The sequence below is a fragment of the Lepisma saccharinum genome, chromosome 10 (genome assembly GCF_977018435.1).
Source record: "Lepisma saccharinum chromosome 10, izLepSacc3.1, whole genome shotgun sequence".
NCBI classification, from domain to species: Eukaryota; Metazoa; Arthropoda; class Insecta; order Zygentoma; family Lepismatidae; genus Lepisma; species Lepisma saccharinum.
Genome location: NC_139238.1, coordinates 30,212,575 through 30,356,753, shown reverse-complemented (window position 1 = coordinate 30,356,753; position 144,179 = coordinate 30,212,575). Strand labels below are relative to the sequence as shown.

The 144,179-nt window shown below is 38.3% G+C and overlaps 3 protein-coding genes across 3 annotated transcripts; all 3 read left to right on the top strand.

Moving 5' to 3' along the window:
* Window positions 1–35,194: 35,194 nt before the first annotated feature.
* On the top strand, window positions 35,195–37,891 carry LOC145994045 (uncharacterized). Its single transcript, XM_083130127.1, has one exon. It carries the CDS (start codon window positions 35,195–35,197, stop codon window positions 37,889–37,891), a length of 2,697 nt encoding a protein of 898 aa, XP_082986253.1.
* Window positions 37,892–38,562: 671 nt separating this feature from the next.
* Window positions 38,563–39,336, top strand: LOC145994044 (uncharacterized). The gene has a single exon (XM_083130126.1). The coding sequence runs from the start codon at window positions 38,563–38,565 to the stop codon at window positions 39,334–39,336; it is 774 nt and encodes a 257-aa protein (XP_082986252.1).
* An 8,475-nt stretch (window positions 39,337–47,811) lies between these two features.
* On the top strand, window positions 47,812–116,432 carry LOC145994294 (uncharacterized). Its single transcript, XM_083130398.1, has 6 exons — window positions 47,812–47,947; window positions 87,221–87,313; window positions 98,521–98,668; window positions 106,582–106,706; window positions 108,666–108,818; window positions 116,159–116,432. Exons 1-6 carry the CDS (start codon window positions 47,890–47,892, stop codon window positions 116,311–116,313), a joined length of 732 nt encoding a protein of 243 aa, XP_082986524.1. The 5' UTR covers window positions 47,812–47,889; the 3' UTR covers window positions 116,314–116,432.
* The last annotated feature ends 27,747 nt before the right edge of the window (window positions 116,433–144,179 follow it).

The following is a 144,179-nucleotide window of genomic DNA, read 5'->3' as shown; positions in this document are numbered from 1 at the left end:
TCGATGACTATGACCCAGCTGAAGAAACACTCTTCCAGCAAAATTGGGTAACTAGCCATACTGCCAGAGTGTCTGTGGATGTGCTTAGGTCGCGTCCGAATCGGCAGCAGATGTCGCCTAGAGCACCGTTCCATCCGGGGACTCATGCTACCTCCGTTGTCCGAATGGGCCTGGTCAAAGCAAACTATTGTAGGTGGCAGCACCCCTGTTGTGTGTCCCCACGCTTTTGATGAACAATTGTTCTCCCATTTAAATACATGGGGAATTTGATGCTGAACGTGCTGCTTTTACATTAAATTGCAAGTTTAATTTCATCTTAACCTCAGAAATTATGTCGGAACATGATAGAAACTAAGAACTTGAATGAGAGAGAGACGATCGTAAACAACAGAAAAGATATAGGTTTTAAAAGAAGCCTTAAAATTTATTTACGTCACTTGTAATTTTCAAAATTTAAGTGCTTTATTTTTGTGAATCTGATAAAGAATAATTCCATGCAACTGTACTTTCATTTTTATAATTGATATTAATAACGGACTCCTTTTTTTTTACGTGATACCATACTTTTCCTCATGGCTAGTAAATATGGTTCTCTATTTTATACATACACATTTATCGAGAAGAATAGTTATTACAAAAAATATTTTTTATTTTTTTTCATGTCTCGCAACAGGAATTATAATTTTAAAATTGTTGTAATCCAAGACAAAGAGGACGAGAATACAGGGGGACAAAATAAGCTTCCAAATGTACCCCAGGTTCCTCAGAGAGGAAATAAGAATTGCAACCTTGGGCCAACAAACCCGAACTGCGATTATACAAAGAAATTTTGCAAATGTCAATTAGTGTGCAAAATGTATCATCGAGTTGTATACAGTGTTATATATCATGTGTATATAGTTTTTTTCATTATTGGAATTTTTTATATGTAGAAAGCAGACTTTGGAAAGGGAGTACTGGATTTTTTTAATTAATGTTTTTGGTCAATTAAAGTTAACCTATTTCACTTGCATTTTCATTGTTTAGTTTATTTGCAGCTAAGAACTACCGAGTGTGCTCAAACAGTATATGGCAATAAGGACATGTCAATACAGTACTACATGAATAGATCTTGCACATACAAATACAAAATACATTATCAAAAAATGTAACATTTGAGCCTTACAAAAACAAGCATAACATGAGAAGATATAAAACTGTACACCCTACTATTACGTGACGTTAATTATCCGGGTTCCTTTGACATTGAAATTTACGAGAATTGTTACTACGATACATAGAGTTATATACATTATGTCTTATGCGAGAGTCTATTCCATATATTCAACTATAAAATACAAAACATGCTACAGAAGCATTCATTGTATCTTGTGCTTTGATATGATTAATTTTGGTTCTCTCGTCATAGAGATCAATGGATAAGTTTAGGGGACCTTTTTTTTACATGAGTAAAGGTGGTAGTGTTTTACATAAAATTTGTCCTTATTTCTTGTGCTTTGGCCATGTATTTCCTCATTTGTGGCAAAGTTTGATATATTTTGTTTCACATTAATTGTTCATTCATAAATGGAGAGTTAACACATTAAATTTACAAAAAGTTTTCTTCACTCCAGCTATGGTTCTGGTGGATCCTTTTTGAAGCTTAAAAAGGACATTGCAGTGGCCCTTGTTACCCCAAACCATAATCCCATATCTTAATAAAGCATCAGAGTTTGCCTTATAAAGACATTATACAGTTTGGGTGCTTGAAGTGTCTACCACTTCTCGAAGGGCATAGCACAGGCTACTTAATTCTCATTGTAGATGTTTATGCGTTCTGTATAGCTAAGATGTTCACCCAGTAAGACACCCAGAAATTTTGCAATTTTTTTTTTTAGGCTCTAGTTGTGTATTCCCAGATATTAGATTGAGGTTTATTTGGTTTCAAGTTTGATTTGTGGAAAATATAATGTAATTGATTATTTACTTTGAAGGAGTAGATTATTATTTAAAAACCAGTCATTTAATTTGTTTAATACGTTATTAACCTTACATTGCAGAGCAGCATTTTTGGAAGTGTCTGTGATTATAATATTGCATTTGCCTCAGGTATAACATTTCGTAAATCCTTCATGTACATAAGAAACAAAAAGAGGGCCAAGAATACTTTCCCGAGGCACCTCACACGTTACACTTTTGATGGTGAAGTGTTCATGTGTTACGTATCCTTGTTCTGTGGTGTTAGGGATTTCTACAATTTGCTCTCTGTTGGTAAGTTAAGAGTAAAACTATTTACTTTTCTGGTATTACAGTGATACCAAGTTTTCAAAGGTTCCAAAGTAGCATCTCGCGATTTTCAAAATCAATAGCTTTAATAGGTTATACAAGACTCCTACCATGTGATTATTATTATTCAGCTATTGTGTGACACATTCTACTAAGTCTGTTAATAGTGTTTTGTACTTCACTCAGATGTAAAACCATGCTGCAACTAATTTAAGATTTTTCTATAGCAGATATTTTCTATTCTTATAATTATTGCATGTTCAATATTTTTTGAGAAGACAGAGTTGCGAAATGGATCTGTAATTTTATAAATCTTTTGGGTTATTTTTCTTCGGTAATAGTTTTTAACAGCAGCAACTTTTGGTCTGTCTGGAAAAATACCTTGTTCAAGGAAATTGTTTATTATATGTGATACTGGTTGACAAAGGGATGTATGACATTTCTTAATTAGGAAGTCTGGTATTTCATCCATGGCGTAAGATTAGTTTTCTGTACACCTGAATATTATCTGCAATTCCTGTGCAGTAAGGGGGAAATAACTAAGGATTTGTCATTAACTGTTGTGTTTGTAGAAAGTTGTTCTGCAGGGGCCATGAACCCATTTCTTCTCTTCGGATCTGCATTTAAAAAATACTCATTGAAAGCATTGGGAACATTGGGTGGATGTTGGACTTCTTTTCCATTAAAGCATTTCTTATAATTTCCAACATTGTTTTGCATTTCTTGTTTGAATTATTGATTTTACGGTCATTATGATTTAAATTTTGCTTGGTGCAATACATTTTTATATATTTGCTTATACCTTTTATAATTTATGCCTGCCAAAAATACATAGTTCCTTAATCAATTTGAAAACCATATCAGACTATTCGAGTCTATTTACAAATTATATACAGCCGGACCCCGTGACCAAGTGGTTAGCACATCGTGCTACAAAGCTCGCGGTCCTTGGCATGGATGTTTGTGTGTGTTTATTCATCAATTTCCTCATGTTATTACTCATCTTCGCAAATTAGCCAAATTGGCACAAAACGTGAAGTAAAAGAAATTAATTTTTAAAAAAATGATATACGAAACTACTCTCATGCTTTAGCCACGCTAGTAACCAGCGTGCAATCACAGCGCAGAACCGTTATTTCGATAAAATCGTATTTCCCTGCTGTGTGCTTTGGGGAGGAGGGAATGTGATGTTGCCGGTTTTTGTCCAAGCATGTAGGTAAACATGGCAACAGAGGGTCACTGCCATAAAGACTGTCTCCATGCCGGATCCTAGGTTATCCTGTGAATAGTTGTCAATGTAATGCATAAATCTACTTGGATATGAAGACAACTCTGAAAGAAATATCCATTCAAAGAAGCAATTTTGTTCCCCAAATGCTGCTCTACCTTAGCTATGATTCCAAGTTGAAAGCTATGGAATAAGATAACTGCTGCCTGCCAAAGTTTAAACACTTGGCGGGGGGTGGGTGGGAGAGCCATGGAAGAATTGAGTTGTCCATTTTTTTTATTTTTCTCAGACACTTCCAACTCTGCATATGTGTGTGTGTGTGTGTGTGTGTGTGTATATCTGCGAGTGTGTGTATTTGTTTGTGTTCATATGTACTGTAATCTTCTTAGGCTAATTGTGTTACATTTCCAATGTGGAATAAGTTTTGTGTGATGTTCTTTATTGAAATATAACATATCATAACATGTACACCCGGGCTGCTCCTTTTCCTCTATTACTAGTAATTCCCTTTCCTTGTTTCTTACACTTAATTTACAAAAAAATCTTTACTTGCGTAACTTGTACGAGAGTAACACAGGCATTTATCATGACATAATGAACGAAATGTAACATTTGTGCAGATGTGAATTGTCTCTACACAAAGTTGTGTGAATGTCAGACCAATAGCTAACATTCTTAAGAGAAAGATAATTGAAAATTCGCTTTTGGCACAATTTTCAGCCAATGGAATCAGCATCTGCCATTTCATATTGCGTGGATGCGTGTCCCCTTTTTTTAAAAAAACAAAAACAAACATGAAGCTTGGTACCTTTATGATTCAAATCCAAAGGGGGGACGAGTCGTGAAAGGTTGCATTTTATTTTGTTTAAACAACCCCCATAGTAACATTTTATATGCTTGGTGGATTTATGAACTGTCATTGTTATTTACTCTTATTCCTACCATAAGGTAATTGTAGAAGGGTGTTATTCCAAGAGCTGCAATGGAACACAGTTAAAGAGTTTTGTTACTGTTTCAACCCACCATTGCGCTTGTAGGTACAGGTGTCACCCATCAATATTGATTGTGAGATTGCAACAGTGAACTGTACTGCAGGTGGGCGCTTTTTGTGTAGCTGAATGTTCTTTCTTCATATTTGTTCTAAGCTCAGTTGTGTTGTTCTGTTGCACTTCAAGCCAGACCTTTTTGTAAAGTTAATGTCAGTCGCATGCTTGGAAGGACTTAAGACGTAACAAGAAAAAAAAATCAAAACTAAAAAGAGCACACAGTAGATTCACATGTTATACATTACTGAGTGGGAGGACACGTAACTGTGTGCTAGTGATGAGTGACTAAGTTAACCTGATACTGCTTCGGTTAAGTATTTCAATAGGTGGGGGAAGACTCTCTCTAGCATCTGAGTTTATCCTATTTCATGTACAGATGTTTTAATAATGAAAACAATCATCTACTTACTTCTGAAAAGTTTTGCAGATGATGTTTGTCAGTGTTGTTGCACAATTTTGACCATGCAAAGAGAACCTCACGGCTCCATTTATCGCATAATAGGTTGTAAAATGAGGTGAAACACACTTCACCATGCAAATATGTTTACTTCACCCATTTGCTCACTTCACAGTTTAAGCCTCCCCAATGGTGTATTTATAATGGTGTCTCTGGATTTAACTAGAAACTGTAGCTCCATTTCCAATTAGCTTCTCTGTGAATAGAAGACTTTAATAGTTAAAATTGACAGGTTCAAGTGTTACTATTATGTCGTAATGAAGGAAAGATTTCTTTTAACAGTTACCCCAGTATGAGGATTATTCAAATCTTAATTATCTTTACAACAAAGGAGTTCTGGGTTTTATTGGCCATCACTTCAGACACACTTATTTTTTTAACCATTCAATGCTATATTTCAATGTGCTTTCAGCATACCAATTATATTTTTTCAATCAAATCACTGATGTCATTTGCCAACGGCAAAGATAATATTAGGCAAATTGTCCCATCACTACTTTCATTCTCTTCTATTCTACATCATATATTGTTTTAAGGCATGGAATTCTGTTAATGGGAAGCACACATTGCCCTCTGCTTAGATGTTTTTATCTCAATTGATGATCATCACATTGTGGAAAACACACTGAGTGCAAATGGTGATGGACAATTCGCCTACTATTTCTTTTGTCGTTGGGTGTACTATGACTCGTTTATTGAGTTGGTGATTTAGTCCATTGTATGTACAGTAAGGCTAATGGAGACTGGACCTAGTGTTTGAACTGGGACCATGTTCCTCCAAAAGATATGAAACCCAGGACCTCTTGATTACAAAGGTACGACGCTGCCACTATGCTATCAAGGAGGCCCATCCACAAATTATTTGGATAAATATGTAACATATTATTTAGGATGCAATAGTCTGTCAAGTGGCCAATAGTTATTATATCTTGAAATGTTGAAAGTTTTCGATATGCAGAGAGCAATTACATTGATTGGTTAGATAATTTGAAATGTCAGAAAATAAATTATGAGCAGACAATGGTATTGGGCAGTTAATAAATGTTTAAAAGCCCACACCTTATTGCTATGATCTAACTAGGCACACCTTCCTTTTAAGAATTGTTCAAAGCCAAAAACAGTGATGGGGTAGTTTTTAAAAGAAGTTGGCTTTTTCCGAGATCTTTACTGCTTTAATTTGAAAAACTTCAGGAGCTGCATCATCAACCCCCAACCCTGCATACACCATTGTGTACACTAAATATTCATGCTGCAGTTATCTTAACCAAAACTGGTTTGTTTGTATGACTGGTTTAATTTTTGTTTCGTACAGAGAGCCATATACAGTGAAAATAGAATTTGGCGCATCCAACAAAAAATTTTCTTATGCTTAAGAGATTGTCAAAATTTACTGGATTGGATATCAAGTATAAAATTCACTTCCTGATACAATTTCAAAATGCACATTATACGTATATATTTCTGTTGTATTGGGTTATTTACAATGTGTTACTATGTATTATATTGCAGCACAATGAATAGACAATACAGTAGTATTTCTAATGGATCAAAATAGTTTAAATGATGCACCTACAGGAAGAAATCGCACGGGCCAAGTCCTGTGAGTAACCTGATGTGGAATAAATACAAAGCAAAATTCGTGCAATTGTGGGGTGGTTTTCCTGTTTCAGTACTTTTTGAGAAAGTGATCTATCCACGGTTGCAGCAACTTTTCACACACTTAGACTCAAACGTGCATGGAAGATGCTGAAGGTTATTGTCGCATCGATTAATACATAAAACTTGTTGCAAACTTACTCTGTCGTTCGAATATTGTTCGCGTCTGCTAATGAAGCAACTATCAGCATGGGTGTTCTTTGTGTGTCCTTTCAAATTCAACATATCAATACTTATCATTGTCAATCAGCCCAAATTGAAAGAAAAGCAACACTAAATTAGAAAACTCCACTCAAATTATTCATAATGCAGCTTAGTATAGTCCCTCATAATCATTTTAACACGTCAAATTCTGAAAATTGTGATCGAAGAGAGAAGGAATCTCTTTTAAAATTATTTCTTTGCAAACTTGCATTATATTTACTCAATCCCAACTTTTTCTGCATTTGCTCTTTGGCACCAACAACGAAAAGTGGGCATCGCTGTAAGAAACTGGGGGGGGGGGGGAGAAGTGGTACAATATCAACGAAATGGTAAGACAATCAAAAACTCGTATCTTTTTTATATACGAGGTCACTATTTATATTTTGAGCCTTGGCAACACTGATTGAAGTTAGGCGCGATTTGACGTTTGCACGGAATCCTCTGGCATTATTGACCATAACGTACTTCAAATGTTTTGTCAATAGCTTCATTTGTGTTGTTTATGTTGCCTTGGAGATTGCGCGACAACAATAAAATGGAATTAACTTGTGAACATTTTCGTGCGATGATTTTTTACGATTTTCGACGTGGATTAGCAAGACAAGAGTGCATCGATCAACTTACTTCCACATTTGGCGATGAAGCCCCATCCTTTGCCACTGTGAAACGCTGGTATAACGAATTTAATCGTGGCCGCCATTCGCTCACCGACGAGATTCGCGAAGGCCGTCCAAAATCAGTTGTTGTTCAAGAAAACATTGATGCTGTGCAAAACCTAATACTGCAAGATCGTCATGTGACATACTGTGAGATTGAGGCAACCATAGGCATTAGTTCCACCAGCATATATAAAATATTACATGATCATTTAGCTGTGAGAAAGGTATGTTCTCGTTGGATCCCACACAATTTGACAAAAACTCAAAAAGACGCTCGCGTCAATTGGTGCAAACAAATGCTCAATAAATACAATCGTGGTAGGTGCTTCAAAAGACGTATATAAGATTGTAACAGGTGACGAATCATGGATATATGCATATGAGCCGGAACGTAAAGAGCAGTCGACTGTATGGGTGTTTCAAGATGAACCCAATCCAACAAAAGTTGTTCGCGCTCGAATCGCATCGAAACAAATGGTCGCCTGTTTTTTCGGTAAAACTGGTCATGTGGCAACTGTGCCTTTAGTGGAACTTAGAACGGTCAACTCTGAATGATACACAACAATTTGTTTGCCAGAGGTCTTCGGTCACTCACCTACAGTGTTGCCAATAAGCAAGGAATAATCCTTACACAATACACCAGGGAAGGCACAATCAATCGCATACGTACAACGCGCAATGTGTCAACTGTAAAGCGTAGAAAAAGTGTGGCAAACCTGGAGGGCCAGGGGTGTGGAGGAGGCAATCTTTACTGGACTGTTTTCGTGAAGAAAACGATATTATTATTACATTTTCATTATCACTTTTACTACTCTACTACTACTTCTGGGGACAATATATTTCAAGAGCAGGTGTACCACCTGTGGTTTTATAAGTTGAGAGAATGGAACCACTCTCTCATTTCCTGCCACCAGGGATCGCGACTGAAACTCATTTCGGTTCAACTTCTGGTTCGGGCTAAGCACTTCGGCATATCGGCCCGACGTTACAGTCCACGCCCCGGGAGAAGTGTTAGTTATTCCGGAATATTGGTTCGAGTAACACTGGCGAAACTACTGCAGAGAATCCATTCGACCTTCTGAAGGCCAAGAGCACGCAGAGGAAAGGCGAAGCAACTTGTACGGAGGAAGATAAAAGGCAGACAGGTGTTCATGCAAAACACTCACTGGTGCGCGATTGCCATATCTAACATTCTTTTACGCTGGTTATGTATGATACTTTGAATGTAGCGAAAGGGTAAAGTTTAAAGTAATTGGAAATTCAGGTTGCTAATTTTAACTTTTCGATTTTTGAATGTATGAAGTTGAAAATCGGAATAATGCTTATTAATGTTACCGTAAACACGGCCAATTAGGAAACGTTTTAATTTGAAATACAGAGTTTTCATATCTAATTTTTTAAAAAATCCTGACACTAGAAAGTTGAAAACCGGCTTAACCAAAAATGTAAGTTGCCACATTTGGTTTAATTTTATGAAGGTATAAAGTCAAAAATCGGAATGCTGTTTGTATGCAGCCGAACAGGGGAATTTAAATAGTATGAAATACAGGGTTGTCATATCGATTCTTTTTTCCAATTTTAAAGGCAGGAAGTTTAAATAGGTATTTAATGGTTACATACGTATACTACTGCAAAAATTACAAAATGTCTGGTTGCCATATCTAACATTTCAAGTTTGTGAGCAGTAACCTGGAAATAGGCATGGTGGTTTTAAGAAAATTGCAAAAATTTTGGAAAAACGACGAATGGAATGTTGCTATATTTAACTTTCTGAGTCTAGAAAGCCAGAAAACGTATACGTGTAAAATTAATATTTTTTGTATTGAGTACGTTGTACACAGCAAACTGAAAGCAAGTTTTCAGTAATGAACAATGTGTAGTCAGCAGATAAGTCGAAACAAGATGTATAAACCTTAATAACCGTGATAAACACAAAATGTAATATTATCTACTTGGATAGGGGCATGTCCTGAATTTTATGGTTTCATTTTGAAAAACAGGGCTGCTTCCTTACTGATGGCATTTGATTTGATTTTTGTTACTTAGCTTTGAATTTTGGCTAATCGCGACGATGATAATGAGAGAATTGATAAATGTGTACTGAAAAAAAAAATAGTAGCGCGCTGTGCCCCGATAACATAGTGGTAACAACGTCGCCTTGTAATGAAGGGGCACTGAGATTGATACCCGGTGGAGGGACATAAGGGCTCGAATCCCACTTTAGGTAGGATTTAAACTGTAGGTCTATTCTCGATAGCGTATTGTTGAGTCTTAAATCAACCAAAAGTACATAACAAGAGGCATTGTTTCAACGTATGTTGAATGTATAATTGCAATGTATGTTGTGATAAATTAATCCTTAAGCAAATATAAATTTGTAATTCTGTTTAACAATAAGAGACTTCACTTTCCTTTACATCTATTCACAAGAGCATAAAAATACAACTTGGAAATTCATTTCCAAAAGAACAATCTCTTACTCATATCTTTTACGTATGTGTGTGTTTTCTGAAATCTGGCAAAGTCCTAATAATGTATTCACTACATAAGTGTCTATTACATAACAGAAAGCATCATTGGGTATTCAATATCAGACGAATAACGAATTCCATGGGAATATTTCTGCGAGTTCGTGGATGTGAGTTCAGCTCTCAACGACAAATGGTGTTGGTTTGACCCGCGTTAATGTCATTGGTGTTTCCTTTGTGTTTGTTTCTCTATCACAGTATATTTCTTTTCCATAGTTTCGGTGTCCTATTTTTTTTACCGACTTATCTAGGATTTGTTTAAAATTACGAATCATGAGAAATATACGATTAAAGGCAAGGCAAATGTAATAGTCCGGAAAAGACAAATTGAAACTTATACTTAGTTGAAAGGACAACTGGTCATTGTTGATTACAATTATAGAAATAACTTGATCGAAATACTTGGTTTTCTTTTACATACATTTTTGTAATTCTTTTTGTGCACCTTTCCATTCCTACTTAAACAGGTAGACTATAAATATAAATTCGGCATGGTCTCCTTCAATTCATTATTACAGTATAAATCTTCCATGATTCTCGTGGCTTATGATGCATAGACTTAACAATTACTGATTTTTCTTTGTTGTTCTTGTATATTGATTTTTAACAAATCTAATCACCTTATAATTCTCCATTCGCATGGACGTCCGGAAGGGAGGGGACCACGCCACCCGAAAATGAAAGTCAATCAAAAAGTACATATTTCACGCATATAATTTCATTTCAGTCACAGTAATATATGTTAATTATTGCATGGGCGTTGCAGGAACATGATAACTTCAAACTGTAGAATTTTTTTGAAGGGAGTAATACTATTTTGGAGAAATTCTGCCTCATTCTGCCCCCTTCCCTTTGAAAAATACCTTGCTTGTCCCTTCCTGGAAAACAATCCTGAAGACGTCCATGTATCTGCGGCGTTAAAAATTTAGTTAAATGTCCATACATCACCGTTGACAAGCACACACAATATGCATGTAATGATACAAGAGAACACAGCTTTTAAAGGCTTCTCTTTATGACAGTGAAGAGAAGAACAACACGCGCAAGTAATACTTTTAAAAGAGAACAATCTAGCCAGAATTGGTGTAGCATAATTCTAATACAACTGGCAACACTGGATATGTCTGGCAAAGGCGATGTCTCTACCATGTACGGATAAGTCGAACGTAACGTACAGCGCAACGAACGAAGTTCTCAACCCCGAAAGCACACACAAACAAGCTATGTACCAGTTTCACCCTTCTCCCCTCTTGAAACGGGCACAAGACCAATGCGCTAGTCAATTGCACTGACGTCAGTCACCTGCAAGGAACACGGATAACGGCACAAAACGAAGCTGTTTTATGGGGGAGGTGGGTCGGACAAATCCGCAAAGCAGAAAAACTGATTGCTTGAAATTATTCGTAACCCAATCAACACAGAACATTCAAACTTTTATATCTACGAGTCACAATACAAAATAGTACATCTCAATACAGAAAAACTATTTACGTAATTCATATTTCAACTTACATCAAATGAACAATTTACTTACTATAGCTCGCTCTCTCTCTCTCTCTCTCTTGAGCCAAAACAACATTCTTGTATTGTTTTACCAATGTTTAATGTGCAAGATTGATTGATTGATTTAGTTCATTTTACTTCTCTTCTTTGTCGCTCTTGGTTAATCGCGAAGATTGGGATGATCGATGTTATGATTAAATTGATGAACGATACACACAAAGATTGTACACTCGGCTCACTTAGTACTCCGGCAGTTTGTTTCTTTATACGGCATATTTGCAGAAGATACAATTCAACATACAAGTGTATAAAACAAACTTATTACTAACTTCGTTGACCCTGTACAAGCCCATGCCGGGATCCCTGACGTCATAGGGTGCTGTGCTGTAGAGCGACCACAAACAAAAAAGCTACAGCCAAAAGTCCCCGCGCACCTCCCCCTTCACCCGTTCGACTAGGGCCATAAGAAAGCATGATCCACTCTGTCCCTCCCCTCCAAGCGGGGCCGATCATACAGACAACAACTAGAGTACGTGGAAACAGGACTGCAGGCTCTTTTCCATGTGGTTCCACTATAACCACTCCGTCACGGAAGTCGGCTTTAATGTGCACATTCCCATTATTCATAGTTGCATTACAGCATTCGTGTAAAAGAAACTCCTAACCGAATCGGAGCGTGCTGTCAAAAGCACCACGCTCCGGAGCGGAGTGTTGTTGTCTCACGCTCCGCTCCGGATCGGAGCGTGCTTCTAAAAAATGTGAACCACTCCGCTCCGGAGCGGAGTACTGCTGTATCACGGTCCGCTCCGGATCGGAGCGTGTGTCTCAGAAAGCCGAACCACTCCGCTCCGGAGCAGAGTGCTGTTATATCACGCTCCGCTCCGGATCGGAGCGTGCGACTTAAAAAGTCGAACCACTCCGCTCCGGAGCGGAGCGTGTCTCTCAAGAACCACTCCGCTCCGGATTGGAGTGCTGTCGTACCACGCTCCGCTCCGGAGCGAGGATCGGAGTAGAACTGACGCTTCGAAGTCGCTCCGGAGCGCTCCTTTAGTACGCTCCGCACTCCGCTCCGAAACCCTGCTTGCCAGGCATGTATTACAACTGACAGATAGGTTGTGAAATAGAACATGATCCAAAAACTGAGATTACTCAGCTTTCTCTCTGCATACCTGTCAAATGGATATCTTGATATCAGCCATTCTTTTGTAACGGACGTGACACGTACACAACGTAAAAGTATTAAAAAATACACTAATTAAGATTTGTATCCATTTTAATTATTGAGAAAGGTTGTAGTCACTGAAATGTACAGTCACAAAAATTGTCATGCCAAATACTTAACTGTATTTGATTTTATCTGATATGAAAGAGGTGTAACGGACGTGACGTGTAAAACACCCTGTAATGAACATAGGGTTGGGTTTTCCATAGTTTCTGTTAATTGGACAGACAAATTAACTGGTAAATATTTGTTATAGTAATGTTAATATATGCTCTTTTAAGACTATAAAGTATGACCTGTTAAAAGTTTTGATGTCTTATTGAAAAATGTTTAACTTTGTAACGGACGTGACAAAGGATTTGTAACGGACGTGACAAAAAAGTGCATCATTTATAATGACAGATTTTATTTGAAAAAAACACTAATATTATGTAATACATCCTTGTACATAATAATAATATAGTTATACATAGTTGCAAAAGTTTAATACTACAATTCTAGTGAATTAACATTAATTAACATAAAAGAAACAGGTCTGGGAAAGAGATTAGGCTACATTCTGCTAGTTATGGACTAATTCTGATTTAATAAGCAGGTTGAGTAACAAAAAAGACATTACACCTTTGTGGACACTAGGTCTATAGACTATTTATGTTTTTCTCAGCACAGGTCGTAAATTATCACTTTACTGTGTCACAACATACTTCATTCAACACTTCCTTGTTAGTTTTTGGAAAACAGGCTGCTGCCTTAGACAGTGTTTCAGTCATAAAAAATTGCATGCTTAATGCAAACACACACTGTGTGAGGCATATCACTAACCAGGAGCACATGTTTTGGACGTAAGCTATAAAACTTACTTTTTGAAATTTGGTCATGTGGATACAGCAGTTTATATTCTTCATAGGCCTCGCCAATACCCATTACCATGTGTCTCAGTTGGTATAAACTGCGTTTACCAGTGACAGGGTCTTTCACTGATTTCACGTCTCTTTTCCCAGATGCGTGACGACTTATTTCATTGCACTGGAGAAACTCATTCACTCTTTTAAGACAATCTGATTGAATCTTTCTTGGTCCAGTTTTCTTAGCATTCACAATATCCTTTTTTAATTCTGAACCTAAGTCTTCTCTTACCAGTTTTCTAAATATTGCAACCTTCTTAGTAGGACTGTTAGGTAATGCATTTTTTATTCTCTTTACTGCTTTGCCATTTGTTCTTGGACTTTTGTATGAACCGAGCTCACTCTGACCACCATTTTGAATCACCTTCTTTCTTGCTCTATACAACCGCTGTCATTCTTTATCTTTCTGCCTTTTTTCAGCTAACAGTTTTTTATCTTTGGTCAATTCATTTTTTTCCTTCTCTCTTACTTTCCTCTTCCTCAATTTATCTTTCTCCAAATAAGCCTTCCATTGCTCTTGATTCTTTTTTCTCTCTTCTCTACATTTAGCCATTCTTGTCTTGTTGGGAGTGGGAGCCATAATCTGAAACAAAACAATAAATTTAGAGCCAAATAACCTAAAAGTAACATTTAACATAAACATTTGTTGCAATGTTGAACATTTATATTATTGTCATGCCTTTGCTAATAAGTTTCTGTTAGAATTGTGAAAAAACATGTTGAAGTTGGTCAGCTCCAGCTGGTTTTGTTTCAAATAGATTTTAAACATAATAAAAGGTTGTTTTATTATCAACACATGTTAAAAATAGGTACTATTTCTTTTCATTAACAGTTTAATACCATTTTGAAGTATGTGGAAAGTTTTATTTCTTTGTAGCATAATGGAATCTGAAGCTCTGCTATTAGTTGCACATGGTGTTTATATCTGAGTGTTGTTAATTCAGTCTCATTAGTTCTTGTATCCTTATTTATTAAACAACTTATAGTTTTGAGTATATAATTGCATTTTAATTTATAGAAATATTTTTTAGGTTAGGTAGGCCTACCTATTTTATGAGACATTTTAGTCCTATCTTGTATGGTCTGAAAACTGAATTAAATCTTATCTCCCAACAACAAATAAATTTTGAATTACATAAATAAATAAAATTTAGTTCTACTGTTACAGAAATATGAAAATCAGGCCAGAAATATGGACCCTGCTCTAAAAGTAATTAAATGAGAGGAAAATAAATATGAAAAACAAGCAAGAAATATAGTATTTTTTTTTTGTCACGTCCGTTACACTAAAGTTTGTCACGTCTGTTACAGGATTTTCACAGGTAATGCTATTTTATACAAAACAGAAAACACTAGAAATCAATAAACAATGCACATAACCCCACTTCTACCAAGAGTCACTTACATCACATTATTAGGGTTGGTGTGATATAAACTTATTCATGTTTTTTGTAACGGACGTGACATTTGTTCTTCCCCTTCTTAATAAACAAATAAACAGCTTAATACTTACATAAATCAATAACTCTTGAGTGTAAACAATACTCCAGACATCAATATTTCTTCATATAACTGAGAAGAACAGCTCACTGGATGATTTGATTATGTTCAGCTGATTACAAAGCAGCTGGTTTTAACTAACAACTGATCACATCTCAGTGTTCCAATTTCAATGTAAGGAAATGTGATGAAAAATAAAATGAAATAAGAAATAAATGCTTGAAATAGTTATTCTAGATTATTTGCTGCTTAGCTATGCAGTTTATATGATATTTTAAACAGTTTTCAATTTTCGCTATGAGGTGTATGTTATAAAAGAATGGCTGATATATGGACCACAAGGAAAAAAACTTTCGACGAAAAGTCTCCATGCAGCTTTTTTTTTTTTCAGTTCAGCGCGGGCCATAAGGAAGCATGGTCAATTCTCCCCCTCCCCTCCATGCGGGACCACGGTACACAGTAGTCGTGGGTCTGCGCAGGTTTTTTTGCTTGTGGTTCCACTATAGATGCAATGAACATAATGTGAAGAATACCAATTGGGTCTGGCATTTCATTTTGCAAAACAAAAGTGTTTATGAACACACATGCACCTCCTCTCTGTTTTCTTTCATCAAGGAGCTAAGAAAATCAACCAGCACTGGGAAACCACTGACAAAGAACTCCTTTGCCAAACTCACAGCAGTAGTAGAGGTCTACGCCAACGTCAATCGCTATTTAATATTCGCAATTCATTTGCACGGGTGTTAATTAATTTGCACTGGTTTTAATTAATTTGTATGTACTTAGAATTCATTTGCAAGTATTTAGAGTACTTTACATTTATGTATTTGCATGTTTATAACTTTTTATGAATATATAATTATTTATTTTATGAAAAATATGTATATAAAAGGTAATTAGAGGTACTAAACGCTATGCATATGTTTTTATATTCATTACTGCAAAGTATGTAATGTATAAATCGATAATAATTCATGTTTATAGTATTGAAAATAAGTTTTCTATGGTTTATGAACCGCTATGAACGGTGGTAATGGGTGTAGGTACAGGTCCAATTACGATTGGGGACGGTCCTGGTATTCGAACCCGCGATATGTAATATTATTAATTAGTACTATGTAATAATGTATGTTATTATGGTATGAAACACGATGGTGCAACACGCTAGACAGAAGACGGTGAACTCCGCGCTCCGCGCTGAGGGTAGACGAGAAAGGAATTTGGGAGATGTGCGGTCAAGGTCAAATGACGTCACAACGTCAGGACAAAGAAGGAACCCGATTGACCAATCAGAGAACGCGTCGGTAGATTTTCAGAACCGGTTTTTTCAAGGTTAACCAGTACGCAAGAACAGGAACAGGGGAAAGCTATGCAATGCTGTAGGGCAGGGGAGGTATTCAACCAGACAACAAAGGATGTCTGAGAATGCGCAGCAAGGGTCAAATCTCTGAAGCTATGCGGTTTCCGCCGCCAATTAATATTCCGCTCAGGTTTGCCTCCAAGGCACAGGACGCTTTAGCGCAGGTTTTTTTTATCTGTACTATGAAGAAGGGAGAGCTATTAGGGACGGGGCCTACAGTTTTCACCATTTGCTTTTATTACGGGGTAACGAACCTAGGACCTTTTGATTATTGATTTAGGGAGTAAATGTATGTTACTGTGTGCTATTTAACTTAATTTTGAGTTTATTTTTTACCAAACTTTGACTTTATGTCAAACATTTTCACAGCTTATCCTTATTTTTACAAAAATAACACTATTTGTACTATTCAGGCAACATTTTTTATTAAATTTTGGACTCGCAAAGATATTTTTACAACTTTTTAACTTATTATTTTACAATTTTATGTTAATTTTTTACCAAAATAACACTATTTGTACTATTCAGGCAACACTTTTATTAAATTTTGGACTCAAAGACATTTTTTCAACTTTTAACTTATTTTGGTAAAAAATTAACATAAAGTTGTAAAATAATAACACTATTTGTACTATTCAGGCAACATTTTTTATTAAATTTTGGACTCACAAAGACATTTTTTCTACGTTTAACTTATTATTTTACAACTTTATATTAATTTTTTTACCAAAATAACACTATTTGTACTAATCAGGCAACATTTTTTATTAAATTTTGGACTCTCAAAGACATTTTTTCTACGTTTAACTTATTATTTTACAACTTTATATTAATTTTTTACCAAAATAACACTATTTGTACTAATCAGGCAACATTTTTTATTAAATTTTGTATTTACAAAGAGATTTTTTCAACTTCTATCTGTTTATTTCACAAGTTTAGGCTTATTATTACTCAAATAACACAATTCTATCTGTTCAGGAAAGATTTTTAGTTACATTTTCGACACACAAAGTGTGTGTTCTCAACTTTTATTTGTTTATTTTACAAGTTTAGCCTAATATTTACTCAAATAACACGATTTGAACGTGTTTTTTATTACATTTTGGACACACACACACACACACACAAACATTCACAGACACACACACAGACACACCATCACACACACACCCACACACACACACACACACACACACACATCCACACACACACACACACAGACACACCATCACACACACACCCACACACACACACACACACATCCACACACACACACACACACACACACGCAAACACAGAGAGAGAAAGAGAGAGAGAGAGAGAGTATTTTTCAAAGTTTAGGTTTCTTTCCACTCAAATAACACAATTTAGATGTGTTTTGAATTATATTTTGGATGCAAAAGTATGTTTTGACAAGTTCTACCCTTTTATTTTACAAGTTTAGGCTTATTATTACTCAAATAACACAATTTAATCCAGTCAGGAAGGATTTGTTATTATATTTTGGATGCACAAAGAGATGTTTTCAACTTTTTTACTGATTTTTTGCAGGGTATGTATTAATTTGTATTTATTTTGTTTCGTATCATATATACATTTACAAATTTTTAATTTAGAGTTTAGTATTTATTTAATTTTTTTTTCAAAAACACTAAAGAAAAAGTACTTTTAGCTAAAATGTAAGCCACAGAATATATTATTATTATTATTATTATTACTAGGGTTTACTGATTTCCACTATGCTATTTTTGGTTCTGTATTTCTATATGTATTTATTTAGGTCAGGTTACGCCTGCTACGTAGGAAAGTTTGTTTATTTTAGAGTTTGCTGAGTATTTTGTTACTTTTATACTAGGTAAAGTTTTCTAAATATATCAGGTAGGGCTCCATCTATATACTTTTGTTTTTGCTGTTTGGAGATGATGCGATCAGCATCACTCTCCATCTGCTTTTTATTTTATGTACCCAATATTATTTTGAGGCTTAGTGAATTCTAGAGCCTATTTATGCAGGAGAGAGGGCTTGAAAATTTTGATCTCAGATAACCCACAACTATTTGTCAGAGTATTTTAAAGGATATTTTATATTTATTATGTGCCACTAGAATATCAAAGCTTGCTTAATTTTTATGTCTGTAACGCATTTATTGTATTTCTAGCTAAGCCTTACTGGATAAAGTACACGAAATGTTTATCATTTAGACTATTTACCTTAATACGAAGCCAAATTTTTAGTGTAACGAAAATTATTGTGTGTCTATGAGGTCTGAAACCCCTTTCCCGATGGGTCCATAACTGGACGCTTACTAATATTGTTTTTTCCCCCTTACATATAACCATTTATCAATATATTGACAATTCACAGGACAAGACGAAGTTCACACACGACTCACTATATGAACCATAGGTCCACTTGCTAAACTTTTTTTCTATGCTAGAAGAATTATTTAGCCTTATAGCTTTTTTCAAGGTATTTTGAAGTATAACTGGTTTTTTTGGGTGCATCAACACTTGGGTTATTTCCATTTGGTTTATTACACTAGGCTACAATCACTATCTGAACACTGAAATCCTCTGATTGAAACTAAAAGCTTAGGCTGTAACTAGGGATTTAGTATGTATATCGACAATTTATAGGACAACACGAACCTTACAAAGGATTGTAGGTGACGTACGACCACACGTCAGAGCTTTGTTAACCTGCAAGAAGCAGTTGCAACTAATGCTACGAGGAAATGAGGTTGATTTTTTCATTGTTTCACAAGGAGGCTATTTTTTATACAACCAATATTTGCTTTTCAAGTAACTACATGTACCAGAAGCACTTACAGGCCAACACTAACTAGATTTTGATTTATACTATCTCAGGTGCTAAATTTATAAAGAACTATGATTGTGTATATTTCTGAGGAAGTACGCAAAAGCAGATTACCCGATTAAAGTATCTGAAAAACATATTTTTCTATGCAAGTATATTTTTATTGACTGGATTATTTAACAGATCAAACAGGAAGACTGCAAAATTCATTAAATGTAGTTCTATAGTATAGGTGGTTTTAGAGATATAAAAAGAACAAATATAAGATTTCGCTTTTTTTTTTTTGCTTCTGAGGCTAATCGCGACGCTAAGGGTAAATGGCGAGGAAATGTAACGGAGGAGAAACACTCCCAAAAGTTATGGGCTGCATGTAAGTTAATACCACAGAGATATTACAGTAGGTGTAGGTTCTACCACCAGAACTTTTCTATTATAATAATACTGGTTATGCTGTACTGTTAGCTAAAGATGCTGATATTTGAGAAACTTAAAAGCTTATTTGCAAATTTTAGATAAATGATAATCTGTTAGACTGTAAACATATTTTATATCTATTCTGCAAAAGATCCGATGACAAAATTTAAAAATTGTAATCGCCCAGACAGGGACTCGAACCCTGGACAGATAGGTTAAAAGCCTAACGCTATACCAACTAAGCTATCTGGGCACAAGGTATTTTTTTCTTGAAAAGTTAGTTATGTTAAGAAATATATTGAAACATTTGAGAACACTTTTGGTCTGGTTCGACAGAGAAGGAGACAACATTTCCAAATTTTTACAGACTAGGTGTATTTTTCCACTATAGAGGCCTTCACTATATGTAATTCGAAACGCTAAAGTTCACCTATCTTCCAAAATCCAAAATTGAGGCAAAGATTGTGTTTGACGAGATTAACAAGTTACAATTATATCCAGTTACGGACAAATAAAGCTAAAACTCTCAGATTTACTGTACTAGCCAAGTTTTAGTAACATTTTCTTCACTTTAGTACTAATACCAAAGAAATAGGTATATTTTATTTATAATTTGACAAAATGTACTAGTATTTAATTCACAAAGTTAGGTAAAAAAACAGTATTTTAAAAAAATATTGTTACTGCCTTCAAATTTTATGTTATTTAGCCACTAACAACTGGTTTACACTGTTTGACATCCTTTAAATAGCAAAAGAAGGAATTATTTGTTTAGTATTTTTACTACTTTATATTTATTTAAGAAAACAATACTACGGTTTAACTTAATTTTTAACAAATTGTTACTAATTTATATATCAAAGTTATGTTATTTAGAGTGTTTGAAGGCGTATAAAGTTAATATTTGTACTTATCAGTGCAACTAACAATTATATTTTACACACAAAAGATAATGTTTACAGTTAAATCACTTGAATCAGAGAATAATATTTTACAGTAATTGATTCATTCAGCACTAGTCAGTACTTTTATGCATCAGAAAGTTTTCTTAATTTTCTATTATGCATGCTATTTTGTGCTATTCTTAAAATGTATTTCTAAGGCAAACTGGTTTAATTTTCTGCTTATAATGGAAAGTTGACATAGTTTTCGCACAATGCTTTGTACATTTGTTATATTCACTATTTACAATTCAAATATTATGCTTATTTAATGTATAACTAACTCTCTAGCCTTCTTAAACCCGAAGGTTCATGGGTGCAGCAACACATGCCTCTCATCTGTTCCTGTTCTAAGCAAGATCTATATACTCCTTTCCATCCCTACCAATTTCCTTTAGGTCCATCTCTACATCATCCCTATATTTTGTTTTGGTCTTCCTATTGGTCTTTTACCATCAGGTTTCCCAACAAGAATCCTGTATATTTTTTTCCTTTCCCATTTGTACCACATGATCTACACACCTAAGTCTTCTTGATTTAATTATTCTAATAATATCTGGACATGAATACAAATTATGTACTTCTAAATTATGTAATCTTCTCCACGCATCTGCCTCCTCATCTGTTTTAGGCCCAAATATTTTCCTAAGGATTTTATTTTCAAATACTCTCAATTTATGTTCCTTTTTCAATGTAAGGGACCAAGTTTATTTACTGTATTTAACTTTTATTTTTGTAATTAACAAAAATTAAAAGCTTATACTGTAGTTATTATATTTTTTTCTATCAGCTTATTTTGAAATTAATATTATTAGGTATAGTCTTTGATTTATAACTATATTGCTTTTTTATCAATTTATCTAAGAGTACACGCAGACAAACACATGTGTACACACTTTTATGTAAATAGATATGCTTTTTTTCAATATTTTAGTATGAAGATTGCACTTTAGCTATTTAAGCAAGGGTAGGAAAGGTAGGATTTCTGAGAATTTGTTGCAGGATTTTGTTGTCCAAGTATAGATGAGAACTGAGCTGGGAGACTGTTTTGAACCTTTTCATGAGAGTTTGCATGTGAACTGTATGCAAATTGAGCACTATTGACTGTGCATGCTTCTAAGTTTTGCTGTTATTTTACATCAAGTCTGTGAGACTGTAGTCAGTTTTCCCATTTCAAGTAGTTTTTATTAATTGTATTTGTATATGTTGTGGGGACTTAGCAGTTTTATGTTATGAGGCACTTTGTTGTAGAATATTTTTACATGATTGTTTTGAGATATTGAGTGTCTGCTGTTTTACTTGTAATTATTTTCCTTCTTGTGTTGTGTATTTGACTATATTTTGTCCAAGTTCGTATTATTTAGAATAATTGTTATTGACTTGTAGATGTAGGGAGTAATAATCCTTTGCAAGATGCCCTATACTTTAGTCTGAACATTATTCTTAGTGTTCACTTTTGAAGCCTTAGTATTCTGGTAGTATTATTAATGTAGAGGTAAAATAGGCTGAAACGTAGGCATTTTTTCTGATCAATTATACTCACTTAGTTGTTTCAGCAGGTAGAAGTTGCATGATGGTTTACTGCTGATGATGTTAATTTGCTCTTCTTATGTACTACGTATGATGTAGCTTACTTGAGTAACTGGAATTTTCTACTGAAAAAAGGATTGCTTGTCTATTTTATTCCTATGTTGTTGAGTTGTCCATAAGCAAGCCATGTTTTTACTCTATTCTATGCCTTGGAAGAATCTAGATATATTGTGTTTGCAGTTTTATGTTTCTCTAAGGTTTCAGCTATGTAGTTTTTTAAACTGTGCTATGGCTTAACTATTGATTTCTTTTTCTGGATGCCATGTTGGTTCTGTGTATTCCTTTTGCTGCTTGAATTTGACTTAGGTTGTTTGCTTTTTTTCTTAGATCTTTATTTGTTCAGTATTTTTTATTTTTTTAATATTCTTTTACATAAAAAAATCAAAGTACATTGTTAAAGTCAAAATGTGTTAAAAATCAATTTTTCAAAGTTAAAGTTTTAAAAATACAATTTTCTAAAATTAAAAGTTATAATAGTACATTTTTGTTAGTAGAAGTTTTTATACTAGGGCAAATTATTTTGTTGTTAATGTAAAATTTGTTAGTTAATGTAAAATTAAAGTAATTAAAAATCAATTTTTCAAAGTTAAAGTTTTAAAAATACAATTTTCTAAAATTAAAAGTTATAATAGAACATTTTTGTTAGTAGAAGATTTTATATTAGAGTAAATTCTTTTGTTGTTAAAGTAAAATATGTTAGTTAATGTAAAATTAAAGTAATTAAAATTCAAAAAAAATAAAAAATACTGAACAAATAAAGATCTAAGAAAAAAAGCAAACAACCTAAGTCAAATTCAAGCAGCAAAAGGAATACACAGAACCAACATGGCATCCAGAAAAAGAAATCAATAGTTAAGCCATAGCACAGTTTAAAAAACTACATAGCTGAAACCTTAGAGAAACATAAAACTGCAAACACAATATATCTAGATTCTTCCAAGGCATAGAATAGAGTAAAAACATGGCTTGCTTATGGACAACTCAACAACATAGGAATAAAATAGACAAGCAATCCTTTTTTCAGTAGAAAATTCCAGTTACTCAAGTAAGCTACATCATACGTAGTACATAAGAAGAGCAAATTAACATCATCAGCAGTAAACCATCATGCAACTTCTACCTGCTGAAACAACTAAGTGAGTATAATTGATCAGAAAAAATGCCTACGTTTCAGCCTATTTTACCTCTACATTAATAATACTACCAGAATACTAAGGCTTCAAAAGTGAACACTAAGAATAATGTTCAGACTAAAGTATAGGGCATCTTGCAAAGGATTATTACTCCCTACATCTACAAGTCAATAACAATTATTCTAAATAATACGAACTTGGACAAAATATAGTCAAATACACAACACAAGAAGGAAAATAATTACAAGTAAAACAGCAGACACTCAATATCTCAAAACAATCATGTAAAAATATTCTACAACAAAGTGCCTCATAACATAAAACTGCTAAGTCCCCACAACATATACAAATACAATTAATAAAAACTACTTGAAATGGGAAAACTGACTACAGTCTCACAGACTTGATGTAAAATAACAGCAAAACTTAGAAGCATGCACAGTCAATAGTGCTCAATTTGCATACAGTTCACATGCAAACTCTCATGAAAAGGTTCAAAACAGTCTCCCAGCTCAGTTCTCATCTATACTTGGACAACAAAATCCTGCAACAAATTCTCAGAAATCCTACCTTTCCTACCCTTGCTTAAATAGCTAAAGTGCAATCTTCATACTAAAATATTGAAAAAAAGCATATCTATTTACATAAAAGTGTGTACACATGTGTTTGTCTGCGTGTACTCTTAGATAAATTGATAAAAAAGCAATATAGTTATAAATCAAAGACTATACCTAATAATATTAATTTCAAAATAAGCTGATAGAAAAAAATATAATAACTACAGTATAAGCTTTTAATTTTTGTTAATTACAAAAATAAAAGTTAAATACAGTAAATAAACTTGGTCCCTTACATTGAAAAAGGAACATAAATTGAGAGTATTTGAAAATAAAATCCTTAGGAAAATATTTGGGCCTAAAACAGATGAGGAGGCAGATGCGTGGAGAAGATTACATAATTTAGAAGTACATAATTTGTATTCATGTCCAGATATTATTAGAATAATTAAATCAAGAAGACTTAGGTGTGTAGATCATGTGGTACAAATGGGAAAGGAAAAAAATATACAGGATTCTTGTTGGGAAACCTGATGGTAAAAGACCAATAGGAAGACCAAAACAAAATATAGGGATGATGTAGAGATGGACCTAAAGGAAATTGGTAGGGATGGAAAGGAGTATATAGATCTTGCTTAGGACAGGAACAGAGGAGAGGCATGTGTTGCTGCACCCATGAACCTTCGGGTTTAAGAAGGCTAGAGAGTTAGTTATACATTAAATAAGCATAATATTTGAATTGTAAATAGTGAATATAACAAATGTACAAAGCATTGTGCGAAAACTATGTCAACTTTCCATTATAAGCAGAAAATTAAACCAGTTTGCCTTAGAAATACATTTTAAGAATAGCACAAAATAGCATGCATAATAGAAAATTAAGAAAACTTTCTGATGCATAAAAGTACTGACTAGTGCTGAATGAATCAATTACTGTAAAATATTATTCTCTGATTCAAGTGATTTAACTGTAAACATTATCTTTTGTGTGTAAAATATAATTGTTAGTTGCACTGATAAGTACAAATATTAACTTTATACGCCTTCAAACACTCTAAATAACATAACTTTGATCAGTAGCGTACGCAGGATTTCGTCAAGGGGGGGGTTATTTCTAAAACTTTCTCCAAATTCACATTACCTTTGATTTATTATACATTAATTAAATAATAATAATCACAATTAATTGATAATACTTATAATTAATTAATTAGCTGAATTACTACTAATAATACTACTAATACCACTACTACTATTATGTAGTAGAGATCTACATAAATATACCATTTATGAAAACAATAGAAAGACATTACTTTCTAATCATTCAATTTTTATCAAATCCTGGGAGCATTTTTTTTTTTTTTGTTTTTTGTCTGGTCAACGAGGTGAGACATTTTAAGGGTGAAAAAAATCCATAAAACAAGAAAATATATTAAAATAAATTGAAATAATGAAAGTATGGAACTCATCCAAGGAGCTGCGGTGGTCTGGTCGGTAGAGCGTCTGACAATCACGCGGGAGATCCGGATTAGATTCCCGAAATTGGTTGAAATTTTTCCGGCTTCTTCCCCGCATAAATGTCCCCGATAATTCACATCTGGATTGTCTCGCTGTTCTTACCAACAAAACATTTTACAATAGTTAAGCTTCTTGTCATTTGAATAATTGTCTAGTCAACAAGGTGAGACATTTTAAAGAGAGACATTCAAACGTGCTGCGGTAAATAATACAATGGGAAAGCAGACTGGTGACTGTATTCTTCTCCGCCTAGCCTTTGTCTATACATTAGCCTCTAACAACGAACCAAGAACTTTCTTTAGTTAATTCTCATTGTTCACACAAAAAAAATACATGTTCGTTGAACACTGGCGTACGTAGAGGCATGGCCGATGGTTAGAGGCACATACTTTTGGTATATAAAAAAGCAAAATTTCAGTATAAAAACAGAGTCAATTTCGGGTTCAAAAGCTGTAAATAAAATGAAATTTCGCTTTTATAGCGGTGAAAAAGCGGTATATAAAATTACATTTGGGTTTTAAAAATGTGAAAATAATCCCAAATTTGATTTAAAAACTGCACTATTACACAAAATAAACACATCCCTTCTAATAGCACATTAAATCATTACCAGAATATTAAGTTTATTCCTGTATAGAGGAGTCCATTTTTGTTTTTCAATTATTTACAGCAAAATTAATCAATTTTCCGTTAATTGCATAACACACAGGATACTTCAGACTTCAGAAAGTGTCGCGTCGGTATATAAACGGTAAATTTCGTGTTTAAGAGTCTATTTCGCATTTTGCAGTTCATTTCGCATCATTTCGTGACAAAACAGGGTAGGAAAATGCACCTCACACCTTTCAGAAACCTTAAAAATTAACATTGCAATGTGTTATTTCAAATTTCGTTTTCTTTTTGTCAAAAACGAAATATGCATTCCTCTACCGATGATGCTACAGCCCCTACCAAAATTTTGAGAATTTTAAAATAAAAATCCGTTAAGAACTTTAAAAAATCAAAATGTGTAAATACGAAACCTCTTATAAAGTGAGTCCCGATTACCATTTATGTCTTTGAATACAATTTTAATAGACTGAAAAGCTCCAAAAATACGAAATATTTTATTATGCATCCTGCCCTCCAAAACAAACCATGTGTTATCCACATTTACTATTCCGGCCCCTCCCCCCCAAAAAAACTGCGTACGCCAGAGTATTGAACATTGTTGCAACTGAAATACAAAACATTTTATTTCTCTTTTAAATCATAGTTACCCTCATATTTCACTTTCAAGAACTTGTGCTTATTTTCAAGGCATCACTCTGAAAGACGCGTGTGCTTGGAATGCTGTGCTTTTCTCCATGCTACATGGAAATAATAATTCAAATTATTATTATTATTATTATTATTATTATTATTAGTGGTAGTAGTAGTAGTAGTAGTAGTAGATGTAGTAATAGTAATAGTATTGTCCCAGATCTCTGACTGTGGTAAATTGGCCATTGAAATTATTTTTTCACAGCATTTTTCATAATATTTCACAAGCTCAAGGGGGGGGTTTAAACCCCGTAACCCCCCCCTTTCGTACGCCACTGACTTTGATATATAAATTAGTAACAATTTGTTAAAAATTAAGTTAAACCGTAGTATTGTTTTCTTAAATAAATATAAAGTAGTAAAAATACTAAACAAATAATTCCTTCTTTTGCTATTTAAAGGATGTCAAACAGTGTAAACCAGTTGTTAGTGGCTAAATAACATAAAATTTGAAGGCAGTAACAATATTTTTTTAAAATACTGTTTTTTTACCTAACTTTGTGAATTAAATACTAGTACATTTTGTCAAATTATAAATAAAATATACCTATTTCTTTGGTATTAGTACTAAAGTGAAGAAAATGTTACTAAAACTTGGCTAGTACAGTAAATCTGAGAGTTTTAGCTTTATTTGTCCGTAACTGGATATAATTGTAACTTGTTAATCTCGTCAAACACAATCTTTGCCTCAATTTTGGATTTTGGAAGATAGGTGAACTTTAGCGTTTCGAATTACATATAGTGAAGGCCTCTATAGTGGAAAAATACACCTAGTCTGTAAAAATTTGGAAATGTTGTCTCCTTCTCTGTCGAACCAGACCAAAAGTGTTCTCAAATGTTTCAATATATTTCTTAACATAACTAACTTTTCAAGAAAAAAATACCTTGTGCCCAGATAGCTTAGTTGGTATAGCGTTAGGCTTTTAACCTATCTGTCCAGGGTTCGAGTCCCTGTCTGGGCGATTACAATTTTTAAATTTTGTCATCGGATCTTTTGCAGAATAGATATAAAATATGTTTACAGTCTAACAGATTATCATTTATCTAAAATTTTGCAAATAAGCTTTTAAGTTTCTCAAATATCAGCATCTTTAGCTAACAGTACAGCATAACCAGTATTATTATAATAGAAAAGTTCTGGTGGTAGAACCTACACCTACTGTAATATCTCTGTGGTATTAACTTACATGCAGCCCATAACTTTTGGGAGTGTTTCTCCTCCGTTACATTTCCTCGCCATTTACCCTTAGCGTCGCGATTAGCCTCAGAAGCAAAAAAAAAAAGCGAAATCTTATATTTGTTCTTTTTATATCTCTAAAACCACCTATACTATAGAACTACATTTAATGAATTTTGCAGTCTTCCTGTTTGATCTGTTAAATAATCCAGTCAATAAAAATATACTTGCATAGAAAAATATGTTTTTCAGATACTTTAATCGGGTAATCTGCTTTTGCGTACTTCCTCAGAAATATACACAATCATAGTTCTTTATAAATTTAGCACCTGAGATAGTATAAATCAAAATCTAGTTAGTGTTGGCCTGTAAGTGCTTCTGGTACATGTAGTTACTTGAAAAGCAAATATTGGTTGTATAAAAAATAGCCTCCTTGTGAAACAATGAAAAAATCAACCTCATTTCCTCGTAGCATTAGTTGCAACTGCTTCTTGCAGGTTAACAAAGCTCTGACGTGTGGTCGTACGTCACCTACAATCCTTTGTAAGGTTCGTGTTGTCCTATAAATTGTCGATATACATACTAAATCCCTAGTTACAGCCTAAGCTTTTAGTTTCAATCAGAGGATTTCAGTGTTCAGATAGTGATTGTAGCCTAGTGTAATAAACCAAATGGAAATAACCCAAGTGTTGATGCACCCAAAAAAACCAGTTATACTTCAAAATACCTTGAAAAAAGCTATAAGGCTAAATAATTCTTCTAGCATAGAAAAAAAGTTTAGCAAGTGGACCTATGGTTCATATAGTGAGTCGTGTGTGAACTTCGTCTTGTCCTGTGAATTGTCAATATATTGATAAATGGTTATATGTAAGGGGGAAAAACAATATTAGTAAGCGTCCAGTTATGGACCCATCGGGAAAGGGGTTTCAGACCTCATAGACACACAATAATTTTCGTTACACTAAAAATTTGGCTTCGTATTAAGGTAAATAGTCTAAATGATAAACATTTCGTGTACTTTATCCAGTAAGGCTTAGCTAGAAATACAATAAATGCGTTACAGACATAAAAATTAAGCAAGCTTTGATATTCTAGTGGCACATAATAAATATAAAATATCCTTTAAAATACTCTGACAAATAGTTGTGGGTTATCTGAGATCAAAATTTTCAAGCCCTCTCTCCTGCATAAATAGGCTCTAGAATTCACTAAGCCTCAAAATAATATTGGGTACATAAAATAAAAAGCAGATGGAGAGTGATGCTGATCGCATCATCTCCAAACAGCAAAAACAAAAGTATATAGATGGAGCCCTACCTGATATATTTAGAAAACTTTACCTAGTATAAAAGTAACAAAATACTCAGCAAACTCTAAAATAAACAAACTTTCCTACGTAGCAGGCGTAACCTGACCTAAATAAATACATATAGAAATACAGAACCAAAAATAGCATAGTGGAAATCAGTAAACCCTAGTAATAATAATAATAATAATAATATATTCTGTGGCTTACATTTTAGCTAAAAGTACTTTTTCTTTAGTGTTTTTGAAAAAAAAATTAAATAAATACTAAACTCTAAATTAAAAATTTGTAAATGTATATATGATACGAAACAAAATAAATACAAATTAATACATACCCTGCAAAAAATCAGTAAAAAAGTTGAAAACATCTCTTTGTGCATCCAAAATATAATAACAAATCCTTCCTGACTGGATTAAATTGTGTTATTTGAGTAATAATAAGCCTAAACTTGTAAAATAAAAGGGTAGAACTTGTCAAAACATACTTTTGCATCCAAAATATAATTCAAAACACATCTAAATTGTGTTATTTGAGTGGAAAGAAACCTAAACTTTGAAAAATACTCTCTCTCTCTCTCTCTTTCTCTCTCTGTGTTTGCGTGTGTGTGTGTGTGTGTGTGTGGATGTGTGTGTGTGTGTGTGTGGGTGTGTGTGTGATGGTGTGTCTGTGTGTGTGTGTGTGTGTGGATGTGTGTGTGTGTGTGTGTGTGTGTGTGTGATGGTGTGTCTGTGTGTGTGTCTGTGAATGTTTGTGTGTGTGTGTGTGTGTGTCCAAAATGTAATAAAAAACACGTTCAAATCGTGTTATTTGAGTAAATATTAGGCTAAACTTGTAAAATAAACAAATAAAAGTTGAGAACACACACTTTGTGTGTCGAAAATGTAACTAAAAATCTTTCCTGAACAGATAGAATTGTGTTATTTGAGTAATAATAAGCCTAAACTTGTGAAATAAACAGATAGAAGTTGAAAAAATCTCTTTGTAAATACAAAATTTAATAAAAAATGTTGCCTGATTAGTACAAATAGTGTTATTTTGGTAAAAAATTAATATAAAGTTGTAAAATAATAAGTTAAACGTAGAAAAAATGTCTTTGAGAGTCCAAAATTTAATAAAAAATGTTGCCTGATTAGTACAAATAGTGTTATTTTGGTAAAAAAATTAATATAAAGTTGTAAAATAATAAGTTAAACGTAGAAAAAAATGTCTTTGTGAGTCCAAAATTTAATAAAAAATGTTGCCTGAATAGTACAAATAGTGTTATTATTTTACAACTTTATGTTAATTTTTTACCAAAATAAGTTAAAAGTTGAAAAAATGTCTTTGAGTCCAAAATTTAATAAAAGTGTTGCCTGAATAGTACAAATAGTGTTATTTTGGTAAAAAATTAACATAAAATTGTAAAATAATAAGTTAAAAAGTTGTAAAAATATCTTTGCGAGTCCAAAATTTAATAAAAAATGTTGCCTGAATAGTACAAATAGTGTTATTTTTGTAAAAATAAGGATAAGCTGTGAAAATGTTTGACATAAAGTCAAAGTTTGGTAAAAAATAAACTCAAAATTAAGTTAAATAGCACACAGTAACATACATTTACTCCCTAAATCAATAATCAAAAGGTCCTAGGTTCGTTACCCCGTAATAAAAGCAAATGGTGAAAACTGTAGGCCCCGTCCCTAATAGCTCTCCCTTCTTCATAGTACAGATAAAAAAAACCTGCGCTAAAGCGTCCTGTGCCTTGGAGGCAAACCTGAGCGGAATATTAATTGGCGGCGGAAACCGCATAGCTTCAGAGATTTGACCCTTGCTGCGCATTCTCAGACATCCTTTGTTGTCTGGTTGAATACCTCCCCTGCCCTACAGCATTGCATAGCTTTCCCCTGTTCCTGTTCTTGCGTACTGGTTAACCTTGAAAAAACCGGTTCTGAAAATCTACCGACGCGTTCTCTGATTGGTCAATCGGGTTCCTTCTTTGTCCTGACGTTGTGACGTCATTTGACCTTGACCGCACATCTCCCAAATTCCTTTCTCGTCTACCCTCAGCGCGGAGCGCGGAGTTCACCGTCTTCTGTCTAGCGTGTTGCACCATCGTGTTTCATACCATAATAACATACATTATTACATAGTACTAATTAATAATATTACATATCGCGGGTTCGAATACCAGGACCGTCCCCAATCGTAATTGGACCTGTACCTACACCCATTACCACCGTTCATAGCGGTTCATAAACCATAGAAAACTTATTTTCAATACTATAAACATGAATTATTATCGATTTATACATTACATACTTTGCAGTAATGAATATAAAAACATATGCATAGCGTTTAGTACCTCTAATTACCTTTTATATACATATTTTTCATAAAATAAATAATTATATATTCATAAAAAGTTATAAACATGCAAATACATAAATGTAAAGTACTCTAAATACTTGCAAATGAATTCTAAGTACATACAAATTAATTAAAACCAGTGCAAATTAATTAACACCCGTGCAAATGAATTGCGAATATTAAATAGCGATTGACGTTGGCGTAGACCTCTACTACTCACAGCTTATCTTTAAATCACCAAACTTTCGCTCTGATTGGCTGTTCCACTGGCCCAGAGAAACTAGTTGCAATTATGACACTATCTACTCATCAAAACCAGTCTAGCAGCTGCCTACTGGAAATTCAATTCTGTACGATTCAGCCTTAAATCATCTAATCTCGCGACACATGCACATTAATACAAAATAGAAATATTAGTGAATAGTGAAACATCCCAGGATCCACGTGAGTGCTAGCTTCACCTGATGTTTCACTGTTGTTTAACCGATATAGTTAGTCAGTCAATGGTACTCTTTGGCCATCATAACCCAGATGTGCCAATTAACTTCCTACATGAAGCTATGCATCACCTATGTTGTGGCAGACACGAAAGATGTGTACACACAGAAACAAGACAGCCAAAGGTTAGGTGAGAGAGACATCCGCTGTAGGTTCATTAGTATAGCAGTGGGAAAGTATTTCTGAACTGTTCATCATGCATGTTACAAATGATGAAATATTGAGGTGTAAAATTACAATGTACCATTCAAGAAGAATTAGGTGGGAGAACAGTCACAGGCTGAACCTCGCCCTTTAATAAAGAAAATTTGAATTTGAATTCAGAAAGATGAAAACAATAAAAAATATCACTTATAAGGTTTATTTTCACACTACATACATATTATTTCATATGCTGTGCACTGAGTGTCTGCTATTAAATTAATTGCAGCAGCTTTATGTTCTTCTGCTCTTGCAATTTTTTGGAGTGCTTCAGATTGTTGGGCTTGCGCAGCCGCAAGGCTACTTATTGCTGCTGCTATGCTTTCCAAAGCAGCAGCATTAGTTTTTGTAGCCGATTCCAGCCTCTGGAGTGCATCATGGGAGGATTCCCTTCCTTGCGACTGGAACCGGCGCTTCCGCTTCCTGCTTTCGACTGGAAAAAAAAAGGAATAACTCAATGAACTAATTATTGCAGCCAATTGACGAGACCAACAATTTACAGCTATTTTCCTTTTTTGACCATGAAAACTGCTACTGAAACCTTTCACCATTTTTATTGAAAACGACTGCAGAACTTTAATGCATGTTATATTTTAGGCACAAAAATCAATTTTTTTGGTATCAGTGCAAACTGCTTACTTTTTTTAATGATAATTATCTCTTGAAATTGGTTAGGTTTCATTGTTACACAAACTTGCCAGAAAATTCTGATAAAAGTAAAAGTGTGTACTACTTTGATAAACCTGCAGGTATATTTTTTATATAGCAGTGTCTTTTTGCTACTATTGGCTAATTTCAATGATCAAGATGACTGATTAGATTAAATCTGTGAACGACGATCACGAAGAAACATCTATACTCAGGGATGTGAGCCCATCACCCAAATTGTGCAAACACAGGTTGTATTGCATGGTTGGTTAAACAATCACTCCTTCTGTAATAGCCTTCCCAGCACATGTCAGAATTTCATTAACATGAAAAAGGTTAGATAGGCAAAGAATGCACACCTGCAGTTGAAGCAACTGGTGCTTGGCTTCCTTCCCCCCCTGAAGGGTCTTCACCACTGATAGAGGGGGACAGGTGCTGCCCAATTATCTCCCCCTGAAGTGTCCACTCCAATATTAGAAATATCCAAGGATGTAATAATTTCTAAGATGGTATAGTCCGACGGACCTTCAGCACCTACAATCTATAAAAAATACATTGCTGAACTTTTTATGTAGTGTAGGAAGAAACACATCAACAGTACATTCAAATGTGTGACATCCATGAAGAAATCAGTTGAAAGTGGTCAACATGTCAAACATCAAAATAAGTGATAAGTAGGGCTAGGATTTTGATGACCTTAAAATTGCCAATAAATGACCTTTAAAAAAATGCATTTATGACCTAATACATGCAAGAAAATGCCCTATAAACTTAGAAAAATTACCTAAAAATTCTGAAAGATTTGTAAAACAAATTTATAAACTACCAAGAGAAATTCAAAATACAAATTAACTTTACAGTATCTATCACATGTTAATTGCGTATGGTAGTACAAGTAAGAAAGTTCACTTTTTGTAATCTTCTAAGTACAGAGTTGCAGTACACAAGGAAAATCATATGAAAATTTTCAAAAGTGAATGATTTTCGTTTTTCGGACAAGAGAACCTTGTACACGGAAAAATTCCCCTCGACTTCCACAGACACCAGAGGAGCGTACTTGAAATTAACAATATCACTTGCTGTTAAGTCACTTTCAATTCCATAGAGTGCAAATTGCTTCCTTGACAAAATGTCGGATACATAGTACAAAACTTTGTACCCCTTGCTTTTAACAATAAATCCGTCTGGAGACAATATATTTGTCTCAAGTCATAATTGATATGTTTGATATTTTTAACAATAGATGTCAGGGGAATTCAGTTTTGTTTTATGCTTACTCTCGAACAAAGAGAGAGAGAGAGAGAGACGCTCAGTCAGTTCGCGAGACCATATGGCCGAGTGTGCGTGGTACTTTCATTCCGTCCATCGCGTTGCATTGCAGCAAGTTTGTATATACATGTAATCTTTTGTTTTAGTCAATATATCTTCGTTATTATCAGTGAGTGTCATTTGCAATCATCCGAGTCGAATCACCTATTGGAATTCAATATGGTCCTCCACTCCAGAGGTATGGGTTTGTGATAGCGACACGCAGTAAGTACTATCATTTTCTTTGGCGTGCATCGTACAAATTAGACAGACCCATCTCGGCCCAACAGGCAAGCACATTTTGGTTCATCAGTGGCCACACACAAAACATTCATTTTGGTCCAGTGACCGGACTCATTCATTTGGTCCTTACCGGCACATGTTTCAGCTACGTGACATTCTGTTCACGTTCAAGGTCAAGTGCTAGTGCAGTGCGGAAACAACAGTTTCTTACAGCAGCCATATTGCCAACAATGCAGCTCCATTGTCGTTCGCAGCAAAGGATTGTAAACAGCTGGACGATACTTTTCATGCATCATTTTCTTCACGACAACGGCGCAGGAGGTCGGTAAGTATATTTTACTTTGTCTGGCTCATTTCCTTGCATTTATTTCCTTTAACCTTTCGTGTTCTTCATAAAAATGAGTGAGAGCGAAGTGCAGCAGCGTCTCGTTAGAAAACGAATGACATTAAAAGGAAAAATCACTCGAATGGAAACTTTCGTCAATCAATTCAGTTAAAGTGAAGGAAACATTCAAGAAGTGCGTACTCGTTTCAATGCATTGTCTCGCATTTGGGTGGACATTGAGCAAGTGCAAGATAAGTTATAAGCTGAAACTGGTTCATCGCAGGATGACGTCAGAGACGAATTGGAAACGGCGTACTACAAGTTGAGTGCCCGGATGCAAGCTTTATTATCGCAGCATGATAAGGTTCAAGCGGAGCATGATGCTGTCAACACATCGCATGTCACAGCAACCCGGCTCAAACTTCCCACAATAGAATTGCCAATGTTTGAGGGTGATTATCGGCAGTGGTTGTCCTATGAAGACACTTTCACGTCTTTAATACATAATAACAAAGACATCGCTTCCATTCAGAAGTATCAGTATCTACGTTCGTCGCTCAAGGGCGAAGCGTACAAGCTCATTCAGAACTTACCCATCACGGAGGCAAACTACGCAGTTGCCTGGAAGTTGTTAGTGAGTAGATATGCAAACAAGAAGCTAATCGCATCATCGTACATTCATGACATATTGCACATCAAGGCAGTCAGCAAGGAAAGTGCTCAGGAATTGTGTTCCTTTGTGGGATGTGCGACAAGCAACTTGAATGCAGTAAATGCGCTTTACACAGATGTACCTTTGGCGGACATGTTACTCACTCAGCATTTTGTGTCTAAGCTAGATTCAGGAACTAGGAAAGCGTGGGAACTGCAAAATAGTGAAACAGATTTTGTCAGCATGGATAATTTCTTTTCGTTTTTGGAAAGCCGATGTCAAGCGCTGGAAAGCATTCAGCCCGCACCAAGTGATGTAAATAAACAATCAATCAAACCTCAACATTACAATGTAAGATCAAACAAGGGTTTTTCGAAATCTTTCATTAGTACCACTAGTGCGAACTCTTGTTTCTTTTGTAAAGAGCCGCATGCTCTCTTTAGGTATGCATCATTTATTGCCGCGACTAACAAACAGAAGTATGATTGTGTTAGAAGGAATAAACTCTGCACGAACTGCTTATCTCCAAATCACATACTGCGTCTTTGCAAGGCAGGTTCGTGTAAAAAATGTTCACGCAAGCATAACACATTGTTGCATAATGATGGTATATCAAGAACGTCATTTTCCAGCACAGAATCTACGGAAGAAGGGAAGAATGAAAATTCTCAAGCAACGCAAAACGAGAATCAAGATCAAACTCCACAAGCTTCTTATTGTGCACTCAAAGGGCAACATACATCACGCGTGTTACTTTCCACGGCAGTGGTAAAGGTCAAGAATCATGCAGGTCAATGGATATACTGTAGAGCCTTGCTAGACAGTGGATCCCAGAGCCACTTTGCGTCTGAAGAGTTGGTTCAGCGTCTCAAACTGAAGAAACATCCTCAGCATTTACCGATTCAAGGCATAAACAATACTGAGTCGCAAGCAAATTTCAAGGTGGATATTCAGTTTCAATCTAGAATAAGCACATGGCGTTCCAACATTGAATGCTCAATATTGCCGCGGCTCACAAGCAACTTACCTTCACATCGAGTCGACCGAGCATCAATCAAAATACCAAGACATGTAACATTGGCAGATCCGACATTTGATGTGCCAGCGAAGATAGTTCTTTTGATAGGCACCCAGATCTTCTTCGAAATTCTCAAGCCTGATCGCATAACACGTTCTGCTGATTTGCCGATTCTACAAAACACTGAATTCGGATGGATAGTCGCAGGACGCATTCCACAACAATGCAGTGGCAACAATTCATTGATATCATGCTTCCTTCGAACGGAAGAAAGTCTCCACCTACAGCTTCAGCGATTTTGGGACCTTGAGGAGATATATACCAGGCATAGAACAAAGGAAGAAATCAGCTGTGAGCGTCACTATTGTGAAAACACGGTGAGGGGCGAAACAGGCAAATTCATCGTTCGACTTCCACTCAAAGAAAGCCGAGAAGCATTGGGCGATTCACTTCAACATGCCACCAAGAGATTTCTCCAATTAGAGAAAAGACTTGAGCATCAACCGGAACTAAGGATTCCTTACACAGAATTCATGAATGAATATGAACAGCTAGGTCACATGGTACCTGTAGGACAATTACCGATGTCTCATGACCACAGGGTAGCCTACTATTTGCCACATCACGCAGTAATCAAACCACAGAGTTCCACAACCAAGGTTCGTGTTTTCGACGGATCGACCAAAACCACAAGTGGCAAGAGCCTCAATGACATATTGATGGTCGGGCCCACCATACAACAAGATTTATTCTCCATCATGACAAGATTTCGCACACATCCTATAGCATTCACAGGAGATGTAGAGAAAATGTATAGAGTGATTAAGGTGCAAAAAGATGACAATCCATTACAGCGAATATTGTGGAGAAGCTCCAACAAGCATCCAATTGAAGTTTTTGAGCTACGAACTCTTACATATGGCACAGCTTCGGCATCATTCCTAACTACTAGATGCTTACAGCAACTGGCAGACAGCGAAATCAGCAGGCATCCTCGCATCAGTAGTATCATCAAGGAAGACATGTTAGTTGATGACGTAGTGAGCGGAGCACAAGACGTAGCTGAGGCATTGCAGATTCAGGCAGAATTAATTAACATTATTCAGCGTGGAGGATTTACTTTGCGTAAATGGTGTTCGAACAGCACGACAGTGCTAGAAGCAGTTCCGCCAGCCATGCGTGAAATGAAGCTTCCAGTCGAATTTCACGATTCAGAAGTGACGACTTTAGGCTTATCTTGGGATCCTATTGCAGATAAATTACTGAACAACAGGAAAGCTTCTGAAGTAGCGAATAACGTCGAAATATCAAGCACTAAACGACAGGTAGCATCAGTCGAGCGTCAATATTTGACCCTTTAGGTCTCATCACTCCAATTGTTATTACATACAAATCATTTCTTCAACAATTGTGGACATGCAATGTTCAGTGGGATGAAGAACTTCCACAAGACTTGAATCAGAAATGGCAACAGTTGCGCAGACAACTCCCTGCAATTAAACACATCGAAGTCAATCGTTTTGTTCTAATTAATGGAATAGTTAGAAATATCCAGATACATGGATTTGCAGATGCATCTCAATATGCTTACGGTGCATATTTGTATGTGGATTCAACTAACCACAAAGGCGAAACAACAGTAAATCTACTTTGTGCTAAATCACGAGTAGCGCCAATCAAGAAAGTGACATTACCTCGACTTGAATTATGTGCAGCATTACTCCTAGCAAGATTAGTCCACAAGGTATTACCAGTTTTACGTTTGAATGTAGAAGAGATACATCTATGGTCGGACTCACAAATTGTATTGGCATGGTTAGCAGCACCATCCAACAGATGGAAAACCTTTGTAGCCAACCGGGTAGCAGAGATTCAACACATTACGCAAAGCAGCAATTGGAAACACGTTCCTTCAGCAGATAACCCGGCAGATATAATCTCAAGAGGTATTGAACGCACTTCAATACAACATAACCATTTATGGTGGCATGGGCCACATTGGTTAACAGATACAGAAGAGCATTGGCCACTTATGCAGCAGCTAAGGGAAGTAGAAATTCCGGAGGGAATAAGCATAACGGCAGTATCAATTTGCCAGAATTCACTGGAGCAAACAATCGAACGATTCTCCAAATTATCGAAATTAACTCGAGTGATAGCTTTCTGTCAGCGATTCATACATAACTGCAGAAAGTCCAACAACAATGTAAAAGCAAGTCTTTCAACAAAGGAAATGCAATCAGCATTGCATACATGCATCAAGACTGTTCAGCTATCAAGCTACAAGTCTGAAATTCAGGATCTTCAACGTCACCAACAAGTTTCAGCCAACAGCACATTGAAGAGCCTGCACCCATTTTTGGACAGCAACAACCTTCTTCTCGTTGGAGGAAGACTCAAGAATAGCAATTTGCCTTATGAAACAAAACATCAAATTATTCTACCTTCGAAAGGTCACCTGACACAGCTTATAATAGAAGCGGAACATTTGAGACAGCTTCATGCAGGATCACAGTTATTGTTGTCATCCCTCAGGCAAAAATACTGGATTGTACGAGCAAGGCGTACAATCAAGCAAGTAATTCACAATTGCCTCGCATGTTACAAGTTGAAGGCAACCACGGCCAAGCAACTCATGGGTCAACTTCCGTCACCTAGAGTCACACCGTCAAGACCATTTCTCAACTCTGGTGTAGACTCTTGCGGACCTTCCCTATTGAAATCGCATTCGCCACGCAGCAAAGTTCATCGCAAATCATACGTGGCTTTATTCATTTGTCTAGCCACCAAGGCTATACATTTATAGCTCGTCTCCGATCTCACCACAGACGCATTTATCGCAGCCCTGCGAAGATTTACATCTCGTAGAGGTAAATGTGCCAATCTGTACAGTGACAATGGCAAGAATTTCGTCGGGTCAAGAAACGAACTTAAAGAGCTACATAACTTCGTCACAGGAATTCGCAGAAAATATTCATGCGTACGCGAGTTCTGAATCCTTCCAGTGGCATTTCATTCCACCTAACTCACCACATTTCGGAGGAATATGGGAGAGTGGAATACGCTGCATGAAGTATCATTTAGTTAGAGTAGTACGAAAGTGAACATTGAATTTTGAGGAATTTGCAACTTTGCTCACCCAAATAGAAGCATGCCTAAACTCAAGGCCTTTGACTGTTTTATCCGACGATCCAGAAGATTTAAGTGCTCTCACTCCTGGACATTTTCTCATTGATTCAGCCCTTAATTCCTTTCCCGAGCCAGACCTCACTGACCTCCCAGGAAATTGACTGTCCAGATGGCAGAGACTCCAAAGCTTTCATCAAAACATTTGGCAGCGATGGTCCAAGGAGTATTTAAACTGTCTTCAGCAACGTTCCAAGTGGACTAGGGTACAAGAAAACTTCAAACCAGGTTTGATAGTTGTCATCAAAGGTGTCACGAGTGTCATATGCAAGTGGTCACGCGTTACGGAACTCCGCGACGCGACCCTTCGAAAAAGGTGGAAAAATCCTGTGTTTAGTCCGCCACCGAACACCATCGCGAGCGCGAATGTGAACACGACACACTGTGAAAATTTAGTGCAAATCCGTCCAGTGGTTGTCGAATTATAGTGAATAAACCGAGAGGCCCGGTAGTGAATGCGAACTTTTTGTTGGAAATCAGTGAAAGAAGTGTGCACCTCGAAAAGAATACCCCCCTGGAACTCCCGAGATTCGATATACCTTGGAGACCCCACTCACCCCACAGAGGAAACTCCAGGGCATGTTCTGTTGGGCACACCGACGCAGAGGGGTAAGTTATTTCTTATATACATAGGTGGCCGACCGGGGCAGTGATACTTACGTGCGTGGAACATACGGGTCTCTGTTGACGTTGCGATATGTGACGTAGTGATCTAAGTGCGCTCATCTGATCTCCAGCACGCGGACCGGATAAAAACAATAAACAATAATAAGACCACGTGCGTCTCATTTCATTTCGCGCGGGAAACGATCAATGAATTAAAAGGCTAACTCGGGCCTGTGAATTAACTGTAAGCAGCGGAGATGGCTCCTACGGGGGCCACCTCGAAGGGAAGAAATGAACCAAAAGAGGACCAACCACCCCCTGACCCCTTCAGAAGGGGTGGTTTGGCGCGAAGCCCCACCCCCGTAAAGAGGAAACATCTTCCGGACAGCCCGGAACAGCAATGCAACCGAGAGGAAAATGCAGCTGATATAACAATCCTGCTATCTAAGCAACAGATAGGAAGATTCAAGGCACTCGCAGACGCCGTGTCTTTGGAGGAGCTGGGAAGATTCGAGAAACAGCAAAGGCGACCACCCCAGCCAATACACATACCACAGACCCAATCTGCCATGGAAACCAGGAGAGGAACTGCTGGAAGGCCCCTTACTTCTCGTGCTTTGCCTCCTACTCCTGTAGAGGAGGAAGGTGAGGAGGAGGAGGAAGCACCCACCAATGTTTCCAGACGAAGGCACTGTGTGGTTTCCACTGGACGAAGGGGAGGCCTCAGAGCGGAGAAGAATTCGCCCCGTCCGATTACCAGGAGTAAGACATAAGGATTAAATGGAAAGAGAAATGGCTTCAAAACAAACTCACAACACCTAGCTGGCACACCAGCTACCATTCAAACGTCGGTACTCCGGCGTTATTCTCTAAACTACATATCATACAATCCAGTTATAAATTATAATCCATAAATCTCATTCAAAATTACATTCATTAATATTTCAAATACTTTTACCTTTTGTATTGTACTAACTCTATTTTATCAATCAATAATTCATATCTACTATGTTGCTTTCTGCTGAAGTGTATTCATTTCAGCAAACAGATATACAAGGCAGCAGGTAACTTTCTTCCACACACACAATACTACACACATTTTACAATTCCAAATGGGAACTGACCACGCATAATCGCATCAAACTATCTTCAAAATATGGGAGCTGGAGACCGACAGCGGAACACCTAGCCTCTGAGGTGAAGCATACCCATCCAACTGAATTAATATAACTCAAATCAATGGTCTTAAACCACATGCTGATCTACTGTCGCTCTCTGGCTCCCTATGCACTATTTGTAGCAAGAAAATTGTAATATGCAGGGCGCGTGAGCTCTCAACACTATAGATTTCGGATCCCGAAATCCGGTATATGTTAAACAATGCATACAAACACACAAGACTTATATCGTATTTTAAACATATTCCAGCGAAGGTTCATGTAAAAAATGAAATGTATAGATGTATTAACATTGTACTGTACTAATACCAATGTAATTATACTCAATTATATTTGTTATATATTATGTTATTAAATATTATTGTAATTGTCAAATTTTTATTTCCAGATTTATGTAAAATGCAAATTTCAAATAAAGTAATGGAGCGTAACAATAACGGGGGAACCGTAAAACGAGCAACTGCCGTCCCAGTTTTTTTCACAGAGGCACTGGGACATGCGCATACCCTCGAATGTATGCGGGTGGAGGTTAGGATACATTCGGGGGTTCCCCCCTTATTGTCATCAAAGACGACCATTTACCTCTCCTATCGTGGAAATTGGGAAGAGTCACCAGCGTCCAGCCAGGAAGAGACGGCTTAGTGCGAGTGGCCACAGTGCATACAGCTTCAGGGATCTTCAAGAGATCGATTCACAAACTAGTTCCACTCCCTCAGTGCAATAAGGACGGAGATAAGTGAATTTAGTTGGTCAAACGTTGTTTGACCAAGAGGGGGGAATATGTCTCAAGTCATAATTGATATGTTCGATATTTTTAACAATAGATGTCAGGGGAATTCAGTTTTGTTTTATGCTTACTCTCGAACAAAGAGAGAGAGAGAGAGAGACGCTCAGTCAGTTCGCGAGACAATATGGCCGAGTGTGCGTGGTACTTTCATTCCGTCCATCGCGTTGCATTGCAGCAAGTTTGTATATACATGTAATCTTTTGTTTTAGTCAATATATCTTCGTTATTATCAGTGAGTGTCATTTGCAATCATCCGAGTCGAATCACCTATTGGAATTCAATATGGTCCTCCACTCCAGAGGTATGGGTTTGTGATAGCGACACGCAGTAAGTACTATCATTTTCTTTGGCGTGCATCGTACAAATTAGACAGACCCATCTCGGCCCAACAGGCAAGCACATTTTGGTTCAACAGTGGCCACACACAAAACATTCATTTTGGTCCAGTGACCGGACTCATTCAATATTTACTGATAGAGGAAATCACATTGTTTGATCTGAATTGTTACACAACAGCTTGTGTCAACAATACTGCACAGATTTCTTTGTTTCTTCAAACACAGTCATTCAGAACTGCACTGAAGACAATGAGACAAGAGTCGGGACCATCTCTCCTTCAAAGGGTTGAACTTGCATGTAAAATGCCCCTTCTTTCACAAAAATGTAGAAAAATCCATAAAATGACTTTTAAAAGGTCGATAAATGACAAATGGTTTAAAAAGTTTAAAAAATACCCTTTACTCCAAAAAGGGTTAAAAAATGCAAAAAAATGCCCTAACAAAGGCATCCCAATTAATTCACTTACATGTAAAACACATATCTATAAACTTATGCAATGTTTCTGCCTTACCAAAAAAAGATGCATTTGCATCAAAATCCTAGCCTTAATGATCAGCAAAGAAACAATGCATGTGTGTTTTTCTTATTATGCAGTGCTTTTCTATCATTCTATAACTTCAATAAACAGGACGAATGATTATTAGATGAGATGGTAAACTCCGCTCATATTAGAGTGATGTGATCAGCATGCTCTGGCTGCTTAGGAGGTTATTCTACAAGTGAAACTAAACACAAAAGTTCATGTGACGAAATGCCGAAAACGACACCCATTCGGAGTTATTGAAGTGGGAAAAAGTGGGGAAATTATGTTTACAAGGAAATAGTGGCACAACGGCCAACCATATGACCGCGGCGAAGGGCGTTCTACGAAGAAATGCGGCATGCTCTATTCAAAAAAGCACATGCCAGATGTGTGAAGTTGATGCGCAAGGGATTTCCCAAAGGAAGGGAATGCGTCTGTTGAAGTCATGGGGGTAGGGAAGGGTTTAGCGAGATGTGTTATCCACGGAAAGTGATATGTGGAGACTGACAACTAAGAAGAAAGCGAATATCCGTAGTGGACATCACCATTACGTAGAAAAAACAAAGATGGTGGTGGTGCTGCGCTAGGTTGCATATGTGTCGACATGTTCACTGTGTGCCGAGTGGAGGTGCCGAGGGAACCATATCACAGACGATGTTCAAACTGTCTGCCATTAACTTCCACGCAGAGATGACAACGCCGAATCAACGATTGTCTAGTGCAAGCAAACAACCCCGCGGTGTCTATCGTCGCTGCGGCGACATTAATGCGTGCAACGAGATCCTCGGCTGACACGACAGGTGTTTCGTATACGAAGCGTTTCATCTCTCCCCATAGAAAGAAGTCCAGGGGAGTGATGTCAGGCGATCTTGCTGGCGAAGGGCGTTCCACAAAGAAATGAGGCATGCTCTATTAAAAAAAAGCACATGGCAGATATGTGAAGTTGATGTGCAAGGGTTTCCTCAAAGGAAGCGAATGGATCTGTTGAAGTAATGGGGGGTAGGGAAGGGTTTTATGGAGTGATTAGCATGGGCCACGCGGGCGATGTAATGTGGGCAATGTGTTTGGTCGCGATGTTGTGTTGATATTTGTACGTAGAGTCCAGCACAGATATTTCTGCCGTGCGATGCGCGACAGAACTAAAGAAGCAGTGTTGCTAATGGAGCAGATAGAAAAATCGCTGCAGTGCGCCGATGCACAGCTGTTACGTACAACAAGGAAATTAGAGAATTCAGGTCTATCTAACGTTGAGTTTTAAACGTCATGCATTATACCAGGACTAGGATTAATATGTACTAACAAGTGGCTTTGTATGTAGCTACATACATATGGACTAAAAATTCGCAAAATATGAACTAACACATACGTAAAATTACCAAAAATGATGCAAAGAAGACTTCTTCATACGATTCCTTATTTGAGTGATTTCAAACAAAATAAAAAAATATTATTTTTCATTGCATTAATGCACTGGTGGCGTTCTAACTGTTCACTCCCAAAACCCGTATACACTGGTACGGAACTGCAACGGCAGATAACAACATGCCAACGTGTTAAACCGCGACAATATTGGACCACAACACTCCTCCTCAAGCAGTATTATTATTTCCTCTCTGTGATCGGCGAAAGTCGGTTACCTTTGTTCTACATTTACAAACGATGCCGGCTTCCACAACAATAACAAGTACATATACTGCCACTAGACTATAAGCTGCGCGGCTTTTTCTTTTGCTATGAATCAGGGCTGGCGCTAGTCATTTTGCCTCCCTGGGCGGTGGCGGTAGATGCCGCTCCATTTCGAACCCCCCGCCATTACGCAGCAACGGGAAATTGAAAATCAAAATATTCCTAAGTAAAACATCAAAATATAAAATAAATAATGAGACTTCTTATGCTATTTCAATACTATTAAGCGCAAAAGAATATCTCGCTCGACCACAGTTTTCAATAGGCTTATTTTTTCTTCTCTTAAAATTTTGCCGCCCTGGCCGGTGGCACGGTTCGCCCTCCCCTTCCGCCGGCCCTGCTATGAACTTGGTCACCCATCAAAGCATGGCAATTTTAACACAGAAAACAATATGCATCGCATTAAGCAGCAAAAATGACAGCCTCCTCTTCCTCCACCTAAATCCCATCTTTCGCAGCAAACGTCGCAAACTCTCTTGACTTCCCGCAAAATGTATGACGGCCTGTAATTTGACATGCAATTTTTTCAATGTCGGCACTTCATTTTCACGCAGAGCGTAGTCGTATATGCGCCTACGGATAACTTTTTCATCGAAAGCGTCCACTGACGATTTGGTCGCTGGTCTTTGTCGTTCTTTCCCGGGAGTGTGGAATGATGTGGAGGGGCCTTCTGACATCTCAAGAGATTGTCTTTCGTTCATGATAGCCCTGATTGTTCGTTCAGGAACTCCAGTCGCAGCCGCTGCTCTCTTGCCAAAATGCTGTATTGGGATGCTAACACCTTCACTGGCTTCCTCCTTCATGAACTCGTGCACGTTGCTTAGAATTTCCCAAGCTTGGCTATGCAAGGTTTTTGATTTCAACTTTGACAGAACTGGAGGCATTATGGAATTTAACGTTCATTAACAAACACACACTTTCACATACACACACGCAATACACGCACACAACGTCAAACCGGTAAAATACTTAGTATAAAATAAAAATATGGTGCTTCCAATAAAACAAAACTCACCGTCATTTTACCTGCCTTTCCCCTTCCGTGACAGAAATAGTGCTTCATTATTACAGTTGACAACACTAGTTACTAGCTAGCCAATGAACATGCACTGCATAAAAGAAGCAACCACTACGCCGTGCTATATTGCCACATTACCGTCCCTGCCGAACGGTGTGAACCGCGAGCTGGAGCGCTATTCAATTGTTTTCAATGATGTTTGCGCGAGTGTGTCCAGGAATGGAATGACAATATGGCAACAATAGCGAAGGTTTTCGAGCAGGGTAGAACACGTGATACTAAGTGAGAGGGAGACGAAACTAAAATTGGTATCTACGCAACGGCAAATTTATGTGTGTTGTACTCTACCCACAAGCAGAAAGGCCGAAGCGTGACCTTGACTTGAGCGTTTCCCGCTAGGGGCGCTAACAGAGTAGTTTTTTTTCCGGCAGGATAGTACTGGTCGCTGCCATTCGTGCTTCAAGTACTGCGATATCAGCATCACTGCGCATCAGGTTACCATCACACGTTTGCGGTTGAAAATGTACGAGTGGAAGGACGTGAACTTGACGAATTGGGCATTTTCTTTCTTGACACATAGTAGGCTACGTCAAGGATTGTTACACTTCGCAGAAGGATCATTGCAGCTGTAGAAACAGTTGATGCTGATATGCTGCAGCCTGTATGGGTAGAAGTGGAATATCGCCTTAACATCCTGAGGGCAACCAGAGGGGCACACGTTTAGGTGCACTCACATACAAAACAGAACGTATTGACTTGTAGAACATTTTGCAAAAAAAAACCTCACTACTCTACGTCATGTGGTTTCAGAGTTATGTTTGATTGTAATGGTAACTGGACTTTAGTGGAGTGCGTGAATTAACGGGGGGATGCCGGGATCCTCCCCTACAAAAAGTTTTATCCCTGGCAAAAAAAATATTATCCATACCAGGTATGTTTTTATCCCTCTCAAAGAAAATGAAATTGGTATGTAGTATACCACTTGTTAACTATGTAAAATACAGAATTGAAAAAACATGCATGCCTTTAATGGTCCAGTCATCGAAGATTTCCGTGCTGAATAGAATGCAGTAGTCTGGATTAAAGGACACCATGAACATGCCGCAAACTGACCATCACCGAGCCGAGACAAGAAAGAGCCAGTTCATCGCATTCCAGCACACTTAAGTTTTCATGGCATAGTGCTGATATTTTACATGTATTAAAGTGTTCAAAAGAAACTTGCAGGTGGGTTAGGTGGGCATATAGTTTAAACTTGACAATAGAAATTTGGTCAAGTTTTCGGTGCTACTAGTTCGAGAGCTCTTTGTTGTGTACGAGTTTGAGTTTTCTTAGAATGTAAATACACTGTTTCCAAATCAAGCCAAAAAAATGTATTAAATAAGATGTAATGACTCAGGTTAGAGCCAATATTCTTAGATACTTAGAACCGCAAGGCAATATTTTTGTTTACTGACCGGTAACATATTTAAATTTGCATACCCCAAAAAATCTACCTTCTGAAATGGCATCACAAATAAGCCACTGAGGGGCACCCCCCCCCCCGCGCAAAAAGCATAAAGCTTAATTCGCACAGTGCTTTAGGGACACCCTGTATTTCTATATCGTGCCTGAATTTAGACTATATTTATGTACATATGTATTTCGCATGTTTTGGCTACATAAAATGCATGGTTTTTAGCAATGAGCTGTTGCGAAATATGTGTAGTTACAATTATGACCTCGGAAATTGTCATGTAGACTTGCTGCCTCGCAGGCATTAATTTATCGCGAGAGCTTTTTAATGACACTTCGAACACACACACACACACACACACACACATAAAAAGAAGTCACGTAGCTTAAATTCTGCAACATACTCATCGACTCTCCTGCCCCGAGTGACCTTGAAAGGTTCCAGCCAATCTCGCATTGTCTTAGGCAGAAAGATATTCTCGTGGGAAAAAGTTACGCAAGCATGGAATGAAGAGGCCAACCGGTTTATCCACCACACATTGGGCACCACGAAGGTGTAATCTGCGATCGCATCAGCCAAGATGAAGGTGCTTATCATCTACGTTGGTTTCATCGTCGCTGCAAATGCTTACAGCATCGGTGAGTATCATTTCTTTATAATGTTTACCTTTCGTCATTGTGGGCTGAAGATTGGACAGAATCAAGGTGCAAATGAACAGTGGAGGGTACCATAGTAATTAAAGATCTTGTTGCCCTTCCCATCAGCTATATAACAATTGCTCTTGAAACACAATCAAATATACACATTACTTGCAAATAAAATATGAATTAATGTTTTCAAACTCCTTGACGACATATCGAACGGATGCGAAACTAACCTTATTCCCCAAAAATTCTAAGCAATATTTAAATTATTTTTATTTTGTGACAAAAAACGGTAATGCATTATCTAACTTATTGCCAAAAAAAATACTAAGCAATATTGAAATAATTATCAATAGTTTAATAAACTTCCTATATCAGAAACCTATTGAACAACAGCGAAAGCAAAGAACATGATGCTTCATGCGAATGCTCTAGTAGGAATTATAAGCAGATGTAATTTTTTGGATTTTGGAATATCATAGCTGTTTTTCCAAAGGACAGGGGATTCCGAAGAAAGCTGCCCTCGCGTCGGCCAAAGGTCCAACCGAGCCTTCCACCATGTGCGATGTGATTTTTATTTTATATATATATACGGTATTGTATATCACGGCATGCACTGAAATTCCTTTCATACTCGTACCCGATCATGCCCATCCCTCTCGAATTATAAAATGTTATAAATAATGTGATCCTATAAAAACCTACGAAAATAACATTGACGACTTTTCAGATTTTACAAGAATTTCGATATTTTTTTTCCTTGCAATATGAATGGTTGCGGTCAGCAATATTTGGAAATTTTAGTTTTTAACCATTGATGCAATGCTAACAGACGTAATGATTTAGTCGTGATAGACCATTCTCTATATTCCTGCCCGACATTTTTTTTTAACTGCAGTCGTGATGCGAAAATACCTCACGGGTAAAAATCATTAATTTTCGATGATTTCTGCATTGCACTGCATGTGTCTGAAACTTCTCAGAAGTTATTCCAGAAATGCATGAACAGTCACGTAAGGTGAAAATGGTGTGTGAATTCAAGATTTTAAATTTTTCGTGAAATTTCGAAATTTTCCAGTCCCGCACAGCCCTAATATATACACATATCAGTGGCGTATGCTGGATCAAAGATATGAACTATCTCGCTATGTCCAGATGAAATAGGTCACAAGTAAAGCTACCCAGACAGTTAATACAGAATCAGTGGGCTCGTGTACATTCTTATCTCCCGATGAGGTAGTGGTAATGTCGTCGACTTGTAATCAAAGGGTCCCGGGTTCGATACCCGGTGGAGGCACACATTGGTTCGGATCCCACTTTAAAGTGTATTTCCAGTCCCGATTAGCCTTACTGTGCATAAAGTGTACACCAACTCAATCAATTATGAAAAACTGACGATGAAACATTAAGAGTGGACCAGGCTTTATTGACAAGTATAATTTCAGTGCATGCGGCGAGATTGAAAAAAAATGCACATCGCTCTCGGTGGTATCGAGATTGAGGGGTAAATTTTCACATGACAAATTGATCCGTGAATTACGGCATGAACATACTGACATCATTATTTAATTACTGATATGTGGGACCTTCAGTTACTGTTGTTATAGCGGCTAGATCTACGAATATAGAAATGCGTAAACAAGAGCAATTCTCTTGATTGTGATTAAGATGTGTTTATTTTGTTTTGATAAATGCTACAGACTAATAATATGAGTATGTATGAAGTAACTAATAAGGTAAATTCTGTGAAAAATAATACATGCTTTACTCATTAACAAATTAAGAGTAATTATTAATGACAATGCTGAGACGCACTGGTCTAGTCAGTCTGCCTGCGTGGCGGAGTGTTACCGCAGCGCGCTACGAAGTCAGGGGCCCTGGGTTCGAATCCCGGTTAGGACAAGGATGTTTGAATTTGTCGGGGGGATACTACCGCATATGGGGTATTATTTTTTTTAAAAAAACTCGGTAGGGTGTCTTACTGCCACGCGGGAACCCCGGGTTCGATTCTCGAGGTGGGTGATCAAAGGTCGGAAATTTTCCGGTCTTGTCCTCATAAATCGGTTCTGGGGCTCATCCAGCCTCAAATCAATGGATACCTGGGGCAACCCTGGGGCATAAAGAAGGCCGGAGCATGGTGCTTATCACATGACCATTAAAATGACCTAGGTCGATTGATTGATTGATTGAGTTAGTGTTTTAAGTTCACTTCATGCGCAGTAAGGCTAACCGGGACTGGACCTTGCTGTGTGGTTCTTACGCACACAGCTGGAAATTGGAAAGTACGAATTTATTTATTTGTAAATGCTCTGGTCTAGGTTGATTTTGGCCGGTAATCGGGGAAGCCAACGGTTGGGCTCTCTCCTCAACGGCTTCCCTGTTTGAAAGGTAACAATAGGGCGTTGCCCCGGCGATTTGGGGGTGGGTCGTTTGTCGGAGGTATAAATACCGGGTTCCGACTTTGTTACGCTCACTCATATTCTCATATCGTGGGAAGTTGCCGGTTCTCAGATGCTCCGATACAAGGCCCGATGATTGAGGCAGTTTTTATGGATGCATAGATATGTACGTACAGAGAGTGAGCGCCGAATGTTTAGGGACCTCTGCGTGATAAACAGCGGGGGCGGGTTAGCGCTATGGTAAATATTGCGCTCGTAAAGTGAAGTCCTAAGAAGTGCAATTCTCTGTGCTTTGAGGCAAAAGGCAAACGGGAGCAGTTGGCATTAAATGATCTAACATTATTTGATCCGATATGCGACAAGTTTGCTGAAATAACTTTAATTTCTCATAAAATTATAACGCCTTTTCCTGTAACGGTACTGTGCCAAACTTAGGGAGGGGTAACTTATATTCCCTGAGAAGACGCTCTCCCATGTCTTCTTCCTTGTAAACCCCAACCAGCTGATGACCCCGGCTACTCTCGCCTGCCCGCGTTGTCGCTCGATCCCCGGTACTTAATGCCAATTCCCGCAATCGATCATTTACATTTTCTGTGCTCAGTTCTCTTTCCTCTGACCACCCCAATGCCGTGCGAAGCAACGCCGCGTCTATATTTCCTGGCGCCTGAGCCATATTGAGTCTTGAACGTACCTGAGAACGCAATGCCATAGAGTACATGCAGTCCGTCGTCGAGAAAGTATGGAGCGCAACCTTGAATTCAACAAATTCAATATTGTATACGGCAACGAGCTTCTAGCAGTGGCGGTCCCTCCATGGAACAGAGGGAACAGGCTGTTCCCTCGTATTTGTCGCCCTTTTCAACCACTTACAATTAGCTATATATTAACATAATAAGAACGTTTCTTTCTCGCGAAATCAACGCTTCCAAAAGTAACACTTGAGGAGAAGCTTTCATCCTGGCTTGACCTTTGTTTACATGTACCCTCCTCCACCCGCGTCGTTTCACCCTACTCGTCTACTGCTGACCCGAGTATTTACGAACACGCGCGAAGGTAAATGACCCACCGCGGAAGCTGAAGCTCCAAGCTGTTCCCACGATAGATATAGTGAATTCGCTTTTCTTCGTGTTTTTCCTGATTTGTGGAATTTAACCTCCTGCTAGTGATAGTTTTGATTGTGGTAAGTCAATAACATTCTAATCTCATTACAAACTTGTGTCTAACATTCCTAACGAACTAGAAAAATCGTCTACCGTGTAAGTGCCTGTTAAATCCTTCGAAATAAGCTGGCCATGGAACAGCTCGCATCCACCTGTTCCGCCAAATCTAACCCCGAAGTTCCAACGCGAGCAGCGGTAGGACAAGAAAGCAAGGGTCTCGAGTGTTGTGTGATAGATCAGCTGAAGGCGAAAGCTTTCAGTTCATTGAAGTTTTCAGAAAAGACAGCGGTCCTTTTATATGGCAAACCGACACCTGATCTATGTGAAGTAAAAACTAAAACGAAGTCATACACAAGACATTTTCAAACTAGCTATTATAGCTCTGTAAAATGGTTAACCGGATGTTCGTCCAGCGGCAAATTATATTGTTGGCCTTGTTTGTTGTTCGTTAGTGAGAAGGGGGTCTGGAACGGTACGGGGTTTTGTGACATTAATAATTTCCACAAATCTAGCGGACGTCATGAAAAGAGTCAGAGCCATCTGCATGCCATTACTGCATTAAAAACATTTGGATTCACAAGAATTGATACGCAACTCGATGAGCAACGTCGTCATGATGTAGCCATCCATAATGAAAATGTAAAAAAGAATAGGCAGGTGTTGGGACGTTTGATAAATGTCACTTGTTTTTTATCAAAACAGGAATTGTCATTCAGAGGTCACGATGAAAGCAATACTTCGCTTAATAAAGGGAATTACATCGAACTAATAAATTTGATTGCGGAATATGATGAAAGGCTTTCAAACCACTTGTCTACCGCAAAGACATTCACAGGAATGTCCAACAGAATTCAGAACGATATGATTAATTCTGTAGCGGAAGTTATGTTTAATGAAATAAAAAGGGAAATTACCCAAACTCCATTTGTTGCGATATTAATTGATGAAACTACGGACATTGCAAGCAAGTCTCAACTTTCAACAATGATGCGCTATGTGACGAACAATGGCAAGGTTGAAGAACGTTTCTTGGGCTTTACGGATGTGAGTGGAGATAGGTCTGCAGCGGCTTTAGCTGAACATGTGTTTGAATGTCTGCTCAAATACGGCATCGGTCCAAATAAACTGGTAGCCCAGACTTACGATGGAGCTGCAGTAATGTCTGGAGAATTAAGCGGCTTGAAATCGCGTGTGAGACAGAATTATCCAGATGCTCTGTTCGTACGTTGTTTTGCGCACAGACTTAATCTGGTTCTTTCACAAGCCATAAACAATTCCAAGGACTGTAAGATATTTTTCAAAACAATAACTGGGTTCTCAGCATTTTTTTCAAAATCTTCGAAAAGATCGCATGCTTTAGATAGAGAGGTAAAAAAAACGACTTCCCAAAGTTGCACCCACAAGATGGAATTTCAATTCTAGAATCGTTCAAACAGTTTTCGAGCATCAATTATCATTGGAAAATTTCTTTCAAAACATTATTGACAATTCTGATGAATGGGACACTGAAACATATCTTACTTCTCGGGGGTTTCTGGCTTCACTTCAAGATTTCGATTTCTTATTTCTCTTAGAAATGTTCAATGAACTCTTCTCTATCACTGACACTCTCTTTGAGATTCTGCAAAAGAAAGCAATGGATATCAATTACTGCTTGCACAAAATATCTGAATTTAAAGTTATTATTAATGGAAAGAGGGCAGATTTCGACATATTTTGGGAGAAGATACGAGATAGTCATGAACTACCACCAAAAAGAAGGAGAACAAGCGATCTTGATGTGAAGACAAGTTATGTAAGGCTATATAACGAAATAGTAGATAACATTGCACATCAAATCTCTGAAAGATTTCGAGAATTAGGAAAACTTCAGTTTCTAGAACTTGTTGACCCAAGCAAATGGAGCGAACATAAAAAATGTTTTCCTGAAAGTGCATTCCATTCTTTAAAGGAGACATATGGCCAGCATTTTGATTTTTCCCGCTTGCGTAGTGAACTTATTGCATCCTACAATATAGAAGACTTCAGTGGGAAAAGTGTGTCGGAAGCAACTACTTTCTTGAAAACAACTGAGCTGAGTGAAGATGGTTTTCCAGAACTTTGCACCCGGTTGCCTTTTGCCCAAAACACAGAGAATTGCACTTCTCAGGACTTTTCTGTACGGGCGCACTATTTACCATAGCGCTAACCCGCCCCCGCTGTTTATCACGCAGAGGTCCCTAAACATTCGGCGCTCACTCTCTGTACGTACATATCTATGCATTCATAAAAACTGCCTCAATCCATCGAGCCTTGTATCGGAGCATCTGAGAACCGGCATCTTCCTGCGATATGAGAATATGAGTGAGCGTAACAAAGTCGGAACCCGGTATTTATACCTCCGACAAACGACCCGCCCCCAAACCACCGGGGCAAGGTCCTATTGTTACCTTTCAAACAGGGAAGCCGTTGAGAGAGCCCAACCGTTGGCTTCCCCGACTACCGGGCAAAACGCAACCTAGGCCAGAGCATTTGCAAAGAAATAAATTCGTACATATATACTTTCCAATTTGCAGCTGTGTGCGTAAGAAATACACAGCAACCTACAATTTCAAGTGGGATCCGGACCACTATGTGCCTCCACCGGGTATCAAACCCGGGACTCCTTGATTACAAGGCGGCGACGCTACCACTGTTCCATTGGGACCTAGGTCGAGAATGTGTGGAAGTGGCGTATGCTGAGTTCAAGATCTGCGCTATCTCATCATAGTGTAGTGTTCGAATTTGGGGGGGAAATGTGCTGAAGGGGGATGGATCTTCCCCGTTAACGTTTTTGGAATAAAAATTGATTGCGACAATGACATAATACTACTAATAATAACAATAACCTATTATTATTATCTTGAATATGCTAATGAATTATGGTTTCTGACAGCTACCAGTCACCTTCAAAAAGTTAAATCAGTTCAAAAACATTTTATCAGGTTATTATGCACAAAGTTTTTAAAAAAAAAACTATGACGAACATTAAGGTGAATGGTTAAAACAGTTGAATATGCTTACCTTAGAAGAAAAAAGCAAAATGAAAAGGATAAATTTTGTAGAGAAGATCTTAACTTTCCAAGTTGACAGTGAATGTGTTTTGAGTAATATAGCTTATAAAATTCCCAGATATTACCATAGATATATCTCAATTCTTACATGTCTAAATAAAGCCAGAGGTTTAGTAGCTGATCTTGTTGAAACCTACAGTTTGAAATTATGATGATGTATAACATTGTAGGATGCACTGTTTTTTATAATTAGGTATTCAATTTATAATTTTGTATAACCAATTTTGACATAATGTTGTACCTGGTTAACTTAAATAAATATTATTATTATTAGAACAATATACAGTTAATTGCACAATATAGTATAATAATAAACAATTATTAGTATTAGAGATATAATAGATCTCGTTGAAAACTGCAACTTGAAGTGTAAATATGCTGCTCTCACTATGTTATTCCACAGCTTACGTATTTTACAAAACCATCAGCCTTGAACCTCAGACGTTACTACCGCATAATCTGCTACAGTGGAGCAGTCTAACCAAAATATACACATAGCAGACCTCCTGCATTTGGGAACAGTTTTGCCTCCGTTTTGCTTGACAACAAAGCTACAGCTTTCGAGTGGTCCTCAAACGTCAATCAATGCAAGACGTCAAACTTCTCGTCCACACGTAATGTTTTGTTTAATCCGTCTGGCATTATCATGCAAGCGTGACGACAAAACGCCACATGTGGACCAGGCTTCATACTTTAAAAAATTGCGTCACGCAAGAAATTTGCACGTCACAAATTTATATAAATATTATAATTTTGTTTCTATTTTCCTAGTGGTGGAACTGCAAAAATAACCGCTTATTTTGTTATTTCTTACCTGAAAAATACAACTGGGCTCTAGTTACTCATTTCAAAATGTTAACTAGTTATACTTACTGTAACTCGAAACAGCAACTGTTACTTCCAAATACTGTTGTTCTCTACACTGGCGTACGCAGGATTTTTCTTTTTTTTGGGGGGGGGGGATTTATAGCTGCTTTTTACGGGAACGGTGCACACAATAAAATATTTCGTATACAGTATTTAAAACTTTCTACTCACAAAAATGGCAATTGTGGTAATTTTGAAGGGGTTCGGCATTTACAGCTCTGATTCTTCCCAATTCTTCACTGCTTTTATAAGAAAAATTTTAATTTTCTAAAAAAAAAAATGAAAAAAAATCGGAGTGGGCTATAGCCCAATCAACCCCCTCTGCCTACGCCAGTGGTTCTCTAAATATTTGTAAAGAGAAGACTTACCGTGAAGCTGTTGTTATATTTTGAAAACAGCGAAATAATGCTACAACCGGTTAATGTGGAATAAATTCTTAATGAATATAACGTTTTAGAAAGAACAGATTGGGTCTTCGAACCGAGAAATATTTTATTCTTGTCCAAGGTTCGGTGAAAGCATTACGTTTACGTTCTTGAAATGATTGTGGAACAATTTTTAATAAGCAGTTACAAAGTATCCCATGCTAAGGATTAATAATGGAGGCCATTTGCAACAATTCTCCAAGGTAAACGTCTTTTTTTTCGTGTGTTGCACGATATTAAGCAACCAGCCTTTGTTCTGACGTTAAATGGTGGAAAAGGATGTTCTCGAAGCATAATCGCTTGGCATCTACAGGGCCGGATAAGGTGTGTGCTATTGATGCTGCAGCATTAGGCCCATTCCTGAAATAGGCACAGATGAAAACAGACGAGAATTTTCCGAAAGCTGAACAGTTTTCTTTTGCTACATTAACCTGAAAATAAATCTTAGAATGAAATTTGGAGACCCAATTTTTGGACGCCTAGGCACAGCGTTACTTATTATACAGTTACTATTATACTTTGCGCTGTGACGTAACTATTACGTCGTTGTGTTTATTGTCCACAGAAGATTCCAAGTTAATGCTATCACTTTTACGTTAAACAGTTTACAGTAATTTAACTGGTTGTTTTGCGATATCTTGGCGATTGTTGCCACTTTATTATTGTTCGGTAAGTGCAACGTAGTAAATTTTTCACCTTGAAAGTTAGTTGTACAGAAATCAATTTCCTTGTTAGGTTTTGACGTGACCTCACATTGTGATGTTGTTCGTACTGTTTCGCGCACGCTCACTATGGCGTCTCAACTCAGTGGGTGGGATAAAGCGAAAAAGAAAAGGAAACAAGCAGCAGAACAAGAAAAGCTTTTGGCGAAAATTCCAAAATTGAGTTCATACTTCGGAGTACGAACATCTTCGTCTCAATCGTCTGCGTCGGATGCGATTGAGAGTTCGAGTGCTCCTGAAGGCCAAACCAAGCAAGATGGACCTGTCGAGGCAAGAGAGAATAAAGAGCGGGAAAGTTCAGGGGAGAGAGAAGAGGTGAAAGGAGACGCTATCGCTGAAGCACTATCTAGCACCGACGCTGGAGAATTTCACCAATGATTTGGGACAGTGGGGTCAAATCAACGATGACGCTCGAGAATATTGGGCCAAGAAAGGTCCAAAAGACTGCCAACACACTGAATCGAAGTTTGAAGGAAGTGCCAGACGAGTCGTTCCAACGTCGATGCACACAGACTTTCTTCGTGCGTACCCATCCGCTCAATGGCAAAAAATCCTATAGACAATGGTTGTACTAGTCGCCTTCGACAGGGAAGATGTTCTGCTTTGCATGCAAATTGTTCGGCGGCAGTGCTGTTCAAGCGACCAAGTTCGTTTCTGGCGGTTTTGACATCTGGAGGGCAGGCGAATCCAGAATAAAAATGCATGAAAGCCGCGATTGTCATCGCGAGGCTATGTTGTCCTTTGTGATCCGACAGAGGGAAGCCGGTCGTGTTGACTACCTAGCCGCTAAACAGGTGGAGGAAGAGCTGTGTTACTGACTCCAGATTGCGAAGCGGCTCATCGACACATTGATATTCCTAGCTGAGCGTGGTGTTGCTATAAGGGGCGCGGATGAGATCATAGGTTCCGCTCATAATGGTAACTACTTTCGTATCATTGAGCTGATGGCAAAGTATGATACTTTGCTGGCTAGCCATATTAGAAACTATGTCAACCACGGGAAAGGTCACGTTTCCTATTTGTCATCCACAATATGCGATGAACTGGTGAAGCTCGTTGGACGAAAGGTGCACGACACCATCCTGAAAGAAGCCAAGGAAGCGAAGTATAGCTCTGTCTCCATTGACTCGACGCCTGACGTATAACACCTCGATCAGCTAACGATTGTTATCCGGTACGTTCTGCCCCATGGCCCAGTTGAACGGTTCCTGACATTCATGCCTATGATGAGACACACGGCGGAGCAGATGGCTACCATACTTCTGAACTTTCTGAAGGAAAAAGTCTTGGATATTACTAACTGCAGAGGCCAGTCCTATGACAATGCATCAAACATGCCAGGACGGTACAATGGTGTACAGTCAATTGTGAAGCGAGAATGTAAATACGCCGCTTTTATTCCATGCTTCAACCACAGCCTAAACCTGGTAGAACATCAGGCTGTTGAAAGGTGCAGTGGCTGTACCCAGTTTTTTTTATTTTGTCAATGGACATTATGTTTTCCTGTCTGACTCAACATATCGCTGGCAGCAAGTAAAGAATCGCTGTAGCCTGACGCTCAAGGGTTTGCCTGAAACACGATGGTGTGAACGTGTAGATAATGTCAAAGCGCTGAAGGGTGGAAGAGCCTTCAGGAAGTCCTGGATGAGCTTTCAGCAGATATGGAGCAGAAGGCAGATACGAGAAACCAGAGCGAGGGATTTTCACGCAGGATGAACGAACTTGAGACAGGAGTTATGGCAACTGCCTGGAACGATATCCTTGGCCGTCTCAACAGTACGAGCATTAGCCTACAAGATCCTACAGTCAGCCTGAACACGGCAACTGGCTTGATGGCATCACTGGTCGACACGGTTCAGTTTGCACGGGATAGATTTGACGTGTATGAGCAGATGGCGACCGAAAAGGTTCAACACTTCGAATACAAAGATGAGCGAAAGCGAAGCAGTTCCCGGGGTCTACTACGTGGATGTGAGGTTGACATTTGTGTGCCTTATCAGGAGGCCATCTCTTACAACTCTTATGTTACAGTAGAAATGAAAATTGGGTGAATGCAGGGTACTGTTTCCAGAGGGGATAACGGATCCATGCTCTGGTTGCTAATTTTTTGGCACAGGAGGGAGACTATAGCCACATGTAATTAATCCCAATGACTACTCAACAGTTGTTACTGGAATTTCTTGCCTGGAAAATTTTCAGATACGACACTAGGAAAAGAGGTTTGTATGGTCTACCCATAACTCACGGATACCACTTACACTGCAGTGAAAAAGTTTGTCAACGTTTGTTTAAACCCCATTTTATGCCACGGATAGGCCACGGTTTGGGAAACTGAGTTTGCGGCGGGACTTGATATGCCAAGGTACTAGCGCACACTAGCCGGCAACTTCCGTGAAAAAGTGCTTCAAAGTTTCGAAGCTTTCCAAGTATCTCTCAAGAGGAGAATATATTGACGGAAGTACAAGTGTCCCTGTGGCCCCGGGGAATGTTCTGGGTTCGATTCCCTTGCTATGGACCCAACATTCATCTATTATTTCGAGCAACTATTTTATTTATTGCGAAAATCTTTCTTTATTTTCTGTGCAAATTGTCTAGAAATTTTGTTTCCCTTGATTTTACGATAATTACAACTCTGGATCGTGTATAGAATTTCAAAAAGGAAATAAAAGCATTAATTGTGAATATTATTCTTGTGTTTAGTTTCTGGAAGGGTATACGTTTTCTCTAAAAATAAAACATATACCCTTCTCTAAACATATTATTTTGTCGATCTTTAGCACGTTGATAATAAAAGGTGCAAATGTTTGTACAGTCCTGTTATAAAAAATTGTCGCATGGAACGTTTCTAACAAGGGAGGTCGTCTAAGTGTCCCCTTCCGATTTCCATGAAACGTGGCAGGTGTATAGAGGGACCCAAAGGAAGAAATGCGTGTTTTTTTTTGTTTTGGCTAAAATACTGTTTTAGGGGGCAAAACCCCACTCAAATGTGAAGATGAGGACAAATTGAAGTGGGTATGTGACCCCGAAACCAAGTAAATACGGCATAGGAAGAACACGCACATATAATGGGAACACACACAACACAGAACTGTAGAAATGTTGGTACCAAACCCAGTGCAATTGTAGAGATATGCCGAATTCATAGACATCGTTGTTCCCGGATAGATATGGGCATATCAATAGACGGACCAGAGGAGGGTAACGGAGCGTCAAAATAGCCGCACACGGGAACCATAATCATATCAAGCATGACCTTGATATCATATAGGTGATATCCATAGCCAAGGACACAAGAGAATAGTTCCATAGATGAATACACAGCATGTATAAAACATTTATTATCACCAGGAAGTAACACGAAACAACGTTATGGTAACCGATCTGCCAACACAATGTAAAGACAATCACCCATCCATCACATTGAAAACAGCTCCCATTGTTGCTTCCACGGTGTCAATGTACATACTCGTCACAGTAATGGTACTCCTCAAAAAATGATTTAAACATAATGTTCGGTTACACCATGCACATCTGATTACTGCCACTGCACCACAAACATCACGTATCGGATTACTGTCACCACCAAAACAGAATACCACCGGATTCTCAAATGGGGGTGGCCTTTCGGGAAGATACCCACTCTTATACCATGCGCACTGGAAGAAATGTCGGAATCTGGGTGAGGACAGCTGATTATGTGTGAGGGAGTGTGGTTTGATAGGTGGAGATTAATGTCACTGTGTAGTAACAGGACAAGATCAAAAAACCGTCGCACGAATTTTTTCCAAATCCTAAATCCATACACATCTAATGGTTGGAGAGTGCCAGTCAATCCTTTAGGTATTGTCAACAGAGTAATGTTTTTGTCCCGTAGTGTCACCTCTCGCATAACAATATCACTATGTCTACTCCACGAATCCAATAGCAGAGCACCAAAATAACCTGTGTTTGGGACGTACAGCTTCTTCAGCCAGGTCTTAAAGTGATTTGTTGTCAGTTTCCCCGATGTTGAGGCTGCAATGATCACATTTGCTGGACGGTCGGTTGACATAGGGTCCAAATGTACCTCCAGGTTCCTTCAGAACAACAAAAAGAGAAGACAACACCTCTCCCGGGGCCGAAATAATTGGTTGAATGTTGTAGGTGTGTGTTATGGATGCAACAGATTGCACGATAGTTTCCCTTAATAGCTAGGGTGCGACCACTGTGTATTTCTAAATTGAAACCACTTTGATCAGAGTTAAACACATTTGCGACAGAGTACTGTGCAATACATGATTTACAGTATCCACAAAGCCGTCACGTTCGTTCTGAACATGTGCCCCCTTGCCAGCAGATGTGCGTGTAATGAATTTGGTGACCTTCCAGGACACGATGTTATGTGCTTTCTTGAATTTCCAAAGCCAAAACCGTGACGTTGTAAACCGAGAAACGTCCAATTCAGCTTTAGCTTGCAGATCCCATCTCCGAATATCAAAATCATGGATTGCAACCTGTGCTTGCACGGCATCACTAAGTTTTCTAAAACGTATTTGGAAACCTGACACAGCTCTTCTATCAGTGTTCCTCCTGCACGTTCCTGCTCTTCCCATCTTCGTAGTTGCCGTGTTGAGATAATCTTCTTACACCAGTGGCGTAGCGTGATTCTATGAAAGGTGTAAGGCTTCCTTAGATAAACCTGATCTGAATATTGGATAAAGAAAACCCAACAAACGAATTTATATATACTAAATATATAACCAATACCCATAAAATTACTTTTCATACATAACCAACTTATAAACAAAATCAAATAGTAATAGAACCCCTATCAAATACAATCTATTTGAATGTAAGTCATGCATGGGCATACTCAATTTCAAACATAAAATGCACACACTCTATATAACAATAATAGCATATGTATGTATTACTTAATGAAAATTCTCATTTATACTGTAACTCGATCCGACGATCCTTTAGTCTGAACACCTCCATCACGTCGTCGTAGAATCGGGAGTTTCTGGTCAATGTCTTTAGCAGCTCCTTTTCAATGGATATCAGTCCCAAGTCAGATTTCCTTGCCTGAGTCTGCGTGCTGCGTTGAAATGTGTGAATCCTCTACAGTGCAGAAAACTACTTTCCACCGACGGCTTGAGGCAGGAACAGTGAGGAACAATTCTGTTAGTTTGTACACTTGTTCAACAGCTTCATTCAAATGGGTAGTACGCAGGTACTCATGAAGTTCAAACACACTCTTTACTCGATATTCGGCTTCAGAATAAATTACCTGTCGCTCAACTTTCAACTGGTAGCAATTGACAAATTTCGGATACAGCTTAGTTAAGGACACAGACTCTTCTTCTGGAAAAGCCATGTCATATTTTTATTCTTATTATTCTTTTTCTTTCACTAAAAAGCAAATTGTGGGAAATGAGTAGGATACAATTTGCAAATGCAAATGCATTCGAGAATATTACTCATTATCATGGTTACGATATTTGCGCACATTTTGAAAAGCATATCAAGCAACTTAGTCAAAGGAAAAGGTTAAAAAAAATCTGTAAATCATAACGCTAAGTATTACGCGCATGCTTTAAACATTACGAGCAACTGGGATGCACACGCCAAACTTTGCGGGCGCTGCCGGATCTAGGATTGCCAGACATTCCTCTTATATCTTTAACTTCGCTGCTTCTAATGAAGGTAATATCCAACATTAAACCATCTCTTTGTGAACTTAATAGTTAGTTTACACATTTAAAATGACACCCGTTTTGTTAGCTACACCTACCGTCAAGCATTGTTGAAACAACACGGGAGTTGATTTTCTTGGTTCTCTTCCGACCGTGGCAAACAGACGCAGCGGGGACAGATATCTCGCCAGTTAGCACCCACTGGTAATGCGCCTTACAGTGCGTGAGAATCGTTGATAAGATACTACGTAGGCAAACACGCCCGCCATGGGCGAGTCCAAATCATTTCTTCCATTCACCCGCACGTAAGTCCTCTGAAGAAGCCTTACAGAGAAACAACTCGAATCAAAACAAGTCCTCAATTGTTTCGTTAAAAGTTCTACTTGAAGTCTGATATTGCTATGTGTGTTCGAGCGATAAATACGGGAATGAAATACGTTTTCTTCAATAATTTCAGCTTGTAAGGTGGACTTACAAGCCTTACATGGACACTGCACCGCTTTCTTACACTGATTTTGCACGGTGGTCAGAGAAAAACGTCGCTTCTGTCCACTCCTCCAAAAGTCAACTGCTCTTCGTTTATATCCAATGGGTCCAGTATGTGGTGAACAATGGTCGGTATAGTCTTCTTCCGTGTCATCATCTGTATCTTCCAAAGCGTGTGCATACGTATCGTCTTACTGGTCAAAGTCCAAGGAAGTAGCAAATTCCACGATGTACGCAGAATCTTCGGTACATCTTTCAATGACGTTATTCACAATGTCTCCTCTGCTGTTAAAGGAGATGGGCTACTGGCATTAAATGCCTGTATTAACAGTGTTACCACATTCACTACATTCAACATGATACCTTCATACAGAACTGTTGGTCTTATTTTCTTCTGTGAGCCTTTATATACGGGGTCACACATACGGAATTTGGATTCATGATGTCTTATCGTACACACCATCCCACTACAGCACACCTGATAATTGTGTTTAACTGTGGCCTCTTGGCACCATTTCACGTTTCCTTACTCTTATCTCCTCTGCTTGTTAGGTATCTCCTGACAGACTGCCCATAGGTGATACGTCTTGGTGGGTGCGTAGCACATGATTTGTGTCAAGCATGTCTCGTGTGTTACGTAACGCATTTTGTCACATTGTATGCTATCGCGTGGCATATTTGCCTTTTTCGTCTGGTCGGTGATAGCTGTGTTTGTCAGTGATTTGCACTTCATATCTTAAGTGTCCCACTTGCGTATCTGCCAGTACTATTAGCACAGAACTTCAACCGCCATCGTCCTTTACGATAGCACTTGCGTTTGGTACCGACATTCCTACAGTTCTGTGTTGTGTGTGTTCCCATTATACGTGCGTGTTCTTGCTATGCCGTATTTACTTGGTTTCGGGGTCACATACCCACTTCAATTTGTCCTCATCTTGACATTTGAGGAGGGTTTTTCCCCCTAAAACAGTTTTTTAGCTAAAACAAAAAAAAACGTACTTCTTCCTTTTGGCCCCTCTATACACCTGCCAAGTTTCATGGAAATCGGAGGGGACACAGGGGTCAGATCCCTACTTCAATTTGTCCTCATCTTGACATTTGAGGAGGGTTTTGCCCCCTAAAACAGTTTTTTAGCCGAAACAAAAAAGCACGTATTTCTTCCTTTGGGCCCCTCTATACACCTGCCACGTTTCATGGAAATCGGAGGGGGACACTTAGATGACCTCCCTTGTAAGCCCAACGTCTTTCCAAATTATGTTGGTAGCTCTGCAACAAGAAAATGTTGTGAAATATGCGATCCTCCAATCAGAGTGAAGTTCGCTGCGGAGGAGCAGGAGGCGTGACTCACGGTCTTCTCCACAGGAAGTTCAACCAATACAGCATTTTCAAACATGAGATAAGGTCTCCATTAGTTCAATATTGTTTCAATAACGCGAATGAGCAGAGAGAATGCGCAGAAGTTTACATTGTCGCTTTAATTGTGTTTAATTGTTTCAAACTAGTATTAAATTGTCCCAATTATAGTTCATGAACTTAATATATGTATTCATGTATGTGTTTGATAATATATGTCACTCATAGAACAGTTTTCACATTGTATGCACTACGTGAGATGATATTTCATTTACATTTACGATAAAATAGTGGTTTGGGTGTAATATCAGTTTTCATTAATTAATTTAGAGATGCATTTTTATTTGTTGAGTTAATGATTATGCTAATTCGCTATGTTTCGGGAAAAGAGGGAACCACAGCTGAAAGAAAATACACAAATTGTATTACTGATGTCAAGAGTTCATTTTAACATAACTTTTTTTTAATTTGATACATGTGTGTGTGTGTGTGTTGGGGGAGGAGAGGAACAGAAAGATATTTGGAGAGATATGATTCTTTTAGTTGTAAAAAATATTATGTTTGACGTTCAGTAATAAAAACAATCAACAATGACTATCTTATACATACCATATTTAATGTAAATTTATTTTAGAAATGGGGGCGGGGAGCTGTTTGTTTAAATTGAGTGCAGGATAACAAGGGGTTCCAGGTCATACCCGGTGGAGACACACAGTGATTCATATCTCACTTTAAACTGAAGGTCTAGGCTCGTTTAGCCTATCTATTCATAAAGTGGACCTAGAATTCAGTGGGGAAATAACGTCGATCTAGTATTTTGGATTTTAGATGCGTTTAGATCACTAAAATTTCCAATTCTTATAATAAGAAACCTGTCTTAATTTTTTCATTTCGAAAGAGAGAGAGAGAGTTTATTGTATAATCTTTCGTTGTTACTTTCGAAGAAGACTAATTCAAATTGTAACAATGGGGAAAGAATAAAGCTTACGAAGAGTTTTTGCCACCGTGGGGATTTGAACCTACGACCATTAGAGTTACAAGCCAGTGCGATAACCACTACCCGACGAGTTCGTCCCTTCATACGACATGGTTATACAGGAAGACGAATTCGTTCAATGTGAATTAGAAATATGATCCTTATCCGCCTCTTTATAAACAACACACTACTAACAATACTAAAATATTTCATTTTTATTTCAAATGCAATAAATAGTTGATCGAGATGATGAAAGATAGTAAGGTCAATCGAACGGGAAACGAATCCAGACCAGAACCTTCGGCGTGTGAACCTTACATGCTACCAGGGCACCATCCTGGAACTACAGTTTAAAGTGGATTGTTTGGTTGATTTAGTGTTTTAAGTCCAGTTTATGCACAGTAAGGCTAATCGGGACTGGACCTATAATTTAAAGTGGAATCCGAACCACTATGTGCCTCCACCGGGTATCGAACTAGGGATCCCTTGATTACAAGGCGACGACGCTACCACTGCGCCATCGGGGAGGCCAGTTTAAAGTGGAAATCGAACCAATGTGCAATATGCCTACGACTGCAAATGTTCACGATTACAAAAACAATTTGGTACTGATGAAAAATCATTTGCTTGTCGGCTACTAGAGCAAATGTTTGGTTGCCAGATTTTCTTTATTCCAAACTGCTGTTGAGAAGGGAGAGCACAACTAAGAATCCAGAAGTCCCACGTTCGAACTCTTGTCAAGATGAGGGGCGAAAATCGGAGAAGGATTTTGAAGCAATCACAAGATCATTTTCTTTTTTATATATTTTTTATTTTAATTTTTGTTATATGGCGTCGATCTTCTGCCACGTTTGGCTAATCGTGACGATGAGTATGAGTGACGATGATGAAACTGATGAAGGGACACTCACAAAGAACACCCATGCCCAGACGGGATTCGAACCCGGGATTCCTGGCGTAGTAGCTCGCCAAATTCTCATCTTCAACTGCCAGAAGTGAAAGTGGAGGGTTCGTGGGTGCACTGCAATTGATTGGTTTGTTCCCTATTACTTGTATTTTCTGCCACTCTTGGCTAATCGCGAAGAAGGTGATTAATGGTGAGAAGATGAAATGGATGAAGGGACAAACACACATGGACAGATAAACACGATGCCCACAGAGGATTGATTATATTGGCTGTGAGTACAGACGCAAAAGCTTCGTTAGTCCAGGGTGAATACAATATGTTTCGAACAATTTTCAGGAATTTCAAACGATTGTCCTAAGCAAGTGCTTTCTCATCATTTTCTCTAGGGCTCAGGAGTTGATCACGTAAAAAAAATTTAAAAAATGGTCTGTACAATGATCTTAAAATTATTGAAAAACGACCTGAAATGGTAAAATATTACCTAAAAATAAATCAAAGCTTGATTTTTGCATAAATTACAAGAGAATAGTTGAATAATTCGATAAAACCCGTTTCTTAGTGATTTAAACTACCGAAGCAAAAGCAATTAAGTGCTACTGTAGTTTGTTTTTTTTACTTCAAGGTTACATAAAATACAATTTTCCATTACCTTATTTTCGATTAAAAAGACTATGTCAGGAAATTTAAATACACTATGTGGAAGAAAGTCATTGGACACCACATGTCAGCAGATACCATCAGTTTTCTTGCAATCAATAGGAGGTCGGTCCGCCTTTGGCAACGATAACAGCAGCCACTCGTCGTGCTAAACCGGCCACATGGTCGTGTAGTACACTGAGTGGGATATTCCGCCATTCATCCTGCAGTACAGTCACCAACCCTGGAAGTGTAGAAGTGCGAGGCGATCGCGACCTCAATCGCCGCGCAGTTTGTCCTATAGATGTTCGATAGGGTTGAGGTCAGGGCTCTGAGCAGGCTAATCCAGTCGGGTGACATTATTTTCTGCATACCACTCCATGGTAGCCCTGGAAACATGACAAGTCGTATTATCGTCCTGGAACACACATTCCTCGTTTCCATAGAAACGCCACAACGTCGGGAGCATGGAGTTGTCGAGAATATCTCGGTAGGACGCAGACGTCATGTGGCCATACACCGGTACCAGTTGACTCACGCCATGCCAGCTGAAACAACCCGCCATCACCATATTTCACTGTGGACACTACACACTCGGGTAACAGATGTTCTCCGGGTAATCACTATACCCACACTCTCCCATCTGATCGAAACAGTGTGAAGCGTGATTCATCGCTCCATAGGACCTTCCGCCATTGCTCCACCGTCCAGTTTCTCCGCTCTTTACACAAGCGTAGTCTCTGCTGTTTATTATTTTTTGTTATCAGGGGTTTGTGGGCAGCGGCTCGACCATAATAACCGAGTGCATGGGCCATCTTGCGAAGTGTCTTGGTCAAAACAGTCAAATTGGTCGCACTTTGAAACTCTTCTGCAATCGAATGCATCCGACGGGTCCTGTTTTTCCGAATCTCCCTCTTCAGCACTCTCCTGCCTCGGTCGTTCAATTTCGTGGGTCTTCCACTTCATGGTGCATTGCTGCAGTGTCCCTTTTCCTTCCACTTCTTGATTACAAACGCTACAGTTGATTTAGGGACCTGTCGGGCATCCGCTATGCTACGTATACTCAAGCCTCCTATGGAGCAGCCTACTATGATCGCTCTTTCAAACATGCTGAGCTCTTTCCTGTCCGTCATTTTATCAGCGAATGATCTGAGAAGGCTCCTGCTGCCGTATATATACCCGTCTGTACTCTCTTTTCCATGAGGAGTTCGTTTCAGAGTTGAAACCGGGGTGTCCAATGACTTTCTTCCACATAGTGTATGTAAGTTATGTCAGTAAATGTATTTAAAAATTCACGAAACAACAGGGGAAGAGGAAAATAAACCACAAAATTGAAGAAAAATGCAATTTAAACGGCAAAAAATCTAAAAAAATGACCTAAAGGCATAAAAAATCTGATAAAAATGCAAAAATATGCAAAAATATGAACAATGTTTTCTGTTTCAAACTGAAGGTAAACTGGCTGATATCAGGTTTAGCATTGTATTCAAGGCTCAGAAAAAAGAATATTTGTCATCAACTTGCGAGCCCTAATTATCTCCCTTTTGTGTTTTTGTAAAAGTTTGAATAAGTTGCCGATTTTGCTTTCTAAACTTGCATTAATCCAATATGCCAAAAGTTTCGGGGTGGCAATTGAACCATCCCCACCTTTAAATATGGCCATGTAATCTTTATCTACCCTTCATCATTCCGACTGCGTAGAAAGGAAAATGTTATACAGTGAATACTCGAAAGATCAAGTGGAAATTTCTGTGAGTCGTTGCTGACCTTGGTGAGGCTTCAATTGTTTGGGGTTCACTTGCTTTGACGCTTACAAGGCACGAATACTGGTTTTTAATTGGTCCGGTTTTTTGCAACAAGTTCTGCGTGTTTTTCACACGCAATTATTGCGTGGAAAGCAGCATTTATACCTGATGAAACATTCAGACAAGAAGTACTTGAACCTTAGTTTATTTGAAGAGAGTGAAACAAAGCAGAAATTGTAGGGAGAGGTTTTAATTTCACTATTTCGCAATATTAATCATTTCGCGACTCAATAAATATTGAACATTTTTAAATGAGCAGGCCGCTAGAAACGCCGCAACCGAATTGCGCACACTTTAGATCCAAGATTGCGCACAAATCTCACTGACCTGTTTTGCGCACAGATTTTGATCCAACGTTGCCTCTTTTATAGCTTTAAAGTCTGTGCGCAAAACTGTTTTTTTATTTAGACAAGAAGAGAGAGAGAAATTAGAAATAAAATACTAAATCTCTTAAGGATTAAATAAAAAATATAATTTGACCAGTAAATGTAGGAAGTCAAGATACTATTTTCATACCAATTTACATAATACAGTAAGTCACTATTGATGTTTTCAAGATACAATTTTCATAAAAATTTACTCAAACTCAAAAGTTAGGTTAGGTTAATGACTGCACAACAAACACTTCTGTCAATCGTAGCTCGTGACCTTCGGTATAAATACGGAGATACACCGACCATTACATTATAGTCCACCAATCAGGTTCATCCTCTATGCCTATCTAACGCTACCCTTCCAGCAAAACACGTGTAAGTCCACACACACACAAACAAACACAATAGATGTGAGAACGGCTTCAGAACATTTTACATCTGACAACATCGCCTCATTTTTTTGTGCGCAATCCTGTGCATTGTGACAGCTTGTCAACGGCTTATCAGATACCACTGATAAAACCGGAAAAGTGTGCGCAATCCGGCTAAAAAATGTTCACAAGCATCTGAAAGCAACATAATTATTTCTACCAGCTGTCACAAAGATATGCAAATCTTCTATAATAAGTGAATAATGAATGAATGTTTCATGTATGATTAAAGCAACGAAATTAATCAGAATCCGAGGTGTAAGGATGATCCTTTCTGAAGACACCCGGATGTTAACCTCCCACGTGGTATACCCTGGACTGCATTTTGCAGACTAACGACAAAGAGGTTCCCGTGCCAGGACCTGCAGCCAGTATCAGTGACGTAGCAAGGGGTGGCCTCGCGCTGGAAGAGGCCCCGCGTCCTACGGGGTTGATACGAAAAATGTAATAAACAGGAGTGAGAAAAGTTGATAGAAAATGCGAATTTTATGGGCAATAAAATTAAAACTTTGTTTTTATGTGGCTTTAAATTGTAATTTAACATTTTAGTTTGAATGAATACGTCAAATCAGAGGCGTAACATACAGGCGGGCGGAACCCTAAGCCTAAGAAGGCCCGAAAAAAGTCAAAATTATTGTCATATTTATCATGTGAAACGTTTAAGGAAAAATTCACGATAACGTGCGTGGACATTTTTACCCATTTATTCTTTTCTTGAATAAGAAGCACTTTGTCTTGCCTTTTCATCTTTGTCTTGAATGAAATCACCTCAACAACATCCATAAGTGCTTTGGCAAAGTTTCTTCTCCTTGTAAACTACACTAGCTTCCAGTGTTCTCTGCACCCTGTACCGCCGTCTGTTTGTTTCTTACTCTTCCAGTAACAGTTACGACAGAACTATGTTTCTCAAAATGAAACTTACAAACAACTCCTGGAAGCTTAGTGTAGAGTAGTATGATTCAGGCCAAATTTAGCGTACTCGGTATTCTCGCTGTTGAACGTGAAAGGACAAGATCTATTGATGTGAAGTAATAGTGCCACTCGCAGCCCAGAAGTTGTGATTTATCAAAAGGCATAGTTAGAGGTTCGATTTGAATAATTATTAATTGTAAGTGTAGCCACAAGCAGCCAATCAAAGTAAATACTTAAATGTTTTGGAAGAATCTGAAATTTCTTTCTTGCGAGGGTGTACTTGGCGATTGCGTCGCATATTTAATACTAGAAGAACATTTCAGGCGTATACAACAAAATTAGATTCACAATTATCATCTAAGTCCTTAAATTCAAAATTGACTGACAAGAGTCAAAATGGCTACATTTTTTAAAAAAAAAGCCAAATCATCTGTGCACACGTATGGAGCAAATTACTATCATTATAAGAGTTGTTGATACTGAAACCGCTTGTGTCGAAGAGCTAGTAGCTAGATATTTTGGCGACCTAGGCAGGATTGGGGTTTAGCGTTCACCTCTACCAAGCACCGACATGTCATGTGCGTCCTTTGATACACAGTAAAACCTCGTTAATCCGGACTAATGGGGGGGGGATAAGTTGACCGGTTTAACGGAAGTCCGGATTAACTGAAATAACCTAAAAGAACAGTAGAAAGTGCATTAAAACTCCGTTTATAGCAACAAAACACGTTTTTTATGGTGTATTTAAAGGGCATAGGCCTAAATACACTATACAGTACAAAGTCTGCGGGAAACAGAATTTCATCAGTGGTTGATTGCCTTTTCTTTGGGAAGTTCTCTTGTTGACTTCTAGCCACATTTAAAACCTTGCATTCTGCTCCCCCCCCCCCCCCCTTTTTGCCTGTCCGGATTAAGCTAAGTCTGCCATGGTTTGTGATATTTACATCCTACAAATTTTGAAATGAAGAAACAAAGAAACTCATTAAAAATAATATAGGTTATATTTAAAGATTTCTAGTTTGCATTTATGATTTTAAAAAAGAGCAAAAAACGTTTAGCATATTTAAGGATATTTCAGTTATGTCTTAATATCTGAAGAACGTATTTAAAAACGTACAATTACTACTACCTTGGTTAAAGAAAATTCCAGTAGTGTGTTACAAGAATATACCTGTGCCAAGTGTAAATTTCACCGTCGCATATTATTTGGTATCATTTTCGTCAGTAATAAATTATTATTAATAACATTTAAATATGATAATTTGCTGACGTATCCTTGAATATTCACTATTGACTGACATTGAGATTTCAAATTTAAAAAACGCATGGGGGCCTCGCATTCTAATCTCGCCCAGGGCCTCGCGATATGTTGCTACGCCTCTGGACAGTATAAGGCTCGCGTTGTGTCGTTCCTATATGTTTGTGAGTATCCGTTCATCCATCTATCCTCATCTTCGCGATTAATCAAAAGTGGTAGATAAGCTAAGTGAAAAAAACTAAATGAAGCAATTAATCAGAATCCGCAAAATGTAACTATTCTGACTACCGGATTCGATCTTAAGCCTTTAGATTATAAACGATACCAACTTGCCACAATAATACATACCAGTTATGAATCATGTATGCGCTTTCTGTTGTTTTTAGGTTTGAACTTAGATATAAAAATGTACTAATTTAACAACTAATACTTAATTCTTCAGTTACAAATTTTACTTTGCACGTTATTTTGTTGTGTGTAAAATAGTGGCAAAAAACATTAATGTGGCCTCACATTACACAATACAATCCTTGCATTTCTATCTGAAAATAAACAATTTCAAACCTCTTGAAGTGAAAAACTGTAAAGAATTTTATTTACTACGAACTGTAAATCAACTGGTGTTTCAGGATGTAAGCATTTCTGTGCTCTATTTCAAGTTTTCATTTTGTGCTCTTTTTTTTAAAATTCAACCCTAGATAATGCAGCATTTTCATGTGACTTTTCTAGGGCTCGGTTCACACTTTACGTCATCAGATCGTATTAATTTTGAGTAAACACGCAGACGACTAAACATTACGTAAATCTAATAACCTTGAGTCTAATTCCAATAATGTGTATAGGAGGCGCCATCTTTAAAATAACAAAAATTGCGTTTTGAAGCTCACTAGATTAGTGTTGCCGCCTTGAGATCGTTATTTTAAATAACAGTTGATACTTCAAAGTCTTTCAGTTGACGCTTGTAATATAATAAGAACATCGAGTACGCTAAGAGAAGTGTAGATGTGTGGTGCGATAGCCCAAATTTTGAAATCAGCATTCGCCACTGGTAGAGATCCATTGCAAGGTGCCTTAATGCGTATTACAATTATGGACCTTGGCTATGCAGGAAGTAGCAACCGATCAGGGAAAGCAGTTTGTAATTTATGGCACATTACTCTTGCCAGTTACTCGGCGCTATTAGAACAAACTTTCCTCCACATGTGAAGGTTGCCACTCAAAGCTGTGGCTTAGCATGATATCGCCCAAAGGCAAGGCCTTGGCTGGGTATATATTCTATTCATATGGCATCGTCGCACTCCTAGTGACAAAGATCCCGTACAAATGTACCTAGAAGGGACACATCTAAGTACAGATGTTCCCAACAAGGTCTTCTTCGTAGAGTTAGGACTGTTTGCTAAAATAGCCACCGAAACAGGAAATACGACAGGCTGAGTAGGTAAGGTTAACAAAAAAAAAAGCACAAACACTGATACCAGAGATTTGGTGGGTGTGCGACTAGAAATGCTGTCCGTGTTGTTCCTGGCTGTAACTTATCTCTGAAGATAAAGTTACAGGCAAAGACGTATTTAGGGGGTGAAAGGGGTCCGACTCCCCCCCCCAAAGACTTAGCCTACTAAGAAACTTAAATTAAATAAACAAAATTTACTTGTTTAGCATTTGTTGCTTAGTCGTTGGTTATTTATTTACGCCGAACTGTTTTTATTATTCAATAAATTTTCAATTATTTATCTATTTTACATTAATTCGCTTGCCAGAGCAGTTGTTTTTACACACATTTTGATAAGCTAGATAATGAATACGTGCTGTTATATCTCTATTCTTTTACCATATTTTTACATATTCATGTAATAATAACAATATTAATTAATTAACATTAAATTTTAATTAAATATAATTATTTAAGTTATATAATGATTATTATTGAGGCACTTGGTCGGACCGCCCCCCCCAGAAATATATTTCTAGATACGTGCCTGGTTACATACAGGTTACGTCCAATAATTCCAATCTTCGGTAGGACAGAACATAGATGACTAGCTTTGGTTATCATCTAGACTAAGATTAGGTTACTAACATTAACATTGGAAGTTTACTATTAATTAGAAAATCCTGAGGAGAAAATACATTAAAAAAACGTTGTAGGTGATGCAGGGGGCCCAGTAACCAATTCCTCGATATCGTGCTTTGCTTCAAGATTGAACAAAAGATTATAGTCCATTGTAAGTCAAAAAACATATACGGAAACGAAACTTCCCACGGTGTAGTTGAAGATTCTTAAATGGAAAATTCGACATTGAAATTGAAACTACAGTGACTAGTCACTTCTGTTTATCCTGCACGCTGTGCGGCGCTTCCACTTGTCCTTGATTACCAACATCATGTTCCTGGACTGGAAGCCTTGTAAGGTTCAGAGACGAATCGGGCACTCTTTGCATCTAAGTAAGGATTTCCGCGACAGAACCGGGCTGACAGGGGTATCTGATTTTCATGGCCGTATTTAGAGCGGGGGTTTTTAGGGTTCAACCCCCCCCCCCGAAACTTCTGACATGTTGGATTAATGGAAGTTCAGAAACCAAAATCTGTAACTAATTTTCAATTTTTTTTCGAAGCATCACAAAAATACAATCAATGTTGAAACGATCGAGCTAGAATTTTCATACAATTGGAATTCTGAAACTTGAATGAAACTGAATTTATTCTCGGAATCGCAGCCCACCTGCGACCTCTCCATTTTCACTTTTGCTGTCCTCATTCCAGTGTTGTTCCTGCGTCACTCAATCGTCACAATGAATATAGACTGAAAATTCCCTTATGATTGTCCCAAAATTCCCTATCCGTAAAAGTCGAAAATCCTCCTTGATAGGAGTTCAAACCTAGAATCTCCAGTTTCGTAGAGCGTTACGTTAGCGATTGAGGTTACAATCCATGCACCAGGCAAAGTTTTAAAAAATGTAACTGGTCCCACACTTTTCAAAATTCCAAAAATTGAGTTTTAAGGTAAAACAACAAAAACTTTATGACTAAAATATCCATCTAACTTTTACAGCTTTTTCTTGAAAGTATCTAAAATTTAATTACAAAGTATAATAATTGTGCATTTCAGTACATACTATATGAAACGTAAAGGAAGAAAACAAAAGAGAGACCTTGTGCTGGATATTCACTCATCTGATGGATTGAGTAAACCCCCTCAAGGATATAACAATGTTAATAATAATAATAATAATATTAATAATTTGCATTATGGGATAAAATAGTTTTATTATTATGACATTTTCATTATGATTGTATATTTATTGTTATTATTTCTATTATTCAAATTTCTGGCGACGCCCATGGCAACAATTATGAATGAACCCCCCCCCGAAAATGTTTCCTGCCTACGGCCATGCTGATTTTAAGGGACAGTCCCTTTTTTAAGTAATATAGCACGCATCCCCTGATAATCTTTACCGGGAGGTCAGTTGCCCCGTATTTGAAAATTACTTTCTTTTCTCCCGGCAGTAACCATGTTTCTGAAAGCCTAGACCAACTTCCTCTCACCGTTGGCTTTGAATTGCGGGACTAATTTTAATTCCTTTTCCCGACCTGTTGTAACTGCTACCTCCTCTGCTCTCATTCTGCTTCCATCCTAGCGAGCGTGATGCGAGAGTGCTGTTTAAGTTCTGGTCGAAGTGTTGCAAGAGGAATGGTAAATGTAAGTAGAGCCTTCTGATAAAGAAGATGAAACAATTTTGTGTAATTCACAACTCATGGTTGGAGGAAAAAGATTTTCGCCTTTATTTGGTGGGATACTACAGGGCGTTTCACTCGCTCTCTGCCCCTGATTTTCGCTTATAAAAAACAAACTGTCTCAGATCATCATTCAAATGTTTGACATTGGTAACAATAGATGTCGGGGGCTTTCAGTTTTGTTTTTATGTTTACTCTCGAACAAAGACGGAGAGTGACGCTCAGTCAGTTCGCGAGACAATATGGCCGAGTGTGCGCGGTACATTTATATAAGTGAGGAACGAATTATAAGCTTGCAACTAGTTTGCCCCCTCTCTGGCTATGACTTTCGACAATTTTTGCGCACTTCAATATCCGATAGTATTTCGTGAAACGATACAACCCTATAGTCTGGTTTTCCATGATGTGCTCTGCTCAAAAACACACAACAATATACCATTTTCAACACTGTAAATTAATAAAACAAAGCTCCTTGCGCCTCGCTTCCCATTGCTTACAATGCTATCCACTGGCTAACGAATGGGAGGTATTGTGCTGCTCCTAGCGGCGAAATTTGGCTCTACCCGCATACACTCTGGACAATGGATTTCGGCGGGAACGACCAGGCATGTTAGAGGGAGCGGTGGTTCTGAAGATCAAAAGTAGACTAGAAATGTTTATTAAGGGTAGGTGTATTCTGGTTTTGCAATTTTGTCCTTTATTTTCAATTTGTGATTACGATTTTGTCCCTTAATTTCACCCTCACCATCAACAGATACAGTTACTCACAATGTTGTTGGTACAGTCAACAGCAAAGATAATGGTAGGCGTCCACCGCTATTTTCACTACTTTTGTATTCTACATCCTGTGTTGTTTTAAGGAATGAAACTATGTTGGTTCGAAGCAGACATTGCCCTCTGTTTATTGACGTCTTCATTTCAATTCATTGTCATCACCAGGGAGCGGAAGTTGATGAAATGTCATCTTTTATCTGACATCTCCGAAACGATGCCCATTAAATATACACAATATTACACTTCGTCTAGATCCAAAAAAAAGTAATTTTAAATTGCATTTTTTTGCATTTTTTGCCAATTTTCAGGTTTTAGGTCATTCTCCTCGATTTTCGGCATTTTCCCGTCATTTTTTGCAATATTCGGTGTATTGTTTAGTCATATTTTGTCACTTCTTTCATTTTGGTAATATTCTTGAGTCTTTTCACCAAGGTGAACATAGGCGTATATAGTATATCTCGCAGGATTGCAATTTACGAGCAAATGAAATGCTGAACTGGTGACAGTCTTTGTTGTGTCGGGGGCAAACTCAGATTTAAGATCACATAAGGAGAGGCTGGAAATACCCTGGCCAAAGGGTGAAACTCGTGGGGAAATTTTTCTGGAGAATTCCACGATATTCGAGCAGGGGGGAGGGAAATCCTCGTTGCATATTTTAATTGAATATGCATGTGGTATCATTGGTGCATTTTTTTAAAAGCAAGATTGCATTTTGTTTAATTTCCTTTCCATTTCAATTTTTAACCTGAAACTAACAAATTTAATGGTCATTTTTGCATTTTTACGTCATTTTCCCCCATTTTTGAGGACATTCTACAGGTCATATACCTATATTTTTTAGGTCATCAACTTCCGCTCCCTAGTCATCACATTGTGTAATTCAGACCAAATGAAAATGGTGGTTGACAATTCGCCTACTGTTTCTTTCGCCGTTGGGTGTACAGGGTAAACGTATCGGCAGAGTCGGATTGGTAAAGAACATTTACGGACGCGATAAGAAGCGGCGTGCAATCAGAACGCAGAACGGTAGAACGTGACCAAATTCTGTCTCCTCGTTGGCTGCCATGTGGCTGGGGGGTTTCTACGTTGCCACGTTCTCACAAACACACGGACAGGCTAGTCAGCTGTTGGCAAGCTCGGGAAAAAAGCGTCACGCGAAATTAAGCACGTACGTATCAGTATGTTAATATATGTTATTTCCGTCGTAAAGTGATAATTTAACGAATCTAGAAGTTTGAATCTGAAGTTTCCTTTGTTGTGTTTTTATTATGGTACATTGCAAGCATCAGCTACCGGCATCTTTTTAGTTATGTTGTATCGTATCACAATTACCAACAAAAGAAAATGCGTCCTGTGTTATGAACAACACTGTGGCAAATCGTTCTCCTTTGCTTTCATGCCGCCTCTTTATCACGCCGCTATTGTTGAAGCTTCAGAACGTACAAATGAAATGTATTTCTTGAAAATTAGGGCAAATTACGTATAAACAAATTACGTAGAACTTCGTTTCGTTAACACGTTTTTAAATTATATTTTGAGGAACCTACAAAAATTCACCTCTAAAACAGAATTTTACAGAACTGAGTTACTGTATTACGGAGAAGAATTTATCAAGAACAAATCAAATGTGTGTGAATTGATTGATTGAGTTGGTGTTTTAAAGTCCACTTTATGTACACTACGGCTAATCTGGAATGGACCTACAGTTGGAAGTGGGATCCGAACCACTATGTGCCTCGACAGGGTATCAAACCCAGGACTACTTGATTACAAGACGACAACACTTACCCTGCCACTGTGCCATCGGGGAGGCACATGTGGGTGTGTGAAGTGAGATAATTTGGGAAGCTATATGAGAATACAGGCTCTGGCAATACAGAGTTCAATAAATTACAACGAAACGCTTGGCAATTGCTCGATTTCCTTAACATTAATGATACATTTGTACATGTGTTATTAATGCTTTGAGATACCTGTATGTAAAAACATAAAAAAATGAATGAAAGAACAGAAGTAGTAGTTAAAGAATCAGTTGTTTTTGCTTACCGGCTACCATTGCAGTGGCGCTATCCCAAGATCATCTTTATTGTTGGTTGGTAAAGGAACATCTTCATCTGAGCTACTACTGCCACTGCTGTCTTCTCGCCCAAGTGAAATTACAAAATCCTCCATTTCCTGCTCTTCAACTCCCTCCTTTTCCCATGCTTCGGAAATAATCTTCCTTGTGTGTTCTATAGCCGAACGCCACCTATCTGCTGTCACATCCCCGATAGCCTGTTCTGTCAATTGCAAAATTTTAGACGGTGTAAAAGGTGGCAAAGTGTTCCTCTGTGCTACCAGCCCTTTGACCTGTGCCCAAATAAGTTCGATGAGAACAATGGAAGTGTCCCGTTGTTGATGTTTAACCAGATGTTTAATTCTACACGTGTTTCTGTGGGCTCGCGAGAATCCTGGAGTAGGCCAATCCGGCAACAGCGCGTCGCTACCAGAGTGGGTGGTTCCACGCCGCTTGCTAGCGCGTCCCGACAATAGTATTGGGACAACGTGAACATGTCCGATTAAACCAAAATAAACCTACACGGATCAGATGGTGCGACCAGTGTGTGGAGGAAGGGAAATACGAAGGACAATGTTGCTAATACAACGCCTACGGTAAAACATGGTGGAGGATCTATTATGATCTAGGCCTGTGCGTCGACTAAAGGAGTTGGGAAAATGCAAGTCATAGGTGGAATCATGGTCATGGACAAACGTGTCTGTAATAATATCCTGAAGAATAAAATGAAAAAAAAAAGTGCGCAGCAAATGGGGTTGCCACGTGTTCACATTCCAGCAGGATAACGACAGCAAACGTACTGCTCAACTCAACAGGGACTGGTTGATTTTGAATGTACCAAAGCAGTTGAAAACACTAGTTCAGAACTGAATCCGATTGATCATTTATGGACATTTTTGAAGAAACGTGTCCATAAACGTTTCTCAGACCCCCTGATTAGGAGGGGGGGGGGGGCAAAAGCCTCGATGAAAGTTTAGTCGGAAAGAAAAACCCCATTTATCTCACAGTTTTAGTTTCATTGCATTGATGTGTAGATTATATATATATATGCAGCAACATAGAGGCACCATAACGAATAAATAAATTGTCTCTGAAATATTCCGCGCTTCATTTCCTCCAAATAATTGTGTTCATGCATTTAAGACAAAACTGTTTAGCAGCAAGAGTCTGAAGTACTTATACCTGCCGCAAAATTAGTTTGGTATTGAGAGCTGAAGGAACACGCGTCACGGTGTTGCCATATCATGCGGTACGGTACGCAGTGCAGCCTTCTGACGCTGTGTCGAGGAAAACGTGTTATGAAAAGGAACAAGAATGATGAAATGTGTTATTGTTTTTCGAGGAAAACATAATAACAAAGATGAATGTGTTATTGTTTTCTCTCTTCATTTCCATTCCCTTACAACGAACGAATTAACGAAACGAGCATTGTTTACAGGTTACCTTTTCAATCCATTCTGAAAATATTGAATATATACACTTTCAATAATCATTTCTTTCCGAAGTCGCCGTTAAAGTCTGCCCATCTTTCAATTATACCCAGTGGCGTCGCTAGGCCCTTTTTGGGGGGGCTTCAGCCCCCCCAATCCCTCGATAAGCCCCCCCAACTTTTAGCTATTATTACATAGAGTATTTCGAGAAAACATATTTGAACAATTGTTAATGCAGGAACATACCTATAGATACAAAAAAATACCTGAAGAACTTGACATATACCATCACATCCATAGTACATTTAATGAACGCCATTCCCAAAGACATGTTTCCGAACTTATGCAGAATGTTGCAAATTGCAGTGACAATTCCTGTGACATCAGCATCGTGTGAGAGGAGTTTTAGCTGTTTGAAGAGAATCAAGACATTTTTGCGTAATAGTATGGGCCAAGACAGACTTTCCTCACTTGCAATACTGGCCATAGAAAAGGAAGAGTGTCATGAATTGTGTGTGGATTGTGTTATTGATAATTTTGCAAGAAATTCGAACCGCAGAGTACAGCTGATACATAAAGACATAGTTCACCAGCATTAGAAAAACAGGACAAAAATATCCATCTGTTTTCATAAAAATTAATGCAATTATGTTAGTTTTAATTCCTTATGCTTGTTATATATTATTGTCTTATTAATCACTTTGCTATTTTCAAACATTAAAAATATTTACAATACTAGTAAGTCATGTATCTGGTTGCAGCCCCCCCAAAGCAGATGGCCTAGCGACGCCACTGATTATACCGCAACTGAATTGCACAAAGTCCAGTTGGTGAGGCGTCTGACTTTTACGCGGGAGACCCGCGGTGGTTTGGGGAACTCTTTCAAATATCCTTAACAGGCCTCCCCGATGGCGTAGTGGTAACGTCGTCGCCTTGTAATCAAGGGGTCCCTGGAGGCACATGGCACAGTGGTTCGGATCTCACTTTAAACTGTAGGTCCAGTCCCGACTAGCCTTCCCGTGCATAAAGTGGACTTAAAACAACAAATCAATCAATCAAATATCCCTAGCGGCTCCGGAGTCGACTCAGCCCAAATCAGTACCTGGGGTAAAGGCGGTTGGTGAACCACATCACCGCATCACCTCCATAATATGGCCTAGGTCGAGGTCGAGAATGTGTGGAGCACTACCTCCACATCCCCATATGCCTCCATCCATACTTTACTTTATTTTGCGTCCATTAATTTTTTTGTATGAGAATCCCAGAGATTTTATGACTGTCCTTAAAGATGTTTTCCCACCTTGAAAAAGTCCCGAATCTTTCAACGAAACGCGCAGTTTCCCTACAGTGGGATGAACTTTCCTCCTATAATAAGAGTAAATATGGCGACGAATAGCGTCTTGCTGAAAGGTATCTAAATTTGTCATGCGTTTACCGATATTCCTCTTCTTTCCTGGGGTTTCCAGTTTTGAAGCCTCGCATTGATTTATTTCTACCACATTATATTCTTCTTTCCCTATGGTAACAATAGTGTTCTTAGACACGCCGACAGCAGCAGCAGTAGTCCTGTCCAGAACTTTATTTACAGAAATGATTGGACCCCCATTGTTTCTCTCTTGCTCAAAATATTTGCGCACAGAACAAACGATCTCCCGCGTTTGGCCTTTGAGAGGAATTCCTCGAGTATTGCCTCCTGTGCTTGACATTCTTCACACAAGCACACGACATACTCAAGCAGAATACAGGAAATTATGTAGAAAAAAATAACACACTAAAACAACACGCTATATACAACAGAGAATACTCTAAATTCAATAAACACCAAACAAACAACATGTCCTCTCCCAACAACATGAAAACTGATCGCAGGAAGAATCGCCCGATAAGCGGCAACACCGAGATAAACTTTTTCTGTTGCTAGGTAACCAGGTCTTGAGTAAAGCACCGGGGACGATTTTGATTGGCTCGCATGCCAGCAACCCACCCTCCCGCAGTAACGTAGACCCGCTTTCTCCACGTGCTTCCCAAGCGTCAATACCAAACTAATTTTGCGGCAGGTTATAACTTCTCTCTGGTAATTTACAATATATTACAGAAAACAAGAAAATAGCGAGCGAAGCGAGCAAGAAAATTGTTAGATCCAAATTTTTACAAACTGAAAACACTATTGATTTAATATGGCACAAAAAAATCATCTGGTGCCATGGCATTCACTTTTACAATTTTCTTCATTTACATCGTCCGGCGCCCAGGCCAGCTCCCGCTGCGCCTTAGCTACAGCTCTGAACTTGACAACACCGTATGAAAAGGAGAAATTGCGAGCAAGAAAATTTTACGAAATGTATTTTTATTTGCATAAAATTTGATATCGATGGGAGTAATTTCCCTTTGTGCCACCCTGCAGGTGCTCTTGGGCCGTCCGGAAGAAATAATGCAAGAAAGACGTGAAAGCTAATTCCATCTTGAGTGTCCTTTTGTCCTGGTACTCTTAGATTCTAGTAGTCTTGCTTTCTGTTATCCCCCTTGCCTCCCTAGAATTGATTTCAGTCCAAGATTGGGGAGGGGCAATGCTCATTGCCCCCCTCCCCCTGTGGTTGCGCCACGGCAACCCCTTCCCCCGTAGTTGCTTTGAACTTTAATAGGCTTGAAAATACTTTATTTTCTTTAAGAATATAATATCGTTTAATAACAGCGATAAGATTCCTATACACTAAATTTCTAGGTGAAAGTATAAAAATGTAGGGACATTGACGTCTGGAAGGGGGGCAAGGATGGCCACACTTTCTCCTTATAAATCGTATGACAAGCTAAAAGTATTTTATTTCAGTCATAGTAATTTACATTAATGCAAAAATTTCAAATTCAATTGTTGTTTTTTGAGGGGGCAACACTATTATCGGGGTAATATATCCCATGATTAGGGGGGAACTGGCCCCCCTTTCCCCCTCGTGCGCACGCCTACGATAAACATGTGTGCAAGTCAAAAGAACATCTGAAGAAGGCGGTCGCTTTAGAGTGGAAAGGAATGAGCCCAGGCATCTGCAAGACCTTGCTAGCTTCTATGCACAGTAGATGCCAAGCAGTTATTAAGCTCAAGGGTTATGCAACTCCCTCATTTTGAAACATTTTTATGTTTCTTTTTCTGTTTTCAAAGAACATAAATGTGACATAAAATTAGCTGGCTTACACTAAAATGTATGTTTTTTCTTTATTAATAACGTTTATGGGTGAACAAACTGTTGTAAATAAATCACAATGTGTGTTCTAACTGCATGTAAGGAGAATACCTAATGTACTAAGGCTTATTATAACACTGGGGAACAAAAAAAGAATTTTATTTTGTGGCATAAAGTTTAATAACAGTTTCAGCACACAAAACAGCTGTGATTGCCAATTGTATGATTGGTTCAGTTGAATTGACTCCAGTTATAAAAATAAACACACCATGGAAAATGTAGGAGGTAAAATTACTCCACGTTTTTCTCGGTAATATCAAAATTTGATGATGGGCTGAAATTCCCATTAAGAAACTTATTAATTCATTTGTAAACTGTTGCTAGGCAACTTATGAAGCATTGCTAGGCAACTGGAGAATCACAGAGCAGAAAACCACCGCGATATAGTTGGAAATATGTTGAAAAATTTTGAGAAATTGGGAGCTAATATGAGTGTGAAGATACATTTTCTACATAGACACATTGACAGATTCCCCGAAAACCTTTGTGATTTTAGGAAAGAACAGGGAGAAAGGTTCCATTAGGATATAAGGATAATGGAAGAAAGGTACCAGGGACGGTGGGATCGCCACATGATGGCCGACTAGCCTACTGTTGGAGCTTACAGAGGGATTGTCCTAAAAAGCAATACAGCAGGAAATCGTATAGAAAACGTTTCACATAGTTTGTTACTTCATTGTGTACATATTTTCTTAATTATTATGATCATAGGCCTATATAAATTTATTTTTATAATAATGATTGTAATCGCAAAAAAAATATTAAATTGTTGTTGGAAGTTCATTTATATGTATGTCTTATGCTTCCGCCATTTTGGTTTAGTTGCATTTATTTCATAAATTAGAGCCAATTCAGGAAATATATTATTATATCATCATTCAGCAGCATGAAATCGCCCTAAATTAGCTCTCAAACATTGTGCCGCAATTTCACTGTTACCCAGTGTAATTTTTGCTTTCTTTCCCTTCTCACAATTCATCTGTACGAACAACATTGTGAGAAACTGTACATGCAAAAAAGAACTGAGGGGCTGATGGGGTTAGATCCACCTCCGAAACATTGAGCAAATCAAAATTTTCAGAGACAAACAGTGAAGAACTCGGGATAAACCATAGTGGTGAATGCACCCCCCTCCCTAGGGTGACCAGGCGTCCTCTTTTATCCGGACATGTCCTCCTTTTTAAGTGTCTCTCCGGTGTCCGGGCGGATTTTTTAGAAATCGGTAAATGTCCTACTTTTTTGGAAAGAGTATAGCATCGATCGTAGCAAATGTGCTGCATTATATTACAGAATGCTTCCACACATAGAGATCATCATTTAAGGCATATCACTTGGGGCGCGTTAAGTATTCAAGCAATGGTCACCTAGCATCTGGGAGCTGAACACGATCACTTTCCCGACTGAGTCATTAGTAGGGTGAGGATTTATAGACACTAAAAACCTCTGAAATGATGAAAAGAGGCACTTAAAAAGGCACCCTAAAATTAAAAGGACATTAAAATAGGCGATGAATGTGAACTTATTTCAATTTTCTTCTTACAATGCACAGTTATATACTCTATTGGCGCTTCAGTTTAGACATAAAAGTGTGCTAACGACTAACAAACTTTTAATACTCTAGATCGAAATTGACATTTGCTCGGAATCGTCAGTTAAATAATTCTCACAAGAAGGGCTTGTGCTAACGACTATGCGAATTTGAACAAATCATGAAAAAACAATTTGCACCATTGTAACAGAACAAAAAAAAATATATTTATCAATGTTCCAATTGAGACCCTCAAATCTCGCGAATACCAGATATCAATCAGTACAACATCAACAAAGCCTTCTTCAATGTAGGGAAAGTCAAAGCCATGTAAAAAAAAGCTGAAGTATGCAAAAATTGCAGAACAGCCATTTTTGGGGCACGATTAAGCCAAATAGGCACTAACTCTCAAAATAGGCATTTATAGGCACTAAAAATGCGTTTTTGGACTAGAAATACCATGAAACGAACTTTAAACATTAAAGCCTATGTTTTACTACAAAGGAATTAAAAAGGCAAAATTCCACACCTTAGACATTACTATTATTGTAAGCTCTAACACGTTGTTTCGCCCTCTGAGATTGCTGGAACGCATGTAGTCTCTGTGCATTTCCTTTTCGATTGATTGATTTGGTTTATTTTACTTCGCTTTTCTGCCACTTTTGGCTAATCGCGAAGATGGGTATGAACGATGATATGATGATTTTGATCAAGACACACCCATGTCCAGGCCGGGATTCGAATCCGAGACCGCTGGCTTTGTGTGTGCTAACCATTCCACTACGGAGGTCGGTCAGTTCAGTTCCTTTTCGAGTTATACATAGGCGATACAGAAACGCGTAGTGAAAATTTTGATTATTAAGTAATATTTACTTTCAGGAAATAACGAAGCGAAAGTGGAAATTCAACAATGATCTTGCAAGAAAATATCCAGAAACGAATTCGAGGTAAAGTGTAAAGTGGCTGTCACTTTCCCCTGCTGTTGAAAGAATGCTAGAAATGTTAGTGGCCTTAAAATCATATTTCTCTACCCAATCTAACTACCTAAAATTTTAATTCGGTTTTTGGAAATACGTTGAAGCAAATCTTTGTTACATATTCTTTGTCACTTGTTAAATAACTGATTAGGAGGTTGCTTTCGTTGCTTAAAAGTAAGAGGAAGTTATTGAAAGAGATCATTTGAAAAGTATCTGACCAAAATGTTTTTATATTTATATATTGCTTAATTATGAGTAACAGCAAAGTGTTGCAATTTTTTTGCGGTGTCCTCTTTATTTTTGTCATGCTCCGTCCTCTTTTTTGAATGTATGTGTCTGGTCACCCTAACTCTCCCTACCCCCTATTGCCGTTTGTCAGAGTAGAAAGTTTTAAATATATGAAATATCTTATTGTGTATAGTCCCCCCCCCCCTCTAGAAAGCAGCTATGTTCTATCTAGCTTTACAATTCCAAACCCTTCCGAAAAAATCCTTGTTCTGGTGGCTCATGACAGCCAAGGATGAAACCAGTCGAGAAATAAATTTCCTGTTTTCTTTCGGGGCAGCAGACATGACCTCTTGGTTACGGACCAAACATTGCACCCACAAAGCACGTAGTTCGGTCTTTGTCCTTTAGATGTCTCTGTTCTCTGCTACCTTGTGGTGTCCTCTCCACGATTTTTCGGAACTACTTCCAGCCTGATCTTTTGAAGCCTCGCGATATATTGCAGTCATTGTTTGAGCTGATTAAATTCTGAAAGATTGATTGATTTTGTGTTTTTAGTCCACTTTATGCACAGTAAGGCTAATCGAGACTGGATCTACAGTTCAAAGTGGGATCCGAACCACTATGTGCCTCCACCAGGTATCGAACCCGGGATACCCTTGATTACAAGACGAGGACGCTACCAAAATTCCGAAAGAGTTTATGAGTAACACCACATTTCAAAAACTTTGAAATTGTAGAAGAAAACTTTTGGTTACAGAGGAAATGCTAAGAAGAAACGTGAATTCATCCTAGCCAAGGATAGAAATGGTCCTAAAATAAGCATGAAAACATGTATTAAAAATGTTCAAAATATGCAATTAAATATGGACTTTCGAGAAACGCCTTGCTTTTTTAAAACCTTTTCTTTCAGATATCGCTAAAACCCTACATGTAAATAGATATTTGCTCTTTTTTAAAATCATACGATTTAACATGTACGAGTAAAAGTTGCAGTTCTGAATTCTTCCACAGACTCTTGTTTATACTGCTCTTTCATAAATGGAAGAGAAGTACATTATTTATAGATAATGATTGTACTTGATTACAACATGATATCTCAAAAAATCCAACTTTGAAACTCCTGTTTTCGGCAAGAATATTTTCATACTCAGAAAAGAACTCGCTCTACAAGATACAATTAGTTTAGACAATATGTTAAGGCAACAGCATCTGACACGTACAGTTGCAGATCATCTATAGACTGTCCATCACTCACTCACTCTCTAGCCTTCTTAAACCCGAAGGTTCATGGCTGCAGCAACACAGGCCTTCCATCTGTCCCTATCTTGAGCAAGATCTATATACTCTTTTCCATCCCTACCGATTTCCTTTAGGTCCATCTCAACGTTGTCCCTCCATCTTCGTCTTGGCCTTCCTACAGGTCTCTTACCATCAGGTTTCCCAACAAGAATCCTGTAAACTCCTCTTTCCTCTCCCATTCGTGCCACATGGCCTGCCCACCTAAGTCTTCTTGATTTAATTATTCTAATAATATCTGGACATGAGTACAAATTATGTAGTTCTAAATTATGTAACCTTCTTCACTCACCTGTCTCCTCATCCCTTTTAGGTCCAAATATTTTCCTAAGGATCTTATTTTCAATAGACTGTCCATTGGATGTTGAAACTTTACGGTTTCAATGAAATATGCATCTATCATAAAACAGTTAGAATAAACATTTGCATATGCAATATACAGAATGCATAACTATCTAGGCCCTAATAATAACATAAAAAACGTGTAATTGTTGGAGCTTGCTGATTTGTTCTCTTCTTGACCTTGCAGGTGAACATGTCAAGAGATGCCCTAACGCAGGACAGGAGGCGAAGGACTGCTACCTGGAAGCCATAAACAACTACATCCCAATCTTAAGAAAAGGTAAGGTTATGAGATACTGCGACTTCTAAGGGCCAGTACAAGTACTATGATATGTAGGTATCCATAGTCGCAATTTGAGTGTGACGCCCTCAAATTTATGAGAAAACTAAGGAAATAATCCACGACAAAATTTGGGTAAATTTATTTTGAGTCCACTGTATGCTTAAAAACCATGGGCGTCACCAGAAATTTATGTAGGGGGTGCCAGGCCCTTGAAAACACTCTCTCTCTCTCTCTCTCTCTCTCTCTCTCTCTCTCTCTCTCTCTCTCTCTCTCTCTCGTCTTCTTAAACCTGAAGGAGCCTATCTTGGTCAAGATCAATCCAAACTTTTCCATCCTTGACGATTTCCTTTAGGTCCATCTCAACGTTATCCCTCCATATTCGTCTTCTACAGGTCTCTTACCATCAGGTTTTCCAACAAGAAGAATGTAAACTCTTCTTTCCTCTCCCATTTGTCACATGGACTGCCCACCTAAGTCTTCTACATTTAATAATTTTAATAATATCTGGGCAGGAATACAAATTATGCAGTTCTAAATTATGTAGGTGTCTCTTCATCCCTTTTAGGTCCAAATATTTTTCCAAATACTATTAATTTATGGATCAAGTTTCACATTCATATAATAATAACTATCATAAAGTAATAAACCCATAAATCTCAATTTTTTGTTATAACTATTTCTTACTATATTTATTATTATTATTATTATATCCTTGAGAAGACATTACTAGATCCACGAAATGAGAGAATATCCAGCACAACATTTTTTCCCTTTTTTAGAGTTGTTATGCTGAAGTGCATAAATATTATACACATCTCGCTCAGGGCCGGATTAAGACGAAATTGGGCCTGATGCTGGCTACCGTCGATTTTTTCTGTACAACTAAGTTTGAAGGTGAAAAATTTACTACCTGTGTCTAGGCGGGGCTCCAAATTTCATTCTAAGATTTATTTTCAGGTTAATATAGCAAAAGAAAACTGTTCAGCTTTCGAAAAATTCTCGTCTGATTTCATCTGGGCCTATTTCAGGAATGGGCCTAATGCTGCAGCATCAATAGCACCCACCTTAATCCGGCCCTGATCTCGCTAAGGAAAAAGCTATGAAAGTCCTGGAAAATTTTAGTCATAACGTTTATATTGTGTGTGACCTCTCACATAAAAATCTCACTTTTGTAATTTTGAAAAATGTTGTGTTAAAACATGTATTCTTTGGATTAAATGGTAGAATATGAAGAAGAAAAGACATAACTCGATTCCTGCATTTTACACTCAATTATTTCGATCTAACACAATTTTAAATTTAGTTATTCTATTCGAATACTAACTGAACTTTATTTATGGTATTAAGTATCACAATAACAATCTTTCTACTTTTTTAAAATTCGAAATGAAGTATGCCAATTTCAAGTGAGTAGTGTTGTCGACGACCCGGTGCAACCCTTCCTTTCGACGTCCATTGCTGAGATAGGCTAAGCTTTGCTGGACTTAACACTTTAAAGGGGTCCCAGAACCACCGTTCAATGTGCCTTCACCAGAATAGAACCCGGAACCCCTTGATTACAAGTCGAGAGTTTACCGTCAGGCCATTATTAAAGTCTTTTGAGCTTCAATACCTATGTATTCATTTCACGAAAACAACAGCGTCATGTTTTTTTGGTTGCTTCTGAAATTCTGTTATCTATGTGGGAGATGCTATCCTCCCAATTAAGAAAATGTATGTTTGTGTAAAGCATATAACCGATTATTGTAATACTCTTCCTCCGGAACGAATGAGGAGAAAGAACACTTCACTCCTCTCTTAAGAAATAGACTGTTCTGGACTTTTGGCGCACAAAGAGGGCAGTCGGCGAAAGAGAGTTACAGCGTCTGGTCTTTGTGGTTGAAGTCCGCGCGTGCGTTGCTGGAAAAACGCGAAAAAGTTTGCAGTCGTTCGAGCTGTTGACATTTTTTAGTTTTCATCACCGCGAGACCCAAAAGTGCTTAGATAGTTCGAGCCCAAAGGAGAACACGAATGGTGAACTTGTAGTTTGAAAGACGAAAAGACTTGTAGTGTGATGAATCGGCGAGAGGTGACTTCTACCGGACTTTTTAAGGATACAGACAGGAGGAATGAAGTGGAAGTGCTAACCAGAAGTTGAAGAATACTAATGCTCAGTGGTTTGATAGTGAATATTCTTTAAGTGTTGAGAGCTCTCAAATATATGGCCTTTTTAGCGTCGATCGTTACAAAGTTAAAAGTACAGCGCTGAACTATACAACCGTGAGTAATAATTTTCAATGTGTTATATTAGCTTCTATCTTGTGTTAGTTTTTAAGTATGGCTACATTTTTTAATCTTCGCCGATACAATCGGGGCACTCTCCGTAAATTCCTGTATCTGAACCTTTCAGTATAAATCAGGTGAAGGAGACTTACCAAGGACCTCCTCATAATTGTTTAATGTTAATTAGAACTTCAGAAATAAAAGTTTGTAAAAGGTTATTTTCTTTTCTGCTTTATACAGCAAGTCAGGTTTTGTAAAAAGCTGAAAATCCTATTTAGCTTGAACGAAAGCAGTAAGCTCATTCTTAAGCTAAAAACAACTTTTAATGTTATATGGTGCCCGAAACTCCCGGGAGTTGCCTTAGATTGTCTTGGTGAAAGAAAAAAAAGAAATGAAAGGGGTAAGAGGCATTGTGTTGCGTCGTTGTCGGCGATGTTTATGTAAACATTGAGTGTTGCAACCTGCGTTCGTGTTTGTCGGCAGCATGGCTCGTACAATACGGAAAGCCCCTTGTTTCAGACGCTGCTGTACAATGTTTAGACTGTAAGCAATGGGTGCATAAAGACTGCGTTGTTGAAAGATTTTTCCTGCAAGCTGTGCAAGAAAGGAGCTGGAAATGAAGTTCATGATAATGAAATAATAGACAAAAAAGAACAGGGTGTTTCGAAAGAAAGTGACGAATTTGTTGGTCAAGTTGATGTTGGTCGGGGAAAGAAAAATGATATCTTGAATTCAATTTTGTCATTTATGGAACAGAGTAAGCTAGCGCAGGAGAACTTATGCCTAAAATGGGAAGAAAATAAGGAACAGGATAGATTGAAATGGGAGAGATTATACGAGAAAATGGAACAAGATAGGTTAGAACGGAGACAGATAGAAGAAAAAGATAGGCTAGTGCAGGAAGACTTATACAGAAAATTGGAGCAGAAAGAGGAACAGAATAAATTGGAACTCAAGGAAATAATAAATGCTTCCATGCAACAAATAAATGACAAGATGGATGGAAGATTAGGCGTTTTGGAAGTGGAAGTCACTAGGATAGAAAAAATGGAGGACGTTATTCAGGATAATAATGCATCATGTCACTCCGTGATAGATGAAGTAGATGAAGTGAAATATGATTGTAATGAGGTCCGTGAGAAAATCGAAATGATAGAGGATAATTCTGATCAAGTACAAGTGGATATAGAAGATGCACAAAAAGTGACAGATTGGAAAGTACAGGCTCTAGAGGAACGAGTGTGCGTCTTGGGAATGAAAAGGCAACAAGTTGAAGATGAGTCACTCGGAATACAGCAATCTCAGGAAGTGATAAGTAAAGAAGAAAGTTTTCACGAAAAACCTGAGAAAAATGATATGTTTCCTGAACTGAAAGAATGTGTAACTTTAGACGTGACCGTACCGGAAATGACTCTGATCAGTAGAAGGAAGGGAAGTAAAATGAGGCTTAGATATATTTCTGTAAAGAAAAAGAAGAAAACGAAGAGAAAGAAATTGAAATCTGCAAAGAAAGTTGAGAAAGCGTCAATGAAAGTGAAGAAGAAAGTTCGTAAAACATCTAAGAATGTTAGCGCAGAAAGATCAGACACAAGTATGAAAAAGATGAAACAAGAAAAGAGAGCAATGCATTCATCTGATGAGGGTGAAAGAAAGTCCCTAAAGAAACGAGACAGGATAGAATGGAAGAAAGTTAAGAAGAAAGTTGCTAGTGATGATTCTCATAGTGAGGAAAATATACTAATGGACAACAAGAAACGAAAAGAAAAGACTTTAAGAAAAAGAGATAATACAAATAGTTTTGGCAGACTAATAGTTTCTCTACTTGACGAAAGTTGGAAGAAGAAGATGAAAAATGAAAAGCAGAGAGAAGGGAAGAAGAAGAAAGAAAAGAAGAAGAAAAGGAAAAAGAGGCATGATAGCTACGACGAACAGGGATCTTTAGAAATGGAAGTAACAACCAACACGGTTAATTCAAGAAGAGATATTTTGAGTAGTCGATTGATAATGATGTTTTCCTAAAGTTGGTATATTTTATGTAAAATATCGAAATTTCCATTTCACTTGTAGAAACGTTAATAATCACTAATTTATGTAGGTTTTTGATAAAATGATGGAAATTATTCAAATGTAAATAAGCTGTTTTAAAAAAAATGTGTGTATGTTGTTATGAGCCAAGTATATTGAAAATTGAGAAATTGAAAAGAAAAACGTTATTTAATGTCAGTTGTTTTGTATAGGTTATGTGAAAACTAGTTTTGGTTCAATGTAAAAAGTTTAATGATGGTTTTGATAAAAGCTCTGGTAACTATTATTGTCAATGAGCAGGTAGATAATGAAAATTTGAATTTGAAAATAACTTTGCAATAAGAGAAAAATGCCAAAAAGTAAGAGAAATAAATGGAAGTAAGCCTCAAAATCGTTAAGAATAATGAAGAACAAATGAGAAAGAAGATAGAACAGTCATACTCAGAAGAAAGTTATTTGAGGAAATTCTTTGGAAAGCAAGGTTAAATAGCATTAAGAGAATGATGAAGTGATGAGAGTTCTTGGACATAGCTATATGAGGTAAAAGTCAGTGTGTATTAAAATATAGTGCGAGAGAGGTACATAAATATAAGGTCGAAGGCGGACCGGAAATGTTGAAAAATATAAGGTCGAAGGCGGACCAAAAAATGAAAAATAGTAGGTCGAAGGCGAACCGAAAATCATTGTTGTTATGTAATAAAGAACATGCTGATATTTAAGTGAAAGATTATGTCCAGAATTCTGTTGCAAGTTAAGAAATAGTTTGTTAAGGAGATAAACGACGTATTGTATGATGTAATTTCCTGAAATTAGTAATTTGAGCATGCTGATACACTAAAGAAGAAAGAAGAAAAGAAAGGTAAAGATCATTGCAAGAGAAAGGAGGTTTACTGTTAGATTAATCTCATGAGTATGATGATATTTTGTAAAGATAGAAATCAAAATATTTTTATAATATTCTACACTTATCCGCCTGTAACCGCTCTAGTAAATAAGTTAATCACAACATGAAGAAAATTTAAAATTATGGAATTGTAGTAACAGTAAGAGAGAAATTTATGTAAGTCACTTGAAACAATTCGGAAACCTGCAAGACAATATGTAAATGATTAAAGTTACTTATAGTATATTGATAAATTATGTAGTAAAGATTCAAAGTTGATTTTATATAATGTATGAAGGTATATATGTAATGAAAAAAATTGAGTAATATGTTTATTATGCTTCAATATTTACAAATTGTAATTGTGTATATTTTCTTGAGATTATTCTTACTATGTGATTGTAAGAAACGATTGAACAGAATTAATATGTGAAATTGAAGGAAAATCTATATGTGTTTACTATGTTATAAGATATTTTGAAATTGTAACCTGAATTTTTTTAAAAAAAAAAATGTATGTACGAAGGCTGGTCAAATATTTAAGGAGATAAGGATACTTGGAAAGACATTAGCTCTCCTTGATCAGTCAATCTAATGCCTTTTTTGGGGAAGGGGCATCTATAACCGATTATTGTAATACTCTTCCTCCGGAACGAATGAGGAGAAAGAACACTTCACTCCTCTCTTAAGAAATAGACTGTTCTGGACTTTTGGCGCACAAAGAGGGCAGTCGGCGAAAGAGAGTTACAGCGTCTGGTCTTTGTGGTTGAAGTCCGCGCATGCGTTGCTGGAAAAACGCGAAAAAGTTTGCAGTCGTTCGAGCTGTTGACATTTTTTAGTTTTCATCACCGCGAGACCCAAAAGTGCTTAGATAGTTCGAGCCCAAAGGAGAACACGAATGGTGAACTTGTAGTTTGAAAGACGAAAAGACTTGTAGTGTGATGAATCGGCGAGAGGTGACTTCTACCGGACTTTTTAAGGATACAGACAGGAGGAATGAAGTGGAAGTGCTAACCAGAAGTTGAAGAATACTAATGCTCAGTGATTTGATAGTGAATATTCTTTAAGTGTTGAGAGCTCTCAAATATATGGCCTTTTTAGCGTCGATCGTTACAAAGTTAAAAGTACAGCGCTGAACTATACAACCGTGAGTAATAATTTTCAATGTGTTATATTAGCTTCTATCTTGTGTTAGTTTTAAGTATGGTTACATTTTTTAATCTTCGCCGATACAATCGGGGCACTCTCCGTAAATTCCTGTATCTGAACCTTTCAGTATAAATCAGGTGAAGGAGACTTACCAAGGACCTCCTCATAATTGTTTAATGTTAATTAGAACTTCAGAAATAAAAGTTTGTAAAAGGTTATTTTCTTTTCTGCTTTATACAGCAAGTCAGGTTTTGTAAAAAGCTGAAAATCCTATTTAGCTTGAACGAAAGCAGTAAGCTCATTCTTAAGCTAAAAACAACTTTTAATGTTATAAGCATTCCCCAGCTAATTTGGGTAAACATCCTCCCACCTTCTTAATTATCTTCATGTTAAACTAATACAAGCATCGACCCCCCCCCCCCGCATTTCCCCTAACTCATTAAGCATTCACCCAGCTATGAATTTCCACTTCGAGCACTGATTTCTACAAAGAAAAATGAATTTGTTTGAATTAACAAGACACGTTTGGTTATACTGGGTGAGTCTTTTAAAAGAGGCCCCGTGGAAAATGTGCTCCTTGCTTGTAGGCAACCCTGGTACACCGAAGAGAAGAGCGGGTTAGAGAACAGTCCAGGATATCGGTGCGAAGCATATTCTCTGTCTCTGCCCCGCTCTTCTCTTCGGTGTACCAGGATTGCCTAAAAGCAAGGAGCACATTTTCCACGGGGCCTCTTTTAAAAGACTCACCCAGTACAAAGTGAGGATTATGAATGTCATGTGAGGATTAAGAATAGCTTTGCCAATACCAACCTCCTGATAAAAAAAGGTGCTGTTTCAACTCATACATTACGCTAAATGTGATAAAATTATGCTAGGGTTTATTATTATTATTATTATTATTATTATTGTTATACAATTATTATTAATTCGGTAAGAATGTAGTATAGGCACAACAAATTTCTTCATTTTTACAGAGGAAACTACTTACGGAAATGAGTTTCTGTAGCATTTTGAAAGTTCGTGGAGGTGTTTTCTTTCGTTGTGGAATCTATTTGACCGGGAATTCATGTGTTTTTCAAGAAAAATATCTCTCCGACGCACAATAGACGTTGCTTTTATTTGCTTTCTCTACATGTACCGGATGTTGCGTACGTTTGATGACGCAACTCCCTGTCAGTGTTTCCAACCACGCCGTTGTTTTCGTTGTTTTGGTGCATTTGACTATGCTTGCCTAACCTAACCCAACCTAATGTAACCTTACCGGAAATGGTTCGTGGGGCTATCCGTGAATGGTTTTTGGAGCTATCCGTCAATGGTTTGTGTGGATGCACAGGTAGCCCCACAAATCATTCACGGATAGCCCCACGAACCATTTCCGGTAAGGTTAGGTTAGGCAAGCATAGTTAAAATAAAAAAAGTCCGTGCATAATGTACAATTTGCACACGTGACGAACACGAAAGTAGGTATTTTTCGGTGAAGAAGGTTGGAAACACTGCATACCCACTGATGATGCACAACGCGACTCAAGCTGAGCCCGCCATATTGTGTGTTACGCAAGCGAAAAAAGGAAGAACAATAATTACTGTTAATGTAAAAAATTGAAATTATTTTCGTGAAAAAAGCAAAATGCAACCTTGAAGAATCTTTCGCAAATCAGAATACGTAGGTACGAATGTTAAAAATGACGAAAGAAACGAGTGTGAGGTGTTGTGCCCATACTACATCGTTACCATTAATTCATTATCATAATTTTCTGATGACTGTAGTAGTTTTAAGTTCAATTATATTTTGCTATTGTGGAGTTGTGAACTGCGATATTGATTATTTATTGTAGTAAAGCAACATTATGAATTTCGACCGTTCAATAAAATGGGTTTAACACAGTGCTTGAAAAAAGTTGAAGCAAATTCCATGACTGGTAACGGCGTCAGTTTGTTTTATTTGTGACCTCGGCATACTTCCTTTTGTTTGAAACAAGTCTGCTAGAGAAGTACATACAAGATCTGGAGATTTTCTTAAAAATAAATATTTCCTCAAAATATCTTCATTAAAATTCAATTTCTCTTTTTCCCAGGGACACCCGTTTTTGAGATGATGCTGGATTTTCCATTATGCCAAACACAAAGTGCTAGGTGCCAACGAAGTTCGAATTTTGCTAGGTTTAGAACCATTATGCTAGAGTTGGCATCACTGTTGAGGAACCCACGGGACCTTCCTCGCGGACCGTATAACTGGGCAACCAACCCCCCGCGTGCCCCCGTCCTCCCTTGTACTGCCCCACACCCATCCGCCTCTAGGATGACGAGAAAGGTTCCTCAGCGGCAGTCAAAGACGGTCGTCTTTCGACAACAGATCTGGAACGAGCGGGTGATAGCTAGCACATTGACTCTTGACAGTCTAGTAGCGAACCTTGCTTGCGCTCAATATTTTATAACGCTCATTGAACTCTTAAAAAGTAGAAAACTAGAAATAAGTGTAAATGAAACTGTAGGAAGTCCCTCACTTCCTACATGGAGGAATCGCCACTGGATCAATGACAGGACTGCTGTAAACTTTGTCTTGACATAGCCCCACAAAAAGAAGGCCAGGGGTGTAATGTCAGGGGATCTAGGAGGCCAGGCAATTGGACATCTCTTGCAATCCAACGTGCTCGAAATGTCATGTCCAGGACTGTTTCTTCGAAATAAAAATAAATGAATGGGCCTATCATGCGGTCAACCATCAAACAGCACCAGACACTAACTTTGGGACTGTCATGCATCACCAACCTTACCATATGTGGATTGGTTGAACCCCAGTTGCTTACGTTATGTTTATTGGCTTTACCGCACAGGAGGACTCATCAGAAAATGTCACTTTGGTTAGACAATTGTAATCCTCTTCCAAAACCACGCAACACAATGTGCTTTTTCTTGTGCAGACGCAATTTTCAAATTATACAGCTCTTGCCACCTGGAATAGTAAAGGTTGTTCAGTACCTGACAAAAAAAAACACTTTAGGTGTTGGTGAATCACCTACAACAAAGTATATTCCTCCTTGTCAATTACAAATGGTGCTGTACGACATGAAAGTTGTAAATTACCTTTTGGGACACAGTGTGCTTTCTGGTAACCGCGAACAATTTCGTAGGCTTTACTAAATTTGATAATATTGACTAATTTATTGATAACTCTAAGCAAATGTGCATAATTACTAAAACGAATTCGGTTCTGGTGAAGAATCAAGAATATCCAATCATTTTTCTCTGTGTATGTTTATCAACCACTATACCTGTAACCAGGGTTGATAAAAATCATGATTTTTTATTTTTAAAAAATAATTTTCGTTGATCTTTTTTATTTAAGTCGGATTTTTCTTAAATCTATTTTTTAATATTTTTTTTAAAAGACACACTAAAAATTGCTTGTATGGTTTTTGGCACCATACATATTGTAGAGATATGGAGACTATTAGACCGAGAAAACCTCGTCATGTTAATATTCACACTTGTTCATTTCCTGAACTTGTCCGACCAGCGAGTGATCTCAAGAATGCGCTAACTTGTAACTTCCGTAAAACCAGGAACTGGAAAGGCAAACGCGTGGATCTAAACAGGATCTACCGCGTTTGAAAGGTTTAACAACCTTTCGACGCCTAGAATGATAAAAGCAAGCTCCTACCCGGAGCTCGCTCTCTTTTGATTCTGACACTCATCGACGCTACATGGATAGCTAGTCCGATTACTTTACAACACGTTACACTGCTAACTACGACGATGGAACACGGAGTTACCGCTGCCTAGCATGCTACAAGGCGCAAGGGATCGCTTGGCTTGGTGAACTGAGGGTCGTTGGATAGAACCTTGGAACTGTCACGATTCGGTCTGCGAGAAGCATTAGGACAAGACATCACACACATCTACCAGGTATGAACAAGCGTGAATAACCTTTTACACCAACTTTCCATATCTCTACCCTCCTACGGAGCAGGTTCAGCCATCAGATATTATTAAGCTCTACCTAAATGTTTAAATGAAACTTCCCTGTGACCTCTCAGAGCCCAGGTAAACGGGCTTACAACATGGTGGAGGTGCTTCAGGCCCTTTTTGCAATTAAGTACCCTCCTGTACGAATTGCTTTACATTAAACTAGTCTCCCACAACAATATAGATATATGTTTTTTTATAGAAATGCTTTTTCTAGTAAACGGCCCTGTAAAATATTTGAACAGTTCGATTAAAGCAAATAAAAAATATACGTAAATATACATTTTTCTGTTTCTGATACTGTACCTACTATGGAAATATTGTTGAATATGTTACTGAAACTAATAATAATTTCAGTAACTTTTCTTCCAGTGAAAATAAAACATTCTGGATGTACTCCATAATTGTAACTTAAAATATTAACTTAAATATTCTTATAGTCTTTGTAACTGAATTTTGGAGATTTTTTTATGATAGTTTGAAAAATATCAGCTACCATGTTCATTTACACTATAATGACACTATTTATGGTTTTACAACGTTTTTATATTTTTCTACACAAAATCTTTGCTATTTTTGCGTATAAAAATTATTGAATTTTAAGTCATGAGAAATGTGTGTTTACATTTCTTTTCGTATGAGCTTGACACCATCAGTACATATATTTGATTTCCTTTCTTTCCCTTTCTTAGAGCATAAAAAACACCATTAAATGATTACGAGATTAATGTACTTCCACCAAAAGTGATTCTGATATATACAAAATCCTTATGTACATTATTCTATAAATTATTTATTTAAAGTGATATAAATCAGGGATTAAAAAAGAATCACCTGATTTAAAAGGCAATTTAAATCAACCTGATTTAAGTCAATCCACCTTGCCTATAACACATTTAATATCACACTTGTATTGCAGGTGTCCCATCTTTGGGTCTGAAGTCCCTTGATCCGCTGAAAGCGAAGGACCTTTCTTTCGTAGTCGATGTGGGACAGAATCACTACGTGCTGACTTTACCCCAGCCAGAGATAAGGGGATTGAGCAAAGCGAGAGCGACTGATATGAGGTGAGTTAAGGTATAGTCCTCGTCGACTACGAAGGCAGCAGTTGAGCCGTGCGATTGGAGAGCAAGCGCGATGTTGCCAAATCGACAGACGCGAGATCGACATTACTGGATTGTCTTTATTTGTATCCTGCCTTCTTGGTTGACGGGGACAACAGCAAGAAGAATACAGGTTGTACCAATGTTACATGAACAATTCTTGCACGTGAAAAATTCTCAAGAATTGTCCTATAAAATTACCGTAAATTGAATTTAAATTACTTAAAATCTACAGAATTGCGGTGTGATATAATGCAGTAACGCCTCCCTTTTTGGGAAGTCGCTTTAATAACGTGTTACAGAAATTACACGAGTAACTATAACGGCACTTCGTTACTTTTCGTTGCATTCATACATTCAGAACTGGAGGACAGGGTTGTTGAAGGTCCAGGAACCGATAAATTATAATGGGTTCTATTTGGTTTCTTCTCGCACAATTTAAATTCGGTCCAAGTTGAGTATTGTTTCTTTGAAAAGAGGTTCCTGGACCGTATTTAAATTCATCCGGAAAAAAGGTTCCTGGACCGAATCGAAATGTGTTACAGATAAAAAGGTTCTTTACGGTTCGGAAGCCATTGTCGCTTGCTGATTTTTCTCTCCTGGACAGGAATTAAATTTATTTAAAATTCCGGCAACTTTAACATCCCTGATGGACTATATTATTTGCCAGTACGAAACATGCTTTGTTGTTGTGTCGTTTTATACTTATGCATGTAAAGTTACAATACGAGAGCACGCAATACAGAGAACAGGTGTGCTTTTCATTCTTATAGTCTCTCCTTCCATGTTTTAACATTTGAGTTAACACTCGCTCGTTTCTTGAATATTACTTTTTCTTTGTTCTCTTTTCTGTCTATCTTTCTTCTTATCTTTCTCCTTATCCCTTTATCTTACTTATTTCCACTACTTCTTTCTTGGGTGTAATTGGTGATCCTTTTCGAAGGCACAAAAATGTCAACCTCTCCCCCTCTCCTACAACCTGGATTGCATTTTACAGTATAACGGAGCTGGCATTTTGGTTGATTGATTCAATTAGATATGTGACGTCGCTCTTCTTTCAATTTTAGCTAATGGCGACGACGATGATGCGTGATGATATGATGAAATTGATGAAGGGACAGTCACATGGAACGCCCATGCCGGGGCCGGGAATCGAACCCGGGACCTTTGGAGTCGTAGCACGCTGTGTTAACCACTCCGCCACGCAGGTCGGCAACTGGCATCTGGACTCAGCTAGTAGAATCGTCTGTGGGATTTATGTCTATGTGTGTTTGTTATCCTCCTTTCATTATATCATCATTCATCCTCATTTTCGGCATTAACCAAAAGTGTCAGAAAAGTGAAGTAAAATATATCAAATCAATCTCTCACTTCCTTCTGTTACATCTCTTCGATTCTTCTCTTCCTTGTATTTTCTTCCACATCTACTCCTTTACTCTGTTGATTAAAACGTTTCTATCTTATAATGACACGCAAAGCAGACGTTAGTATGTCTTGCTTAAACGCTAGAAAGTTTACCCTGGTACAGTGTCTCTCAAAAGTTTTAGGACAACGACATTTTAAACTAGGCAACCCAATTTACACAAGGCGTTGGTGGGTTGCGTGTAGAGTTAGGCTCAATGTCAGGGTTGCCACATGCACAATAGATATTTATAAAATACGCGAAAAAATAAAAACAAGTATTATTATATATAATTATTAATCGCAAGTGACAATATTCTTTCTCTAAGATAAAAATAGGTTTTCTGGTATTTCATCGCTGATGAGTCTACAGAAAGGAAAAGAGGTGAGAGAAAACAAGAAGTGACAAAAAAGAGGAGAAAGAGAAAGCAAAAGGAGAAGAGGAAAAGTAGAGGAGAGAAGAAATACAGGATAGACGAGGAGAGGAGATGTAGTGAGGAGAATGGAAGAAGATTCTAGGAGAGATGAGGAAAATGGAGCAAAGAAGAGAAGAGGAGGAAAACGAGATGAGAGAAGAGGAGACGAGAAGAGGGGAGTAGAGAGTAGAGTAAAGGAGAGCAAAAGAGAAGAACGAAAAGAAGAGAAGAGTCCAGTGGAGTCGGAAATCTAAGACAGGAAAGGAGATACGGGGAGTGGAGATGAGTGGGATGGAGATAAGATGCAGGAAAAGTAGGTAAGGCGATATGAGATAAAAGCAGAGCAGAAGGAGGGGAGAGGAGAAGGAGAAGAGAAGATCAGAAGGGACTGAAGAGAATAGATAGTTTCAGAAAATATCGTCTCAGCGTCAAGAATTGATGCATTGGTCAAATTATCGACATGAAACATTCAATAACATTTTGAAATGTATTGGAGAATGTATTGGATCGGTTCGAAATGCCGTTTGACTTAGTTCAGAGCAAGATAAAATCTTCCATGTAAGATCTTTGATTTTACCTGCGATTATACCACTAAAAACATGAATGTAATTTTAATATTTATAAGAATTCTCCAACTTTTGTCCACTTCTCGGTTCGTTGAAATGGAGATTTTGTAATTTAATATTTCCCCTTCCCCCATCGTTAATTCCAAACTGAATCATTCCGTTTCACACGGCGTGGACAATGAACACAATGGGATAGGTCTAAAACTTACGAAAAGTTTCTGCCACCGGAAGGGTTTGAACCTACGACCACCAGATTGACAGTCCTGAACGGTGAACACTATCCTACAAGCTCTCGCTCCTGAAAGTAAGTAGAAGGAGCTGACCAGTGTGAAATGTAGATGCAACTCTCCTCCTACATGTAATGTGCAAACAATACTTGTTTGTAACAAAGAAAACGAAGATAGTACGACTCGGTTGAAACATTTAATGGAGAATTGCACATGATGAGAACCAGGGGCGGCCGCTCATAAGGACGATACGGACGCCGCACTGCCATGTTCAACCGCAAGTGAACAAACATTACATTAACATTTACATGTTAGCTTTTACATTGTCTGAATTGCAAATATTCCATTGCTTATAGATCGTTGGTTAGTCGGTTCTGTATTCATTCTTCCGCGACAATTGCAAAGTTTGCACGCCACCGTGCGGGGGAATACGGAACTTCGAGAGAAATCTGGCGGGGCGCCGTCCTCCCAATTTACGAGACGTAGAGCATTCTCAGTCGCGGTCGCGAGGGGTAAATGCCGAGGAAACTGAGGGAATAACACGCGCGGGATCCCTGGCTGGGAGGACGGAGGGTTTGTCGTCCGAAACCCACCTCCTAGGCAAAACTGGCTCTCTCTTCGGAGAACGGTAAACAATGAAGAGTTGCCAGAAGCAATGAAGTTAACGTAAGAAAGAAAATTACCAACCGTTGAAAAAAATATTCTGTATTCCATAATCTTATTCATTTATGACAAGAGTAGAGCAATAAATAACGCAATTTCCAATGAGGAAAGAAAATGTCGCTAACTGAAAAAGTACAGACTCTTGCATGATTTTTGTTATTTATCGTCGCTTTTTGCTACTTTTCGGTAATCACGACGATGAGGATGAGTGATGATGGTATAATGAAATTGATGGAGGGGCACTCACAAAGAACACACATACCCATGCCGGGATTCGAACCCAGGAGCCCTGGCTTTGTAATCCGGTATGCTAGCCACGGAAGTCGGCTATAGATTCTTGTTACACGCAAAATTATCGTGTAGCTATATGCGTTGTATTTTTTCTGAATTTAGTGAAAAGTACATTTGGATTACAATGATGTGGAGTACATCATGTAGATTTAAATACATGTTTTGATTAGCACCTTTGAAAAAAATCCTGATAATGTGACAAAGTTCTCCAATTTCTTTTCAAGGCGGATGTTAAATAAATTAAAAACTCGTCATTTAACCCTCGGATGCATGTCACTTTTTTTTTACAACTTTACATATGTGGGGTCAATTTGACCCCAATGCAATTATGCATTGAAATAAGTACGACAGAGTAAATAGTTCATCTAATATGGTTTATTGGTTAATAATTTATCTGAATGTAACATAGGAAACAATTACCCTTTTTTATTATTATTATTTAAGCCCCCCCCGAAGAAATAAGAATGTATTGATAATTCACTATTCTACATATTAATGGTAGTTACACTTCGCTCGCAATTGTCAGAACTTCAGTTGACTTGAGAAACAGTATTTTAGAGATAACACAATACAGCACTAAATATTATTTTATCTAGAACAAATAAATTTAAAAAAAAATAAAAATTAAAAAATAATAAAAAAGAAATAAAAAGAAGAATGTGCCGGCCTCTCATGGCAATTAAGTACACCTCACTCACATTCTGAGCACACCACAATCACACTGCTGTGGACCTTGAACACAGGTTTCCCACATCTCCTGCAATGTTCCGTCGTCTTCCTGTCCTCTTGTCTTGTGCAGACATGGCATCTTACACTTTTTTTGAAGATCTCTCCTCCAGACTCTGTGCCTGCTTCACTACGCCGCAAAGTTCCATTGCCTCGGTTACTGGTTTCTTCAGGTTCAAGCTTTGGCACCTCCCCCGCATGTGAGGAAAAATCAACTCATTCGCCAACTCGATAAGGAACATACGGCGTCTGTGACTGACGCCTGAATGGTAATCAGAATGCTGTGACAATTAGCATGTGTATGCATTGAGAACGCCTACATTGATTACATTATAGAAGAGGGCCATTGGCCATCGACGTGTCTGTCTTCTGCAGGTGTATGTTTGAACCAGTTTGTCCATGGCGTCCACTCCACTCTTTGTTTGGTTGTAAAACTTTATGAATTCTGGCTTCTTCTTAGAATCATCATCATCAATGTGTATGTCATGATGCATGGTGCTGAGTAGAATGACATTCTTGCTTTTCTTCGGCATGCAGCTTACCAGGGTCTCATCTTCATGGAAGGCGAATTGTGATGTGCAAGGCTGTCTTGTCTTGATGTTGGTAAGTGCAGGTGGGATTTCACGTCTGTTTTTCTTTACAGTTTGAACAATGGTTACATTTTGTAACAGGAGAGCGTTAGCCAAGTCATGACTTGTGAAGAATTGGTCAGTTGTGATATTTCTTCCAGAGTTCCGCAGTGTGTAGCACAGTTTCTACACGACGTTGGTGACGAGGTTCTTTTGAACTGGCTCTCCTGGCTGTCATCCCAAGTAGATTAGACCGTCTCTGGCGTAAATGTTATCATCATCGCAAAACCAGAAGAGCTTGATGCCGTATTTGGTTGGTTTACTTGGTATGCATTGCACGAACTTGCATCTCCCATGGAAAGGCACTAACTGTTCATCAATCGTAAGAAAGGTGCCGGGTACCATGATTCTGCGACAGTTTTTGATAAAACGTGTCCAGATATATCGAAATACAGCCATGTGATCAGTCTCCAGACGTGCAGCGCCAGTATGTTTGTCATCAGATCAGAGCAGTCTTCTGATGTCTTCGAAACGATTTACTCCAAAGGTTGCTTTGTACTTCGGGTTGGAGAATTTGTTGAGAAAAAGCTCACAAACAGGAACATCCCAACTTCTCTCAGTTGGTCTCGATTTGCGCCAAATACATCTGCGCATGCGCACTTTGCAGTGAGTCAAGGCAGGGTGGGTGGTTGACCTTGAGATGATTTAGTTTACTTTGGCCATAATTGATGTAGGATCAATTTCCGTTTATGAATGTTTTCCTGCTGTTTTCAGGCTGGGGTCAAAATGACCCCACACATGGAAAGGAGGGGTATTGTTAAAAAAACGTTAAAAATATAATTTAAAATAAATTGTAAGAAATGTATTTATACATGTTCCTATAGCTGAAGTAGCATGGTAAGATGTCACAGAAAATCAGAATTTTTTATTTAGATTTTATTATAATACCAGGAAATAAACAGACAGTGGGGTCAAAATGACCCCACACATGCATCCGAGGGTTAAACTCACCAAGAGTCGCTACAGGAACCTGTAAACTACAAATTTCTTAAAATTTGGCAAAATTGTCTGGCAACCCCGAAGCAATAAAACGACTCTTCGTTTTCCATGGAAAAGTGAAGTGAAGCTTTTTCGGTAGTTGTGCATTTGTCGCGATGAACAGTGTGGAGAAATTGTTGGTGCGAAGTTTTTCTACCAGAAGTCAGAAGTCTGGATGAAAAAATAAACAAAAAATCTAGTCCGAACAAGTGTCAAAGAAGGGAGGTCGTGAGTTCACTTGCAAATTTCGCGTTGAAGGACAGAAGGATGAATTTCAGTTACAAGCATGTCTGAAGATTTCTGGTAAGTTTGAAGTTTTTACTTTAGAGCTTCTGGTAAAGCAGATATCACCTTTCCAGTGAGATATTTATTTTGGTGCCCTATTTCACATATCAATTAGTCATGTTGGACAGGAGACATTTTCTGTGTAACTTTTTACTAGAAATTTTCACGATCAATTCACGTAAATATTCGTCATTGTGCTTATCAAGTTGTGTAAAAATTAATATCCCTTCTTCTGTTAAACGACTAAATCTCTTAGAATTATCTTTCTTCTTCCATCTTCTTCGCATTACTGTTAAATAATTATTAATTTAAAACGTGTAAAACATGATATTCGGTAAACACGAACGTATCAATTTCTTATCACGTTGGCTGTTATACGAAATTCATCATTTAAACTCGCATTACTAGTAGAGCAAATTTTTGCCGGCCCCCGTGGGCGTATTTACAAACCAGAACCAGAGGTATATAACACGTTCTTATTGGCTGTGTGCACCGGAAGTGTTTATGTTCCGTGTCCATTGTTCCTTGCTTCTTCATTTACAGCAAAAGTATAGAAAAATAAGACTTGGGATTATAAAGTTTGTAAACAGATTGTCGAAATTATGTTAAGAAATTACGTTTATATAATAAAATAAATGTTTAAAATGCTATACGTTGGATATACATAATTTTCTCAGTAGTCATTGGTAGTTACAATGTTTGCACTGATGTGACTTTAAATAGAAAAATCATTCACTTCAAGAAGAGTTCTGATTTCTGTCTTCTAAAACATTAATTTAAATAATTTTGCTAAAAAAGGAACCTTAGTGTAAATGGGTTTCTTATCTTGTTGGGATGGATATCTGAAATCTACACTGTTAATTTGAACCCTGCCATCTAGCGTTAACTTGAAGGAACGCTGCATCAACTTCCGGAATGGCAGCCAATCAGTAGCCAAATGTCGCTGGAGGTTCTGCAGTACTATAGGGTTTGTAAATACGCCCCCCGTGGCGGGGTGGTTAGCACATCGCGCTACGACGCCAGGGATCCCGTGTTCGAATCCCGGCCTGGGCATGGATTTTGTGAGTGTCCATTCATCAATTTCATCATATCACTCATCCCCATCTTCGCAAATTAGCCAAATGTGGCACAAGAGGCGAAGTAAAATAAAGCAAATCAATAGAGCAAATTTGTGAGCTATCGCCCCTCCACTTTGGATCACCACGAGCCGCCACTGATGAGAACTTTTCATTCGATATTTGCGGAGGTATCCTTGCATTGAGCTCGAATGGGAAAAGGGGTAATATTAGTATGTCCTGAATTGCCACAAATATAAATAGTTATTTCATTAATATTTGAAGCAGTACACAATTATCGTTAGAGTATCATAATTCACGATTTTATACATGAAAATATCCCTTTGAATGTGTGGCAATTCATTTATTTGTTTATTTTATTATAAATTCCATATGCAAAACAATGTAGCCACTATACAATGCTATTACAAATAATGTTACCATGCTCTTGTTTAATAGCAGGGGATTTAAAAAAATTATGTTAGTAGCGCTCCCGCCACTCGGATCACCGAGTGGCGGGAGCGGTACTAACAATTTTGTGGCTTATAAAGGCAGAACTTTAAAAATTTTGAGCACTTCCTAGATAATTCCCTCCTGGCTCTCATGTTCCTCTCCACTGATCCTGCTGTTCTTATTTCAGGTTTGAAAATGGACTCGGCGTGACTATCACCATACCGGAGTTAAAAATCGACACGGACTTCCTGAGTGATTACATAATCTTTGGACTCAACGGTTCTGATTCCGGGTACCTAATGGCCAGTCTTGGTAAGTATACAGTAACATGTCTCCTTTCCATTGTTGCATTGCAGGAATCCAAATTCAGGATCCAGAATATTCCAACCGTCAGACTGTCGTCCTGCACACTACAGCAATATCGCAACGTTACTATTACAACAATTAGCAAAGAAATCAAAGCATTCAAAAATATATCGAACCATACTCTCTAATTTAAAAGTTACTTGATTTCCAGTTGCAATTGCCAGATTTGACAGAGTATCTTGGAGTTATATATATTTTATGGTTCTAACTCAATAACATAACCTTATATACAGTCACGGACACTGCCGGTTTGTAATGAATACATTGACTTTCAATGGAATCGTTACAAGCCGGCAGTGTCCGTGACTGTACGTTATATATTCAAAGTACAGAGTGAGTCTAAAGTCCCTGACCACCCCTTATAAAATGAAAGGGAGTGAAGATTGCAGCAATTGGTCATGGTAGTAATATGTTAGGCCTAGGGGGAACCATTTTGGTGCATGTCATGACAACGTTCGCCATCTTGGTGACCGCCATCTTGGATCCAACTTCATTTCTCTAAATGTGAAGGGGGGCATGTGGGGTATGGTTTTGGGCTAGAATTTCACCAGGAATTCAGTGCTGAAGTCAGATTTATGAAAACGTAAATGATAAGGAAGTTATGCACATATGAAAGTTACACAATGTGTTCAATATGCTGTCCTTCTTGTGCTATGCACATGTTGAGACGGTTCTACCATGCTCTGTGGACACGGGGAAATATCTCAGGTGTGATTTGTGCACAGGCATCCAGTATCCGTTGCTGCAAGTGACCCACATCCAGAATATTTTCGGCATTCACGATTGACTTTATATGACCCCAGAGGTAAAATCGAGTGGGGGTCAAATCTAGTGATCGGGGAGGCCATTCCACTTGCCCACGTCGACCAACCCATCGACCATGGAAATGGAGGTCCAGATAGTGACGAACCTGTCGCCCATAATGAGGTGGTGCCCCATCCTGCTGAAAATATGAGGGGAAGCTGCCACCCTCCGTCAAAACTAACGGTAAATTGTGTTCTTCTAACAACTGCAAGTAGCCCTCTGCATTTAAATTGTCATGAATGAAGAATGGGCCAATGATACGTGTCCCCCAGATCCCGGCCCACACCATAACCTTCCCAGCCCCAACCATATTGCTCGGATCTCTCCACAACGGGTTCTCCTATCAAGGTCGTCCTCAGAGAGATGGTGCAGCAGCTGCAGCTTGTGCGGGTGCCACTTAACCATCTTTAACACCCTGCAAATCGAACTCTGGCTGACACCACATTGCACAGACATTCGACGTGTGCTGCGCTGCGAAGACTTGGCAAGCGATGCTAGCACTACCGTAGCTGTTCTTTCGTCAGTGGCAGTTGACTGTACCGCTCTCTTCGAACCTGGTCAGTAATTGGGACACTGTAACGTGCGACACATGGTTCCGTCGAGGGCTCCGTTCGTTGAATCACGAGCTACAGCACGGGCACTTCTACCCCCTTACAGCTTGATGACCTGGATTCGTTCGGCCTTGGTCAATGGTGTGGTTCTGAACCTGCAAATGATACGTAATTATCACTTCCATATGCCCATAACTTCCTTATCATTTAAGTTTTCATAAATCTGACTTCACCACTGAATTCCTGGTGAAATTCTAGCCCAAAATCATACCCCACATGCCCCCCTTCCCATTTAAAGAAATGAAGTTGGATCCAAGATGGCGGACGTTGTCATGACATGCACCAAAAAGGTTCCCCCTAGGCCTAACATATTGCTACCATGACCAATTGCTGCAATCTACACTCCCTTTCATTTTATAAGGGGTGGTCAGGGACTTTTGACTTACCCTGTATAGTTAAGCTTTTAATCCTTGCCTGTGGTTTATGTTAACAATAATGAGTAGATCATGGGTACATATTTTCATGGAACACATGTTTCTATTTCTTTCAGCCAATGTCACATTGATGAACGACATAACGCATCATCTTGAGTTTAATGATGGAGTATTGTACACCAAAATAGACAATGTTGAAACGGATATGAGAACTCAGGGAGTACGAATGAGAACTCAAAATGTCGAGGGTACGATACCGGATGTGAGCGGTGAGTGCTTTTCTACTTACTTGTAAGTTTGTGTTCGATAATTACTCAATTTGTGTATATACCGGAAGAAGCCTTTGACTGATTGATTCATTGATTTATTGAATTGTTGTTTTAAGTCCATTTTACGCACAGAAAGGCTAATCGGCACTGGACCTACAGTTTAAAATGGGATCCGAACCAATATGTGCCTCCACCGGGTATCAAACACGGGACCCCTTGATTACAAGCCGACAACGATATCCGAGAGGCTAGAGAGGAAGCTTTTGGTACGTTGCGTTGAGTAATGTACTTTTCTTGTGAGGTTGAAGAAGGTAAGGTGCAAATGTTTTGTAAAATTGAAGCACAAATCTGGTGTTTCTCTTTATAGGTTCTAACAATTAGCATAACCAGTCAAGGGCTCACCGGGCGGGCACATGCCCCCTCCCAAAATATTGCCATATTATGTAAAAATATCAATTAATGCCCTGAGAATGTTTACAAAATACTTTGTGACATAGCTATACAGTGCTGATCTTTAAGCTTTCATGCATTCATAATTGTTTGGGATAGTTTAGTGTATGTATTATCACTTGCGTTATGAATGTGTGAGAATTTGTATTTTAAGTGTTCATTTAACATGTCGCCACCAGATGGCAGGACTGTGCAGACTCTCTTCTTCGGAGATTGTTCAGGGCGTGGTATGTATCGGGAAAGACCCGCACTGAACGAGAGAACAGCGAGAGGCGATCTACTCTACTCCAATGTAGTCCAGTGTCAGTGTATATTAAATAGTGCATATAGTTATTCCAGTGTTTAATTACGAAAAGCAACAATAATTTAGGCTGAAATTTATGTTTGGAAGCAACCAACAATGAATAAAACCACAACGGGAGTTACGAACTTGTCATGTAAGAACTTGTCCAATGTAACAATCAGTGCTCACGGGTCAAAGCGCCTGCGTCATGGGAATTTTTTTTGGGGGGGACAAAATTTTATACCAATTCTATATACGCAGCTTCACACAAAAATGGGGGGGATTGTATCGTTTGATTGACTTCTTATTGATTTTCAATCACCTGTGGGTGATCGCGGCGATAGGGTTGAAATGAAACACCACCTCTTATGCCTTAAGAATCGGTTTGGATGGAGGGGAGGTGCATTAATACAAGGTTAGTCGAGCAGACAAACTGTGCCGAATAAGGTTGACTAACAATGGCAGTGAGCCTAAAGTATCTAAAGTAAACATATATTGCTTAAATATGTCTATTATACAGTGACGCAACTGCAGGGGAGCAGGGTGGTCATTGCCCCCCCAAATCTTCAACGGAAGTCAATTCTAGGGGGGCAAGGGGGGACAAACATTGACAGCCAAGGGCACCTGCAGGGGGGGAGGCACAGAGTAGCAATTACCCCCTTCGATTTCAAATTTTATGCGAATAAAACTACACTTTCTAAAATTTTCTTGCTTGCTTCGCTCGCATTATCTGCTTTTCGCGTTTTAGTCAAGTTCAGAGCTGTAGCTAGGGTCGGCGGGAGTCCGGCATGGGCGCCGAATGATCTAAAAAAACGTTGTACAAGAGAGAATGCCATGGCGTCCAGTGAAATTATTTGCGCCCTATTAAATCCATATTCTTTTCAATTGCAATAATTGGATCTAAAAATTTTCTTGCTCGCTTCACTCGCAATCTCCTGGTTTTCTGTAATATAATGTATTTAAATAATATGTGTTGTATATTTGTATTGAATAAGCTTTGAATACGTACACAATTCAGTGTTAGCTTGTTGCATATGTATATTCTTATTTTATGTCGCTCCATGTTGCATATATGTAAAACATATGTTGTACATGAAAGTTACATATATATCCTCGAAATGCATTTATCATTCATTTTCGGCCATTCAAAAATACAGTTTGTGTGCTTGATTTCCATTATTAGCTAATGTGAAATTCACGGTGTAGAAAAAATATTTCAAATCGTTTGTTCCAAACAAATGCTTTAGCACAGATTTCTACCCCCTTTTTGATTAATTTATGAGGGTAATAACTACTACTACTACTACTACTATCACTAGTAATAATGTCATTATTATTATTATTATTATTATTATTATTATTATTATTATTATTATTATTATTGGTACGTTTATCCTGGTACTTGCCCCTCCCCCCGCCCCCAGACAAAAATTCGTGGTTGCACCTCTGGTATTATACGTATTATTCCGCAAATTTTGTCTGACAAAAATAATTTGAGTAATCATGTTCTACCTATTTTGCGGGGAGCGCGTCATGGGCCTTAGGGGGGCACCCCTGTATGTGGGAGGGATGCCATCATCCCCCAGACCCCTTCTTTGAGACTCCTAACAACAACTGTGCACTGAAAAAGGTAAAAAAGGTAAAGTGTTCCCCTGTGCATAGCAGCACGCCATGAAGGCGTATAGGGGGTGTGGGGGTAACGCCGAACATTTTATTGATCCGGTCGTGAGTGGGGTGATGTGATCACGCCCCTGACCGCCTTTACCCCCCAGGGTTTCCCCCAGGTACCCATGTCGAATAACAACTGTGCACTTGAGATTTAACAGATCACATCAGAAGTTTATGTGTTTGTAACAAAGCTAAGATGCGTACCATTGTTAGGGGCCAATGTTTTGAACGAGCTCTTGTTACGACTGAAGAAATATTCAGTCCTGTTAATTGTAGATTCAAGAGTAGTATTTTATAAATAAATTAGTCACAATTAATATGCATTTTAATAATAACAATGATATGAATTGCAAGTTTTATTTCAGTGATATTTCCCTCTAACCATTTTCCAACACTTTTCCTTATCAATGGTTGAACGACTGGTTGTGTCTTACTCCACGTTTTCCAATGAAATTTATTTGGTGAACGTAAAAATGTATGTATTCCTATTGATGGGACTGGTTTCCTTCGTACTCCCGATCCCCCCCCCCAAATAAATCAGAAGCAAAATTTGTTTAGAAATGGGTGTTCGTCGTGGTAGATAACCGCAAATCTTTCTAGTAGAGTGCATTTGCCTCAGAGTTTGGCAGTAACGAGTTACTTGTAACACCGTTACAAGTAATTGTTACGTTTTCTGGAGTAACGATAACTGTAACTCCTTTATAAATGAGTAAAGTAACTCAGTTACTTTCGCAGGAAATGAGTAACTTCTCTACACGTTTAAGAAATAATGAACGAAGTTAACCTTGTCTACGTACGTTTGTAAGTTTTCAAGCACTATTGTTTACTTTGACTTTCTTACCTTAACATAATGTTATTTTAAAGAAAGCTGAATTAATGTTAACTGTAGATGGTCGTACGAGAAAATGGAGAGCCTGCTTTCAATTTATGCATGCACTTAACTTACTTCTTAAAGTAACGACATCTGTAAGAGAGTTAATTTTGAAAATGAGTTACTATAACCAGGCTCGCAGCTAACGCCACCGTAAGATCCTCTCCCCCTATGTACAATTTCAACTATAACATCTAGGCAACGTCGTGTTGGATAGCTCATTATATTTTATTATATTTGTACCACGTTTCAGATATATCATTTTTGACAAATTTGTGGCAGTTTTCAGAGCAATTTTTCCCCAGTGGGGGCCGGAGCTAAATCTGAGCCTGGTTATAACTGTAACTGAATGAACTTTGAACAATGACACTGAAATTAACTTTCCAAACGAAACGCCATGGCGCGACAGTGCTCTAAGGGCCAAGGCCTGACAGTAGACTTTTGCATTGTGTGACGTGCGGTCTGCGAATCCAGTCCCATCGCCGCTATTTTCTGGCCTTTTGGGTCAGAGCTCACCCTTCTTTTCAAGTATCTTCCCTGTAGGTCCAGTTCCGATTAGCCTTACTGTGCATAAAGTGGATTTAAAACAACAAAGCAAATCAAGTAGCTTCCCAATTGTCCTGACGACGCTGAGTCAACCACCGAAACTTTGTAGCTCCGCCCACCGGGGATCGAACCTGGGACCACTCACACCAGAGGCGGGAGCGCTAACCATACGGCTAAGAGGGATATCTTTAACTTTGCAAGCACTACCACTTTTACACTGCAGTACTGCTTCGAAAAACTCAAGTGGAACGAAGCAGATGATGCAGACGACGATGTTCTTGTCAACCTTTTGCCAGCTACAGATCTGCAGAATGGTTTTTGTTGCTTCCTACTTGACACTTAGCAGGAAGAGTTTTTGTTTGTTTGTTTGAGTTGGTGTTTTAAGTCCACTTTATGCACAGTAAGGCTAATCGGGACTGGACCTACAGTTTAAAGTTGGATCCGAACCACTATGTACCTCCACAGGGTATCGAACCCGGGACCCCTTATTACAAGGCGACCACGCTACCAACTTGGCAGGAAGAGTTGGATACGATAACGGGAGACAAGCTTCTTTGCTATTAAGCCCACCATTAAGCTGTTCCTCGTTCCGTCTCTCCCGTCGAGAAGGGGTCATTTTAACACGGATTTGCATTGGATAGAGTCATTGGACATTTCGTCATTTGCTGCAAGGGTTGGACCCTCCCATCTGTCGTGTATGTAATGTTTTAACTGTTTGGCCTATTCTTATTGAATTTCCCAATGGTAATACCCTCAGATAAACTTTTAACTACGGATGGACGATATCGGAAATTTGATATCGCGGTATATCGTCAAGAAAATATCGTCACAGACGATATCGTGACGATATATCGTCTAGTTCATAACGCCTGGACGATATTTCAATATCGCGATATATGGTCTAGTTGATATCGTCTATCCGCCATGTTTGGAGGTGGTGACAGTTCTTTAACCAATTCTTTTATCTTTTTGAGAAGTACATGTCTTTTACACTGTATCTGATGATTTCAAATTGACTTACCTTTTAATGTGTTATGTATGTCCTGTACAGGTCCCTTTGCACTTTTAACCCATCTCAAGGGGCTCCTTGCACCCCACTTTTTAACTCTAGGCAGGGTGGATTAAAATAATGTTTTTTTTTTATTTAAAAAATCATTTTATTTAAAACATGCATAATATTATTTGCATGGTCTTTTGGCACCAAACATGTATATGTATTTTTTTAAAAGGCCTTCCCGATGGCGCAGTGGTAGCGTCGTCGCCTTGTAATCAAGGGGTCCCGGGTTCGATACCCGGTGGAGGCACATAAAACTGTAGGTCCAGTCCCAATTAGCCTTTCTGTGCATAAAGTGGACTTAAAACAGCAAATCAATCAATCAAAGAATCTAGTAAATGACCCTGTGAAAATTTGAACAGTTTATTAAAGCAAATAAAGCATTATATGTAAATATATATTTCTCCCTTTCTGATATTGTATATACATATGAACCTATTATGGAAATGTTCCTTGAGTGTATTAATGAAACTATCATAATTCAGTAACTTTTCTTCCAGTGAAAATAAAACATTCTGGATGTACTCTATAATTATAACTTAAAATCATTTTTATAGTATTTGTAGCTGTATGTTGGTGTTTTTTAAAAAATATATATTGAATAAATAAAAATATTGAATTTTAAACCAAGAGAAATGTAAAATGTTTACAGTTTACATATTACATTTCCTTTCGTATGAGATTCACACCATTAGTACATATATTTTGTTTCCTTTCATTTCCTTTCTTAGAGCCTAATAAACACCATTAAATGATTAGACGATTAATGTACTTTCACCAAAAGCGATTTTGATATCTACAAAACCTTTTGTACATTTTTCTATAAATTATTTATTTAAATCTTGATTTAAATCTCGAGAGCCATAGCCAAGGGAATGGATAATAGTAAAATTTCGTTCCTGGTACTGCTTGATTACACCAAGGCATTCGACTCCATAAAACCACAACCTCTTGGTACAGAAATTGAAACCTATCGGTATAAAAGATAAAGAATTGTTATGGTTTCAGTCTTATTTAACGAACAGGCAACAATGTGTAAAATTAGTACACGAGAATAAGTTGTGCATATCTAAATGCCTTGGTATCAAACAAGGAGTACCACAAGGTAAAGTATTCTAGGACCTATCCTCTTTCCCTATACATAAAAGATTTTAGTGAAGCACTAAAACACTGCAAATACCACCAGTATGCAGATGACACACAAATATATATACAAACACCATTAAGAAACAGTGCAATGGTCCTAGAAGCATTGCAACAAGACCTCAATTCAATATCTAAATGGTCTGTACATTTTAACACAAGGCACAATGAGTAACCTCAAAAAGTTAGAACAATTAGAACTCCCCCTCCCTACATTGAATAATTCTAAAATACAACAAGTAAAATCAGCACGCAGCCTCGTCATAATATTGGACGAGAATCTACGTTGGGTTTCTCACACACACATAATTAAAAACTCGATAGCCAAACTGAATTAACTTTTTCCATTCAAACATATGCTAAGCAAAGAAACGAAAACTCACCTAGTCAACACACTTGTAATGCCAAAAATTGATTATGCTTCTCCCGTATTTAAAAACATCAACAGTATCCTAAATTACAAGCTACAAAAACTTCAAAACAGTTGCATAAGATTTATACTGAATGTCAAATGAAGATAACACATTTTCCCGTACTTGCAGGAACTTAATTGGTTAAACGTTAAAACTTGGAGAACATTTTTGGTATTGTCGTTTCTGTACAGGATTCTGAACAATAAGGAACCTAAATATTTATATGATCAAATTGACCCGTACTAAAAGAAGGGAAAACAAATTAATCTTCGTCAAAAAACACAATTCACGATTCCCACACACAGAACAACACTGTACGGAAATTCCTTCATAGTCACTGCAATAAAAGAATGGAATGACCTCCCCCACCACTGACCTCAGGGGAGCTCCACCCTGCAACATACAAAATAAACCTAAAGCAGCATCTACTGTCCAAACAAGACAAGGCAAGACAAGACAATCTACTGGATTTGTCTATTCTGTAATGAATGGAATGAGGTATTGGTTTTAGTTGTAGCTGTAATAATTGTATTCTAATTGTGGTTTTAGATTTAACTCTCTACCTTCAGTACATTAATTGTTTATATTATAAGTATGAATGTTTTATTTTTATTTTTCTACTGCAACAGTGATTTTCAGGAAGTGTAAAGTGTCAAATGTAATATGTATTTCACAAGGGTTTGTTGTAAGAACGGCCCCCGAGGCCGAAACACGACCTCCAATAAAGGTGATTTTATTATTATTATTATTATTATTATTATTTAAAACAACCTCATTTAAATCAATCCATCTTGCTCTCAGATAAAGATTTTAGATTAGGAATTTCCCCCGTATATTCTGAAGGGTGCAAAATTGCCAAGTGTGCCGGCATATCCATATATTTAAGTTCACTCATTCACTCTATTCTTCCAGACGAAAGCTACAATGCGTTTCTCGAGAACAACGCTACAAACGTGGTGGAACTGCTCAGTCCCCAGATACAGGTGTACTTTGAAAAAATGCTGAAGCAAATACTTGGAGCTCTCCTTCACGACCACCCTCTTCATACTTACCTTGACGATGTGTAGTGTGTGCAGGAAGATATCTCATTTTTTTATTCATTGTGTGTGTAATTCATGTCTGTGCTTAATTGTAAGCCGGCATATAAGTCAATAAATGTTTACAAAAAAGAAAGAATTCTGATTTAATTGATTATTTTTGCTATTTAGTGTCGCTTTCATGCCACTTTTGGCTAATTTAATGATTGATTGTATAATAAAATACACTTCTCAAAATTGGTATTTGGTATTTTAGGTGCACCTTCGGTTTTCGTTGCGACTGACCTTGGGGCAGGGATTTTTTATTGGGTAGATGTGTATATTTTCTTCATTTCCAACTATACCTAAACAAATGTTAAGAATGAAGAAAAAAAATTAAGAAAAACTCATGAAAAGGTCGAGAATTTTGGATTTGTTATTTTGGTGTGTTTGGGTTTGTCTTGTGTAGTAGTTGTGGTGTGCTTGTATGTGGGTTTGTCTTGTGTAGTAGTTGTGCTGTCTAGTGTGGTTGGGTTTGTCTTGTGTAGTAGTTGTGCTGTCTAGTGTGTTTGTGTTTATCTTGTGTAGTAGTTATGCTGTCTAATGTGTTTCTGTTTGTCTTGTGTAGTATCGGTGGTGTGTATGTATGAGTCTTGTGTTGTAGTTGTGCTGTCTAGTATGTTTGTTTTGTCTTGCGTAGTAGTTGTGCTGTCTAATTTGTTTGTGTTTGTCTTGTGTAGTAGTTGTGGTGTGTAGTTTGTTTGTGTTTATATTGTGTAGTAGTTGTGGTGTGTTTGTGTTTATATTGTGTTATAATTGTGATGTGTTTGTGTGTGTCTTGTGTAGTAGTTGTGCTGTCTAATGTGTTTGTGTTCGTCTTGTGTAGTAATTGTGCTGTCTAATGTGTTTGTGTTTGTCTTGTGTAGTAATTGTGCTGTCTAATGTGTTTGTGTTTGTCTTGTGTAGTAGTTCCTCCATTCATATTGGGGGTTAGGCGTAGAGCTGACAACTCTGCACTGTAAAAAGACATGTCAAGAAACAGCAATATAAGGCCATGGATGTTCCCAAGGTAAAATATTCCGAAGGTAAAATAGTCCCCTGTTCGGATCTCCGGGTGGGGACTACTTTGGGAGGTCCCTGGACTAAGGATAAGATCTACATTAAGAATAAGGATATTAAATTAGGCACCTGGAATATTCTGAGCCTTTACCGGCCTGGGGCATTTCAGTGACAATTAATGAGATAGTTAAGTATAAATTAGATGTAGTAGCTGTACAGGAAGTTAGGTGGCCAGGAGAAGGGAATTGTAAAACTAAAAAATATACTTTTTTCTATGGTGGTACTGAAAATCATAATTTTGGAACAGGCTTTTTCATAAATAATAGAATTATCTCGGCTCTTAAAACAGTAGAATTTATTAATGATAGGATATCATATGCAGTTTTACAGGGTAGGTGGTGTAAAATTATTTTAATAAACATACATGCACCAACGGAAGATAAAGATGATAATACTAAAGATGATTTTTATACAGAGTTAGAACAGGTCTTTGATAAATTTTCTCAGTATGATATGAAAATTCTGTTAGGTGACTGTAATGCACAGATTGGCAAAGAAGAGACATTTAAACCCACGATTGGTAAAGAAAGTCTTCATGAATTAAGTAATGATAATGGTATAAGATTGATTACTTTTGCAACCTCAAAGAATTTAACTGTGAAAAGTACCACTTTTAAACATAAAGATATCCATAAATATACCTGGTCTTCTCCAGATGGTAAAACTCATAATCAGATAAATCATATTCTCATTGATAAGAGAAGGCATACTAGTATAATTGACGTTCGTACACATAGTGACCATTATTTAGTAATTGCTAAATTAAGAGAAAGACTCTCAGTGATAAATCATAAGCAACAAAATCTAAAAGTTATAAAATTTCATACAGGAAAGTTTAATTATGAAAGAATTAAGAAATATTACCAAATTAAACTGTCAAATAGATTTGATGTTTTGCAGGATTTAAATTATGATGAAAATATAAATGAAACAGACGTAAATAAGAATTGGGAGCACATATGTAATGCAATAGAATCAGCAGCTAAAGAAAGTATAGGATACCATAAACCGAGAAAAAGTAAGCCATGGTTTGATAATGAATGTCATAATCTAATAGAAATAGGAAATCAGGCTAGACTTAGGTGGTTAAATAACTGTGATGATACAAATCTAAACAATTATAATAGAATAAAGCGAGAAGTAAACCGCACGTTTAGAAGTAAAAAAAGAGATTACTTGAAAAGCAAAATTAACGAAATAGAAACAAACAGCAAAAATAAAAATATCAGAGACTTATATAAAGGTGTAAATGAGTTTAGAAAGGGGTGGCAACCTAAAGTAAACTTGATAAAAGATAAAGACGGTGATTTTCTAGCTGACCCAAGCGATATTCTAAATAGGTGGAAGAAGTACTTTAATAACCTTTTAAATGTCCATGTAGGAGATAAATCAGAAGTAAATGAAGTACACACAGCAGATCCTTTAGTTCCAGAACCTAACTTGACTTAAGTTAAAGATGCTATTAAAAGGCTAAAGAATACCAAAGCACCTGGCATTGATTTAATACCAGCTGAGTTAATTAAACATGGTGGAAATTCATTAATTTGTCAAATGCATAAATTAATATGTTTAATATGGAATAAAGAAGAAATCCCTCAACAGTGGAAAGAATCCATAATTGTTCCTGTGCTTAAAAAAGGTGATAAAATAATTACCGTGGAATTTCTCTACTCTCAACAACATACAAAATATTACCTAACATTCTTTTAACAAGACTAACCCCATATGCTAATGAAATTATAGGTGATTATCAATGTGGAATTAAACGTAACAGATCAACTACAGATCAAAATGTCCATCAGCTATTCATTGATTTAAAAAAAGCATATGATTCGGTCAAAAGAGATAAATTATATAATATATTAGTAGAGTTTGGAATACCTAAGAAGCTTGTTAGTATGATAAAAATATGCACCAGTGAAACAGAAAGTAAAATTCTTGTGGGTATTAATATGTCTGACAAATTTACAATTCATGATGGGTTAACCCTTAGTCCGCCCCCGTATCGAGGGTTTGCCACACTTATATTTGTATATTGAGGTTGAAACACTGACAGTTCGTTCGGGAACATGTTTTGCAATCGTGTTTACGAAATTTCCAAATCCTCCCCCCCTCCTTTCTCGGAATATATCACGTGTTTGGGCTCACCCAAACACGTGTTCGCTCTTCAGTTGACAGACACAATAAATGCTTGGTATTTACGATGCCGTTTTCCTCCAAGCTTCCAACGCTGTGATTTAGTACTGATAAAGCGCACATTCTTCTTTGTGTTTAGACGTGGTGATCCAGCTGAAGTAGTGGCGGGGGGGGGGGGGGGTATGGCAAGGAGAGAGGGGATTGGATGAGGTATGGCGGTGTCAGGTTTCTGTCGCCTCTATGTTAGGAATGCAATGAAGCTTGACGATAGCCAGAGGCCAGAAGCATGAGTCTAAAGCGTGCGTCTATCCAGAAGTATAGACAAAACAAACGATTGCAAAGGCTCCTTTCCCTCCTCTGTTAGGAAAGGCCTCAACATAAACAGTTCGTATCATATAACAGCTCATCGATTTCCCTAACGCACAATCGTTTCCTTCCGGACATATTTCCACAAAGAGCCGAGTCAACAGGGAATAAATGGATTCACAGTAGCTACACAAGATGCAAGTGTGAACGAAGAAAAGCAAAAGTTCGGGTTTTCTCCCCAAAGTAGCTGGAGAAGAGGGGGCAAACTCCACATTTTTATGATTTTTTCATTGAAATTCATTGAAATTCGGATGCAGCCCCGCCCGTAACCCCACCCCCCACGGTTGGGGCATTAAAATTTTACATGGTTGCATGCACCGATGTATTACCTGCAAAACAAAATTTATCCGAAGTAGATTGGTCCCATAGAGCCAGAGTTATTACGATTTTTCTCCATTATGTATACGAATTCAAATTTCGCGCTCAAAGCCTCGGCGACACTGGGTTTACTAGGAGATGCATTATCTCCATTGCTCTTTAATTTTGCCTTAAAATATGCTGTTAGGAAGGTAAAAGAAACTAAAGGAGGACTAAAATTAAATGGTGTGACTCAGTTGTTAGCATATGCAGATGATGTAGACTTAATGGGGGATGATGTGAATACAATTAAGAATAATGCTAAAATATTTTTCAAAACTGCTAAAGAGATATGTTTGTAAGTTAACAAAGAGAAAACTAAATATATGCTTACAGGCCGAAACCAAGTGTTAGGTAATAATCAAAATCTAATTATTGATAACAACTCGTTTGAACCCGTTTCCAAATTCAAATACTTAGGAGTAATATTAACAAATGAAAATTATATTAAAGAGGAAATAAAAAGTAGGCTTAATTCAGGAAATGCATGTTACTTCAGTCTTCATAAACTTTTGTCTTCTAGTTTAATATCTAAGAAACTAAAAGTTAAAATATACAAAACAGTAATTTTGCCTATAGTATTATATGGATGTGAAACTTGGTCCCTTACATTGAAAGAGGAACATAAATTGAGAGTATTAGAAAATAAGAACCTTTGGAAAATATTTGGACCTAAAAGGGATGAGGAGACAGGTGAGTGGAGAAGGTTACATAATTTAGAACAACATAATTTGTATTCATGTCCAGATATTATTAGAATAATTAAATCAAGAAGACTTAGGTGGGCAGGCCATGTGGCACGAATGGGAGAGGAAAGAGGAGTTTACAGGATTCTTGTTGGGAAACCTGATGGTAAGAGACCTGTAGGAAGGCCAAGACGAAGATGGAGGGACAACGTTGAGATGCACCTAAGGGAAATCGGTAGGGATGGAAAAGAGTATATATAGGGTGTTTCTAAAGGTCGTTTACAACGCTTGGGAGGTGATTCCCCACACGAAAACAAGCAATAAGTGTGAGTTCCATTTTTACGACTGAGGCTTCGTTTCCGAGATAGGAGCCTCGCAAAAGGTGACAAAGTGAACGTCACACCTAACTGGGACGAATACTATCACAGATAGAGAGGCGGTTCCAAGGGAATCATGAAGGAATCGTATGTGCTCAGTCCGGAAGTCACTATGAAAAGTTCACTGCACGCATGCGCAATGGAGTCCTCAAAGGAATTGGGGATTTCCAGCAAGAACAATGCATGGAAAGGGTATGTAATGCAGCAAGAAGGACCGTGACAATGATAAATGCGTTAAAGACAACAAATCCCGACCTCAAACATCAAAACATGAGCACGGAACAATAAATCCGAAAAGTTGAGCACGGTTGCATACCCCAGTTACACGCGAAGAATGAACGAATCATGTCATGTGGCATACGAGAGACACATTACTCCACCAGGAGGAGGGAAAGACACAATATCAGATGATTGCGACAAGGTGTATTTTTACACCCGACACCTACGTAATATTCCCCCTCCACACACACAACAAACAACAAATGCTACAATTTCTTACGCACAGACACCAATTGAAGATGTCACTTTCACCACACATAGGGGGTGGGGAGCAATACCAAGAGTGTTCTCACTGGGATTTGCCGAGGGCGATAATCACAGACGGTTTTCAAAATGTCTGCTGTTCACTTCTACGCAGATATGACAGCGACGAATCAACGTTTGTCGTTTACGAGCAAACAAGCCAGGTGTATCTGCTACCGTCGCGGCGGCGACGTTGATGCGAGCAACGAGGTCTTCAGCTGATGTGACAGGTGTGTCGTATACGAGGGTTTTCATTTCTCCCCAGAAGAAAAAATCGAGAGGATTGAGATCTGGCGACTTCGGTGACCAACGCACAGGCTCATCCCTATCAATGAACATATTGCGAAACACGTCATGCAGGAAATGTCGTACATTACGATTGAAATGAGCTGGTGCCCCATCGTGTTGGTACCACATTTCTTGCCGCAGTGCCAAAGGTACGGTCTCCAACAGTTCAGGCAGAACCTCACTAAGAAATGCATGATACGTGCGACCATTCAGGCGAACAGGGAGAATGTATGGTCCAATTAAATGATCATGTACTATCCCGCGCCACACATTCACTGAACACCTGTGCTGGTGATGGACCACAAAAAGTGCATGTGGGTTGTCAAAGTCCCAGACATGACTGTCTCTACTATTGAAGACATCCATCCTGGTGAAAATGGCTTCATCTGTCCACAATACCTTTGCCCCGAAGTGAGGGTTTGTGTCCAGCTGATGCAACAACCATTGGCAAAACTCCATATGAGGGCGAAAGTCACGAGGGAACAGTTCTTGTACTTCCTGCAGTTTAAGAGGGTGCATTCCTTCCTCTGACAACACTCGCCAAACATTCACATGAGACGTGTTTCGTGCCCGAGCAAGCACGCGCGTGCTGGTGCCAGGATGTTCTGCGACCGCTGTTAACACATCTTCTGCAAACTGATGTGTGCGTACACTTCGGGGTCTTCCAACTTCTTGCCGCGGTGGTAACACTGACCCTGTTTCACGCAGTCGACTGACTACTACCTGAAAGAAGGCGTGAGACGGTAAACGTCTATGTGGAAAGCGTTCTCCTTAAAGACGTCTTGCCTCACGGCTATTATCACGTGCCTTTACATACATGAGATGCATGTCTGCTAGCTGCTGGGTCGTATACGCAGCCATCTGTGCAATAGGGAGCTGGAACTGCAAAGTATCGTTTTTGCTTAACACTGGCACACTGCACTAATTGGCCGTATCACCGTACGAACACCACAGACCAATTGTTGCGATACTTGACTTGCCCACTCCACCACGTCAACTTACGAGTATTTCAATACAACATACTAGTACTCTTCAATGCGTATGACAACTTAGAGCGAACTGCTGATCATTTCCCAGCAACTGCAACACGACTGGAACGACTGCCGGAGAGAACCAACCCTTCGAGTTCCTGTCGCGGGTACAGCATTCATGAAGGTCAAACGTAGACTACGAGAGCCAGACTTGCCTGCGCAGCGCTTGCAAAACTGGTCTCTTTTACGTCACAGTGATCGAATGCGAACACTCTTGGTATTGCTCCCCACCCCCTTTGTGGTGAAAGTGACATCTTCAGTTGGTGTACAGTGAGTGACACGCACTGTCTGTGCGTGAGACATTGTAGCATTTGTTGTTTGTTGTGTGTGTGTGTGTGAAGAGGGGGGGTATTACGTAGTTGTCGCGTGTAAAAATACACGTTGTCGCAATCATCTGATATTGTGTTTTTATTTCCCTTCTCCTGTTGGAGTAATGTGTCTCTCGTATGCCACATGACATGATTCGTTCATTCCTCGCGTGTAACTGGGGTATGCAACCGTGCTCAACTTTTCGGATTTTGTGTTCCGTGCTCAAGTTTTGATGTTTGAGGTCGGGATTTGTTGTCTTTAACGCATTTATCATTGCCACGGTGCTTCTTGCTGCGTGACATACCCTTTCCATGCATTGTTCTTGCTGGAAATCCCCAATTCCTTTGAGGACTCCATTGCGCATGCGTGCAGTGAACGTTTCATAGTGACTTCCGGACTGAGCACATACGATTCCTTCATGATTCCCTTGGAACCGCCTCTCTATCTGTGATAGTATTCGTCCCAGTTAGGTGTGACGTTCACTTTGTCACCTTTTGCGAGGCTCCTATCTCGGAAACGAAGCCTCAGTCTTAAAAATGGAACTCACACTTTTTGCTTGTTTTCGTGTGAGGAATCACCTCCCAAGTGTTGTAAACGACCTTTAGAGACACCCTGTAGATCTTGCTCAAGATAGGGAAAGATGGAAGGCCTGTGTTGCTGCAGCCATGAACCTTCGGGTTTAAGAAGGCTAGAGAATTAGTTAGTTAGTTAGTTTAGTTCGTTTGGTATTTTAAGGTTTTAGTTTTCAATATTTCGCAGTTAGCTATTATAATTTCTAATATATAGAAATGCATGTATATGGGTGTGTGCGTGTGTGTATGCGTGTTTGTTCCCGCATAACTCTCGAACGCCTGGAGCGATTTAAACCAAACTTGGTACGCGTATCACTTGCAGTCTCGAAAGAAATACTGTGGAGGTAAGACACCCTGGTACCCCTCTTAATGACCTGTAAAAATTAAAAAAACGACCGATATTAGTGTGGAATCCATAGTTTTCGGGGCCGCTGAGATGAATAGTGACACTCCCAATGCCGTTCAACTCCAAGTTCATTTTACACTATAGTTAGAATTCAATGGTTTCCTGTTTAATAGAAGATTGGGATAAATAAATACCCGGGCAACGCCGGGCAATCAGCTAGTCAATTTATAAAATGTAAAGTAGAGTTGGTTAAGTGGAAGAAAAGGCTTGTGCCTTAACTTCGCCATCCAAGACAATAAACAGATAAAACACTACATTGGTTGAGATGTTTTGAAAGTTATTAATATAATTAAAGGGGCTGGACTCGTTAAACCCTCCCATTATACACAGGAATGGTTATACGGCTTTTATAAATCCACAGGCTTAACATAAATATAAAAGTATTTGTAGCACTATAACCTTTTGTATAACGTCACGATTACACTCAAATGTCAAGTACGTGATTTCATAATGCTTTTTTGGACGCGTCACAGTGAACAAAATACGTAACAATGGACTCTGTTCTCTTCTAGCGACAACCGGTAGAAACAGACAAAAACTAGGCATTGCAGGAAGCTGTAAAATGCAATGAGTCAGTGTTATTCAATACGAAAGACTGCATTTGACCTTCTCGGCATAACGTACGTTAAGTGACTTTTTAATACAGCTGACTCATTACTGCATAAGCGTTCTTCTGAACTAGGCTCAAAGCATAAACACCTGTTGTTGTTATTGATCTTATTTTCTGTCACTTTGCTGACATTTTGTCTAATCGTCACGAGAAGGAAGGCTGATTACACGAAATTGATATAAAGAAAGAAAAGGTTTTAAAAAAGGTGAGTGGCTGACTATCTCCTGTGTGTTGCTTACACCCATAGGCGCCGGCTCCATGAGGCTTGTCAACGATGTGGGGGTAGAACCCCCAAATAATTTTGCTTAATTGGATCTAATGTATTATTTTGCTCCTCTTGTAAAGTTTACTCTGAATTGTGCCACATGAACTTAACTTTAAATACACATTTGAAATGTTCTAGACCATGAACTTTGGGGCTGAGACCGCTAAACCATCAACTTTTGAGGGCTATGACCAGAGAAAGCAAAACACATGACTAGGGGCATGCATATTTCGTTTTTGACGAAAAAACGAAATTTGAAAAAACACATTGTAGTGTTAATTTTTAATGTTTTTGAAAGGTGTGAGATGCATTTTGTGACCATGTTTTGTCACGAAATAATGCGAAATGAACTGCAAAAAGCGAAATTAACTCTTAAACACGAAATTTAGGGTTTATTCACCGACGCGACACCTTCTAAGGTCTGAATTATCCTGAGAGTTATGCAATTCCCGGAAAATTGATTAATTCTGCTGTTAATATTGGAGAAACAAAAATTGAATCCTTTACACAGAAATAAACTTAATACTCGGATAACTACATAAATGGGCTATTAGAAGTGAAATGTTCATTCTGTGGAATAAGTGTAGTTTTTAAATCAAATTTAGGATTATATCCACAATTTTAAAACCAAAATGTCATTTTATATAGCATTTTTTATGTGATTATTCACCGCTATAACACCGATATTTTATTTTATTTACCGCTTTTGAACTCGAAATTGACTCAGTTTTTATACCGAAATTTTGCTTTTTTATTTACTAAAAATATGTGCCTCTACACATGACTTTACTATATACTAAGTATGTAATATGAGTATTGTTAAAATTTTTACTAAAAAGAGTTTCAAAAGACGATGTGCATGAACTAGGGTAGTGGATGGGACGTTCGGGCTACAAATGGCTCTCACATGACATTCAGAACGAGATCATTGATATATTATAGATCTGTTTTGCGCTCCGCGGTAGCAGATATTAAAAGTCGGGAATATTTTGCTATTATGGTTGACGAAACTTGTAGTGACATATCCATCCGTGGACAATTAATATTCTGCATTCGAACTGTGAATAAAAATTTTGATATTTTTGAGGGATTCATGAGCTTTTATGAAATTCCGAACACTGAGGCCAAAACTTATAAAGGGAGAGTGTGTGTCATTCATTAATTTATTTCAGTGATCAGAGCCCCCCCCCCCCAAATAATTTTGACAAGTCGGCGCCCCTGCTTACACTGTTCAATGAAAGCCTACAGACGGTGTGCAGAGTTCGGATGTTACTCAAAAAAGTAACGAGTCACCGTCTTTTCTACTTCCAAAAGTAACATGTTACAGTTACTTTGCTCCAAAAAGTAACAAGTTACCGTTAATTTGCAATTTCGGTGGTGTTAATAACTAGAGTACCGAAAAGTAACACGCGTTATGGCAGCAATTCTCTCGCACAATTTGAATTTTTCCCTCCAGTGAAGGTCCTGACTGGGGTTCCTCAAGCCCCCTTCTAAATCGAAGCCTGTAATTAGATAGACGGGAAGAAAAGAGAGAATTTCGATCATTCTTTACGTAGTTGTGTAAGTTCTAAGAAACTGACTCGAGAGTAAAGCAAAATCATTCATTTTCTTCCAGTTTGCATAAAAACCCAGCTTCTTAACAAAGGTCTACATAAAGGTTGTCGACCTAACTAATTCTTAACGTTTGAGTAATTTCATTGGCCGATTGAGACGACTTGAAATTTTTTCGTGCAATATCCTTCGAATCGTGTGAATGTGTCACACTTCCTCGCATCATACTGCCAGCAGTTTTACATATTGGGTAAGCCAGAGTTTTGTCCCGTGTTAAAGCAGAGGTTAAAGAACAACATGTAATTAGGTCTTCAGATTTAAATGTATTTAGCACCTTTTTTGTAGACTTTCACCATTAACTGCTAACCAAATCTGAGGAGGTTTTTGATATCTAAGTCTAAAATACGAGGGAGGGTCAAATTAAGATCGTAATTAGTTTTTGTTTCTTAACTAGTAAATTTCTGCACGTAGGGTTGCACAAGTTTGCTGAATTTTAGAATAAATCCATTGCTGATCTACATATAATTTCAAGTCTGAGTTAGTACCTGTATGCCTCAAGAAGAAGAATCTTGAGGATGCAGTCACTGCCACACTGTCAAGGTCTTTTCACCCATCTGCCCGCGAACTGAGGTCCTTGTCGAATTTCCTCCCCCATTCGTACATTTGCTGGAGTAGTAAACATTCATAGAGAAACTTAATTTTCGTCGAGGTCGTTTTCTAAATATCAGTTGATATCTCATACAAAATTGAACTCTATACAGCGTGTCCAATAATAATATTTGACTCTCCCTCGTATATTTCATTGATTGATTTGTCATATTTTAATTAGCTTTTATGCCACTTTTGGTAATCGCGAAGATGAGGATGAGTGATGACATGATGAAGGAACCCATATATTGATGGCAACATGGCATCAACCCACCACGCAGCCTATGCCCCTCAGAAACGTTTGATGTCCAGAGAGTTTCTCTGGTGGTTTTGGATTTCGGACGCACGGAAGTGACACAAAAATTTGGCTAGTCATCTTGATTGAGGTGTGGCATTCTTCAAGAGCATTTTTCAAAATGACGAATTTGTACAATTAGTCTGATAAGTGCATCGATACAGTTGGCCTAAGAAGTGGAGATGTAAGTCAGTCAAAATTTAAGTTTCGATTGTCGAAAAAAATCTAAAAAATAATGCAGTTTTCCATCTGAAAATGTCGAAACCACATAAGAAGTTTAACATTAATTTTCATCCCGCATTTCTAAAAACTCGAATTTAAAACAAAAAATCTAGATTTTCGGTATCCATAAATTTGGAAAAGAGATCTCATTTTGTAGTCGAACAGTTTATCCAGCATTTTACAAAACATACAAAAAAAGCAAAATGCCGGAGCCAGGAATACATCCACATGTTATGTTATGGATATCTGTATATTTGAGGATGATACAGAGACGAGACAGTCTCGTCTCGTGTCGTGAATGAAGAAACCTCTGTCTTCCTTTCGGTCTCATTCTCGAAAGGGAGGGGGGGAGAATCTCATATCAGTCTCGCCTCGAGTCTCAAAATGTTGAAAATCAAATATGTAAAAATAATACATTAAGAAACAAGTGTAACGTATCAATTTACTTTACGTGGGGTTTCTGCCAATTTGGGTTAGCTGTAACGCAAGTTACCTTTGTAGCGAAGAACCTGTAAGTCAGACATTTTTGGGGTGATGAAAATGAAACTCAACTCTTCTTTAGGAGTAAAAAAAACTGTAAATGTTCTACTTTTTTATTTGAAGAAATTGTAACTTGTCTGCTTTTATCGTAACTCAGCTACGTATGGGACGAATGACAAGGAAACTGTTTAACAGACAGAAGACACGCAAGTCAGGACTCGAACCTGGATCTTGAAAGAAGTCTGATGGCCGTGTGCACGAACGAAGATCAAATTTTAAACTCGGATCGGGAAAGGATCACTGGAAAATTCCATTGCACGAAGACGTTTCAACACTTGATCGCGATCTAGGAACATCAAAACGAGTTTATCTTCTGATCTGCCATTCGCGACCGTTTTGGTGTCTGATCCTGGTTCACGATACTGACGCTTCGACTGCAGGCAGTTGTTTTTTTAATATAAGAAGAGGGGAAAGTGATATCGAGGGCGTGCAAACGCTAGAGATGTTTGATGTACAATGCTGATAATTCGAGAACTATGTAAACTAAAAACTGCCAAGATAATAATAATAATTTGTGGTTCTGTGGTGCAAAGTCGTAATGTTTCTAAATACTGTACTTTCCATCTCAGAACACAAAACACACATAAATGTCATAGCTATATTACGTGCAAGGTAAATTAGAACAGAGCAATGTTTACGATATTTCTACATGATGTTGGAAATATGATTGTATAAATTTACGAAAATACATGTTACTGGCTATTTACACGACACGACAATATAAATATATAAGAATTAAGAAATGGAAAATTCAAATACTTACCACAGTACAGTAATAATAGAAATAATAATATCTTTATTGAGCGGACGAGGTTCAGCGTACGCTGTTCTCTCAAAATGAAATGCATTTCGTAAGGCATTCAAGTCTCGTAGAAGAAGGTTCCATGCTTTCTCCTTCTCCTTTTGTGTTGTGCCGTCAGTTCTTTTTTTAATATTTTTTTTTACACTCCATTACATCCTTGTACATATTGACAAGGTTGATTAGTACATCTCTCAAATTCAGAGAAGTTTGCAGCCCAAATTATCTTCTTCTCCTACATGTTGATACATTAACACATCACATTACTCTATGGGGTTCTTGATTGTCATTTGTTTTAGCCAACCAATCAGGTATAGCCTTACAAATTAATCTCAGATCAGTTGAACGGAATCTCCTGAACGTCGTTCTTCCAAATCTTTAAACCAAGTTAATTTAGAGTAGATTAAAATTGATCTCGTTCATCTGAACTTCGAAATAATCGGCGTTGGTGCACGCGGCCATAAATCGACAAAATATGACAGTCACTTAATATGTCTGAACAAGATGCACCATAAAGCTACACTGATTGATGCAAAATATTCGTGTACGTTCATTTTGCCGAAGTCAAGAACGTTACGAGACTATACGAAGTCTTGAGAGTTTTTAAAATCTACTTTATGCACGGAAATGCTCATCGGGACTGGACCTACAGTTTAAAGTGCGATCCGAACCACTATGTTCCTCCATCAGTTTTCGATCTGCGGAGTCGTGATCAACCAAAGGCGACAAAAAAAGTATCTCAGCATAAGAGACCAACGCATTTTGATCGGCCCAAAGAATACGCCAAATAAGAAGGTTTTTTTGCAGCTTTATGGCGAATGAGATATACTTTGACGCCTTGAGGCTGTCCTGGGTTCAAAACCAGGTTAATGCATCCACCGTGACCGCTCGCAATTAGCTTTTAAGAGCAATTTCTCCAGAGCGGAGGAAAAATTAGACGGAAGGGAAGAAAGGAGTTGAACTAGATGGAGACACGTGCAATCGTATTGTCCTGGCCTAGTTTGGAAGTGCTCTGACCCCGCCGGCCGTTCACTGAACGACCGATTGACCCCACTTTCCCTTTCTTCGGGACTTCCTCAAGGGCAGGAAGCTTTCGGCTTGTTACTCTTTCTCCAGGTTTACTGAATTTCATCTTTATGGGTCTCGTAGTGACTGAATAATAAGCGTGGTCACAAGTGGCGTACAGGGATGTGTCGTCTTTGCAGGAAGAGGATGGGAGAGGAAAACGACACAAACGAGAGCCGCAGAAATGCAGACAAAGACGGTGAGAAAGAGAGAACCAAGAATTTAGATGGGTCGAGAAAAAAAACAGAAAGCGGGAGAATAGGATTGAAACACACAAGTAAGACAGAAAGAAAGAGATACATATATCCTGTCCCAGGTAAGTGTGGAGCAGAGGAGGAGGAAGGAAATAGAGTGGTAAAAGCGCAGCGTTGCCAACCGTACGGTCCTGACCGTACATGTACGGAAATTTCATGGCATGAACAGACCCTAGTCCGTACGCTAAATGCACGGCTTGTCAAAATTTGCACCTGCTGTTTTATCCCTAATATTTCCCTAAGAAATTCTTAAACCAAGCGTACAGAACTGGAGACAAGAATACGGTCCGTTTGCCATGTGCGTTCGGTATTATAGTTTTCAAAAGTTTGCAACGCTGCAGAGCGAAGCAGGGAAAGCGGGTAACTCCAGTCGTCCATTACGCAATCCCGTTTCTCTCACGTGTTCATTGGTGGAGCAGTCTAGCGTCACTACTTGCGCAGAGACTTGTTCTCGTTTGCCTGGTCTACAGTTAGCTGGTACAGGGTTTAGTGTGTCAGAAAGAAACGCATACAGACAATAACATATCGAAATAAAGACCGAGACTGAATTAAAGAGAAAGAGATGAAGGGAGAAGAAGAGACAAGCTGGAGGCAAAACACAGAGGGACGGAGAGATGAGTCAGATTCAGAGAAATATACAGAGAGAGAGAGAGACACCAGCAGGCAGAGAGAGATTGTGAGAGATGTATAAAAATACAGTGAAAAAGAAGTAAAGGGAGAAGGGGAACATAAAAAAACTGATAAACACCAGGAGATAAAGAGACAAAGAAACTGACATAAGCACAGGAAGAGAAGGGGTGTGTGAAAGCAACGAAGATCCACAGAAAAGGAAAAAGACAGAAACCGACGCACGCACACACACAGGGAGAGAGAGGATTGAGATATAGAGAGGATGGGGAAAAAGATTGAGATATAGAAAAGGAAAGAGAAAGAATAAATGCAGACGAACATAAGCACATAAAAAAAGATACAGATAAGTAAATAGACCGAACAATTGAGAGACGTAGGAACAGAGGGGGACATAGAGAACCATAAACACGCAGAGAGAATGATTGATTTGCTTTATTTTACTTCGCTTTTGTGGGCTAATTGCTAAGATGAGGATGAGTGATATGATGAAACTGATAAATGGACACTCACAAACATCAATGACCAGGCCGGGATTCGAACCCGGAACCCCTGACGTCGTAGCTGAAAGAGACGGAATAGTTAAATGAAGCAGATAGAAGGGGAAAAATAAAGAGAGAGATAGAGTAGGTGCAGAAGCACACAGAGACGGAGAGATCGAGTCAGATGGAAAAAGTGGGGGTAGGGAGAGATGTATAAAAAGATAGTGAAAATAATAAAGAGAGGGGAGAGAGGAATAAAATGAGGTAGAAATAAAGACAGAAGTCCAGAAACACACACACGTACATAGAGAGAGAGAGAGAGAGAGAGAGAGAGAGTGACAAACTAGACAGAGAGAAGGAGATGTCCAGGGAAATTATTTATGAAGGGAAGAGTTGTAGAGAAAAGTAAACAGAGAGAGAGACAGAAACAGAACAATAAAGAAAGAGGGAGAAGCAAAAAGAGAAAGAAACAGAACCATGGAAAGAAAATGGAAGAGAGAAACACAGACAACATACACAGGAAGCATGCGCACGTGGAAACAAAAACAAATTTCGTTACATCCCTACTTCCAATTTTTAAATGTGTAACCCGTAGTTTTACAGACACTCCATCCACGAATGAGTTTTTCAACTAAGGCGTTAAAAAAAAAGGAGGTAGCAAAATAGCATATAGATAATTGAAAATATGTTACGTAATACTCCTGTTTCCTCCTTTGCACTCCCGAATTCAATTTCCCTAGGCACATTAACACAGCTTTCCTCCATTTTGAAACAAATCATATCTTGTGTCGTTATATAACTGTTAACTTCCCTCGTGGGCTAATATTGATAGATATTAATGAAAGGTTTTTTGCCTTGTCTTACCCATCAGTTATGTAATTTGAGGTCGGCACGCCGCCTTTACTTTCCGTCATGGACAAATGTTCATTAATCTCTTTCTCATATCGTTATGAATTGTTCCTGATTTTTTTGTATTAAAAAATACTTTGTTAATGCACTTTTTCGCGATGTATTCGAGAACACCTAAATAGCTATGAAAGTAAAAGTGGGAAAATATATGTCGTCTTGAGATTACCCGATGGAATGCTGTAGGCCTAGAACGTACGAGAATTTTTGTCGAGGAAGAAAAAGTGCGAGAGGTAAGGGCGTGTCCAAGAGGGGGGGGCGATGTGGCTACAGCCCCACTAAATCCTCGAGACAAAAATGTTTGGTTTGAGTTGTTGTTTTAAGTCCACTTTATGCACAGTAAGGCTAATCGGGACTGGACCTACAGTTTAAAGTGGGATCCGAACCACTTGTGCCTCCATCTGGTATCGAACCCAGGACCCCTTGATTAGAAGGCGACGACGCTACCACTGCGCCATGGGGGAGGCCTAAAGAGACAAAAATGTGTGTCTGTGTGTGTGTGTGTATGTATATATGTGTGTATATATATATATATATATATATATATATATATATATATATATATATATATATATATATATAAACTCTTAACGTAGAGTGCATACTACATGTTTAACACTATGCCGGTATCCTAAAGAGTAATGAATTAGACTAGGACTATACGCGTATTGGTAGAAGTGCCACAGTACGTACCCCAATTGTGATTATTGATTGATTGATTTGGATTAGTTTACTTCGCATTTCTGCTACTTTCGGCTAATCGCGAAGAAGAATGATGATACCGGGTGGCCAGAATAAAAGTTACCCAACTCAGAGCCCTCTGTAGCCTGTTTGAGGCATCGTAGAACTCTGAAATTTGGTGAATCCACTATGCAGACCATGGGGAAGAGGATGGCGATAAAAAAATACAATTTTTCGCCACCAGGTTGAAATGTGGCGCTGTACTTCCATGATGGGTTGTAATAATGACGTAAACTGCTCCAATTGGTTATGGATTTGCCTTTACCTTGCAATCTTGCAATAAAATAGATTATTTTCTAGCAACTTCCAGCCACTGACAAATGTCTTTCTAATTAATAACTCAGCTAAATCACTGAATGTGATTATTTGTACAACCCATCATGGAAGTACAGCGCCACGTTTCAAGGAGCTGGTGAAGAACCAGTGCCTCAGTAAATGTTTGGTGAAAAAACTAACTCAGCTACTTATGGTGTGAAGAAACTAACTCTTTTACTTTTAAGGAGACATTCTTACCGAAGCGACAAGCGACAGGTGTTGCCGAGGATTTCATCAATTGAACGCAGGCTTGTGCAGCTTGATATGTCGCTACAGTGTGAAACGTTGCTCTTGATTAGCTCCTTTTCAACCGACGCGTGTCGCCTGTCACTTAGGTGTGAATTCTCCCTAAGTCTGAAGTAACTATCTATAACTTAATTGCATTGGAGTAAAGAAAGTAACTCAGTAGTTAATGGAACTGTAACTCTATTTCAACATAATTACCAAAGTACAAAATGCGCTAGATTGAAACACTGCGTGTAAAATGCGACAACCAGGTCAGACGTTCATACGCGCATTTACATTTTTCCTTATGCTAAATTATATGGTTCCATGATTGTCCAAAACTTCAAAATTTACATAAGATAAACTTTATGGGTGAAATTTCCTCCTGACTTTCAATTATTCTTACTGAACAAGGTGCATGAAAGTTAACAAGAAACAAATTTACTAAGTTAATAATTCAGAAAGTTAGTGCTGAAGAAATAGGCCAACATTGAAATAGAAATCTCTTGAGAGAGATCTTTGTGTGAGAATATGTTGTCATATTAATTGTTAGTTTAAAAACATATGCATTTCATGTTTACAGCTGAATTAGCAACATTACTAGTAAATAATGGCACATTAGATACAGGAGTATCCGTAAATATAATTTTGAGAGAGTATAAAAAGTCTCACTTTTATAATGAACACCCTGTATTAAGCGTTAAACATGTATTGCACTATCAGATGCACATTTCGACTTTCAATCCCAACAATGCAGTTCTTAAATGACGTGGAAGGTTCTTTACTGCTTTGTTCACATGGAACGTTGTTATTTACTCGATAATCACTTCCTCTCTGGCTAATTACATAAATAACCGTCGCTAGTTGAGCTGTGCCCCCGGTAGTGGCGCTGGCGTCGATTCCGCGTTACGTGAAGCTTTCTCCTCTTTGGCGCAGGTCAAGATGACGGCCACTGTTTCCTCTCCCTGGCCTACAAAGTACACCCGTTACATAATACTCTGTCCACACGACAACGGGACACGGATCTGCTGAGGAAGTGCTTATTGCTGTCAGAGATATACTATTTCAATGTCCGTCAAGTGATAATAGTGACACTGTCCCGAGCCACATTTGTAAGCGGCATAAGTTCGTAGCGTAGAGTTTCTTTCACCATGGCAAAAGTATTTTTATTTGATACTAATTTGAGATGAACAAAAAGACATAAATTAATTAGTAATATATTTTCCGTAATTGTCCATGACTGTCTACTAACGCTGGGGCAGTTTTACAATTCGACGCCTGAAGAAATGAACTAATTCGGGGTCAAAAGCATCATCAAGCCAAGTTTGAAGAGTATTTTCGTCACCAAAGGAGCTTCCTTGAAGATTGATGGATTGAGAGTTGAAAAGGTAGCAATCCGAGGGCGCAAGATCGGGGGAATAAGGAGGATGTAATAACTACCCAACCAAGCTCCTGGACAGCAGCTTTTGTCATGTTAGCGGAGTGTGGGTGTGCATTATCGTGTCGCAGCACTTGATGCTGTCGTCCAGGCCTACTCGCTGATTTCTTTGCTTTCATTTAAAGCGTGCGGTATCCTGAACCTTGCCCATGGAATGCAAATGTCACACGATGGTTGAATGGTCACAGTTTATCACATTTGCTAATTCTCAAGTCGACTGATGTGTATTAAAGAGTTTAAACTGTATTAATTAAAGCCCGATGGTTTTCCTGAACGTGGAGACACGCTTAAGTCAAAAATGCCATCCTTGTAATGACAATACTATTTTCTTGCCCTGCTTTCCCCGTTGGCATTCTCCCCGTACAAGGGACAAATGTTTTGAGCCACCTCAGCTGCCTTTGTCCCTATGTTAAACTCAGACAGAAGAATACGTCGGAAATGTTTCTTTATTCCTCTTATTGTTCTTTAGCCTATAAATAACACCGTCATTCTTAAAATCTGTAAAATTCAATGCGCATTTACAAGCACAACAATGCCACTCCAATTGATGAACATTAACGATAAACAAACCTCTAACACCGCAATGTTGCCATACCAAACACAAACTCTACGAAGTTATGCATCAACCCAATACATGGTGGACCACCAACGGTGGATAGATTTTTTTTTTTATAATTTCTTGGTTCATAAAAAAACTCAAATGTAACAGACATTTAATAGACGGAGGAGGAGAATTTTTTTTAAAAAATATGATCTGTTAAACTTTACTCCAGGGTTGTTAAATTTCCAGGAACCCATAAATTCTAATGGGTTCTGAAAGAGGACCGGAACTTTTATCTCGCACAATTTCAATTCGGTCCAAGGTGCGTATTGTTTCATTGAACCGGAATAAAGGTTCCTAGATCGTATTAAAATTCATCCTAAAAAAATGTTCCTGTACCGTATTGAAATACTTTACAGATAAAAAGGTTCAGAACCCATTTACTCTTGCTCGCTTTCTCTCCTGGACCGGAATTAATTTATTTAGAATTCCTGGACCTTCAACAACCCTACTTTACTCGTTGTCTTTTCGGTTCATCGCGAAGATGAGAAAGAGTGATTATTTTATTTGTCTTATTTCGCTTTGCTTTTCTGCCACTTTTGACTAATCGTGACGACGAGGATGAGTGATGATTAGAGAGCAGAAGTTGATGAAATGTCATCTTTTTTCTGACATCTCTGACACGATGCGCATTAAATACACACAATGTTACACTTAGTCTATAACACAGAAAAAGTTATTTTAAAGTGCATTTCTTTGCATTTTTTTGCCAATTTTCAGGTTTTAGGTCATTTTCCCCGATTTTCGGCATTTTGCCGTCATTTTTCGCAATATTCAGTGTATTGTTTCGTCATATTTTATCACTTCTTTCATTTTGGTAATATTCTTGAGTCTTTTCACCAAGGTGAACATAGGCCTATATATACATCGCAGAATTGCAATTTATATTTAGAAAGTGCTTGTATGCCAGTTATTTCATACAATTTCTGATGTTAAAAATTACTTTTCCGACGTACTTTTTCCTGGGGGGGACGTGTCCATGAACCCTTTCCCGGATGGGACCCTGATTTTCGTTTCCCTATTTTTTATCCAATTTGTTAAATTTCTAGACAAAAATTGTCTTACGTCGATCATGATAATTTATTTTTCTTTACAGTGCCACAGAAACACACCACACTACATCACCAGGCAAAGATGCAGGAAATTAATGCATTTTACACCAATTTATCCACTGTATACGGCTTTTTCATTAAATTGTTTTTAAATTATTCGGTTGTTTCCATTGGAAATCCTCGTTGCATATTTTAGTTGAATGTGCAAGTGGTATCATTTGGTGTATATTTTTTAATTTCCTTTTGATTTCAATTTTTAACCTGAAACTATCATATTTAATGGTCATTTTTTGCATTTTTACGTCATTTTTCCCCATTTGTTTAGGACATTCCATAGGTCGTATACCTATATTTGTAGGAGAATGTCCACACCGAGACTATAGCCTATAGTGGCGAGTCCAATAACAGACTATTTAACTTCTTTATGTGGGCTCGACCAGGATTCGATCCCACATATCTGGCATACCGTGCCATTACTCTGTGAACTTTCGTTTTCAATTACATTTAACTTGATATAAAGTTGTTGCTTTTTCAGTTCCTTGCTCTTCTTTATACAGAGCATTCCCTGACATTCGCTACGATACTCGGCGGCAAGCGGCCCGGCATCAGAGCTTCTCTTTCCCGGTGAACGGGTCCGCGACAGTCGCTTATATAGCTCGACCACAAGGAAAAAAACCTTCCGTCCAAAGCGTTCGCGCAACTTCCCTGCCGTTATCGGTTTTCGGGTCAGTGTTGCCAGGTCAGATTTGAAAAATTCGGGAGATTGTTCCTTGGGAAACCAGAAGATCTGCTACAAAATCCGATGATCTAATAGTAGCGGATGAAGAACATTCTTGGGGGCGGCATAGGCGTGCGCACTGGGGGGGGGGGGAGGGGACGTTCACAGATTTCTTCCAGTGAGGGGGAAACAATGTATATTTATCAGGCGGGTGAACGAGGCATATTACCCCGTAATAATGTTGACCTCTCAGAAAACACCACTTGAGTTTGAAATTATCACGTTCCTACATCCCTATTATAATAATGGATGTAAATTACTGTGACTAAAATCAACTCATACGTCTGAAATAATGGGTACTTTTGTGTCAACATTCATTTTCCAGAAGGGGAGGGGGTGGCGACCATCCTTGCACTTCCTTCTGGACGTCCATGAGGCTATATAATTTTGTAGAAAATTAAATATTTAAGTATAGAATAGTATATTAAGGATAGAAAACTAAGTATTTTCAAGCCCATGAAAGTTCCAAGCAACTAATTGTAATTGAACTATGCCGCTTCGTTCTCTAGCAAATTTCTTGTTATTAACACTCACATGCTTTATTCGTTATTTATGCTGCCTCTATGTTGCTGCATTTAATATATATATACACATTATACACACACACACACACATATACGCGCCTAAAATTACACTAAGGGAATTTTCGATGGTACCTGACACTATTTACGCCCGTTTGGTACCCACCAATACAATAAAACAGTGAGATGGAATGAGTTATTTCTTTACCGACTGAACATTTATCAAAGCTTTTGCTCCCCTAATCAGTGTGTCTGCGCACGCGTATGAGGGGGGGGGGGGCGTAGAGTGGGGATTGGATTGGATTGATGTTTTAAGTCCACTTTATGCACAGTAAGGCTAATCGGGACTGGACCTACAGTTTAAAGTGGGATCCGAACCACTATGTGCCTCCACCGGGAATCGAACCCGGGACCCTTGATTACAAGGCGACGACGCTACCACTGCGCCATCGGGGAGGTCTTCGTAGAGTGGGGAAAGCTTTGCAAAGCTGTCAGTCTTCCACTATTTTCATTGAAGATTCATGATTACATTTAGATGTTAAAAGATAAAATAATAAATTCTACGTACCTTTAATGTAACCTTTATACCATATCTGCATCGCTTGTTTCCGACTCCGAGCTGCTGGAATCCGAATCAGATGATTCCCCGTTCAAAGATATAATGAGTTCATCAACAGCGTCGTCCATTAGAGCGTCATTTCTCCAGTACTCATTTTCAATTTTAATTACATGATCGCAACACTTTTTCCACTTGTCCATTGAATATTCTAAAAATAACTTTTCACAAAGTTGACGTTTAATTTGCAGGGATTCAGATAGGCACTCACTGACTCTACCTTTTATGACACCCCAAACAAGTTCGATAGGTGACAAGTCCGGATGATACGGTGGCAAACGCCACTGTATGACCGGCATCAACGAACAGTTTGTTTATCTTGTAAGTTGGTTCTATTGGTACATGCTTAACTAATAGCATGAGCTCTGCCTTAGTTATAGGTTCTTGGAACGAAACATTGTTATGCCTAAGCCAGTCCATAATAGTTTGTTTAAAAGATGATGAGGTCGGTTTTTTGTTATCCTGCACATTATGGTAACTTGCATTGTCAAGAACAACTACAGAATTGGGAGGCAAATTCGGAAGTAGCATGTTTTGAACCCATTTTGCAAAATTATCATAGTTCATGTCATCATGATAATCTCCAGTTTTATTTTTTGATTGAAAAATCAAGAGACTGTTTTCAACGAACCCACGTTCCCCACCTGCATGTACTATAATTAATCTTGGGCCCTTTCCAGTCGCTTTTTACATTTCCAATTTCTATTACGGACTGCCAGCAAGATGCAACAGATAGCGTTGAATGGATATAAGTTTCGTCAAGGTAAACTATATTTCTTTTATTCTGTCTGTGTTTCCTGATATCTCTCAAATATCTGGCTCTCCACGCGACATTTGCCTGTCTTTCGATTAAAATCTTACGTGATGATTGACATCTTTTCCACTTAAATCCCATTCCTTTCAATAATTTTCGGAGATATTCTTTACCACAATGAAGAATGTTTTCATCTTTCAAAAGTTTAAGTTTGTTTAGAGAAGGTATTGTTTTCTTGTTAACGTAACATTCGTGTATTTTACGTCTTATAACACATTTTGTAAATTCGTCTACAACTATTTTCTTAATGTGACTCGTCTTTTTTCCAGTTGGTGTAGAAAATTTAAGTTTACCTCTTACCATGGCACTTTTTCCTTCTTCACTTCACACACGACTGAGATATCCCCGTCGCTTCACTGGTCGACACGACAACGTTATACGTAAGGTTGTGGAGATTTTTTTGCTCTCGTAAATGTTTTGCAACATTATAAACTATTTCCCGCGCTTGGCTCCTTAAAGGCCTTCCAGACGCACTAGACGAGCAGGAAGCCATTTAATAACTAAAACTATATCAAGTTCACAACACCTACGAGACAGAGACGAGATAGGGTGTGAATAAACTAGAGTTGCCAAGCAAAGGGTCACAGAAAAAGCCCCCTGCTGGAGTGGCGCGCATTGTTTACGGAGTAAACGTCACAGATACTTTTGTAACAATGATGCTAAACACAGAACTCTGTGCTTGGCGAAAATAAACCGAAGATCTCCATTTCAGGAGTGGACATGTTTCAAACAAAAGAAAGTAAACCGCCCGAGGGAACCGACCAACATCTTTCATCTCTTCTGCATTTTCCGGTTAGAGGGTGCGTGGAAAACACCCTCAAATTTGCCCTTTCTCAGCACCGACACAAGGGGTTTGCGATGCCTCTATTATCGCGAAGAATTTTTATGACAGGAAATGGTAGAAAGTTGTGTTCACAGATGAAGCTAACGTGCCGCCTTTCGTTGTCGGCGATTTTCCACAATCTTTCAAGTCGAATGCTAACAATAACAAATCAATTTGTCTTCTGCTGGTGTTCGGTGCACAGCTATCGATAGGGGTGGGCACGCGTTCTGCACCATAATGAGAAAATGCATTACGTATGTGAAATATATTTGGTGAATTAGACAGCATGTGTTCCTCAATAATTCAAGATAGCAAAGCTTATGCTAGGGTGCCACCCATCCTCCCCATCTGCTAGAAATACACACACACACCCACAAACACATACATGTATAACATAATTTGCCCACGCTACGAAGTCAGTGTTTCTACCTCGTAAGGCAAGTACATTTCACTGTGTTTGTGTCACTTCATCCATTTCATCAGTATTTCATTCATCCATATTGTCGTACTTACCCGTAGAGGCACAAAAGCGACGTAAAATAACTAAAATAGAAATAGAGTTTTGGGGTGGGATAAAATACAGCCATCTAAAAATAGTAATGTAGTAAAAGTAATAAAATAATGTCCTAGCACAATTGAGTAGCGTTTGATTTGATTTTGATTTGGTGTTTTAAGTCCACTTTATGCACAGTAAGGCTAATCGGGACTGGACCTACAGTTTAAAGTGGGATCCGAACCACTTGTGCCTCCACCGGGTATCGAACCCGGGACCCCTTGATTACAAGGCGACGACGATACCACTGCGCCATCGGGGAGGCCCGTGAGTAGCGTTTGACATAATTTCACAGTTCAAACAGCACTTTTCACGGCTGAGTGAAGTTCCACTCCACATCTCCCCTCCATGTTCAAGTAAGATGAGCAGGAAACGTGTTTTTAAGCTGGCCGTTGGAGGTTCCATAGCAATAGTTTATTATGGAATCCTACCGAGAAATCAATAGGTCTGGCAACACTGACGTTGGCCGCTCTGAAGGCTCCTTCCGCCTGTCTTTTTCCCCCACCCGCCAGCGCGATGGGGTCTGCGCAGGTTTCTTTCCTTGTGGTTCCACTATACAGGGTAAGTTAAAATGATGGACCCGATTTCAGGCATTTATTCTGTGAAATATAATAAACAAATGTTATTGTGAGACATGTGCTAAGAAAGGTAAACTGTCAAAGTTTTTTTTCAAACAAATCACAAGTGTTCTACCTCACGTAACACGGCACACATCAAGCCGATAGTCTATCTCCTGCCAAACCTTGCGTAGCATGTTGCGGTCAATATCAGCAATGGCTGCTGTGATGCGGGCACGCAGGTCATCCAATGTTGTTGGAAGTGGTGGTAAACGTAAACATGATCCTTGACAAAACCCCACATGAAGAAATCACATGGGGTTCAAGTCGGGGGAACGAGGTGGCCAATGAAGGAGAGGTCGATCCTCCGGAGATGCACGGCCTATCCAACGTTGTTCCAATTCCCCATTAAGATGGTCCCGAACGCTGCCATGGTAATGCGCAAAGAAACCATCCAATTGGAGAATGAAATATGCGCTATCCTATGCAAGCTGTGGAAGGAGCCATAGTTGCAGCATATCAAGGAAAACAAGTCCTGTCACAGTACGTTCATGGAAGAAAAAGGGCCCACGAATCTTTTCATGGGAAATGGCACAAAAGGCATTCACTTTGGGAGAATCGCGTTCATGTTCCACACATTCATGGGGGTTAGGAGTTCCCCAAATCCTTACGTTGTGTCTATTCACTTTCCCTGAAAGGTGAAAAGTTGCTTCATCACTGTAAATTAACCTCTCAGAGAACCCATCCGTTTCCATTATTGCTAGGAAATCAGCACAGAAGGACGCGCGCAAAGCATAATCAGTGTCTTTTAAGGCTTGAACTAGTTGCAAGCGATAGGGTTTCATTTGTAAACGTTTCCGCAGAACCCGCCAGACAGTTTTCTGTGGAAGTTGAAGTTCTTTTGCTGCCCGGTAGGTGGACTTCTGTGGACTCTGCACGAAACATGTGCACACTCGTTCCACTGTCTCTTCCCCAGTCGACGGACGGCCAGTCGATTTTCGTTTACAGATGCAGCCCGAATCTCTGAAATGTTCATACCACTTACGAATGGCCTTCCCCGTAGGTGGTTCTCTCCGATATTTGGTACGGAAATGCCGTTGCACACTAATCACAGACTTGTTCACATGATAATCAAGCACACAGAAACATCTCTGTTCTCCAGTCAACGCCACTTTCCTGCTCGCTGCTGACTCCTAGCGGTAGAAAGTGGAAACACTGCATGGAAACTAAACTTTGAAAGTTAACCTTTCGAAGTGCATGTCTCACAATAACATATGTTTATTAGATTTCACATAATAAATTTCTGTAATCGGGTCCATCATTTTGACTTACTCTGTATTAAACATCCTAAAAAAAGTTTAGAGTAACAGGGTCAGTTCTGAATAAAAGTGAAAAGAAAAATGGGGAAATAAAGTATACAAAGACAATCCGCACACCATCCGTGAGTGAAAAGAGAGTATTGTACGAAAAATCGGGAGAATTACAGTAGACGAGCTTTCACGTGTGAATGCAAATTTCCTTCGGAGATGCCAGGAATGTGTTGCAGCAGAGGGACATAATTTTCAACACCTTCTGTAGTCAAAGTTAGTACACAATATGAAAACTGTAATTTTAATAGCCGACTCTAGCGACTGTCGCTGACCCGTTCACCGGGAAAGACAAGCGCTGATGCCGGGCAGCTTGCCGCCGAGTCTCGATTTTACAAGTTCATCTTAATATAATCTCCAATAATCAGTGTCTAGGTTTAGTGTTGACCGATAATGATTCTAGGTGTTACACTCTGTGTGCATGTGTGTGTCTGTCTATCTTGGCTTCATTAACTGTCTGCGTTTCTCTTCCGGTTCTTTCACATCCATTACTTTTTACGAGATGCAAGAAGTACAATGGCAATATATCCATTCCAGATAATGACCCCAATTTATTACGTTAACCTTCCCTTAGAAAATGTTCTGTGGGTATTGCCACTCACCATATTTTGAAATTTCCTCGCCAAATTGTAACCTTACTTATGCCCCGAAAGCCTTGGAATTTTGTTCATATATTTAAAAAAAATTAATGTAGACAAAGTTTTGAAGTTTCTGCAGACGGAACAGTGGGAAGTTTGACAGTACAGTAGATGCATCAGGTCGGTGAATCACAAATCGTAACAATTCCCCACCCCACTAATATTGGGAAATATTTCTCTTAACGCTAAGACCTCCTCGGTGTTACTTTGAATCTCAACCGCTAGATGGCATCACCTATGGATATTGTCGAACGTTCGGTTCGCTTGCGAATTTTGCCAGTAGGCTAGTAACTTTTTTGTATCCGTTGGAAAGTTGTGTTGGTTTGGATGAAATTTCTCGTCGGCTTCATATTTTACTCAATTTATATTACATGTATGATGGATGCGTGAATATGTTTATTGCTTCGTCAACAATCTCTACACGGCAGCACAACAGCGACACCTA

What these genes read in the sequence shown, in the direction of transcription:
- LOC145994294 (XM_083130398.1), top strand. Translation starts at nt 47,890, where the DNA reads ATGAAGGTGCTTATCATCTACGTTGGTTTCATCGTCGCTGCAAATGCT. An exon ending in GTACCTAATGGCCAGTCTTG is followed by an intron (nt 106,707 to 108,665) that starts GTAAGTATACAG and finishes TATTTCTTTCAG; the next exon opens with CCAATGTCACATTGATGAAC. An exon ending in TACGATACCGGATGTGAGCG is followed by an intron (nt 108,819 to 116,158) that starts GTGAGTGCTTTT and finishes CTATTCTTCCAG; the next exon opens with ACGAAAGCTACAATGCGTTT.
- LOC145994045 (XM_083130127.1), top strand. Translation starts at nt 35,195, where the DNA reads ATGCAAGCTTTATTATCGCAGCATGATAAGGTTCAAGCGGAGCATGAT.
- LOC145994044 (XM_083130126.1), top strand. Translation starts at nt 38,563, where the DNA reads ATGCAGCAGCTAAGGGAAGTAGAAATTCCGGAGGGAATAAGCATAACG.